Source organism: Perca flavescens, chromosome 21 (assembly GCF_004354835.1).
Source record: "Perca flavescens isolate YP-PL-M2 chromosome 21, PFLA_1.0, whole genome shotgun sequence".
NCBI lineage: Eukaryota > Metazoa > Chordata > Actinopteri > Perciformes > Percidae > Perca > Perca flavescens.
The window spans coordinates 24101901-24246079 of record NC_041351.1 but is presented as its reverse complement, the minus strand read 5'-3'; the positions used below and the strand labels follow the sequence as shown (position 1 = coordinate 24246079).

At 41.4% G+C, this 144179-nt stretch overlaps 5 protein-coding genes, 1 long non-coding RNA gene and 3 other non-coding genes across 19 annotated transcripts; 5 read left to right on the top strand and 4 right to left on the bottom strand.

Annotated features, from left to right (window-relative positions):
- Positions 1 to 36314: 36314 nt before the first annotated feature.
- Positions 36315 to 81883, bottom strand: spag9b (sperm associated antigen 9b). 7 transcript variants are annotated; one of them, XM_028567041.1, is made up of 30 exons: positions 81106 to 81883; positions 69953 to 70073; positions 65900 to 65970; positions 62380 to 62477; positions 56890 to 57034; positions 54993 to 55076; positions 52662 to 53103; positions 51200 to 51293; positions 50533 to 50657; positions 49935 to 49992; positions 48776 to 48928; positions 48583 to 48643; positions 47658 to 47788; positions 46284 to 46340; positions 44978 to 45157; positions 43340 to 43469; positions 42602 to 42691; positions 41733 to 41894; positions 41456 to 41627; positions 41060 to 41269; positions 40364 to 40520; positions 39768 to 39896; positions 39582 to 39662; positions 39424 to 39491; positions 39157 to 39305; positions 38268 to 38439; positions 38033 to 38146; positions 37534 to 37710; positions 36962 to 37093; positions 36315 to 36871 (listed from the first exon to the last, which is right to left on the bottom strand). In XM_028567041.1, exons 1-30 carry the CDS (start codon positions 81403 to 81405, stop codon positions 36759 to 36761), a joined length of 4176 nt encoding a protein of 1391 aa, XP_028422842.1. In that variant the 5' UTR covers positions 81406 to 81883; the 3' UTR covers positions 36315 to 36758. The 7 variants fall into 7 exon arrangements, with proteins under 7 accessions (XP_028422842.1, XP_028422841.1, XP_028422840.1 ...); XM_028567040.1 differs by having other exon boundaries at positions 37534 to 37713; positions 44978 to 45153; positions 46283 to 46340; positions 81106 to 81881; XM_028567039.1 differs by having other exon boundaries at positions 37534 to 37713; positions 81106 to 81881.
- Positions 81884 to 82676: 793 nt separating this feature from the next.
- On the bottom strand, positions 82677 to 98667 carry daglb (diacylglycerol lipase, beta). 4 transcript variants are annotated; one of them, XM_028568129.1, is made up of 16 exons: positions 98491 to 98667; positions 95697 to 95844; positions 95412 to 95563; positions 94659 to 94833; positions 94283 to 94550; positions 93964 to 94086; positions 92894 to 93021; positions 92048 to 92174; positions 91827 to 91910; positions 90034 to 90111; positions 89840 to 89920; positions 88946 to 89073; positions 88447 to 88515; positions 87279 to 87351; positions 85894 to 86147; positions 82677 to 83809 (listed from the first exon to the last, which is right to left on the bottom strand). In XM_028568129.1, the coding sequence occupies exons 2-16, from the start codon at positions 95789 to 95791 to the stop codon at positions 83614 to 83616; spliced, it is 2031 nt and encodes a 676-aa protein (XP_028423930.1). In that variant the 5' UTR covers positions 95792 to 95844; positions 98491 to 98667; the 3' UTR covers positions 82677 to 83613. The 4 variants fall into 4 exon arrangements, with proteins under 4 accessions (XP_028423930.1, XP_028423931.1, XP_028423932.1 ...); XM_028568130.1 differs by having other exon boundaries at positions 98502 to 98667; XM_028568131.1 differs by lacking the exon at positions 95697 to 95844 and having other exon boundaries at positions 98500 to 98667.
- LOC114548282 (transcription factor Adf-1) lies at positions 97786 to 99717 on the top strand. Its single transcript, XM_028568133.1, has 3 exons — positions 97786 to 98044; positions 98321 to 98502; positions 99271 to 99717. Exons 1-3 carry the CDS (start codon positions 97894 to 97896, stop codon positions 99697 to 99699), a joined length of 762 nt encoding a protein of 253 aa, XP_028423934.1. The 5' UTR covers positions 97786 to 97893; the 3' UTR covers positions 99700 to 99717.
- A 2175-nt stretch (positions 99718 to 101892) lies between these two features.
- On the top strand, positions 101893 to 101964 carry trnaq-cug (transfer RNA glutamine (anticodon CUG)). The gene has a single exon. It is a non-coding gene; the product is annotated as a tRNA-Gln (tRNA).
- A 150-nt stretch (positions 101965 to 102114) lies between these two features.
- mrpl58 (mitochondrial ribosomal protein L58) lies at positions 102115 to 105551 on the top strand. The gene is made up of 6 exons (XM_028568376.1): positions 102115 to 102368; positions 103393 to 103417; positions 103519 to 103578; positions 103725 to 103807; positions 104007 to 104176; positions 105400 to 105551. Exons 1-6 carry the CDS (start codon positions 102207 to 102209, stop codon positions 105482 to 105484), a joined length of 585 nt encoding a protein of 194 aa, XP_028424177.1. The 5' UTR covers positions 102115 to 102206; the 3' UTR covers positions 105485 to 105551.
- Positions 105552 to 107256: 1705 nt separating this feature from the next.
- On the bottom strand, positions 107257 to 107328 carry trnam-cau (transfer RNA methionine (anticodon CAU)). Its single transcript has one exon. It is a non-coding gene; the product is annotated as a tRNA-Met (tRNA).
- A 3047-nt stretch (positions 107329 to 110375) lies between these two features.
- On the top strand, positions 110376 to 110448 carry trnar-ucg (transfer RNA arginine (anticodon UCG)). The gene has a single exon. It is a non-coding gene; the product is annotated as a tRNA-Arg (tRNA).
- Positions 110449 to 114464: 4016 nt separating this feature from the next.
- On the bottom strand, positions 114465 to 128740 carry LOC114548295 (cerebellar degeneration-related protein 2-like). Its single transcript, XM_028568149.1, has 6 exons — positions 128360 to 128740; positions 117612 to 117724; positions 117000 to 117148; positions 116525 to 116689; positions 115594 to 115801; positions 114465 to 115480 (listed from the first exon to the last, which is right to left on the bottom strand). The coding sequence occupies exons 1-6, from the start codon at positions 128436 to 128438 to the stop codon at positions 114704 to 114706; spliced, it is 1491 nt and encodes a 496-aa protein (XP_028423950.1). The 5' UTR covers positions 128439 to 128740; the 3' UTR covers positions 114465 to 114703.
- Positions 128741 to 136767: 8027 nt separating this feature from the next.
- On the top strand, positions 136768 to 142299 carry LOC114548722 (uncharacterized). Of its 2 annotated transcripts, none has more exons than XR_003691396.1 (3): positions 136768 to 137166; positions 140982 to 141200; positions 141457 to 142299. It is a non-coding gene; the product is annotated as an uncharacterized LOC114548722 (long non-coding RNA). The 2 variants fall into 2 exon arrangements; XR_003691397.1 differs by lacking the exon at positions 136768 to 137166 and adding an exon at positions 139528 to 139703.
- Positions 142300 to 144179: the final 1880 nt, after the last annotated feature.

The following is a 144179-nucleotide window of genomic DNA, read 5'->3' as shown; positions in this document are numbered from 1 at the left end:
TATCTGAGCCTCCCGTGAGCTGACCCATGAAGGGGTCAAATAAAAGAAGGGGTGACACAAATGCAGAAGGCCACAGTTTCAAATTGTATCTTCGGTTCTGTAATCATGGGCTTCAATATTCTCCCCATGTTAATACACTTAGCAGAGACTAGCCCCTGTCTGAGTTGAAAGAAGATTGATTACTTTTGTCCTACAGCTTGTTACAATGCTTGATATCTGCTTGTGTATTCAGCAGCAGTTCCTCTTTCTCCACTCTGTGTCTTTAACCAAGGTGAAACCAGAGCCGTCTACGGAAAGCCAGTTCACTCCCTATTCAGCCCCATTGTACCGAATTTGGTTGCAGTTCCACCAGAGTTCCACTGGGGGTGATCGCGGGCGAGTGCAAAATGAATGGGACTCTATGGAGCTAGACGGCTAAATGTGTCTCTTTCGCCTGATTGTTGTTGAGAAATCTCAGATTTGATTGTAGTTTTTGCAAGTTCAACATGGATTATAGGTCGAAAGTTGAATGAATTAGTATTTATGTCATTTTGATTTCTTACAGGTTGAGTCGTTGTTGCCCATAACACGTTAGCATTCTGCTAATGAATGCTTATTGGTTAGTGAAGGACTGATTACGACCAGAGATCCCACTTGATGGCATCCAAAGCGGAACCAGAATGTCAGAGCCCATCTACGGGCATTCTCTGAGAATGTTAAGGTGGACTTTAAAACATTAGCGTAGTTAGTTAGTTATTAGTGTATTGACAGGGAGAGCCTAACCTGTCAGCTGTGTTATTGATGCCTCGAGAGATAAAAGGAAGTGACTCAGAGCTTAATGTAAAGCAGTATCTCATCTTACGATGTGTATGACGTCAATGACATTTTAAAAGGCTTTTTAGAACAAAAAAGCGACTTTTAAAAAATCTAACACCCAGCAGTGTGTATTTTCTTAGCCTCCCTTTTCAAATGCAACATTCAATTTTCTAGACAAAAAATGATATCCTGAGAAAAGTGGATTTTGAGGGGTATAGCTCCATAGACCTCCATTCATTCTGTACTCGCCCGTGAGCACCCTCATATGGAACCAGAGTGGAACTGCAACCAGTTCAGAAGCCGGAATTTTCCAGAGAGTGGAAGTTCTCCCCTTATTAGATATTCTCTGGTGAAACATGACTTGATGGCATCTGTCTGTGTTGGACTATAGGAGACATGGAACCAGCTGACGTTCAGCTGACTAACATGGATGCAGCTCTGTGGATGAAGAGACCCTCGGCATAGAGCAGGGGCAGATTACTGTAGCAGCAGGTGGGATTTAACCTCAAACTCTGTGTCAGATGATAAAGCAAAATCTACGCTGCACTTTCCACACCGCCATCTCTGTGATTTACTGCATTCACCTTTGGGCGCTACAGTCATTCTGTCTTCAGCTGAGAACCTGCTCAAGAAATACCTCACGTCACCCTCTTCTCACAGACAAATGACTCTTCTCTACTCCTGCTGTCTCAAACTTAAATGTAAATGGACTGTTCTTATATAGTGCTTTTCTAGTCTGAACACTACTCAAAGCGCTTTTACATGGTACAGGAACCATTCACCATTCACACACATTCATACACTGTGGCCTAGGCTGCCGTACAAGGGGCCACCTGCTCATCAGATAATCATTCACACACATTTACACTCCAATGCGCAGCATCGGGGGCAACTCAGGGTTCAGTGTCTTGCCCAGGGACACTTCGACATGGGACTGCAGGGCCAAGGATCGAACCACCAACCTTCCGTCCCCATGGGGATATTTGAAGGCATTAAAGCCATGACCTTAACCGTACCCTATACTGGTTCCTTATAATGTTGATGTTGATCTTGGAATTCCGTTGTATTTAACGTTGCCCTACATATGAGTATTGGCTTACCAATTCAACTCAGCTGCATCAAGTTTGAACTGAAGTTTTTGCAGCTTGGTTAACACAGCAAAATCCAAATAGTGACATTGTCATGTGGCTTTCAGCTGGGCATGGCCGCTATTTACTACTGTCAGATGATTACATAAACAACAACAGACAAAGTTTAACAGCTTAACATGAAGCGAAAAGTAATCATCATGATGATTCGTGGTCATCGGATAATATATAGATTAAATAATAATGTTCCTTCCATAATACAATACCATCCTGGTATTTTAATCCCATAGAGTAGCACTGAAAAAACTAATCAATTAGACGATAGGAAAGTAGACAACTACTAATTTGATGATAAATTATCAAGCAAAGAAACTTCACTGGCTATGGCTTCTTAAATCTGATGATTTGATGCTTTTCTCAGTTTTATATAATGTTTTTTGACCGTTGAACAATTTGACTTTTGAGCAATTTGAAGATGTCTTTTTGGGAATGGGTATTTTTTGACATTTTGACACATTTGACATTTTAAGGACTAAACGATGAATCTATTCGTCAAAAACAATTACCATCCAGGCAAAGCAAGCCCCCAGAATCCCAAAAACCTTGGGTAGCTCGAAGGCTCCAGGTTCACCTAGTGTTAAATACACAGCGAGTGTGAGAAACATGAGTCAATAGAGGCCCACTGCTCATTTTTGCTCCAGGTCCTCACAGCAGGTTGATCAGGCTTAGGTTGTAGCCAGGCTGGATTGGCCATTGGGAGTACTGGGAGGTATAAAGAGAAGAGAGATCACATTATTGGCCCACTTGTATGCCTTTCATGTGAACACTGGTCATTCACATCCTCGGTCTTTGACTGACCGGGCTCACAGAGAGTAAAGAGATCACATGATTGGCCCACTGGTTTGTCACTCATCTGAACACTGGCCCATCACATCCCACTATGGCCCACTTCCATCTTGCCATAGAGAGGGACCACATTTAAGTCCCGTCCCCAACGGCGGCGAAAATAAATCCACAAAGTGCTGGTAGCTAGCTAAGTGAGAGAATTAGGGGCTGGTATGCAGAGTTCAAAATTAACTGTTTGTCCACTAACCAAATGGCTAGTGAATGTTGAAATGTTACTTTTTTTGGCTGGTGAGTCAAGCAAATCTACCAGCCATGGTGCTAATGTTTTTAAACCTGCTGGTATGTGTTGAAAGGGAGTGCAAGGACGGTTGGTGTCCAGCCGATTGTGGTGGGCTGGTCTGGGTCTTGAAGAAGGATCAATTAAAGATCTGAAACCTCAGGCACTCAGACCCCAGATTCTGATTCCCATTTCCTTACACTCTAAACTATGGCTCTTGAGCGTGTTCTTTTGATGATCACTTAACCGGTGGACTGAAATAAATTAATGAGACGATAGAATAAAGTTAACACTTCTTTAGTAACAGCATTTTAAAATATACAAATACACATGCTGGCCTTCACATGCGGGCCCACAACTGTGACTTCCTCGTGTCTACCAAGTTATGAGCGAATATTCAAAAGTCACAAGTCTATTTATTCTCCATGGGCTGTCCCCCTTCCTCCGTCCAGCAGGATGTGAGGTGGTTGCTGTCTTCATGAACACCAGTCAGGCTGGCCGTCTGTTTGACTCCAGCTGGAAATAAGACAGAACACTCCTGTCTCATTCTTCCTCTTCCCTTCTCCGTGACCTCTTGACCGAGGCCTAAACACACACATTCCTACAGGCTATCTCACCTCATTAAACTGCAACCAAACCTTTCCAACAGAACGCACACCCACACACAGATAGGATTCCATTTAACTTTGTGTAGGACATTCTAAAGATACACACTTAAGGCCTTTACACACGGGGTGTGTGATGAATGAACGGCAGTTTGAGGTCCTTCTGGGGATGCTGCTGAAGCGAGAAAGAAAGTGGCGGTATGTGGTGTGGGCAGACGAGAGAGAGTGATCAGAGCAGAGGAGACTTTAGTGGTAAAGATATCAAGTGAATGTTACAGTAACTGTCCGACCTCGGTCGGGAAGCCAAAGCAGGAAAAGCATTTAAGCATTGTCAGCTATTTCATTTAGCCAAATACTCGTGTTTATGAGTGTAACATAGGGCTTTTATTGTGAAAGGTAAGAACAGAAAGAGTGTCTCTGGTAAACATTGCCTTTGTCAGGGTTGAGAGTAGTAATAAAGTTTGCCGTCCATACAGCCTCCTGTTGTGGTATTATGATTCCTATAATAAATAAACAACACAACATGATTGGTTGATGTCTTTATTCGCGATGCCAAAGCTCCGAAAAATCAACCATGTTCCGAAGAAAAATGAAGTCGCTTTATCGCTGTGTAATATTAGCGTTCTGTGTGAAAGTACTCATGACAAAAACAAATGTTCGAAAAAATATATTGACGTGCGAAAGGCCCTTACACAGCTGAAGCCTCATTTTAGCTTCGGCTGGATAAAAGTATGCATCTTTGCATGAAACGTAGTAAACATACTGCCGGTATGGACAGTGGGAACGATTACAGTGATGACGCTGTCGAGCAGTAACTCTTTTACCGCACTATGTTCATGTGAGTATTGTATTAAGATAGCCTTCTAAAAAACCAATTCTTGTAGTTGTAGTATTGATTGGTTATGAAAGAGCTGATGAAAAATCTAAGTTATTAGTTATTTAGATGAAGTGATGATGAACTACACGAACTGTGGTTGACACTGACGAAGAGTAAGGACACTGTAGTGTAACAGAGGCCTGTGCAGTCTGTCTGTTTTGCCCTGTTTTCTCTGACAGGCTATAGAAACAGAATGCTTGTGGAAGTGAGGCGGGCCCCCGATGCTGCAGCAGTCGGCCAAGTCCTGGAGGAACACGCGAGTCCATCTCATCTCTTAATTACTGTCGTCCCTGAGACCCTGCCGACTAATAACTGCCCTACTACTGCCGCGGGTTGGAGACTCACTGAGCACGAGCAGATGGAGGCAGAGAGAGAACCTCTTAGTTTCACAGCCAGCTAGAACAGATAGGGCTCAACTAGGCCTTTCTTGACCATCTGGACTGATATGCAAAAGCACGGCTCATACACACTCACACACAGTCACACACACACACACACACACACACACACACACACACACACACACACACACACTCAGACTTTATTTGTGTAATAACACAGGCCATGCTACACCCTGTTTCCAGTCACAGCTGATTTGTAGGAGCATTTGTCAACATGATGAAAGTACAGTTGGCTACTGTACAGTGGTGGAAGAAGTATTCAGATCCTTTACTTTTACTAAAAAGTATGAATACCACACTGTAAAAAGTGAAAGTCCTGCATTGAAAATGTTACTTAAGTAAAAGTAGGCTAAGTAAGTATCATCAGGAAAATGTACTTAACGTATTAGAAGTAAAAGTACTCAATGCAGAAAAATCCTCACATTTTAGAAACTGGAAACGATCCAAACAGTTCTGTTAATCAACAAGTGTTTAATTGGCTAATCATTTCAGCTGGACTTGTATGCCCACAGTATATGTTGTTGGGTAGTTTAATTTATAATAAAACGTCATATTTTATGAACTCCATGCGTTATGTGTGCAAAAATCGTAATTTGTAAAGTAGAACTGGGCAATATATTGATATTATATCGATATCATGGTATGAGACTAGATATTGTCTTAGATTTTGGATATCGTAATATCGTAATATGACATAAGTGTTGTCTTTTCCTGGTTTTAAAGGCTGCATGACAGTAAAGTGATGTCATTTTCTGAACTTACCAGACTGTTGTAACTGTTCTATTATTTGCTTTTACCCACTTAGACATTATATCCAAATTACTGATGATTATTTATCAAAAATCTCATTGTGTAAATATTTTGTGAAAGCACCAACAGTCAACACTACAATATCGTTGCGGTATCAATATTGAGGTATTTGGTCAAAAATATTGTGATATTTGATTTATATTCTGCATATCTCCCCGCCCTAATGTAAAGTGACTACTAACTAAACCTGTCAGATTAATGTAGTGGATTAAAAAGTACAATATTTCCCTTGTAGAAAGTGGCATGAAAAGAAAAGACTGAAGTGAAGTACAAGTACCTCAAATTTGCACACAAGTACAGTACTTGAGTAAATATACTTAGTTACATTCCACCACTGACGCTCAACCAAACAAGGACCAGTATTAGTGTTAGGGCCTATTACTGTACTGTGCCATACATGGCTGGCCAGATAAAGTAGCATTCACACTGAAAATAGCGGTGCATTACTGTAAACTGTTAGCCTAGCTGTTAACTGGTTTGCGCTTCCCTTTCTGGGAACATATGGGCTGATGAGGATCAATGGCAGATATGGGCCAGTATTAGCACAGACACTAACGCGGCTAATCGCCTAACTTTGTAAGATGTTCTTCTCTCTGCTGTAGACAAGCACACACACACACACACACACACACACACAGACACACACAAACTGACCTCAATCCCACTTCACTGGGCCTGTGAATCCGAAGGCACAGATTTTATTTTTAAGGCACTCTTGATCGAAGTCTGGCCAGCACACCACAGCCAAAATAGTGTGGCTTTACACTCAACTAGTGACCTTTTCCCCTCGTATCGACAGGATTAAGACAAAAGGAACACATTTCTGGGAGGAGAGTCGGCAGGTGAGAGACAAATAGGGGCAGTGTGAAATACTGCAAGGTTGCTGTGACCCTGCTCTGAAGGGTTTCATCTTAGTCGAAGTACACATCCTGAATATTTACAATATATAAAGTGACCCAAGCTCTAAAAGGGAAAAGCTGTCAGAAAATATCTGACAGTAAAACTGAAGTTTGCTAATAAAAATGTAAGGAGAACAAAATAAATATTGTGCTTGAGGCTATATCAATTATTAGGGATAATTAATCCTTCCCTTAAAATTGAGTGGGATGTTTGAAGATTGGAGACTAATGCCTTTTTCACAGTTTCAAAGGTTTTTTTATTACATCTTGCAGCATTTTTTCCCCCACCAAAATGATGGTACTGAACAGGATATTAAGTATCACTAATGTAATGCGGTTTGTCAGGTAATCGCAAATGGTCAATCCCAAAAGCGTGCAAAATAGTGATCCAATAGTGTTTTTGCTAGGAATGAAAGAAATACTCAAAATTAGCTAAATATATTCCATGCTAAACTGGTTTAGCGTTAGTCAAAGTGCACGTGATGTTAGTTGGTTGGACATGGTTACATACAGTGGGGGAAATAAGTATTTGACCCCTTGCTGATTTTGCAGGTTTGCCCACTTACAAAGAATGCAAAAATCTACAATTTTAATCATATGTACATTCTAACAGTGAAAGACAGAATCCCAAAGAAAATTCCAGAAAATCACATCATATGAATTTATTAAAATTGATCCATCATCTGATGAGGAAAAACAAGTATTTGACCCCCTGGACAAACAGCATGTTAATATTTTGTAGAAAAGCCATTATTGGCCAGCACAGATGTCAAACGGTTTTTATAGTTGGTGACAAGGTTTGTGCACATTTCGGCAGGGATGTTGGCCCACTCCTCCCTGCAGACAGCCTCCAAATCATTCAGGTTCCGAGGTTGTCGCCTGGCAACTCGAATTTTAAGCTCCCTCCAAAGATCGGATTCAGGTCTGGAGACTGGCTAGGCCACTCCAGAACCTTGATGTGCTTCTTCTTCAGCCACTCTTTTGTTGCTTTGGCGGTGTGCTTAGGGTCGTTGTCGTGCTGAAACACCCATCCTCGACCCATCTTCAGCTCTCTCACTGAGGGAAGGAGATGTTGGTCCAGAATTCCACGATACATGGCCCCGTCCATCCTCCCCTCAATACGATGGAGTTGTCCCGTCCCCTTGGCTGAAAAGCACCCCCAAAGCATGATGTTGCCACCACCATGCTTGACGGTGGGGATGGTGTTCTTTGGGTTGTACTCGGTGTTCGTTGCCCTCCAAACACGACGAGTTGAGTTGAGGCCAAAAAGTTCTATTTTGGTCTCATCTGACCACATCACCTTCTTCCAGGCCTCTTCTGAGTCGTCCAGGTGGTGAATGGCGAACTTCATGCGGGCCTGTACATGTTTCTTCTTGAGCAGGGGGACCTTGCGTGCGCTGCAAGATTTCAATCCATGACGGCGTAGTGTGTTACCAACCGTTTCTTTTGTAACTGTGGTCCCAGCTGCCTTCAGTTGATTCATCAGTTCCCCCCTTGTGGTTTTGGGATGATTCCTCACCGTTCGCATGATCAGGGACACCCCACGAGGCAAGATCTTGTGTGGAGGCCCAGACCGAGGGAGGTTGGCGGTGGTGTGGTGCTTCTTCCATTTCCTGATAACTGCACCGACAGTTGATCTTTTCTCTCCAAGTTGCTTTCCGATTCTCTTGTAGCCCATCCCAGCCTTGTGCAGATCAACAATATTGTCCCTGATGTCCGTAGAAAGCTCTTTGGTCTTGCCCATGGTGGTGATGTTGGATGCTGGTTGTTTGGGTGTTGACAGGTGTCTTTTATACAGGTAACGAGGTGAGGCAGGTGTATTTGATGTAGATAATTGGTTCGGATTGGGGCTGTGTCTTAAAGAAAGACTAACTGGCTTGTAGGAGCCAGAATGCTTGCTGTTTGTCCAGGGGGTCAAATACTTGTTTTTCCTCATCAGATGGTTATCAATTTTAATAAATTCATATGATGTGATTTTCTGGAATTTTCTTTGGGATTCTGTCTTTCACTGTTAGAATGTACATATGATTACAATTGTAGATTTTTGCATTCTTTGTAAGTGGGCAAACCTGCAAAATCAGCAAGGGGTCAAATACTTATTTCCCCCACTGTATATTGTTGACCTTAGCTGGGTTATTCCAGAAGCTGTTAAAAAAAAAATAACCACAAAACACAAGCTTATGATCAGACTAACATTAGATATGTATATGTTATCATTTACTTTGACTTTATTCATTATTTTGACATCTTGCTAATGGTAATATGCTAACATTAGTAACAAGTAAAAGAGGCCAAAGATAAAGGTTTATTCTCTAACACTTTACTTGAAGGTATCTACATAAGAGACATGACAATGTCATGAATACATGACACAGTCATGACACATGAACCCTAACCCTAACCCTAACTCTAACTCTAACTCTAGCGTTTTACCCTAAATTTAACTCTAGCTCTAACTCTAACCCTAACTCTAACTCTAATTCTAACTCTAGCGTTTTACCCTAAATCTAACTCTAGCTCTAACTCTAACTCTAACCATAACTAAACGAATGACACTTACTAAAAGAAGCATTATGTCATAAACGTTTATGACTTTTTTATAATGTTTATGACACGTTCATGACAGTGTCATGTCACTCTTATGTAGATACCTTCAAGTAAAGTGTAACCATTTATTCACATAGTAGTAACACTACTCTCCCTTTTAGCATACTTTCCTCATTGAAGTTATGGTACTCTTACCTCGTCATCCTGAGCCAAAAGAAGTCAAACACACAGCCAAAATAGACCTTCCCTCTTTTCTTTTTACTAAGAAAGGGACCCTTCACGTTTATTGTCACAGCATGGGGAGTGTTTATCACAGAATTCACATTATTGCAACATGACACCCTCCAAAAGCCTCCAAAACATCCTTTCTTATTTCTGCTCTCAAAATGAAAACCACTGCCGGTTTCTTTGCCAAGCCACGGTTCACCTCTACTTGTTATGCCTAACCTTGATCAAACTATAAAAATAATTCATAAGACCTGGCAATTGAAGAGACGATCACACGGAAAGAGAAGGTTTTATTTTCATCACATTCCTTCAGAGGAATTCTCCATTGGCCCTTTCAGCTGAAGTCAGGTCAGTCTGACGCGTTCACCTGTCTGCCCTCAAATTGGAACCAATCCTGAGTGGATACAATGAGAGCTGCAACATTGCCAAATGTTTTTGTTTTTTTCCAGCACTTAAGTCTAGTCTCAGTGGAAATACCAGTCAAGTACATGTGCATTACAATGCTTCCAGACTCAACAAAACACAATGTGCAGAATTACAGGTGCTGTTACTTGTATGTTTTTCCCATCAACAGACAATTGTGCTTCTCTGAATAGACTGGTGAAAGTGAAAATGGGTAATGTGCTGGCAGCTGCTTTGCAGTACTGTAACGGTGGCCTGTATCTCTCAGTTATATTGAACTGAGCAGCTGCCACAGACTGGACAGAACAGAAGCATCACTGGAGACAGAAACTCGATTGCAGCTCACCTCGAAAACCCACCGCGCACACACACAAACAATGGCCCCTAAAAACAACAGCAGCTCAGAGTTAATGCAGATAAGTCCCATTAACCTTTGTTAGCTCACACTCTCTGCCTCTTTTTCTGTATCCCTGGGTCCACACTGTCCTTCACAGTCTTTCCATCTCTCCCATGAATGTTTGATGGTGCTGCCAGCTGCTCTCTAAGTCTGAGGGCGCCACGTGATCCTTTTCACAAACAATGCGTCACATTATTTTTGCCCTCAGAGGGCTTGGAAAACAACAGCAGCGCATGTGTTTGTATGATAATAATAAAAAAAGCACTTTCATGATATGGGTTTTGCTAAGGCGGACTAGCATGAGGCTATTTAAATGTTTAGGAAAGTCATTGCTTTGTGTCCAAATGCAGCAAACAACAGCACCTCAGTCATCTAAAAAATATTTCATAAATGAAGTGTGGGCAACTTTCCATCCCACACAAATCACCTTGACTGCGACATTTCATTTTGTACAGCCTTGCTCTTCTGTTGTTTGAGATTTTGTTTAGGGTGAAGCATCCTTAATAATAAATTCCTGGGCTGCTGTTTGCCAATACAGAGGAGGGGAGGCAAGCCTTTCTAATGTGCGTCAGGAAGCTCGGCTACATAAAAAGACCAAAACATTTCTCTCACTCTTGTTTTCCAACCTTGCACACACACACACACACACACACACACACACACACACACACACACACACACACACACACTCTCAGCGAGAGCTTCCACCTATCCTGACACCCTGAGGATTCTCTGAAAGAGCCATATGTCTCCTCTTCGTCGTCACAGCAACAATCTTAGAACCATCATGCACTTCTCTCTTAACATGCAAATGAAGCAGGGATCCAGACCAGTGGCCTGCAGACATACTGTTAACATGGGAGAGACTCCATGCAACACTGACCAGCTGACTAATGGGTGCACATGTATAAGTCACACTTTGGTCACACCTGTGACCTATACTTCTACATTTCTTGTTTCTACAGCTGCTCTAAGCACTCAGTAATAATGTTAAATTCTGCCTTCGAAATATAAGACAGAAGAATTAAACTCCACTTTGTGTTGTAATGTAAATATCCAAGACAGAAAAGTAAAGACCAGTTATGCAAATGAAAAAAGAAAAAAAAACTGATGTATGAGGCAAAAGCTGTCTTGTTGTTTATTATGGTTCTTTTACATACATAGGTTTATATTATACCTATTAGATATGTACATTTATAGTAATTATAAGTGAGTATGGCTAAGAAAACGATAACTGCGTAATGGATAAAACATTTTTAATGGGATTTTATACTTGATACTCCACATTTTATAGGCTATTTTCACTCATTTTGCAAAATGTGACTTTAAGTTATTTGGCGTATTGGGTCTGTTAGTTAGTGAGTAATGTATATCGACGCTGTTTCATTTCATTCCGCTGGATGACCCTCATTTCGGCCAGATGTCCGTCACCTTCTGCTTTCTTTGTGTTGCCGTTTAAAATTTCGGTGGATTATGGTTAACTGCTCCTCAGATCTCTGCAGGGTAAATCCAGACAGCTAGCTAGACTATCTGTCCAATCTGAGTTTTCTGTTGCACGACTAAAACAACCTTTAGCTGTCTTAAGGCGCTGACACACTAACCCGATAATCGGCCGTTGGACAGTCTGGTGAGGTCGGTGACTCGAGTCCGTTCCGTGTGTTCCGTGCCGTCGTCCGTTGGAGGGGCTGTCGGCCTTCATTTTGGCCGACCTGACATGTTCAGTCGGAGACATGGCCTATTTCTCGCTTAAAATGTTTTCAGAAACAAGTTTCAGTGAACTATTTTAGTACAATATGAGATCGTATTCTGAACGAGCCGCCATGACAGTCTGGCTTTGAATTTCCGGAGAAAACAAACCCACATGACGCGTTCATCCAATCAGCTGCCAGTTTTCATTTTTTGGGCAACAATAAAGATTAGCGCCGCCTGCTGTAATGGAGACGTATTACGTCTCGTCTCTTCGGTGTGTTCCGAGGCACTTTTTGGTCCAACTCGGGGAGACTGATCAGTCCAACTGGCTTTTCTGCTGATGGTTGGCCATCTGGTTGGTGTGTAACTGCCTTATGTGTGACGACCAGCCTGCTTTTTAGCTGCACTGTTAAAGGTGCTCTAAGCGATGTTGGGTGACGTTACTTCTTGTTGACGTTCAAAGTATTTTCAAAGAAAACAAAGACTAGCTCGCTCCTCCCTCCTCCTCATCCCGTTCCCTCCCTTCTGTGCTTCAGGGCAATTTTATTTTTGTCTCAAATCGTAGGCATCTCTCCTTGATCCGCTAGCTGCCTGCCCCCTGAATACACTGTGAAAAAGCCCGGTCTCAGGAGACAACACATGGGTCGTAAACGTCAAACACTAGGGCCACAGGCTGCGCACCAAAATACAATAAACCACGTACCAGCCAATCACCGACAAGATGGCTGGGTGAGGGTGGTGGGGGTTAGTGACAGTTAGTCAGTTGGTCATGACAGTTACGGAAACATGGTGGGGAGGGGCGAGCTTGCTCTGTTGACAGAAGTGACCATGCAGGAACTCGTAGTGCACCTTTAACATGCATATCATTCAGTTTCTTTAAACGAAGATAAGGTTGTACGATGTTAAACGCTGAACTGAAATCGATAAATAATATTCTAGAATAGGCTTTTGCATTCTCAAGGTGTTTAGAAGTAAGATGCAGAGGATGGCATCTTCTGTACTGTTCATGTTTATAGGCAAATTTCCATGTGTCTAACACTGGCTCAACCTCTGCCTTAAGCTGGGACCTTACAAATTTCTCAAGGCATTTCATTTCAATAGAAGTCAAAGCTATGGGACGAAAGTCATTATTCACTGTGGCAGAGGGCTGGTGTTATGATGGATTTCTTCCATAAAGCTGGGACAGTGTGTGTGTCCAGAGACCGTTGGAATATGGGACACCATGCTGGTGTTAGTTAGGTTAGGTAGGTAGTCCATCTGGGCCTGTTGACTTGTTGGTGCACTACTCTGGGTGGATCCACTTCCAGCCATCGGGTGTAATCATTATCAGGCAAAGCTGCCACACACTATCCAACTCCTGGGAGAAATTTTCTGACTCAAACCTCAGGAAAAAGTCATTCAGATCATTTGCCCTTTGTAGTTCATCCACAGCGATAATTAGTTTTTTTGGAGGGTTCATGTTAGTGACTGATTTCATAGTAGCCCACAGTTTTTTTTGTATTTGATGTCTGTATACTGTTATCCATGGTTTGCCCATGTTGTTCTTTTGTATTTCTGAGAAGCTGTTTGAGCTCTTTTTGAACAACTGAAAGTGTTGCCTCGTCTTTGTTTCTGAAGGCTTGCCTTTTCCGATTTATGCCATTTGTAATCTCTTTTGTAATGTAGGTTTTATTGTTAGGGTAAATAATAACATTGTTCTTGTCTACCACATTGTCAAATCATGATTCTATATACCGTAATCAGTTATTGTTTCAGTAGCATCGTCAAGCTCTAGTGCATGAAATATAAACCAGTCTGTACACATAAAACTCCCCTTTAGTGTCTCAATGGAATCATCTGTCCACACATTAACAGTCTAATGTTCGGTTTATTTGACTTAAAAACAGATTTATAAGAGGGGATTAGGTGTATTGTAATGTGGTCTGAGTTAGAAAGAGGGGGTTTTGGCTTTGCAGAATATGCATTCATAATATTTCCATAGCATTTATTTAGGATCTTGTTATTTCGGGTGTGGCATCTTAGGTATTGTTCAATGCCTGGTAAAACAGCCTCTGGCCACTTGGAGTGAATGATTGCGTTGGATACATCAGTTTCAGGGGGACATCAGTGTATGCCGAGACTACCAGCTAGCTTGCAGTTTTGTACGTAACAACTGAGATAATGTTTCAACCAGAGATGGTTGAAGAGGTCAAAGTGAAGAAATTAAAAATCTCCAGGTGGAAAAAGTTTCCTCGGTTTTATTGACAAAAAGTGCATTGGACACCGACACTGGCTACCCAAGCATTTTCAGAAGAGGAAACCGTTATTCTCATTTATGAAAGCAAAAGACAGCGGTTGCAAGTTTGAGAAAAAGTATTACAGTAACTGCTGCCAAATACCAACTGAGTTAATTGCTTTTGAAATGTGTAATTTGTAATACATTACTTTTTATCATTTGTAGTGAGTAAAACTATTTACATTGCTTATACAGTACATATTTGTTAAAGACGGTAGCTAGCAGCTAGCAGGGCGAGCTAGCTACCGGTAGGATGTCTGAGATGAAAACGCATCTTGTTGTCACGTAAGGGCCCTGTTCATGTTGCACAGACATTTTAATTGTATTTTGTGTCTGTTAAGAGGCACAAAGGCACTCTTTAGATCATGCCCCCACAACTGCTGTTTTAGCTAAGTTGGAGCTCTACACGGAGCTGCAGCAGCTCCGTGTTACTTGCACCGATTCAGCTCATTTTTTTTTTCTATCGACAGTACTAGCATATTTATAGCGATCAAGATTAACATAAAAATTGGCCGGAGTTCTCCTTTAAGGCCAGAGAGAAAACTCTGCTAAACTCTATAGTCCACTCAAACTTCCTTTCTCCTCAGCCAGTGTCTTATATCACCCGTCCATCTCCTCTGGACACTGTCCTGGCAACAAACAGACAGAACTGGGTCATGGTGAACCTGAGGCCAGTGGCTCCTCTTACTTTAGCTCCAGAGTCAGGACATTGAGGCCTTGAATGAACATTGGCTCAGATGTTAGCTATCACTGTCAGCAGAGCTGCTCCTAACCAACAGCCCACCCTCGGAGCAGTTCACATAAATGCTGAGTTTTTGGACCCACTCACGGGTCAATAACACACTTTTCTCTGGGCAAGTGATTGCGTAAATTGGCTCAAAATGCTGATTTGAGTTCAGTGTGTTTCTGTGGGTCATAGTTGTGCAAAGCATTTGCTCTGGGCTGTAGACGCTCTGTTAGCGATGGATTCAAATAGTATACAACACGTTACTGCCTCAAAGCCAGTGTTGGAGGTTATTTATTAAAATGAGTATATAACTGCTGCCACTACTTTCTCCTCTAACAGAGTGAAACATAGCTGTTCCATTTTCAGTAATCGCCTCACAGTTACTGATCCAACAGATACAGTAGGTCAGTACTACAGCTTCTTTCTTACAGTTGCGTTAACCTCATAATTCTTTTGATAGAAATTGGTGCAATTTCCATCAGAATTCACGTCAGCCTGTATTAGGGTGACCAGACGTCCCGGTTTGACCGGGACAGTCCCGATTTTTAATTGCTTGTCCCGAGATGTCGGGACGCTAAAATGTCCCGGTTTACACCAGGAGCGGCGTCAGCTGATTTTGCCGTGTCTTCAGCCCCGAATGTTTTGAGTGTAGCCCCGAATGTAACTTTGTCCAGTTTATTTTTCCGAGGCGAACAGAACGGGCAGCTACGTGCGGGGTCCGACCATGCTATATTTGTTGATATCACCTAGCAACCGTCTCTCCGTGAGGAAAGCTGTGAAAGGGGTGAAGTTTTCGGAGGAATCATAGCCAAATCAGTCTAATACAATGATGCCATCAACACAAAGTTTAGGAGCGCAATACTAATGATTTAGTTTGAAGTTCCCGTGACGTGACATTTCCAGTCTACGGTTCAGACTCAAACACACGGAGCTCTGAAGCAGACCTGTGGGTCGCTTAGTGTCCACTCTCTGTAAAATGCAGGGCAGCTTCAGGTTCATGGATGCGCTCAGCTCTCCTGCACCTTTAATGCTGCGGCAGATGTGTTGCGTTTGTGCTCCGTGTATTTCTGTAGTTTCGGGTTTCCACCGCCGACGTAGAGCAGCGTACAGCCACTTCCATAGCCAAACAATTTGTCTCATTCATAGACCAGAGACCCAAACGGGGCTCTGTGTCTGTCAGAAGGTCTGAGATCTACCGTATCAGCAGAGCAATCACGTAATGCACAGCAGACTATGGTGCAGGTATAGATTATTTTCTGAAATATAGCTTGTGACTTTATTCTTGTAATAGCCTATTATCACTTTATTTTTCTCAAAATATCACGACTCCTCCAAATCACAGAGAACACTACTGTCTTTATATACTTTGAATGTGCACAAAGTTTTGGACAAGAGCAGTAAATCTTGCTCAAACATCTGAAATATTACAGTCCAGGGGTTTATTAATAAATTAAAATGAATGAATGTATCATTGAGGTGAATAATTGTCATATTAAGGAGGTTACTTAACCAACAAAAGACGCAAAACAGGAGGTAAGAGTAAATGATGCCTATAGGCTACATGTGTGCTGACTCAGATATAATTAGAAAAGTCCATCCAAAGGAGAATAAATAGTTGAAAGCAATACAGAATGGCTGACAGCCTTATTGCAATATATTCCATTATGTTTTTATATTTGGATTGTAATTATGTTTCTCTTCACATAAAGATATTTGCAGCATACATTGATTCAGAAAAAGGTAGAAATAGGTGCATACAAATTCACCAGAATGCAGGAAATTAAGTGTTTAATGCTCAAAATTTTCAATAAATCATTTTAATTACTTTGCTGTTATTGGAATAAATAACACTTCAAAAAATATTTTTTAGAAAAAATCTCAACATAAATCTCACACTAAACTGAAAAAGGCGGTTACTGCAATTTTGTGCAAAATAATGAAGTTACTGTCTGTGTCTGTGTCTGTGTCTGACCTGGGCTGGCACATGTTCACGTTAAAAAAAAAGCGTGTGCGTGTACAAACACACTACGGTCACGCGCAAAGTTTCCCGGTTTTAGCTCCAGGAAATCTGGTCACCCTAGCCTGTATGTCACTGTGGAAATACCAGAACAAACTCAATTTCACTAAGGGCCAAACTGGAATATGAGAATCACATCAAGGATCAGACATGTAGGCCTATAGTTCACTGACATGTTTATATTTAATCGAATATTTAACATGTTTTTGACTGTATTATTGCCTGTCTTGAATAGTCTTCTTACTTACAGTTTGGTCCACATAAAGATTTAAAAAGATGAAGAAGGAAAATGTATTGTGAACCTAAATTGATATGTGGGCAGGATAAAAATTTGCTAGGGCCCAACTCTGCTAACCTCCTGCTAACCTCCTGCTGACTCTGCTAGCCTATGCTAGCTAACCAGCTGGCTGGTCAAGTTTTCAAATGTACAGTCAGAGAAGATGAGCTCAATCTGATGATCATAAATGACCTGTTAACAGCAAATGAGACTAAGTGAAAAGAACGCTATTTTTATATAATTTTTTAGGATATTAATCTGAGCCTGTCAGTGGCAAAACAAGCACTTTTGTGAAGGTAAATACAAATTGCCCTATTAACTTACATTGTAGCTTGTTTCCCCGCTATCTCTAATCTCGCTTCATTCTGGACCAAGGTCAAAGATTGTTGTTCCCATCAGTCACTTAGACACAAAAACATAGGAAAATAAGGTCCAGGTTGAAAAAAACGGTAGTATGAGGTGATTGGCCCATTGCCCAATCAGTTAAGTAACAGGTCGTTCCAAAATGCCAAATGCCAAAATGCCAAAATGAAGGCTGACAGCCCCCCAGACTGACGACGGCGCGGAACACACCGAACAGACTCGAGTCACCGACCTCGCCAGACTGTCCAACGGCCAATTATCGGCTTGGTGTGTCTCGGGCTTAAGGAATCACTGTGACTCAGCAGGCAAACATACAACGGAACAATCTAGCTCATCTTAGTTCCATGTGAACTGTGAAAACGGTGTCTCTTTTTAACGTTTTCAGCTAAAACAAGAACCCTGTAAAAAGGTTTTCATATTGTGCTCAACATTAAGTATAAAGCTATAAAAAGCCAGCATCCTGATGATTCATAATTACTGTATTTACTTTTACTACTGGTATTTGTCAATCCACACAATCAACACAAGGTAATTGGCAGCTGAAATGTATATTTTGCAGCCCCCCTCTTTAAACACACAGCACACACACATGCAATTCAGGAAGGGTAGCGCATGAGACATGAGACAGCGCTCCTGGTGCAGTTTGGGGGTTCAGTGCTTTACTCAAGGGCGCCATGGCAGTGCCCAGGAGGTGGACTGTCATCTCTCCAGCTGCCAGTCCACACTCCTTACATGGTCCTTACAGGGACTTGAACCGGATCCCAAGCCAAGTCCCTACGCACTGAGCCCCAAGTAGAAGACGTGGAAATAAAAGCATTTTTCGTATTAGACATAAGAGCTAATTAGTCTTAATATCATAAGTATGATAAGAAAAATGAAAGATCATTCTGTTATTTTGTTTGGCTGCCTAGCTTACATACTTGTTCGTATTTTAGGTATATTAAAAAGACACAACCCTCACACTAAATACAAATTACCTGTTTTACAATCCCTTTTTCACCACTTTGACGTAGAGAAATCCAAACTTGACAGGCCTGCTGCGCCTACAATAGCTAGAATTTCAGCAATTGGTCAAGTGCTGAGGTTTAAGAGTAATCTAGATCCTCTGACTGATTGGTCAAATATCCATCCATCCATCCATCCATCTTCGTCCGCTTATCCGGTGTCGGGTCGCGGGGGGAGCAGCTCCAGCAGGGGACCCCAAACTTCCCTTTCCTGAGCAACATTAACCAGCTCCGACTGGGGGATCCCGAGGCGTTCCCAGGCCAGGTTGGAGATATAATCCCTCCACCTAGTCCTGGGTCTTCCCCGAGGCCTCCTCCCAGCTGGACGTGCCTGGAACACCTCCCTAGGGAGGCGCCCAGGGGGCATCCTTACCAGATGCCCGAACCACCTCAACTGGCTCCTTTCGACGCAAAGGAGCAGCGGCTCTACTCCGAGTTCCTCACGGATGACTGAGCTTCTCACCCTATCTCTAAGGGAGACGCCAGCCACCCTCCTGAGGAAACCCATTTCGCCGCTTGTACCCTGGATCTCGTTCTTTCGGTCATGACCCAGCCTTCATGACCATAGGTGAGGGTAGGAACGAAAACTGACGGTAGATCGAGAGCTTTGCCTTCTGGCTCAGCTCTCTTTTCGTCACAACGGTGCGATAGATTGAATGTAATACCGCACCCGCTGCGCCGATTCTCCGACCAATCTCCCGCTCCATTGTCCCCTCACTCGCGAACAAAACCCCAAGGTACTTGAACTCCTTCACTTGGGGTAAGGACTCATTCCCTACCTGGAGAAGGCATTCCATCGGTTTCCTGCTGAGAACCATGGCCTCCGATTTAGAGGTGCTGATCCTCATCCCAACCGCTTCACACTCGGTTGCGAACCGATCCAGTGAGTGCTGAAGGTCACAGGCCGATGATGCCATCAGGACCACATCATCTGCAAAGAGCAGCGATGAGATCCCCAGCCCACCGAACTGCAACCCCTCCCCACCCCGACTACACCTCGATATCCTGTCCATAAATATTACAAACAGGATTGGTGACAAAGCGCAGCCCTGGCGGAGGCCAACCCTCACCTGAAACGAGTCCGACTTACTGCCGAGAACCCGGACACAGCTCTCACTTTGGTCGTACAGAGATTGGATGGCCCTGAGTAGAGACCCCCTCACCCCATACTCCCGCAGCACCTCCCACAGTATCTCCCGGGGGACCCGGTCATACGCCTTCTCCAAATCCACAAAACACATGTAGACCGGTTGGGCATACTCCCAGGCTCCCTCCAGGATCCTTGCGAGAGTGAAGAGCTGGTCCGTTGTTCCACGACCAGGACGGAATCCGCATTGTTCCTCCTCAACCCGAGGTTTGACTATCGGCCGAACCCTCCTTTCCAGCACCTTGGAGTAGACTTTACCAGGGAGGCTGAGAAGTGTGATACCCCTGTAATTGGCACACACCCTCTGGTCCCCTTTTTAAAAAGGGGAACCACCACCCCAGTCTGCCACTCCTTTGGCACCGTCCCAGACTTTCACGCAATGTTGAAGAGGCGTGTCAACCAGGACAGCCCCTCCGCACCCAGAGCCTTGAGCATTTCTGGACGGATCTCATCAATCCCCGGGGCTTTGCCACTGTGGAGTTGTTTGACTACATCAGTGACTTCCGCCTGGGAAATCGACGACAATCCCCCGTTATCCTCCAGCTCTGCCTCTAACATAGAGGGCATATTAGTCGGATTCAGGAGTTCCTCAAAGTGCTCCTTCCACCGCCCTATTACCTCCTCAGTTGAGGTCAACAGTGTCCCATCCTTACTGTACACAGCTTGGATGGTTCCCCGCTTCCCCCTCCTGAGGTGGCGAACAGTTTTCCAGAAGCACTTTGGTGCCGACCGAAAGTCCTTCTCCATGTCTTCTCCAAACTTCTCCCACACCCGCTGCTTTGCCTCTTTCACGGCAGAGGCTGCAGCCCTTCGGGCCCTTCGGTACCCTGCAACTGCCTCCGGAGTCCTCCGGGATAACATATCCCGGAAAGACTCCTTCTTCAGTCGGACGGCTTCCCTGACCACTGGTATCCACCACGGTGTTCGTGGGTCACCGCCCCTTGAGGCACCTAAGACCCTAAGACCACAGCTCCTCGCCGCAGCTTCAGCAATGGAAACTTTGAACATTGTCCACTCGGGTTCAATGCCCCCAGCCTCCACAGGGATGCACGAAAAGCTCCGCCGGAGGTGTGAGTTGAAAGTCTGTCGGACAGGGGCCTCCTCCAGACGTTCCCAATTTACCCGCACTACACGTTTGGGCTTACCAGGTCTGTCCAGAGTCTTCCCCCACCCCCTGACCCAACTCACCACCAGATGGTGATCGGTTGACAGCTCTGCCCCTCTCTCTATAGACAATCCATGACTAGCACAGAAGTCCAACAACAAACAACCACTCTGGTTTAGATCAGGGAGGCCGTTCCTCCCAATCACGCCTCTCCAGGTGTCTCCATCATTGCCCACGTGTGCGTTGAAGTCCCCCAGCAGAACAATGGAGTCCCCCACTGGCGCCCCATGCAGGACTCCAGTCAAGGTCTCCAAGAAGGCCGAATACTCCGAACTCCTGTTTGGTGCATATGCACAAACAACAGTCAGAGTTTTCCCCCACAACCCCATAGCGTAGGGAGGCGACCCTCTCGTCCACGGGGTAAACTCCAACGTAGCGGCGCTCAGCCGGGGGCTTGTGAGTATCCCCACACCCGCCCGGCGCCTCACACCCTGGGCAACTGCCGGAGAAGAAAAGAGTCCAACCCCTATCCAGGAGTACGGTTCCAGAACCGTGACTGTGCGTAGAGGTAAGCCCCACCAGATCTAACCGGTAGCGCTCCACCTCCCGCACCAGTTCCGGCTCCTTCCCCCACAGAGAGGTGACGTTCCACGTCCCCAGAGCCAGCGTCTGCTGCCCGGGTCTGGTCCGTCGAGGCCCCTGACCTTCACTGCCACCCATGTGGCAGCGCACCCGACCCCAGCGGTTCCTCCCACAGGTGCTGGGCCCATGGGCTGGAGAGATGGGAGCCACGTAGCTTGTTCGGGCTGTGCCCGGCCGGGCTCCGTGGCAAACCCGGCCACCAGGCGCTAGCTGACGAGCCCGCCGTCTGGGCCTGGCTCCAGACGGGGGCCCCGGGCTTCCTCCGGGCAGGGTCACTCCATCTCTACCTCGTGTATTCATTGGGGTTTTTGAACCATTCTTTGTCTGGCCCCTCACCTGAGACCACTTTGCCTTGGGAGACCCTACCAGGAGCACAAAGCTCCAGACAACACAGCCCTCAGGTTCACAGAGACACACAAACCTCTCCACCACGATAAGGTGATGGTTCACGGAGAAGCTTGAATTTGATTGGTCAAATATCTCCCACAATATTCTCTGAGCCAGTAAAAAGGAGACTCAACAAGGACACAGGAAGTTGAAGTGATGGGCAGGAGGACGGAAGGAAAAGGGTCAGACAAGAAGGCCAGGTACACACACACACACACACACACACACACACACACACACACACACACACACACACACACACACACACACACTCAAATTTGGCTGGGAGGAGTGTTCTCCAGGCTCTGCAGGGCTAAGGTAAAGAGAGAGCTTGTTTTCTTCTCTTCTATTCCAACTGCCAACACAGTAGGGCTCCCTGCAGCCACACCTCAGTGTGAAGGCAAAGAGCATAAAAACCCCACACCATCCTCAGAGAGGCCTGGAAGGCACTAAATACCAAAGGAAGCAGGAGTGCAGATTTGACTTTTTCACCCTGAACCATAACTGCTTCGAAGCCAGGCATTATGAAGGGCATGCATTGTGGGTCACTGCGCTGCCTTTGACCAGTCTGCTGCATCCGCCGCGTGTATCTGTGACAGCGTACGGTGCCGCAGGACGGGTCAGAGGACAGCTCAGCGTGGTGAAGGCATCCAGGGTTCAAATGAGCAGATACATTAGTGACTGCTCTGTACTCAGAACATCTATCGCCGTACCTCGACCACTTCCTCGTGAGGACATACAGAACTACATGTGATGTGATGCTACTTTCCACGATTTATAGAGGACAAATTGAGGAATAATTGTGCTTGCCCTCTGTCTGTGTTACATAACTTACAGCCAAAAATTCTGCCTGAGGATTGGACTCAAAAAAAATGATATTCACGGTTTAATGTGGCTGAAAATAAAAAACTACAAGAGTGGGAGGAGCTCATTTTTGCTAATCAAAGGGACTTGGGCAGATGTCATATTTTGGGCTTCATGGTCATGTGGTGCATCGTTAGATTACATTGGGTCACGCTGCAAATGACGACTCAGTGGCTGCACTTTGTGCAGTTGACAGGTTGAGTGCAGCCCTTGTGCGTTTAAGTGTGTGCACCCATGCGTGGATGAAAGTTGGAGTGTAGAGCAGAGCAATAGAGCAAGGACGGTGTGTGGGAGAGGCAGAATGCGTGTGTGTGTGTGTGTGTGTGTGTGTGTGTGTGTGTGTGTGTGTGTGTGTGTGTGTGTGTGTGTGTGTGTGTGTGTTTGTGTGTGAGATCCCATTGGGCCCAGTGCGTTTTGGAGGATGGGGTGACTCATCTCACCCTCTGGCACTGCCTTTCAAAATACACCTCTTTTCCTTTCTCACCTTTTTTCCTCTCTGTTCATCTCATCAGCTCACTTCACGTGAAATTTACACGGAACCAATCAAAAATCAACTTTCCGCCTCACAATGTTCATTATGCCTCTTGACTTGTTGAAAGAAGAGGGTTGAGGGCTGAGGATGACGGAGAGTAAGAGAGACGGGCAGACGGGCTGACAGACGAGCAGCAGCGAGGGCAGAGAATAGAGCAAACGCTAAGGCTCATTCATCCTGACAGCGTTCATGGCACCAGTGTGGAGATCCAAAAGACAGGAGGGCAGACTCCACCAGTGAGACAGTCTGCACTCGCTGACCAGCATCACCTCCTCTGTGCACGCAGCAGGGGGGCTTAGGAGGCCACTTAGCAGTCCATCCCCAAATACTGGCCCCTGAACAAGGACACTCACAGCACCACTAGTTTTGCGGACGTATGCCTGTTGGTCATCCTACCCAGTATCTGAAGCGGGGATTTGTACTGATTTGTACCTCTCCGGTGAGAGAGCCGGGGCACGTTCAATCTCAGAACAGTGTGCACCGTCGCGAAACGCTGTGCAACTGCTTTGAGATCATAGACTGTAAATATTAAGTCTATGTTTGAGACATGTTTTCTCTTGTTTTGTGGGTGTGTCTCTAGTTTTTTGGCTCAGGTCACAGGTGATACCCAATTAGCAGAGACGTGTCTGTAAACTCGTGGTAATAAAAAGGCAGCGCGCTCTCTCTCCCCGTGGGGGGTCGAAAAATCAAGCTGTTCCACTTAGCGCTCCCCCTAGAGGCCTGGAGGACTTCCGTCGTGTAAACTGGATGCAGCATTTTTCTGGTGCATAGGTTTTTTGGGGGATTGTGTGCTTTTCTTTTTGCGTCGTTTCTGTATTTGTATGTGTTGTCAAATAAATGAAGAGGTTTTCTTAATTGGCTTGTGTTTTGTCTATTTGCATGTGTTTCATAAAGTCGCAGTTCGTTTGCCCCGGTCGGCCACCGTATAATGGAGACCCTCAGATACTGTAGGTATTCATCAAATAGGTCTCATCTGTTGTACTGATAAGAGATTTTCCCAACGTACAGTGGTACACACAAAAGCTCTCCAACTAGTATATAAAGCGATTCATCGGATTAAATGACTTATTTGTTACAACGCTCTGAAGTTAACTTTCACTGGAAATGTTTGGGTCAGCTGTGCCGGTGACGGCGCTATCTAGAAAATAGCTGCTAAATGTGATTTTCGCGGACGCACAGGAGCTAAATCTGTCGACGGAAACATTACTTTATTTCAGCAGATGTCTTAGTTACAACAAGATTGAGCTAGCAAAGTAGTTTGGTGTTTATACGTGTGGTAGTTATTCAGTTTGGGAAATCCAAATCCAACGATCTCTACCAAGCTAACGTTAGCTTAAGTTAGCTGCTGATTAACGTTTTACAGGGAGAGGTAATCGTCTGTGTTGTTTGAATTTTGCGGTTGTTTAGTAAATCTATCCATGGGGGAAAAAAATCATTTTTAAGGAGATATCTTAGTTATAACAGGATAGAGCTAGAAAAGCAGTTTGGTAATATTGCTTAATTACATCCCACAAATCTGCCGATGCACATAAAACAAAAAACTCAATAACTAATTTTGGCCTAAATCATAAATTAATATTAATAACTTACTGTTGAAGTGAGTTTTCATCATAGACTGTATAATATTAGTGGACAGAGCATGTGTGACGTCACCCATTGGTTTGTGGAGATATGCTATGAGTCGGCGAGTTTGCCGTTACGGGCGCAGCCGTCCTGGTTGCGGATGTGACGATTTTAGACGAGAGGGAGGAGCGAGGGAGGAGCCGTAGCTGCGTTACGTTACACACTTTCACTGCCAATCACATCATAGCCACGCCCTAAAACATCCCCTGCTTTATCGCCGATTTTAAAATCAACGAGACCATCATTTTAAAAAATTAACATCTTTCTGTGTTGCAGAAGACTTAAAACTAGCGACCGAGACCATAAACTCATTATGAAAATGTTTACTGAGGTAATAAATCAAGTGAGAAGTGGGTCACTTTCTCATAGACTTCTATAGAAACTGAATTCCTTTTGCAACCGCACGTGTCGCCCCCTGCTGGAATTCAGACTGAATGCAGGTTTAAGGCACTTCCTCATTTGCAGCACTTCGCCGAACCGGATGCTTTGTGCATTAATATTATACATCTATGGTTTTCATTTGATGTCTGGAAGGACTTCTTTACTACGTTACAGTGAAAAATCTAGAAATTAAATAAAAATATAAATAAATGATAGAATAGGATAGCATGAAGATAGTATGAAGAAAATGGGTCATTCAAATAATAAATCCTGGATTAATAACTACAAATATGCCCATAGCAGACAAAAACTGTTTCTGTGTGAGAGAGGCACTAGTGTGTGTGTGTGTGTGTGTGTGTGTGTGTGTGTGTGTGGGGGGGTCACTAAGTGGCCTATGGACACTAAAGGAGCAACGGGGTTCAATGGCACAGATGGGAAATAACTGGTGACTCATCATTCATAGCTTTATGACAGCTCAAAAAGAATTCCCTCTCAGCTAGTGGCTGTGGGAGACGTGGAAACACAAGTAGAGGAGGATTTTACTTTTATAATCTAAAGACCCTACGCGCCATCTGTACAACAGGTGTTTTTACTTTATGTGTCTGACTTGGCCTCTTATCAGGATTGGGTGGGTGTGTACACGTGTGCTTGATTGACACCTCCTGAACTTTGATGACATTGTGTAATGTCAACATATCCCCACGTTCAACCTAAGCAATCAGACAGAAGTTGTGCAGGGCCAAGTCCATAATTATTGGGCTTTGTGGCATACGTGCCTCATTACAAAAAGGACTAAGTGACATAAGCTGTGACTTAATTTTTAATTTTAATGGAATTATCAATACCTTTCTTAGTTCTTTTTCTAACAATTCTTAATTTCACCGTTCCATTTTTAGTCTTTTCTGGCATATTATCAGATTTCTCTTCATCTTTTGCAGCTAATATACCCCTATCTCCACAGAATTCATCTTTTATTATAACATATAACCAGAGGTGGAACGAGTACTAGAATATTGTACTCAGGTAAAAGTACTGTTACTTTAAAGACAGACATTTTAATAGTAGTTGTGTGAAAATGCTTTTTAAATAAAAGTAAAAAGTAGGTCAGTTATTATACATTTTTAAAAGGGAAAGGGGGGAGGAGGTGATTATGATACATGATACTACTGTTAAATTAATTCTTCTAGGCAACAAAATCAATGAAATGTCAAAGTGTACACTAGTGAAGGAACATCAGCAACATGAGCCCTGATCAAAAATTTGCCTCAGAGGGCTTTACACCTCTGTCCTTCTTAAAGTCCTTCTCTCACTTTCTTGATGAAAGATAAGAGGATTTATACCACTATACATATCTGTATCTGTCTGTTAAATGTCTGTTAAATATGGAGCTACTGTATAGCGAGGAGACAGATAGCTTAGCTTAGCATAAAGATGGGAAACAGCTAGCTTAGCTCTGTCCAAAGGTTAACAAGATCTACCTACCAGCACCTCTAAAAATCACTAAACAACATAGACAGTCATGTTTTTTTAATCTGTACAAAAACCAAAATGTAAAATTATTTGTATACATGCTTCCAGTCTTCTTGCTATGCTAAGCTAACGTCTCCTTAGCTGACAAGCCTCTGATGTGGCTGTGTGGCAATCTGACATAAACAATATACAATACAATATAAATATAAATGTAACTGTACAGTAAATAATTCTTAAAATCCATACAATACGAAATGTGTAAGACATAACTAATGGCTTAATGGTCAATAAAACATTTTAATACTTTCTAGATCAGTTATATTCCATGTAGAAGAGTAACTTTTGGGCAGGTTGTGTAAAAATCCCTTTTGCTGCTATCTTCCTCCAGCATTATCTTAGTCCTTTTTTTATCTAGCTCTTTAATTCATCAATGGGCAGTTCCATTGTGGAAAAGAGCTGCAGGCCACCCAGATCAAAATCCATTATTTGTCAGTATTCATGTTTTGGCATCACAATTTAAACATGAATTATGGTCAAATTCAATAAAATTGACTTTTTTATCAACAGTACATACGTTAGATATGACCAATATCACTACTTACAATAAAGACACCTAACAGCTAAAGTTCAAAGCTTATACCCAACAGAATGCTGCAAAAAATGCCATGACAGGAAAGGATGGAAAAAATATATTTGAAAAATGACATACAAGCTGGTAGGGAGATTATCTCCTTTGTCTTTGCCTCAGGCTCTTGGCTGATAAAGGACAAATTAGTGCATAAAATCAGTATCAGCAACGTTAGTGTGTGTGTGTGTGTGTGTGTGTGTGTGTGTGTGTGTGTGTGTGTGTGTGTGTGTGTGTGTGTGTGTGTGTGTGTGTGTGTGTGTGTGTGTGTGTGTGTGTGTGTGAGTAGCCCTGATGAGGCAGATCAGTGTCGAATGAGTGGAAGTGGAGAGTAGGAACTATGCACTCAGACATTATTTTCTAAAAATCTATTTGTTTAATGTTGGTGGTTCATTTCTTATTTTACCTTTATTTTACCAGGGAAAAGAATCACATTGAGATCACAATCTCTTTTACAAGTGAGCCCTGGCCAAGAAGGCAGCACATAGAGGATACACTTTAACATAATAAGAAATAAAAACAGAAAGTCACATTTTAAAAACAAGTGCAGACATATATACAGATATATTTGATTTAGGTAGGACTTGAATTCAGTATGTGAAATAAAAACCTGCAGTTTTAGCTGATTGTGCAACTCATTCCATGAAGTTGGAGCACTGTAACTGAAAGCAGTTTTGCCAAGCTCTGTTTTAGTTTGTGTATGTATCTACTTGAGCTTAGATTGTATTCAGATCTACTAGGTGCTAACAGTGTAGTTAAATATGAAGGAGTGTGTCCAGTTATTGATTTGTATGCAAAGCTCATCCAATGTTTTTGCCTTATTGCGTTGAGTGAGGGTCCAACCAACCTTTTCATATAATACACAGTGATGGGTAGAGTACTTAGTATGCATTATAAATCTCAGTGCTGAATGATACACAGAATCCAATGATTTCAACAGGGTCTTTGTGGAGTGGCTGTAAAACACATCTCCATAATCTAAAACTGGCAAAAAGGTAGATTCGAACAGCTTTTTCCTGACTTTCTGTGTGAAGCAAGAACTGTTTCTGAAGTCAAAACCCAGCTTTAATTTCAATTTAGTGAGTAACTGCTCAATATGCAAATTAAAAGACATGTCTTCCTCCAATATAAATCCCAGGTATTTGTATGAGCGGTGTACGTAATGAAAGCAAAAAGGAAAGATGTGTGCTCAAGCTGGAGTTTTACAATTCTAGATAACTTCACATATACTGTCATCTTTAGTGATCTAAGATTCTCTCACACACACACACACACACACACACACACACACAAAGAGAGAAAAAGCCTTTGGTGAAATAGATTATTGTCAAAGGAAGGGAGTCCTCACATCAAATAAGGAAAAAACAAAAGGGATGACAAATAGGGTAAAGCAGAGTGTGAGAAACAATGAGAGGGGCTCCCGGGTAGCTCAGTCGGTAGAGCAGGCACCCATATATAGAGGTTTACTCGAGGCAGCGGCCGCGGGTTCAACTCCGACCTGCAGCCATTTGCTGCATGTCATCCCCCCCCCTCTCTCTCCCCTTTCATGTCTTCAGCTGTCCTATATAAATAAAGGCCTAAAATGCCCAAAAACATAAGAAATGTTGAGAGGACAGAAATGGGTGAATGTTGACTATGTTGAGCCAGCTAAGATGACAGAGCCAGGTGACGGGCTGCATAAACACACACTCAAAAGGTGTGTGTTGCTCCTCTTCGGTAGTGTGTAAGCATTTGTGAGTTACTTATGATTCGTGCTGAATAGATGCACCACAGCAAATCTGTCTCGAGGAGATGGTGAATTTCTGCGAGCAGGGATTTCTACTATATGCATTTGCCTTCTCCTGGTGAAAACCTTGCATTCAGCAAAATCAGCATCCACCTCATTACACCCGTGTGACCTTTTGTGAAATATACACGACCACACACACACACACACACACACACACACACACACACACAACACACACACACACACACACACACACACACAAGCAGACATTTGCAGTAGTAGTAGGTCAGTTAACCTGGAGCATCCTGTGCAGCAGTTACCATGACAGGAACATGAGGTAATGGTTGTGGTGGGACCTGGATACACCCCCCCACACACACACACACACACACACACACACACACACACACACACACACACACACACACACACACACACACACACACACACACACACACACAAGCAGACATTTGCAGTAGTAGTAGGTCAGTTAACCTGGAGCATCCTGTGCAGCAGTTACCATAACAGGAACATGAGGTAATGGTTGTGGTGGGACCTGGATACCCCCCCACACACACACACACACACACAAACACACACACACACACACACACACACACACACACACACACACACACAAGCAGACATTTGCAGTAGTAGTAGGTCAGTTAACCTGGAGCATCCTGTGCAGCAGTTACCATGACAGGAACATGAGGTAATGGTTGTGGTGGGACCTGGATACACCCCCCCCCCACACACACACACACACACACACACACACACACACACACAAGCAGACATTTGCAGTAGTAGTAGGTCAGTTAACCTGGAGCATCCTGTGCAGCAGTTACCATGACAGGAACATGAGGTAATGGTTGTGGTGGGACCTGGATACACCCCCCCACACACACACACACACACACACACACACACACACACACACACACACACACACAACCCTGGAGCCACCATCTGGCTATCTTACATAATTGTAGAGTAGACTGAGTCACAAACGTATGAATGCTTTTATTCTGGAGAGTTTGGAAGAAGCATAAGTAAGAACCCGTTTACAGTTTGACAAAAGAATCTTAAATTAAGACTGTGATTTTCAGCTTCAGTCAGTTTAAAATTCGGCGCTGAATCTACGACGGTACATGCACCTCCCCAGAAATGTAACAACAACTGTGATTGGTCCACTCGGTAGCATCGCATTTCTACTCGTACGCCAGACAAGCACAGAAAATTCACCCGTCCTTCTGCCTCAATCGGTTCAATGGTCGTACACACCCTCTCCTCCAAGGTTTTCTCTCTTTTCTGTGTTGCAGTAATTACAGTAGAAGTAACTGTTCAACATTTATTAGCTCCAACTCCAACATGAGCCGCTCAGTTTCGGTCGCCACCGTTTGCAGTACACAAAGAAAGTTAACACAGTGACGTAGAAACCCCCTAGCGTTTTGGCGGCATAATGGCACAGCGATGCAGACAACACCAGCGCACAAATACAGAGTAGACCACTTGCATAGGCAACAGCTTAGGTACAACTATAAATCAGCCTTTACTCGGTTTGGTATATGACCAGTAGCTTATGGTGGCTCATGTTGGCAAACATTAGACATGGCTGTGTAACATTGTGACATTACGGAGTCATTTTTGTGACATTATACAGACCCTCCAGAAAAACACGATTATGCGATTGCACAATTCAATGCATAATCAGTCAAAGTCTGCATATTTATGCAGGGCCGCATTTTTTCAAATACGCCGCACTTTCGGTGCATAAATTGCTGATTTCCGCACAAAATATGCGATTGAAAATATATGATTTCATAATCCCCGCATTTTTGTTGCAAAAAAGTCACATATATCTTAGCAGAAAGTTGAAAAATGTCGCGTTGACTACGTAGCCATTTTCCCCTGTTGCCATGGGAACGTTATGAAGTGACGTAATTATGCAACGTGAACATCATCGAAAACCAGGGTGTTGGGGGAATCACTTTTTTTTCTCTTTTTTTTTTCATCAAACCACAGTTTTTGCAAGTTCCCGCAATTTCATTGCATAAAATTGCATAAATATCCCACATGTTCCATCGCATTTTTTAAGAAGACGTGCCGCATAATCAAGGATTTTTGCCCGCAACAATCACAAAAAAAACTTTTTTTTCTGGAAGGACTGATTATAACTTTTCAGTACTTGTGCTAATGCTACGCTACATGTCACATATTGACCTTTTCAATGTTTTATTTTTTAAAGATGATTTTTTGGGGCATTTTTGGCCTTTATTTTGACAGGAAAGCTGAAGACATGAAAGGGGAGAAAGAGGGAGGAATGACATGTAGCAAAGGGCCGCAGGTCAGAGTCAGACCTGGGGACGATGCGCCGAGGAGTAAACCTCTACAATATGGTCTCTACCAACTGAGCTACACATAGACAGTAAACCAAGAAGTAAACAAGCCATGTTTATTGTTCATCGGTGACATGCTCTTAGAACCACACCAGTCACACCGTACTGTTCTGTATGTCTATCACTTAACCTGCTATTCCACCATCATGACTGGGATCCATAACAGCCAGGTGTTCTCCTCAGAGCTTGGGAAGAGATTAAAGCCTCTCTATCTGTCTCTCAGCCCGCTAAGCACCAGTTCAGCCTCATTCAATGGGCTGAAACCAAGGCCTTGAATAGAACAGGGGTGGACCAATCACAGGCAGGGGAGGGGTGCTTCTGTCCTTCCAAGAAAGTCACTTGGGAGAACAGTATGACAGTGTAGTTCAAGCACGCCACCTAGTGTTGGTAGAAAAGTGTGTAGGTTCCCTAAGGCAGGAAAATGTCTCTTAGTCCAAGAGAAAGAAAGAGAAGACGGAGCAGGTACCCCTTACTACATATATTGTATACAATTTTGTTGCATATTTAACTGAGCTGGATGGATGGATATTCATATATTGTTTATTCATCATGTTTTGACGTACATGTGAAAGGCAAAGTGAATCCTTAAGTTTAACTGTATCTGTAAATGGATAGCTATGAGGTTTTGTTTTACGAATAGGCCGATTTTTTAAGTGATTCACACTATATGGTATGTATTGAAGATGGATGTACAAGATTTAAAGTATAGTAAGTACATGAAGAAACTCAACACAGTGGCATGCGAAACATGACAAACATAATTAAAGTTTAAAATAAGACCCCAGGCAAGCCCTTTATTTTATAGCAACAGAATGAGATAATTGGCATTTTCTAGAAAGGAAAATTCTCTTTCAGTAGGATTTTGCATCTTGGTTTTGTGACATAACAGCTTCCATGTGGTCAACATATTGTTTAAATGCCTTCAGATTGGCTGTGATCCCCTTGTATAATAGATAGATGACAAAGTATTTTTTATACATTTAAATAGAGAGAAAAAAAGGTAAAAATAATGCATACTATAAGGCTGAGCCATGGGTCAAAGTTGTACTTACTTAGATACTTAAAAAAAAAAAATAATAATAATAATATATACAGTACAGGCCAAAAGTTTGGACACACCTTCTCATTCAATGTGCTTCTTTATTTTCATGATTATTTACATTGTAGATTCTCACTGAAGGCATCAAAACTATGAATGAACACATATGGAATTATGTACTTAACAAAAAAAGTTTGAAATAACTCTAAACATGTCTTATATTTTAGATTCTTCAAAGTAGCCACCCTTTGCTTTTTTTGGTAACTCTGCAAACCCTTGGTGTTCTCTCAATGAGCTTCATGAGGTAGTCACCTGAAATGGTTTTCACTTCACAGGTGTGCTTTGTCAGGGTTCATTAGTGGAATTTTTCCCTTATTAATAAAAAAGCAAAGGGTGGCTACTTTGAAGAATCTAAAATATAAGACGTTTTCAGTTATTTCACACTTTTTTGTTAAGTACATAATTCCATATGTGTTCATTCATAGTTTTGATGCCTTCACTGAGAATCTACAATGTAAATATTCATGAAAATAAAAAGGAAACTCATTGAATGAGAAGGTGTGTCCAAACTTTTGGCCTGTACTGTATACATACACACACACATATACACACACACTATTTATACATATGTTTTAACCTATTTATGGAAGGGACAATGATAGCCTCGTGGGACCGTCCTGATCTCGCGAGCTCCAGTTTTCCACTCGCAGATCAGTCTGGCATCTTGAGGCAGAGAAAATTTTATCCTGTCTATGGGAAATTTGGAGCCGTTAGCCAAACGACCGGGCCAATCAGTGTTGGTTTTTATGGTGGGTTAGGTGGTGATAGACAGATGGCTTATCCAATCAGCTAACCAGTATTTTCAGACAGCGGTAGCGCTAATTCTGTTAGTCGCTCGCTAATGCTTTTTTTCTCTTAGATCCTTCTTTTGGAAATGGTCCGGGAACCTGAAATGGTGCCTTTTATTCCTAAATTCTCATTACACAAATGGCAAATATCCTTTACCAACATGTTGCTTGCATGCTGAGCTAAGCTATGCTTTGCCTGCAGCAGCAGGGGCGGGCTTGTGGTTGTATTTTCATACTCTTCGTGGATCTGATTGGTTGATTTGGCCCGTCTATCACCAACACAGGTGATAAACAGATGGTTCATCCAATCAGCTAACCAGTATTTCCGCCCCTTCCCAAAAGTTCTCCAACGGAAAGTTCCCAGATGGATATACCGAGCAAATGCGAAGCAATCCATCTGGCGGAGTCAGGTTAGGACAATGAGCCTGCTTTAGTGAAGTAAGCCAGGTTCAAGTGGTGTTGTTCTGCCTCTGATTGGTCAGATTGTTTACCGGTGATTTTCCTGCAAGCTTGAAGTCAAAGAAACTTCTATAAGGCATCAGCTCTATATCTTAGACTAGCTGTGAATGATTTCTGATGAAGAAAAAAAATTACAAGTAGACAGAACTTGCCAACAAAAGTTGCTTTAATTGACGGTTAAAAATGAGTAAGGCTACAGACGCTGTAGAAGTAAAGGATGGCGTGTGTACTGCTAACCTGGAAGAGAGAAAGTCCCTGCTAAGTTAATGACACGCATACAGTATGCAGATGAGAGGGATGACAGACCTGCGGAGGAGGGAGGTGGTGGGATGAAGATGCTCGCTACTCGACTATAGTTTGACTTGTTTTCCTGCGTTAGTTGAAAACCGATTGTGTCAGAGTGTGTGGACAGGCCGCGGGGTTTCTACTTCAAAATCCACAAATCAAAAACAGGCCTGAGGCAAACCCGCCTCACTCCTCTCCCCTCAGACATAGTGCATAGCTAAGTAAGGTTACCCTCTACAAAACAAATTCATATCATTTCAACAGCAACAACTGTTGTCAAAACAATAAACCCAAGTAATGTTCATGTTTCATATATATATATATATATATATATATATATATATATATATATATATATATATATATATATATATATATATATATATATATATATATATATATATATTCATTCATATTCAATGTACAAAGATACATTCTGAATTGCAAAGGCTCAATCATTGTAAATAAATACTGAAATGGCTAAACTGCAATAACATTTCATTCCTGTCCTGGAGAGAAGCCACACCCAGACACACACCCAGACACACACACCCAGACACACACACCCACACACACACTAAGGACAGACCTCTGATATTGTTCAATACAAAGAGGACAAAACAAGGAACATACCAGTGCAGTGTACTGGTACACAGAGGCCAGAAATACATATTCTCATATTACAACCAAAAGAACACCTTGTGCACTGTACTGTAGAGAGAGTACAGTCAAAAAAAAAAAAAAAAAAAAAAAAAAAAAAAAAGTTCATAAAAATATACCTAAAACATCGGTTTGCAATCAGAAGGGGATATCACTGAGGAATTCAGATAAGCATCTTCCTGCACAAAGTGGGCAGAGCAGCGCAGCAAAACCAAAAATGTCAATGTTAGAATTCTGACCTAATGTCAAGATAAGGATTGGCAGGGAAGGGGGAGGGGGGGGGTTATGCAATCCTCAGTGTTACTGCTAGTTACCTCTCATAGTGACAGCTCTAGCACATTCTCTTCTCTTACACCCTGAAAATATGTCAATTTCCAAATATGAAAGTCTAAAAATATATCTTATCTTTACACCAGGAGTTCGGTTACAAAAACGTGCATGTTCTCTACATGGAGGCAGACTCAAACATGCTGCTCAATGTTAGATGAGATACTATTATTGTTTCAGCATGTGGCAAACTATCCATCTTTCTTTCTTTATCCTTTGGTAGCAAGCACAACATTCTTTCAAGAAAAAAATAAATACTTTGTCACACCTGAAAAGCATAGTAACTTCAAGTCCTTTCAACCCTTGATACCTAAGGCATATTTTTCAAAGTGTCTACTAGCTGGAGCTGGTGGGTAGACGGACAGCTTTGTCATGCAATACTGGAATAAATACAAGTCTGTGGTCTATGAATCTATCAGCATTGCAACCAACGCTAACTTAAAGGAAGAGCTGGTTTACAGTGTGTGGTGGTAGATGTAGCAGCAGATGCTGCTTTTCATTTCATAAGTAAGGGTTTTGTGAATGGAGTTACTCAGGCTCAAGTATGTGCCTCTAGTGTATTGTCATTACATTCAAGTCGCAGAGCGAAGTATCCGATTTTCTGAAAAATCATTACACGCCTGTACTTTGGCACAGTGTTGCTTTGTGCTGAATGCCAATATCAGCATGCTAACATTGCTCACACTGACTGGGGGACGACATGAATTTCTGCACCAAATTTCATGGCAATCCATCCGCTAGTTGTTGAGGATCAAAGTCTGGGTCAAAGTGGTGGACTGAACAACGCACACCGCCATCCAGAGAGCCATGCTGCTAGCGTCGCAAAAAAACCCAAGGAGGTAATTTACGCTTAGCGCTGTTCTGAAGGCATTTCCAGAATCGGAAACATTAAAATAGTCTTTGAGGATTCATTTACTTTTCAGAATATTGGATGCTTGGCTCTGTGACTGAAATGGAATGGTAATGCATGCATGAGAGGCATAAACTGGGGCTACCACAACAAGATCTTGAATATTGGGAGAAATACAGGGCCATCTCCTGATCAAGCACATCCTAACCAGATGAAGCTGATGCTTAAACAACTGGCAATCAATTCCATTTGTCTTGCATACAATCATAAGCAAAGTTCTCAAAGAGTGCAAAACTAAAAAAAAAAACATGATTTGGGATTCATCAAATAAGAAGCTCACATGATTTGCTCCCACACATAATGAGTATTACATTTTAAAGGGCAACAGGGAAGCTCACAGGTGATTATTTTCTGCTTGACCAACTGATTTAGCATCGAGTCGAGTCCAGAATGAGCGCGCAACAACTGAACTGAGTTAAGAGAAGCTGGCAATGTCAGGAGGAAAAATTCATTTCATCTGCTGAGCAAATGTAACAAAAAGTTCTGTATCCAATAACTGCTTTACCTCAAATAATATAAGAAAACATGACATATTGAAATTCAAATTCATTAAATAGGTTTTAAAAAGGAACAAATAAGAGACAACAACATGCAGATTGCTTAAATCTGTTTACACTGCTCCTGTCCAGTTTACCACTGAGTTTCTGCTTGTTTCACTGTTATTGTTCTGGTTTGAAGAAGAAATAAGTGCTGATTAAACTCGTGCCTGTAGAGGGGAGTCGGCCACCTGAACTCCTCCTCCATGGCAGCGGGTTTGAGAGAAAAGGCAAATCAGGCCTGAGGGGACCCGGGTCAGAGCTTAGTCCTCGCTGGCGAGGACCTGCCAGACGATGAGGTGGCTGCGCTCGGCTTTAGCCAGCAAGGGCTGCAGTTTCAGTAGGGGGTCCTCGTCCTCCACGCCATCCTCATCACCTTAAAAGACATACAGAGGGGCGTCACGGTCTCTAGGTCTCCCGTGGGGACTACAAGGATGCTTTTGTCCATTACGTGTTGCAAACTCACCCATCCTAAAGTCGATGTAGCCTTCGCCTCCACTCATCACCAACATGGACTTGGTTCCTTCCTGAGTTGCGGCATCTGTCGTCTTGTCACCTGCTGCCTCCGCTCCGCAGGACGTAGATGGAACGGCGTGACCTGAAAGCACAGAGCCACAAACTGTAAATAACAGCAAACAAGTCCAGACTGTGTTTATCTGGTACAGCCCTTCGTATCTGTGTACTGTATTGAAATGAGGTCTCAGCTCTCTGACTCATCCGTTTTGAATCTGCATTTGATAATATGACAAGTTTAGTCCGTTTCTAACACTTTCTTGCATTTTATACACAGAAAGAAGGCCTGCTGATTGTGTCATCTCATTTGAATATCACATCATATATTACAAGTGTATGGCAGAAGCAACTATGAGGACAACTTTCTTTCTTCTTTTTTTTATAGAAAAATAATATACAATAAAAAGTATAGATTTGGTAGGTCCAAAATTGTTGATAAAACCCCAAAGGGTTTGATAGCAAAGTTAGAACATAACATTGGAATATATAAAAATAAAAAAAGTAAAAACAGCCAGGTTTGTTAACCTGGGACAGCGGTGAAGAACTTGACAGCATCTCTGTGACCATGGAAACAGAGCTGAGCGTGAGCCATGGAGCAGTACGGAACAAATGTCCCAGCTGTCACTTTGTCACTGCTGTCGTCGCCATAGACACGAACTGCACTTCCAGGTTGGTTAACTGCTGCATTGGTTTCCCTGTTGGCTGCTGATGGAACGGTGGAAGTGAGAGAGGGAGAGAGAGAGACAGAAATTGAAGGGGCCAATCAAAATGCTCAGTCTGTGCAATCCACCTTCAAGACTGTGTGTGTAACGAATGGGATATTCTTGTTGCAGTACAATATTGTTAGTTTTCTGAATATCAGAAAACTTAAATCACAACTTGTGCAAACAGTATTTTCAGTGAACCACAAAATGTGGAGTGATAGTGGTAACGAGGGACTACAAATATATGGGCAGCAGCAAGTGTGAATGGGTGTGTCCACCAGAGGTTTAGCCCCATAAAAATATCTAGCTCCGGAACTCACTATCTGTCAGAGGGATGGAGATGATGACTCCATTTCCAGTGCCAATCCACAGGCGATTACATGACACCATGAGAGCTGTGATCCTCACAAATGAGAAACCTAGTTTCCCCGTACCTGAGGGAAACAACAAAAAAAAAAAAAAAAAAGATAACAAAATCGGAGCTGATGAACAAAGGCTGTCGTGCCTCTTGTTTTTCATGCATTTCAATCTTGTTGTAAGAATGAGTGAACCGACCCAGCATCTTGCTGACGTAGGGCTCGATGTCGACGTCCTGAAGGTGCTGGAAGGTGTGAGCGTGGTACAGCCTGAGAGTGGAGTCCAGTCTGATGGACACCCAGATGCCATCGCCATCCCAGGCCAGCTGACGTACCTGGCTCTCCTTGCGAGGGTGGGCGTCAAATGACTTCTGCAAAGGACGGAGGATATGCGGGAGAGATTAAGGGCAAAAATACACACGGTCAAGCTGCTTTGAAGCAACTTCTATAAAAGTGTGGGGAGAAAAAAAAAAGAGAAGTTGAACGAAATCCTTTTCTTGCTTAGTGGATCAAACAAAGTAAGTAAATACTTGATTGTTTTACAATTTTTGTGTTATATGCTGGTAGTACCCCAACCAGAACCGTCAGACACCGCCCACCAAGAGCCTGAGTCTGTCTGAGGTTTCTCCCTAAAAGGAAGTTTTTCCTCGCCACTGTCGCACTAAAGGTTTGCTCTTGGGGGGAATTATTGGAATTGTTGGGTCTTTGTAAATTATAGAATGTGGTCTAGACCTACTCTATCTGTAAAGTGTCTCGAGATAACTCGTTATGATTTGATACTATAAATAAAATTGAATTGTTGACTGCAGTTCTGCATGTGTGTGCAGAAGTCTAAATAAAATAATAAAAAAATAAATGACTGTGGCCGGGTTGGCTCAGTGGGTAGAGCAGGCGCACATATACTTGGAGGTTTATTCCTTGACGCAGTGGTCTACGGTTCGAGTCCGACCTGTGACGATTTCCTGCATGTCTTCCTCCTCTCTCTCCCCTTTCTCACCTAGCTGTCCTGTCTATTAAAAGGCTGAAAAGCCCAAAAAATAATCTTTAAAAAAATAAAATAAATGACTGAGGGTTAAGTCTTATCATACCTCTATCTTCATGGCTTTGGGCTGCACCACATAGATCTTGTTCCTGTAGCCACACCACACCTTGTCATGAACTACAGTCATGCAGCGGATGGAGTAGTGTGGTCTCCCTAGGTCTAACAGATGGTAGTTGGTCAGATCCCATTGTCCATCTGCCAAAAACAAAAGGAAGTCAAGATACATGGGGATACTTGCAGAGAAATCCCACATCAGGTAGATATTACTTGTTCAATTTAAAAGAACTTTTTGCACGTGCTTGTGTGTCCTTACCCACTCCTCTGTGGAAAATGGCTAAAGTGCCATCGGAGAGACCCACCAGTACACGCCCTTTCACATGCCTGTGGGAGAGAAACAGCGGTTACACACAAAAAAATAAAAGTAGCAACATGAGAATGAAACGGAGTTTGGGGTTATTTGAATGTACTTACACTATGCCGAGCACAGAGTCCTTCAGCTTTATAGAATGGAGACACTTCTTCCACTGAGCCACAGAGGAGTGGACGTACACACTAGAATCAGAAAAGTTGTCTCGATAATTTCATCGTCAATCCAGATTTCTTGAATTCTGGCCACAAACACAAGTGTGCTGGGCAACTGAAATGTAAAAAACTCACCATCCGTTCTGTGCCCCCAGCCACATAGTAGGCAGAACACTGCTCATTTTCTGAGCCTCTTCTCTCATCAGGTCCTGCTCCTCGGCATTGGGGTTTGAACTCACGCCATCTTTCAACAGATCACTCTCCCTGGTCATCAGAGTCAGCAGGCATTAGAGAGGCTGCGTTTGCATAATTGCACTTACTACGGCTAGACATTAACGTGTGAAGAATTCCCTATCAGATGTCACCATACACGGTGATTGGTACAGTGGTAGCACTGGATGTAAATTTGGGTTTTTCACTAGTTCTATGCCGGATACAATGTTACGGCCCATTCTGAAGAGGATAATAAGTAAAGGTAGCCAGGGGCAAAACACACGCGGCCATCCAGCGATGCAGCAAGGAAGTTTGACTCAAAGGTTTAATGCAAAAATGATTTACCATCAAACAACATATGCACACAGGTTTCATGAGCCAACAGAAAATTGTTTTGCAGGGATTTGATATTGTTGCTCGGTGGGTTTGTTTATGGTTGCACTGATAAAACTGACAGTTTTATTGGACAGACTGAATTGCAATACCATTGGGTTGTGTAATGGGCGTCCTGGTGTTACCTCTGAGAGTAGTTAGCCGGAGCCTCTGCGCTCTGCTGAGCTCCCAGTGGATCAGTGAAGACGTGTTCAGTGTAGACTCCCCTCAGGCTCTCTCTTTTGTCGGCAGGCCCTGCGCTGGCCTCTGTCGCCTCCGTGGCTTCCTCTGCTGGTCTGGATTCTGTAGAGAGGATCGTCTCTTAGTAAACTGGGCCGACTCACATGTATAGGTAATATCTATGGCGTCATTTTAGCTTTATTTCTGCAGGGGCCAGATGGGTGGAATGTTGAGTATATGTGTGCACCTTCCCTCGCTAAACTGCAGATTGTTGTGAATTAATTTTTTTTAGGTTCTTGATAGCTGACAGTTATCACCTTGTGTTACTTTTCCTCATCCATTTGACCACATGATCAAAAGGCAGATGAATGCATATTTGCTTTACCAAAACATAGTCTGGGCTTGTATTTATCAAGCATCTCAGAGTAGGAAATCTCCCCTAACTGGCTAAAAATTTTTGGTCCTGCTTTTAGGCCTAGAAGTTTTAGCAACTTTCTTAATTTAGACCTTCATTGACTAGTATGAGCTTGTTAAAAGTCACAGTTTTGGCATTAATTTACAGTCATTTCTTTGACTGACTGACAGATATATACTGGCCCTGATCACAGAGAATGCACGCTTATGTCAGGTGGAAAAGGGCTTGAACAGTAAACATCTCTGACCACTGTCTCCGTCTTCTCCTGGCCTGGCTGCTGTCTGAGGAACAGCTTCCGCTCCCTCAGCTTCACAGCCAACAACAGTGATGCCTCCGAGCACGTCGTCGCCGCCTGCTGAGTAGCTGTCGGTTGATTGTGATCCTCCATCCCCTGCTGGTCCTGCCTCAGAGTTAGGAGCTACTTCCTCACCAGCTGGGTAGTCGGTCTCTCTTGCACCTAAATAAAAAACAAACATACATACATATGTAAATCATGAACAAGAAAACATGACATCCCTTGTAAACGGTCCAGTTCCTCTGTGGGCCACTGAATACAAAAACGAGATGTCAGTAATAAAAACCCCTCTCTTTCACTGTGTGGACTTGCAGCAAAAGCCAGAGGCACATGTATTCATCCGCTGACCTGGAACACTGGCAATGCAGAGGACGTGGCAGTTACACACAAAGAAGCTCTCCAGGATGTTTCCAGCCTGGTTGGCGTCAATGACAACAGCTTTGGTGGTGGACTGGGTGCTGGTACAGATCCAAACCAGCGACGACAACTCATCCTGCTGCCGCAGCTCCTTCTGCTGCTCCTGCAACCACCAACAAACAAAGTGCCATTTGAATTATTTAGTAATTATGTATGTAATTATCTTCATCACCAGGTGTGGGAAAACTAGCAGAGTCTGTGTGTGTACCTTGAGGTCTTGATCCAGTTTATCCAGGCTGCTCTGAGATCCTATTTTCTTTTTAGGGCTCTCTGGTCCGGGGACGTCGCTGTAAAACACGCTGGCTCCTACGATCGAACCTCCGTCTCTGGTTTTACCTCCAGAGAGGTTCACACCAGCAGCACACCACAGCTGAAGCACAGACACACAGTTACAGCAGTCAAATACAATATCAATGCATCCCTATCACACTACTTAGATGTGTTGCATATCTCCTGATAGCTTTCAGACATGTATAACTATCAAGAAAATTACCTTATTATTAAATGCAATGCAATTACTAGAATGGTTTTCTACAGTATCTGCCTAATACTGGACTATCAGCACTTTCAGTCAAAACATTGGTTTCCCATACTGGTTTTAAGACTAGTAGTTAAAAAATATGTACTTAATGTCGCAGATTAAAAAAAAGAAAAAAAGCCAATACAATATTTTGCATGCAATTACAGTTATACACTAACAAGCTAAAGGAAGTAGAGCTGCAAAGATTAATCGATTAGTTGTCAACTCTTAAATTAATCGCCAACTATTTTGATTAGTCGGTTTGAGTAATTTTTTTAAGACAAAAGTAAAACTTCTTTAATTCCAGTTTGTTAAATGTGAATATGTTCTAGTTTCTTTTCTCCTCTGGGACAGTAAACTGAACATCTTTGATTTGTGGACAAAACAAGACATTTGAGGATGTCATCTTGGGCTTTTTGGGAAACACTGATCCACATTTTTTTACCATTTTCTGACATTTTATAGACCAAACAAATAATTGAATAATCGAAAAAATAATCAACAGATTAAATCGACAATGAAAATAATCGTTAGTTGCAGCCCTAAAAAGGAAGTACCTTCATAGAAGCATCTTTTTCATCCAGCGGTCTGAGGAAGACAGGAACAGGTAGATTCTTCACCTTACTCTCTGTCTGGCCACCATTGGCCTAAAACAAATAAAACAAACCCCACAATTGCATTACAGCTTGTTTCTTTTAGAGCTTACAACAGTTCTACCATCAAATGAAGAGGAGCAAACTGTTATCTTCTGTTATGAAGAAAACTTCAAAACGATGATGATGGTGCTCTTTGGAAAGGGAAGCCTTTAATTAGATGGCAATTTCATATCGCAATTTTACATTAAAAGTAGAACTGGGCATACATTGCTTGGTTCCGTTGAAACATTTTATAAGACTTGGCAACCCTTCGTTGATATAGTAGAAGCTAGGCAATAAATATCCCTTTGGCTCTTACTTTAACTCTTAGCTATGATAACTACCTGAGGTGTGATGTCAATAAGCAGGCGGAGCAGCTTTGTACTCCGATTATTATCTAATCAGAATTATCTTTGGTACAGGACCTGTTGTGTATGTAAATGTTTTTATAAAACTATTTCTGTAATATTTTACAGAATTTGTAAAATAGGTTTTGCCTTCTAAAATACCAATAAATAGACGTTTAAAAGTAGAACTGGGCAGCAACCCATGCGTATCGGCACAAAGCGGCAGACGTCAGCGTTCTTCAAACAATGAGCTATAATGATAACAGAAGACATAAAGTGCTACTGCATAAGGTTTTAGTGCTTATGTCCTTACTTTGTATTTCTTAGGCAGACTCCAGCCGCAAGCCTGCACTCTGTCGTCCTCCTTCTGGACGTGGGCTTTGACCTGCTGGTACTGAGCCCTCTTCTGCTCCCGCCTGGATACCACATTATCAGCTGCCACTCTGTGGGGGACAGAACAACAGCTCACTGACAAAGATGTCTGTTGTTGGACGGTTAGGGCTTCTATAGTCTATATCCTTGACGTTCCACTTCCGGGATTGCTCCGTTGCCCACAGAAAATCCACCTTTTCTCAGATCTCTGCAAGTTAAATCCAGACAGCTAGTTAGACTATCTGTCCAATCTGAGTTTTCTGTTGCAAGACTAAAACAACTTTTAAAACGTACACGTTCCACTAGAACAAGTTCCATCCGAGGCTTTTCCCGGTGCACCGCTCAAGATGATTGTGATTGGTTTAAAGAAATGCCAATAAACCAGAATACGTTTTCCTCCCATCCCCGAATGCTATGTGGAGTGGCCAGACCCTCCTCCAGCGCGCTTTGGAGGAGGGTCTGGCAAAGCGAGACTAGGGTTTCTACTAAAATAAATACAAATTAGAAAGTCACTGTGACCAGTTTGATTAAATTTGTTATTATTACACTCAATTTAAGTGTTGGATTTTAATTAATATTTTTCAGACCAGACATATGCAGAGCATTGACAAGTTACTTAATTGAAAAGGTCTACAAAACACAATTTACCTGGTTACTGTCAATGTTGTTCTAAATATTTCCGCAAGCCATGTCAATTAAATATGCTGTCTCGCTGATGGGAAGTTTCGAAGGACACTTTCACACCTGCAGTTCATGAAATGTGGTCCAGAAAAAATTATACATCGTCTTTTAGATCTTGTTCAAACAGACTTATTACAAACTAGATTTACCACGTTACGGTTGTATATCTCCGCCAACCAGTACAGTTGTTGCAGTTTACATCCATGTCTGTCCAGACTTATAATCTATGTAGTGAAGACTTTTTAATAAAAAAGGTATTAAGTGTATTGTTTGGCAAAATCTTCAACCCGGTAGCACAGAAGATCCATACAATCCCCACACTTTTAATTAACACTTAAATCCCTGCACTTGCATACTAAAGCGTGCATCAGAGTTAATCTGAACTGCACCAGACAGTTAAGGTTTGAAAGCACCCCAAGACAGTACAGCTGTCCGATTTAAAACTTTGAAAGCCATTCAAATGTGTTTCAGCAGTGAGGCCTCATCCACCAAACAGATCTGTATGCTTGGGTTTTTATAGCTTGGCATTGTTCCTCGCCACTGTTGCACCAAGTGCATGCTCTTGGGGGAACCGTTGGGTCTCTGGATATTATAGAGTGTGGTCTAGACCTACTTTATTTGGAAAGTGTCCTGAGATAACTTCTGTTAGGATTCAAGACTAGGGATAAAATATAATTGAATTGAGCGAAATAAAAATGGTCAAACTGTATTTAAAATCTTGACATCCCTTTTAAAAAGCGTGATGCCCGAGATAGTTGATGAGTGGCCCGTTATTCCTTTTTTCTAAGTGTTCTTGATCTTTGAGTCGATGCAACATAAAAGATCAACAGTGCCTCAGCATACACAGGTAACGGTAACACACGTTTTCGTTTACTCTACTTTACCCTGACTGACTTACTCCTCATTGAGGAAATCAAAGGCTTTGCTCTTGTCACTGGGCAGCTGCTGCAGTGTGGTGCTCCGCTTCTTGACGGACGGCTGAATCTGAGAGGTGGGCGCATTGTACTTGACGTTCACTGGGGCATCCGTTGTCGGCTTCTTGGCTGCCCCGCCCGACGAGCTGAACAAACGGCTGAAACTGGAGGTGTAAGGGTGGGGAAGTGGAAAGGAACGAGAAAAAAAGAAGAAGCACACAGACAAACATATAGAGGGGTGGACACAAGCAGTAGCTCCAGCGGCAGCAGTAAGGTTCAACATTTAAGGGTAAAAAGGTTCCTTTTCCCATGCCAACGCACCATGCCAGCTTCCACACAGGTAGACATTGATATGCATGTCCCCATTAACCAGAGCAGCTGTGCGAAAGTGCAGAGTGCAGGGTTAATATTGTGCACCAACTAGGACGTTAGTCAACAACACAGAGCAAAACTGGACAATAACACTTCATTTCCACCTAACTCTACTGTGAGAGCACACGGTATTTATCACACTACATCTGACCGTTTATAATAAGTCAGCAACAGATGTTTCAAATGGATACTTTAGCATATAATATACGCCTGTAACTTAAAGATAGGAAATGGTAAGTCTATCTTAATGGATTTGCTTTGTTTGACCAATACACTCCACCCGAAATTCCTGCATTCCCTCCCATCTCTGTAGCAACCCTGCCAACACACCTCCTGCACACAGACATCACAACATCAGCAGGATATAGAGAAACACACAGAAACAGGGCAGAAGAGATGGTGGATTTATCAGATTTTGCTTCTCTCATACACACATTTGTCCCAATCCCATTGCCAAAAAACCTGCCCCAAACAATGTCCTCGTTCAAACCAAACTCATTCCTTTTGAAACGTAACAAAGGAGAGCAGGGATCGGATAACAGAAATTCAGTTATCAGATTTAGTTCCTCTGTGAGCAAAGATGTGCATTCCACATACCTCCCTCAAAAGATTCTGTCACGCTTGATGTTTACAACTTTCTTTAACTTTTAATAAATACTTGTGACAGTAAAGCAGCTCAGATCTGAGATCAGAGCCACTGTTTCCTGGCTGGCTCTCGTCTGTTAAGTCTGTTTGTTGTCAAGATGAACATCGCAAGCCAGTCAAGATAGACACTGTTAACATGTCAACGATTTACCTACATCCTGGAGAACACAACCACACAACATGGAATATAAAAGAAAAGCAAAATAAAATGCATCAAAAAACATACTGTGGCTGATATTTGAGAGCTGAAGTGAAAAGAAAAGAGGAGCTTACAACTGCCAGAGGCTGGATTTCTTCTTCTCTGGAAGAGCTGGGTTCTCCTTTGATGCCCTGAAACAGACAATTCACTTTGAATCAAATGCCTTTGATGGGGTTTTACAGTCACTGCCTGTGTGTGTGTGTGTGTGTGTGTGTGTGTGTGTGTGTGTGTGTGTGTGTGTGTGTGTGTGTGTGTGTGTGTGTGTGTGCGTGTTAAGGATCAAGCGAAGGGAACCAGGGGATTGTATTCAATTGCAACAGTGCATTATGATCAAATAATAGCAGTGTATAGAAAGTTTAACAAATAATGGCAGGGATAACACTCTTAACTTGAAATTAGGGCTAAATGATTAACTGTTTTTATATCAAAGAGAGCAATTTTCTGGCAACACAACAAAAAAGAAATCGTTGCTTTGTCTGTTAATATGGTCTATGCATGCTGGCGTCTGTACTACTTACACTTGGCCAAAGATGGTTTTGTGGAAGAAGAAACATCACTCTGTGTATCGTATTTGATGTTGAAAAAAAAAAAAGGAGTTGTGGGCTGTCTTTTTTCTATTCATAAAAGACTAACAGAGTGGCGAGTCTTCTACTGCAGAAACCATCTAGGCTATCGCCTCACATTAGTTATCGAATAGATTTATCAGAATCTACCGGTTAAACTTAGACCACATTTTTAGGCTTATCACCTTAAAACTCTAATCTTTACAGTAAGGTTGACTCAATAAAATGTCCTTACTATCATTACTGGCCCTCTTCTGTACAGTATGCCGAATATCATGCTTATATGAGAATACCATTGAGTAATGTCCAGTATTCCACTAATGTTATAATTTTTTATTTATTTTTTTCCTTTACTTATTCAGGGAAGGTTCACTGAGAGGAAACCTCTCTTTTGCAGGAACGCCCTGATCACATTCACACAGTTACACATTCGCACCTGGAAGCTGCCCGGTACAACCACAGTCTGATCTGCTGGCCACTGAGCAGCTCCACTGGAGCCGTTGGGGTTAAGGGCCTTGCTCAAGGGCACCTCAGTGGTGGTGGTCACTTTCCCCACCCAGATTTTATCCTGTCGGTCTGGGGATTGAACCGACGACGTACAGGTCACAAACTTGCTTCTTTAACCTTTACGCCACCACTGCCACTATTTAATACATGTGAGCTAAATCAATTATTTTTCTTTAGACAAATAGGTAAATTGACTTTACCTAACTGGGTTGACCTATTGATGTACAATAGATACATGTGTGATTATTCAAGGTGCAATCATATCGTTTTTTAATACCATGTAGAACACGAATACAGGCCTGGTCAGAAAAACTGCAATAAGATATTTTCCACTATTTGTTCAGCCCTGCAGTGCTGCCTCTGTTCCTCCTCTCTTACCGGATCATCTCCGTCCATCTGACAGCCTCCTGCAGCTCCATTAGCCTCTCCTTATACTGGTTTCTCTCCATCAGGACTCTGGCCATCTCCACCCTGGTGAAGCGCTTCCTCTGGGCTGTAGGCACATCGCTCTGCAGGCACAACACCAGCATAAGTCCACTGAACCACTATTCAATACATATACATATTATATGTAACGCATGCTCACATTGGCCTTTTATTTCAAATCAGACGATGAATATGATGGCCATGAAGTAGGGGTGTAAAGATTCACCGATCCAAATCAGTATCCGGTTGTATTATCACAGATACGGCTACATCGATACGCTGACCCCTGCATCGGTCCACTCTAAATGGACCAAGATTCGGCGATGGCCCGGTTCTAACTTTACGAATCGGTTGACTAAAGGTTTGCTGTCAATTCAACGAAGCTGCTGCGGTGTGCGCAATGCTGTTGAAAGAGACGGGTGGTGTGTGTTTAATGTGTGACTGAGACAAAAGCCTCACCATTTGTGGGATGGCAGGGATCAGCCAATCTGTGCCTTTGTTTGGGTTTGCAGAAAAAAAACGTGCCGACTAGACTGCTAGGTTTCGTTTTTGGAGTTAGCAGTGAAAGTGGCAGAGAGAGGAATACGTGGCGGATATTGTAAATTGTAATAGCTGCGGTCTGTGAGTAATCCGTCCATGTGCGTGTTCATAAACACGTGAGTAGACTGGTATCAATACATATTAAGCTTTTTAAGGGGAACACTAAAGGCTTTATTGCTGTGGCATTAAAATATAAATATTTATAGAGAAATTTAAAATCAGGTTCAACATTTACAGTAGGTACCATTCCTCAACAAAAGTTGTTGAATGCTTTTACTGCTCTAATCCATACAGGTGTATCACACACTCAGATCACATTAAATATCAAAAGACTCACATCATCCTCGTTGTTGTCATTCTTGACCTTGTTTTTGGAGGCCTCGAGCTCTGCTCGAATCCTGCAATTGAGTACACAAATTATAATCCGCAACCATGTTCATACAGACTTACACAGACTAGATATAACAATAGACTGGAAGGCAGTTAGTGTTGCCTATTGTGTTTTGAAGCCAAAGTCCAAACCAACTCACTTCTTGAGTTCATCTTCCAATTCTTTGTTCTTGTCCTCCAGTTTGGTCTTGGCCTGAGTGACAGCCTTTAGCTCGCCTTGCAGACCCTCCTTCTCACAAGTCAGTTCATCCATTTGCGCTATCAGGTCATTTTTCACCACGTTCAAAGCATTTCTGAAAACAAATAAACATGCATATCAACATACTGGACATTCTAATGGGATATCTAAATTAAACACAAGGTGGCAGCATTGTCCTGTTTCTCAACAATGCAAGGGGGACATTTCTGTTTTTATGTATTCATGAAATTGCTTTTTTTAACCTCATAATCAATATCAATCTTTGTAATAAAGTGCAACAAGGCGCAGACCAAAAAATAGTAGCACCTCTTGGAAAAGGGTTCTAACTGAAGAAACGTAATCACAGTTACCGAAGTGGTTCATGTTAGTTTCAATACCAATAAACAGCATTCGTTAGCCATTAAATGTCTAGCAATTGGTGCTTTGATGTGCAAAATTTTAAATCAAATGAGAAAAATAACAGAACTCCAATAAGTAATTTGTATCCAAACTGCAGGCATCAGTAGACACTGCAAATTGATATGTCTGGGTAACAGAAATTTCGTAACCATATGCCAAACACAAAGGGCATTATCAAGAAACGATAACAACAAGCATATACAGAATAAATAGGGAAGCTAATGCCGGTATTTGGCATGTAACCTTACATAACCCACTAAAGCAGCAATGTCTGCAATTTACTTCAGTGTTAAAAGTCTTTTTTTTTATTAAATTGGCTGTACTCTATATTCAGAACATTAATATGGCAGTACACAACTATTTGCTATGTAATGGAGTGCATCATTAGCACAGAATAAAAATCACACTCCCTCTGTGTGTGTTTGTTGTATTCTGAGTTTGTCTGTTCTTTGTTTTAATAGCCAGTCGGGCAGCACGTGTATGGGAGTGCTTTGTGAGTGCCTTGTGCCTCTGTATCTGACGCTAAGGGCCGGGACAAAGCGCGGGTATTTAACGAGCTGGGGAACGGTCTGTGAGAGTCATGTTGAGGTAGTCTTCTAAATATCGAGTACAGCCCCTTTCGTGCGTTTGCCATTTTTCTGGCTGCTTAAATATACACGTGGGGCAGAGATGGCTTCAGAGAAGAGGTTACGATTACTAACTTGGTCTCCAGCAGCTGGGCGTTCTCTTGGATGAGATGTTCAACTTCCCGACCCATGCCTGAAAATAATCACCCATAATGTGAATACAGAATGTTCTGAATCTTATCATGTGCTCCATCGTGAAAGGAAAATCACATCAATAAAGACGCATTTCTTATGTCTATCCTACACACCAACATATTGTTCTCTCAGTCTTACCTAGAAATTTGTAGTCTGAGAGTCATGCAAGAGATGATGCAAATCAGAAAGAGGTTTATGACACCGCAAGTAAGTTAAATTGGCTCGTTTGAACTAAATCTGAAGTCTATAGTATTACTGCCCTTCTCAACACAGTGGCACTATTTACTATTCTGCACATCCATAAGGAAGGGAGGGAACTGAAAGTGAACCCAGAATCAAGAACACAAATGATGATAATAAGGAGCTGGTAGATAGATCTTCGGGGAATTCATTGATACACACCAGAAAATTCATCTGTGAGGATAAAAGCCCGACAGCCAAAGAAAAGACAATTCAGAAAATTCAACAGGGGAAGAAAGCAGTTTGTAAAAGTAGAGATGATGATGAAATTATAACATCAAGTCAGGAGGCTTCTTACCCAGCATGTCGGCTCCTTCATCCATGTCTCCTATCAGGTCGTTCCCTGCAGACGACAGCTCCTCAAACAGAGAATCAGTGTTGCGGTCAAACGCTAGATTCTCTATGCCACCTTTAGCTGGTGTGCTGGGTGGACAGATAAGGTAGGGGGAGGAAATTGATATATAATATCGCAATCATACATGTGAACACAGCTTTTACTTTTAACGCTATTTTTTAACACTTTAGTACAAATGGATACCAACTGGGATGATGTGTATTAGTTGGGATGAATCATTCTGAATCTATGTTTTTTCATATTGTCAACAAATTCAATGAATATACCATAACCAACAATGAATTGTTTCTACTAACAAATACTACCTAATATATTGCAACTTATTCCTCTGTGACTTAAAGCTCCACTGCTGTCCAAAAACTATTAAAAACACATTAATGAACCAGTGAAAAAAAAAAAGGGGGGGAGGAGACAATATATTGTTTAAATATGGGGATCCCGGGAAGGGGGGGGTCTCAGATCATAGGATATGATTAAAACATACTGACGCATCGTTGGTTTTGGTCTTCTCATGGGACTTGTCAGACATATACCGTATAATGCCTTATCCTTTAACGTTTTCCTAATTGTAGGGTAATGATGATAAAACATCTAATCATCATTCCTGTACCTTGTTCCTAAGCAGCCATCGTGGTGCATGTCCAGCTCGGGAGTGGACTCTATGATGGCCTGCACCTCAGAGCTCTCCTGGTTGTGTGCTCCATCTAATATAGCCAGCAGAGATACAAAGAAGAGGAATGAGCGAGCCAGTACACTCAAAACGGCGGATAGATGATGTTAAAGTGCTACTAGTCCTGTGTTAACATTACAGACATAGGTGTATATACACTCACCTAAAGGATTAGTAGGAACACCTGTAAGATTTCTCGTTAAAGAAATGATCTAATCAACCAATCACATGGCAGCTACTTTAATGCATTTAGGGGTGTCGTCCAGGTCTAGACAATCTCCTGAACTCCAAACTGAATGTCAGAATGGGAAAGAAAGGTGATCTAAGCAACTTTGAGCGTGGCATGGTTGTTGGTGCCAGAGGGGCTGATTTGAGTATTTCACAATCTGCTCAGTTACTGGGATTCTCACGCACAACCATTTCTAGGATTTACAAAGAATGGTCTGAAAAAGGAAAAACATCCAGTATGCTGCAGTCCTCTGGGCGAAAATGCCTTGTTGATGGTAGAGGTCAGAGGAGAATGGGCCAAGTGATTCAAGCTGATAGAAGATCAACTTTGACTCAAATAAACACTTGTTACAACCGAGGTATGCAGCAAAGCATTTGTGAAGCCACAACACGAACAACCTTGAGGCGGATGGGCTACACCAGCAGAAGACCCCACCGAGTACCACTAAAAATAGGAAAATGAGGCTACAATTTGCACAAGCACACCAAAATTGGACAGTTGAAGACTGGAAAAATGTTGCCTGGTCTGATGAGTCTCGATATCTGTTACATATCTGTTGAGACATTCAGATGGTAAAGTGAGAATTTGGCGTAAACAGAATGAGAACATGGATCTGTCATTCCTTGTTACCACTGGGCAGGCTGGTGGTGGTGGTGTAATGGTGTGGGGAATGTTTTATTGTAACACTTTAGGCCCCTTAGTACCAATTGGGCATCGCTTAAATGACACAGCCTACCTGAGCATTGTTCTGACCATGTCCATCCTTTTATGACCACCATGTACCCATCCTCTGATGGCTACTTCCAGCAGGATAATGCACCATGTCACAAAGCTCAAATCATTTCAAATTGGTTTCTTGAACATGACAATGAGTTCACTGTACTAAAATGGCCCCCACAGTCACCAGATCTCGACCCAATAAAACATCTTTGAGATGTGGTGGAACGGGAGCTTCATGCCCTGGATGTGCAGCCTACGAATCTCCATCAACTGCAAGATGCTATCCTATGAATATGGGCCAACATTTCTAAAGAATGCTTCCAGCACCTTGTTGAATCAATGCCACCAAGAATTAAGGCAGTTCTGAAGGCGAAACGGGGTCAAACTCGGCATTAGTAGGATGTTCCTAATAATCCTTTAGGTGAGTGTAGGTGTTTTAACTGCAGTACTAACCATCACCTTTGAGGGGTGTAGTGGCAGAGTCCTGACCATCATATCCAAGCTCACCCTGCTGTCCTTTCACAGCTGCAATGTCCTTACTGCTCTTTGGTTTTCCAAGGTTCCCGTCTAGGTTCTTGAGCCCATCTGAAACTTCCTGGTCCACAGACTCCATGGCAATATCCAAAGCAGCAATAGACGCAGGTGTGACAGAGGCAGACCTTATTCCGGTGGACAATCTATCATGAGGAGATAGTGGTGTGGTGGACTGAGAGTTAGCACTGTCTGTAGATGTGGGGGTGTTTGATTTAAAGGAACCACCCTGAGAGGACATGGGGGTGTCGGATTTGGAACCTCCAGCTTGTAAAGATACAGGAGTTCCACTTTTGGAGACACTTCCCCGGTTGTTTGGAGTACTGGACTTGGAGCCCCCACGGTTTGAACCAGCCAATTCATCCTTAAGACGGAGGAGGAGGAGGAGGAGGAGGAGGAGGAGGGGAGAAGAAGAGAGTCAGGGGATAACAAGGAAAACAAAAAGGTAAAACTATGATCTTCATGAAGTCAACAATACATGTCTACTTGTTAAACATTATCAACCTCCAACACGTTAAGCTGTAAATACAGTTAATGTGCAGCACATTTGTATAAATGCAAACCAAACAAAATAACACAAAGTATAAACTAAACAAATAAAACAAAAGTGGGATCAAGCCAAAAAAAAAAAAATACACTATTCCCAAAGTAGATTAAAAAAGATAAACACTCAAAGTTGACATTAATTTTGTAAATTGTAGCTTGACAAAAGAATCTTAATTCAAGGTCCAATGGCTAGCTTCTTCCTGAGCAAGTGGACCTTGAATGAGGATTCTTCTAACTGAGGAATCTTCCAGAAAACTACATTAGCACATACATCTACCTTCCTTTTGTTTACATCAAATGAATGAAAATTAAAACAAACAGGGCTCACCTTACCATGCAGCTAAAACCAACACAAACATCACAACATGCAACCAGGACACTCCATGTTTCACAAATCATATTCGTTATGGCAATGTATAACCACAATCAAAATTAGGTTTGGGTGTCAAAACAGCCTTAAAAAAAGGCATGTCAATCCTGACAGTTTTAAGAAGTTATGAGCCCATGCTCCGTCTCAAATAGACCTTTTTCACAGCAGACATTTTGACTTGTCATAGCAGGAAATGCAAAGGAGAAACAAATTTCATTAGCAATAGCTTAGTTGCATTGACTGTCCCAGTAAGCCACTAGCTTTGGCTAAACATACAATAGGCAGTGCCCTATCCTGGGTTAAGAATGCTTACACCAGGCACTGCAAGAAAAAGGCTAGGAGAATCATTAAGGATCCAAATCACCCAGGTAACAACTAGGATCCCAAATGAGAACACTGGCTAGGACTGCCCCCCACCCCTCATAACACACACATATATGTATAATTATTACTCATTATATGTTTGAATGCATAAATTGTAGGAACTTAAATAATTAAATTAAACTGATGAATAAAATTGACTTATTAATGATCACATAAATGGAATGCAGCCTTTTTAATGTTATCAAATATAAAAATATGTGCTTTTCCTGCTATGACATCCCCAAAAAAAGAAATTCTGTTGCTTTTAAAGAGGACCTAATATGCTCATTTCAGGTTTATACATGCATTTTGTGTTTTTTTTTTTCATTCTGCCCATAGCTGCTGCACTTATGGTGTTTTTTCCATTACATGGTACCTGCAATTGAACATGTTTCAGCAGGAATGTGAGCTGAAATTGGGGAGAAATTAACAACACCTGCAATCAAAACCACAGGTTTCCCTGGGCTTACCATGCAGCTACATATAGCAGTGTATGTAATGCAAACACTGCAGTACCGTGCCTGGAGCAGATGACCATATAAACAAATCCGGCACAGATTGACGGCACCTCGAGAGTGGAGAGTAGAATTTTTTTTGAAAGAGGAGTGTTCAGAATCGTCTGAAACCTGAGGGGGTTGCTCACAGTGATTTTTCTTATTATTATTTCTTTTTTACATAAGTTTACCTCATTATTTGAAGCTTTGGCCACCTATGAACATCCTAAATTGTAACTTTATATTTATGGGACAGAAAAAAAGAAAAAGCATAATAGGTCTCCTTTAAAAAAGCAACATACATTTAGTCAGCTGAATATATGGTCAGCATCAAGCAGTTTCAATTAGATATGCGGTATAGCCAGTTTGTTAGCACCGTTGGATTTAATCACACTACACACTAAATCTGCAACACAACTACTAAACCAGATAAGTTGTTGCTGTGGTTAGAGGTTCTCCATGGGTGACAGACAAGTCTACCTGGTCCTGATCAGCCTTCTGATTGGGCAAATTCTCCTGCGATCTTTCACCTTCCACTTTGCTTGAGGAGAACTGTCCCTCAAACTGAGGGTATATTAAAGACCTTGATTATTAATATTTCCTAACATTCATTCCTTAAAACTATTTTAAGCAAAAAAAAATAAAAATAACACAGCTAACAACCAAGGCTATATGTAATATATAGGGATGTTGCAACAACTCAAAGGAACAGGAAAAATATGTTTTAATTAGAACTGATCTGAATGTGTCCAAGAAAATAAAGCAAAGGTGTGGGGAAAGCTTGAACTCCATGAGTGAACTGTGTAGCGAGCAGTATTTATGGCTTCTTCTGGTGTGCACGGTGACCTGCTGGTTAGAGGCTGTATTCTAAATGAAAATGAGTAGGATATACAGTTCAATCAATCACTCTAAGGTTTCATCAGCTCTTAGAACCCCCCCGGTGGCACGCAGAATTGCTAACACTGTATTGTTGTGATACATTAATGCCAGCGGCTTAGTCCTATAAATAGCACAGTGCCTGATGGAAAAGCAACAATCAGGACAACAACAAAGCATCCATACAGATCCTTTGCTCACCTTGAAAATAGACAAGAATTTAATGTAGGGCTGTGCAATATGGAGAAAATCAGATATCCCTTGTTATTATTGATCATATACCTTCAAATTGATATTTTGCGATGATATCGTTGGGTTGTATAACATAATAGAACAGCTCGAACAGTCTGGTAAGTTCAGAAAATTACATAATTTCATTTGTAATGCTCCCTTTCAAACCAGGAAAAGACAACACTTACCGTATAACAATATTACGATATCCAAAATCTAAAACCATATCTAGTCTCATATCACAATATAGATATAAAAATCGATATACTGTATATTACCCAGCCCTTCTTCAAAGATTTCACAGACATTAAATGAGATACTATTAGAGAATTAAGCTTTCTCTATACTGTTTTTTCTCAAATGTATTCCCTTTTCTAGTGTCCGGTTCATCTGTGTGAACACTGATGGGAGTATTTCCTTTCTTGTCTGCATGCTGCCATCACTCTTTTGTTGTTACAGTAGCACTCAGCAAACACACACACACACACACACACACCTTCCCATGGTGAGAGGGAAGAGATCATTAACCGTGAATCTTTGGAAAATGTCAAGTCAGAGGACAAAACACAAAGGAAAGGCACTGCAGTATATCTTCACTGAGGGTTGCCTGGTAAGACTGTGTGTGTAAAAGTTGTGAGAAAGACGTACGCCTATATTGTACTCAGGGTGAGATAAGAATTATCATTCACATTTGCTGCCAGTAATGAAACAAGTCCTGATAACGTGGGTCAAAATAACGGTTATGAAAACTCAAACCTTAGTCTTACAATTTCCATCTGACCCTGTACTAGTGTAATAACAGCAAATGAATACTTATTAGGTGGTCATTAATATGCATGATGGAGCCTTGCTTGCAGCATGGTTTCCAACAGCAACAATGTGAAGACACTCTGTCTTTCCACCCTCCCTTGAGGTTAAAGGCAGGCCCCCGAATGGTACCACTTCCTCTGATTGCTGGGCTCCAAGCCACCCCCTTACACACAAGCTGCTGCTAAAAATTCTGGACACACTGAACAATCCTTTCTCTCTGAATAGAAATGTACTAGTTCTTTGGTGTTTGCTAGCCTTTAGTGCTTGCATTTTGTTTCCTCAGCCTTATTTAATTGAACTGGGCATGATGTCACTATTCTGATCCGTGGGAAGCTCTACTAGCCAACTTCAGACAGTAACTTTACACTTTATAACTAGTGATATAAAGACCTCTTTCTTTTTAATTCTTTAAGACTTCAAAAGCAGGACCAATGTGTGCGAGTGTAGCTGTGTGTCATACCTTGAGGCTGGTGTTGGACCGCGGATGGCTAATGTTGTATCTCCATGGCTCTGAAGGGGTGTCCACAGATTCCCTCTGGAGGTCAGGGGTCATACCATCAGTCCCAGGAAGTTGGAATATGCCCATGGAGATAGGACGCTCCTTTCTGGATACAGAGACAAAAGAAAGGAGGGATGATTCAAAAGAAGAAAAAAAAGAGCAATTCTGAAACCAAGGAATACAAAAAGTGCCTGAGAGATTGGCCTGTTGGTTAAGTTATTCTTACGTAATTAGAACAGACAGAAATCTAGACCAAGAGTCTACAGCCATTCTAGCGGCTCTATAAGGGCTGTACTCAGGCACAGCGGTGCTTTGAATTAAATTCTAATGTCACCATGCTCACAATGACAATGCTAACATGAAATGTTAACCATGGTCACCATCTTAGTTTAGCATGTTAGCATGCTAACATTTTCTATAAAGTATAGAAGAGGCTGATTGGGATGTCATTGTAGGTACATACAAAGTATTGGACAAATTGCAATTTTGACCGTGATAATGACAACTCTAAAAGAAAAAGTTAGGGGTTTGCCAAAGTTATGACAATTTCTCCTGAGAGGAGCATGAATGTGGGCGTGTACTAAATGTCTGATCAATCCATCCATTAAAACCACAAATGTCAACTTCATGATGGTGCCAGAGGAGAAGACAGGGGATCAACAAAGTCAGTAGGATACATCATCTGGGAACCATGAATGTCTGCACAAAGTTGTTGTTGCACTCCCATCTCACAGATGTTAAGATACAGTTTTAGCTTTGTCCAATTTGTTTTTCCTCCATGATTTTTCAGTATTTTGAAGATCTAATGTTACCACCTACCTTCCCTTCTAAATACAATAACTGTTGCCCTGGTGTTTATCAGTGGATAAGGGAAAACTTTGACCGACTGGTAGTGCTAAGGGAGAATAACAAAGTCATTAGGATTCATCCTCTGGGTACAAAGGATGTTTGTAGTGAATTCTGTGCCAAGACGACAGACCAACATTGCCATCCCTAGAGCAACACTGCTAGTCTGCCTGATTGCTTTGGGAGTAAATAAGACCTTAAGCGGGGAAAGCAGTCCTGACAACAGCATGGTGAAAGAACATGTGATTTGTACTGTGCAATAAAAAGTGCAAGGTACGGAATATATTGCATACTATATAAACCAGGTTGGAGATGTTCTCATTAGTTTGAATGTGTTGGCCCTCTCTCTCCTACAGAGAGACTGACACTTGGTAGAAAAGGCTGTAGTGTGAAGTGATGAATAAAGTTTGGTGCAACAGCTATTGTACTTCACTAAGGCTGAACTCATTTACACGACGTGTTATACATTTCATTTGCTTTTGCTAAATTTAAACGGGCAGGCATTTTAATTTGCCCATTTTTCAGTGCCGTGGAAGCAGAACAGCATAACGTAATCAGTTAGACCAAACAAAACAGAATGTGTGATGTGAGTCAAGACTTCACAGAGAGGTGTTGTAGCAAAGACTCCCTTGGGACAGTTTGGCACTGAAGTGGTAGGAAGAGAAATAAAACCCATAAACTCCACTACCTCCCACCTATTAGCTTAGGCAATAACACACATCCAATTAGGTCTGTGTGTATCTCTATGACTGGAGATGCATTCTGCCATGTGCGTCATTAGAAGGAGGCCAGCTGAGAGACACAAAGAGGCAAGGAAACATCCCACAGCTCTTATATTAAAACTCACAAACTAGCTCACTCTTGCATGGAGGTGTTCATTTTCAAACTCCCATTTCACAACAACTCTAATCACTGAAAGTCCAATGATATTCAGGAATGCATAGGAACACACGGAAATAAATACAATGCACTCTCCACTGCATCAGACCAGGTACACACCAGCAGTTATCCTCACTCCAGTGGCTAGGTAGAAAAAAAAAAAAAAAAATTGTACAGTCGAGCACAACAATGGCTGCCACTGAAAAGAGAAGCCGGCAGGCAGCGATGAAAAGCAGCAGCCCAAAAACAATGGACACGCCACCATATTGAGAGGTCACATGCAGGCCACTGATGGTGACCAATGCTGCCTTTTGTTATTTGAACTGAGGGGTGAGGAAAAAAAAAAAAAAAAAAAAAAACTCACAGTCCTCCACCACTGTTTCATCTGGGGAAAAGATGTTAATTAAATTATGAGAATAATCGTGCAACAGCTATAAACTCTCAAAATTAAAATATCTAAGGTGGTGTAGTCTTTCAGATATTCCTGTCTCTCTTGACCTACTTTTAGAGTGCAGTCTCATACTGTCTGACTATAACACACCCACATGGCAGCAACACTACGACTGCATGGCTATAAACAGGCATTATCGACATAGACACAGATTACAGCTGGGAAGATACATACATTTAGCGCACACACACACACACACACACACACACACACACACACAATACCTGCTGGCTCTGGGTAAGGAGGGTAAGGAAGGCAGGGCAGGTAAGCCGCCGGTAGAGACAGAGTAGTGAACCAGCAGCAGCACTGACAGAGAGACTAGTACAGCAGAGTTGATGACCACCGCTCCCCCTACAAAGCCAAAAACAAACAGCAGCATACACCCGGGGCTCATGGCCCCCCCAGATCATGGCCCAGTGTCTTAACCAGGAGGTTGAGGGGCACAGACGATGACAGCAGATGAGGTGGAGATCACTGAAGCGCCAATTTCACCTTGGCAGACCTCTGATTGGACATTACCCACTGTAAGTATATCTACAGCAGTAGAGCAGTGAGCTCTGTATACTGCAGCTCAACTGTGAGGCAGACAGAGAGTGGGAGCAGGTCAAAGCAGACAAAACAGTAATCCTGGTGGCTTGAGCAGCAGTGATTGATTGAAGCAGAGCAGCAGCACACGGAGCAGAGCAGTAGATCGTCCACAGCGAGCAGGAAGAGGCTGGCAGCAGCTCCTCTCCTCCAGTGTCTTCCTACAGCAGGTGATAACTGGTTTCCTTCCTCCTTCACTCTACTTATCCTCTGGTGAGTTGCGACTGAGCTGACACTGTGCAGTGTCGAACACTCCGCTCTCCCTCTCTCACTCTGATGGCAACCAACCCCCCCTCCCTCTACATCTCCCTCTCTCTTTTGGGTGCTGAGGCAGCTCGTTTCGTATGCCTTCTCTCAGGCTGCAGCTTATTGGCTGCAACACAGGAAGACTGATCAAAAAGTGCGTGTGTGTGTGTGTGTGTGTGTGTGTGTGTGTGTGTGTGTGTGTGTGTGTGTGTGTGTGTGTGTGTGTGTGTGTGTGTTTGGCAGTGTGTCTGCATTAACTGCAGGGATAGTGAAGAGCTAGGAGATACAGGGGGCTGCCTGAATGCACAAATACATTCCGTGGTCAATTAAAATATACATGACAGTGCCATTCTTTTAACCACCAGTCACTCCTCTTGGAACTGTTTCATGTTTTGTCAATGCCACAGTGATAACACATTTCTACAAACTAAACTTTACGTTAAATAGTGGCATTTATCATATCATTACGGACACACCAATTTCCCTCACAGGTGCAGCCAACTGGTTCTATCAGTTGCATAATAAGTTGAACGGAGAGATTATCCAACAGCTGTTGGATGTTCACTTTTTTGGCAACAAGAGTCAGCTCACGTCTCTGTGAGGCTGTGCTTGAGCTAAATGCGCTAAAATCCTCACAATGACAATGCTAACATGCTGATGTTTAGCAGGATTTAGAATGTTCACTATCTTTGTTTAGCATGTTAGCATTTGCTGATTAGCTCCCAACATAAAGAACAGCTGAGGGTGTGAAAAATGTCATTAGTTTTGCAGGTATTGGGGCATAAACATAAACCCTATTAATTAGACAAATATAAATTTTGACCTGATGGTGACGCTAGAGGAACAGTCAAACAATGACCAAAGTTATTAAAGGGGGTCGTGAAAGTTAGTACCATTTCATGGCAATCCATCCAACAGTTGTTAGGACGTTGCACTCTAAGCAAAAATATATGAAACTCAAGGTGGTGCTAGATAAGAAGTCTGGGGATCACCACAGTCATTGGGGTTCATCCTCTGACCATGAATGTCTGTAAAAACAATTGCGTGGCAATCGATACAATAGTTGTCCAGATATTTCAGCCTGGAACAAAGTGGTTGACTGACCAAATGACAACATTGCCAGTACAAGAGCCATGCTGCTAGTGTGGCTAAAAGAAAACACATCGGTAGGACAAACACACATTTCCCAAAAACAATATTGTTGAATAGAACCAATCAGGATACAATGAATTGTCCACTGAAATACTGAAAACCCCTCACAAATATATGACACAGCTGTAAATGTGCCTAGAGCCGGCCCTTCTCAAAAACTCAGGAGAGCCTGTGCATACAATAACTGTTGCCCTGGTGTTTACCAGAATGGATAACAAAAAGCCACTGGTGAAAAAAAAGATATACAACATCTGAACTAGTGTTTACCATAAGGCAAGTGGAAGACATTGAGACTAAGTGAAAGAAAGAAGGACCATTGAGCCTTTTGACCACTGTACTTAACGCTTTATTAGTAAAAACCAAACACTACCCATTAGCATAACCAAACATCACGGAAGCATCATGCTGTGGATGTGCTTCTCTGCGCCTTTGGAAGGCTTGGGAAGGTAGGCGGTAACATTAGATCTTCAAAATACTGAAAACTCATGGAGGAAAAACTAATTGGACAAAGCTACAACTGGTACTTGCTGACACAAGGCTGAACCAGTATCTCTGCATAAACCACACCTTGACTCTAAAATGGGGGTGCTGACCTCTTGGTCCCCTGCAGGTGGCATAATCTGCTCTGCAAGTGAGTTATCCACAAAATTCATCATCCTATTGATGGAGATTACTCTGACAACAGTCAACCTACAGCCTGGATTTACAAAACATCCACAGCATCCTCTTTGCCACTGAGTTCCAGTTGAATTCCTTCCTTTAGTTTATAATGAAGGTTATTCATTCACTATTCATAAAAATCGCAGTTGGAGTTTAATTTATTTCATAAGGTTTACCTGCAGTTAGTGTCAATATCTTAAAACAAAACTGAATATCACTCTACACTTAAAATCAAGAAAATTCATCAACAACCTTCAAACTGTCCACTGGCTGATTTTTTATTAAAAATCCCTGATACCAATTACATAACAATCCGTTTGCATATACTGATTTAACAATCAGTATTGACATTGCGTCGAGAGCCGTCTCATTGATTAAACTGCTGTTAAAAGTCCAAATGGATCTTCGAAGACTTTGCTATATGGACATTTTAAGTCAAAGTGTTTATAAGACTGACGAATGATGTAGGTTTCGGGTGAACATAGTGACTTTGTTTAGAATTAACAAACCCAGTATGGGGGGAGGGAGGGAGAGACGGAGACGGAGACAGAGACAGAGACAGAGACAGAGACAGAGAGAGAGAGAGAGAGAGAGAGAGAGAGAGAGAGACCGGTGTGGTTGGGTTGTCTCACCGTGTTCTGGCTGATGTGCCTGTATCTGAGGAATCTGCTGCTGTGACCGCATGTTGGTGTTTAGTTCGCTCCAGGTGCTCCATGTAGCTGTGGATCATCTGGAGGGTATGCAACACACAGGGAGTCATGGAATTAGTTCAAATTCAATGTTCTTATTATTCTTATTATTTTGCAATCTGGATAATACAGATTTGTTTCATGTTTTATTATGCTGTATTAAAATCTACTCTGGAATTATGTGTAAAAGACTCCCCAAAGAGCCTGTACTTAAAGGATTCAGAAAAAAAATATATGAATGTGTTACTATCAAACTTGTATTTGATTATAAATGGTCACGAGAACTCTTACCACCAGTAACCGTCATTGGTAACTCACATATGAGGTATATTGTGTCCAGGCACAGCTGTGACAGTCAAACACACAATAATGTAGATGTAGCAACAGTGTGTAAGTGACAACTTTTATTAGTCTTTCATCTTCTCTATTCAACATTATTCAGATCAGCAGTTGGTTGCTGAAGCCTGAGAGGTTTTGGAGCATCTGTTAGTGATGTATAATGTAGAACAGACCAAGGCGGACCAATGGCTCAGCGGAAACATTATTCAAGTTTGGATACTTCATCACTTAATCAGCACCTTTGTTTTTCTGTCACTCACAGATCAGCTATACAATTCTCTCTCTCGCTCACTCTCTCTTCAACCTTTTACTATCACTCTATTTTGTTCACCCCTTTCTGGATTTAATCTCAAATTCAACATACTTTTTCTAACAACAGATTCTTACATTTCTGCAGGTAATGTATGTTGAGTCTGGTGATAACAAATTACTCATTGTCACTATTTCCTCTTTATATGTTTTTGAAAAGCTCATGGGCCTTATGTGGCCACAATCACATTTAACAGGTGATAAACTGTGTCCAGTTAAGTTCCTCCAGGGAAACTTCCTTCTGGCCACTATATACTGTAGCATTACAGTGCGGGACATCTCCCAATTTAGCCATAGGACTCAGTATTTCAGGGTGATTCTTGGGGTCTTTCTCAACCAAGGTCCTTGCCTGGTTGTTCAATTTGAGTCAGAGACCACTTCTAATATGTTCTATTCTTTTAGCTTGGTTCTGTTATTTTTCAGGACTTTAGAAGTAGTTTTATACCTTTCTACAAATTTGCCTCTTTATGATTCTATCTCTGCATCCTAAACATCATTCGTTGGATTTGTCTTTGTCTTCTATTTCTTTGTTCACTTGTAGTGCACAATGCACTCATGTACAATAGTATATATGCATCTCTGAATCATGACCCTGGTGTAAAAGACACAGAAAATAAAAATAAAAATGATATACACTGCCGGTCAAACATTTGGGGTCACTTAGAAATTTCCATTCCACTCCATTATAGACAGAATACCAGCTGAGATCAGAATTGTTTTTTTTAACAAGGGCAGCTGTTTTTAGATTACATTATGTGCTTTCGTAATTGCAAAAGGTTCTCCAATGTTTTCTCAGTTAGCCTTTAAAATTATATCAGATTACTAAATAGAATGTGCCTTTGGAACATTGGATGAATGTTTGCTGATAATGGGCAATGTAGATAATTGCATTAAAGATCAGCCACTTCTTTCTTTCTTTCCACACACACACACACACACACACACACACACACACACACACACACACACACACACACACACACACACACACACACACACACACACACACACACACACACACACACACACACACACACACACACACACACACACACACACACACACACACACACACACACACACACACACACGGGAGAACAAGTATTTGATACACTGCCAATTTTGCAGGTTTAACTACTTACAAAGCATGTAGAGGTCTGTAATTTTTAATCATAGGTACACTTCAACTGTGACAGACAGAATATAAAAACAAAAATCCCAAAAATCACATTGTATGATTTTTAAATAATTAATTTGCATTTTATTGCATGACATAAGTATTTGATCACCTACCAACCAGTAAGAATTCCGGCTCTCACAGACGTGTTAGTTTTTCTTTAAAAAGCCCTGCTGTTCTCCACTCATTACCTGTATTAACTGCACCTGTTTGAACTTGTTACCTGTATAAAAGACACCTGTCCACACACTCAAACAGACTCCAACCTCTCCACAATGGCCAAGACCAGAGAGCTATGTAAGGACATCAGGGATAAAATGCACAAGGCTGGGATGGGCTACATGACAATAGGCAAGCAGCTTGGTGAGAAGGCAACAACCGTTGGCGCAATTATAAGAAAATGGAAAAAGAAAAGTTCAAGATGACGGTCAATCTCCCTCGGTCTGGGGCACCGTGCAAGATCTCACCTTGTGGGGCATCAATGATCATGAGGAAGGTAAGGGATCAACCCAGAACTACACGGCAGGACCTGGTCAATGACCTGAAGAGAGCTGGGACCACGGTCTCAAAGAAAACCATTAGTAACACACTACGCCGTAATGGATTAAAATCCTGCAGCGCACGCAAGGTCCCCCTGCTCAAGCCAGCGCATGTCCAGGCCCGTCTGAAGTTTGCCAATGACCATCTGGATGATCCAGAGGAGGAATGGGAGAAGGTCATGTGGTCCGATTAGACAAAAATAGAGCTTTTTGGTCTAAACTCCACTCGCCGTGTTTGGAGGAAGAAGAAGGATGAGTACAACCCCAAGAACACCATCCCAACCGTGAAGCATAGAGGTGGAAAAATCATTCTTTGGGAATGCTTTTCTGCAAAGGGCAAAGGACGACTGCACCGTATTGAGGGGAGGATGGATGGGGCCCATGTATCATGAGATCTTGGCCAACTACCTCCTTCCCTCAGTAAGAGCATTGAAGATGGGTCGTGGCTGGGTCTTCCAGAATGACAACAACCCGAAACACACAGCCAGGGCAACAAAGGAGTGGCTCCGTAAGAAGCATCTCAAGGTCCTGGAGTGGCCAGGCCAGTCTCCAGACCTGAACCCAATAAAAAATCTTTGGAGGGAGCTGAAAGTCCGTATTGCCCAACGACACCCCTGAAACCTGAAGGATCTGGAGAAGGTCTGTGGGCCAAAATCCCTGCTGCAGTGTGTGCAAACCTGGTCAAGAACTACAGGAAACATATGATCTCTGTAATTGCAAACAAAGGTTTCTGTACCAAATATTAAGTTCTGCTTTTCTGATGTATCAAATACTTATGTCATGCAATAAAATGATAATTAATTACTTAAAAATCATACAATGTGATTTTCTGGATTTTTGTTTTAGATTCCGTCACTCACAGTTGATAAAAATTACAGACTTCTACATGCTTTGTAAGTGGGAAAACCAGCAAAATCGGCAGTGTATCAAATACTTGTTCTCCCCACTGCATTTGGTTATTGTGTTGAGGCCAAAAAAACACAATGCGAGATTTTGTTACTGTATGTATGCATTACTGTGTAAGCACATGAAAAGCACAGATGGAAAAACCCTGTGCTGAACCTAAACCAACACACACGTTTATCCCAGGCCGGCATACCTCTGTGTGTCTCTGATGAAGAGTATGATACTCCTTCTTGAGCTCTGCTTCTCTCTCCTCAAATCTGCCAACTGGATGAAAAAGAGAAACAATTAATCAAAGTACATGATAAAACAATCCATTGGATTTCAGCAAGATTGACTGAAAACAAGGAACTTTGTCCCAAAACAGCAATTGTTCTATATGAATTAACTAATGTAATTTTGTCAATTATTTGACAAATCATGAATCAAACTGTTCCATTTATTATTATTATTTGCCCCGTGGGAAGTCAAGTAGATTTACCCCACATGTACTCATGTATCATTTAATTCTGAAGTACTGAATGTGGTGGCAATGTGGTGCAGTCGTTGCTGCAATAACATCTCAGAGCCAGAGGAGGGCCACCATGCATCAACCAACCACTCCTAAACTACACCAAGCACAGAGCATTGAGAGGGTCATTTCACCTCTCTGAATCACAGACTCTGATAAGAAATAAAAAACAATGGTCGTCATCATTATCATCATCATTAAGGTTTTAAGTCGTATTAAAATTTCAATCAAACACTCCACTTAAACAGCTAATGCGAGTTTGACAACAATAATGATAAAAGCATCTATAGAAAATGACAGCAGCTCCTTGGCTCTCGGTTAACGGTGGTCATTTTAATGTATGTGGTTTGTAATAATATTAGTCTAAGTAAAGTCAAGGTGAAGAATGGAAATAACAGTGGTGAAAAAATACAAGGTAAAAATTACACATTTCATGTTTACCATCCAACAATAAAAGAAGGGGGAAAAAAGCAGGTTATAAACAATCCACATACACACACCTCTCCACAGAGCAACCATCAGCCTCAGTTGTAAACCATTGTTTGATGCTCTAAGTCGACATCAGTTTGTAGTCAAAACAGCCCAAGAAAAATGCCATCTAACAAATACAGGACAGTGGCGCAAATCCAAATGAAGTGGCCATGCACTGAGCATTTGCTGAGAGTTGATTTCTAAGTACCTTTCCTACTTCACGCTTTGCAGCACAGGTTTCAAATAGCCTTATTCACAGGTGTTTAACCAGGCTCAAGTACAGGATTTGGTAAAAAATAAAAAAATAAAAACACCTACGCGATCAATGAATAGCAACAATTCAGACAGCAGCTGCATAGAATGATGTAAACTGTGACCGGTGTGCTAATAATAGAGCTGATAGAGGAACTAGTGGTTCAAGAGTGGAGCAGAAATAACCATAGTCAGATACAGAGGTGTGAAGAGTAAAAGGAAGTGATCCTAAAGGAAAGCCCCACATGAAAAGCCTGAATACATCTTGTTGAAAGAAATGATCTTCTCATAACAATTTACTTAAAATACTTACATTTGAGAGATTATAATTTGAAGGTAAACAAAAGATTGTTAGGGTGTGGCCCCACTGATTCAACACTGAATAAACCGTAATTTCATAGGGAATGTTTTGGTTTACCCGTGTTGGTTTCAGAATTCCTTTGATGCAATTTTTAGGGAACATGGATGTCAAAAACAATAAGACAATAAGACAATAAGACCTATTGAGTTCTATTGACCTGGGGTGTTCTGCTGTCCCCTGGTCTGAGACTCATGCATACCATGTAGCTGTGAAGTCCCAAGTAGGGTTTCGATTTATGATTATTTTCATTATTGATTACTCTGCAGATTTCTTTTTCTTCAATTATTAAATTATTGGGTTTGTCTATAAAATGTCAGGAAAAATGTAAAAAATTGCAAATGAACGTCAATCATAACTCCCCAAAGCCCATGATGGCATCTTCAAATGTCTTGTTTTGTCTGACCAAAAGTATAAAAGACATTCAGTTTACTAAGACAAGCAACAAGTTGAAACCGGGGACGTTTTTGCATTTTTTCCACTTGATAAATGACTGACACAATTAATCTATTATTCAAATAGTCGTCAATTATTTTTCTGTTGATGACTTACCAATTATTCGAACAGGCTAACCATTTCAGCTCTAGTCCCAAATTCAAGTCTTTTCACCACCACCTATCCCTGAGTTGTGTCATTCTATATTTTAAATGATCCAGTAAAGGCAGCATTACATTAAAAAATAAACTAATTTAAAAAGTAATGCAATAAGAAAAATTAATAAACAGAAAAAGAAGTTGACAGTGTGTTCGCATTCATTAAAGTGTCCTTGGGTTTATAGTTAGACCAGGGGTCGGCAACCTTAGGCACGCGTGCCACCATGGGCACATGGAACCTTAACCAATGGCACGCTGGCAATATGTGTGCAAGAGAGTTATTTATGTGTTGAAATCATGGTTGAAATGCTGAAGCACTCTCTCATCCGTACGCCAAATTACAACGTTCACAGTTGCGCGACCTGTTATTTACGGTAGTTTCATAGACTCATATCTCTGACTGGGAACAATACAAAGAGGATTACCAACCGGCGCTGGGGCAGATTAACTAATGCTAGTCTCGTTACTGTAAGTAGGCTACATTAAACCCTTCATGAGTTAAAAGTCAATACTTATCAATGCACTCACCTGTGTAGACCGGTATAAACATGTAGGAGGCGATATTTCAATCTGCTCTGTCTGCTCAGTACACTCTTGTCCACTGTGCTGTTTTACACAAACACAGCTCTACTCTGCAAATAGCACATTTTTACAAAACATGCTAAAACAAAAGCTGTCGGATTGTAGTCTAACGGTTTATCTTAGTTTGCAGGGAATCTTGAAATTTGGACAAATTCTTATAAACTTTAGCTGGCTGAAGAAACCATCCTCTCCGCTGGAGCGGTAAATATGGATGCATTGTAAGACCAAAAAAAATATACATGTGGCTACTTAATATGCGCGTGAATGACGCAGTCGTTATGTTCGTGTTCTTCATTCTTCATAATGATGCTGGTTGTGTTATTATTTTGCCACAGCATCGTTTCATTGAAAATGAGGCATACAGGACCTGCTTATCAGTCCATTCATCATTAAAGCTGGGCTTTTCGCTTCAGGCTCTTTGACAGTGATATTTTTGTCAGCCCATTTTCCACCAATCAGGATGCTGCATACTAAAACCATGTTTCCATAAAATAATAATAATAATAATAATAATAATAATAATAATTATTATTATTATTATTACTACAAGGTCCTGATAATGAGAAATAAATGTTATCAAATGTTGCTATGGAATAAAATTACAGACTCTCTGGATATTACATTTTGATGTCATGTCATAATTAAACTTAATGTTGACATGGCACACTAATAAACAAGACATTTTGAAAAGGGCACTTCATATCAAAAAGGTTGCCGACCCCTGAGTTAGACTGTGTGTTCTCCTACTGGCATGATCACACCCAGATTAGTAATGTAACTCACATTGCTGCCAATTCAGTCTAAAAACCTAATTACAGACAAATGAAACTCACAAAACAGAAAAAGGGAAGAGTCACGTCGAAAGAAATAAAAAGAAATTAGCTGAGAGCTCTCAAATTTTCCCTGAGTGTATGGTCAGTCCTGCGGTGAAACAAAAACAAGCAGATGAGCAGATTTTTTAAGTTAACCATAGGAAGTTTATCATAGTTCATTTACACATACTACCGACATTTTTGTGATAAAAAGCTGGTTGAAAATCGGCAAAGTACCCCTTTAAAAAGGAAGACTACACTGTCCTTTACATTCAAAATGTCTTCCCTACCTCCAAGAAAACAATGATTAGTTCCTTCTAAGTGAATGTTTTAGGCATTTAGCTGTGCATTTTGTCCTGAACTCTAAACTTCTCCTGTACTCCAACTGAACCTTTCTGGGTTTGTAATACATTTGTATATACATATATTCTATACCAGCTTATTTAGCAGACTTGACAGGCACCCACTCATAGTATGTATTAATGGCCTTTATTCAGAAGGGGCATGGGAGTCTATCTGCCCTCTAGCACATCAGGCTATCCAACAGTCACAAGACCTGCTGTCAATGCTGCTTTCAGGGTATATAGCCTGTGTGTGTGCGTGTGGTGTGTGTGTGTTACACTTTCCAATAATAGAGCCAGTACATGAAAACCAGTGTCTGTGGACTTACTCTGATCTGCATAGTTTCTAGTTTTTAGCTCTAGCTGACGCGTGTGTGACTCCAACATCACAACCCGACACTGGAGATCCTTCTTCTCGCCGTCCTGGGAGTCTTCTAAGGCGATGTACCTCTGCAGATAAAGACAGGAAATAGAGGGAAAGAACAGAGCAGTTTATTATCAAAGCACTGGAATTCACTGTAAACTTGTGCAACTCCTAGTGACTGACTGATGAGATGGTTTGTTTATGACAACAGGAAACAGAAATGTGGCAGTTCAACATCTGGTCATCTCTGATTGACCTCACAATTGGGGCAGCTGTGGCTCAGTGGCAAATCGGAAGGTTGGTGGTTCGATCCATGGTTGGTCGAAGTGTCCTTGGGCAAGACACTGAACCCCGAGTTATCTGTGGCACCTTGTACGGCAGCCTCGGCCACAGTGTGTGAATGTGTGTGAATGGTGAATGGTTCCTGTACAATGTTAAAGCGCTTTGAGTAGTCGTTGAGACTAGAAAAGCGCTATATAAGAACAGTCCACTTACAATCATCACCATCTATTGTGTGTGTGAGTGCGACAGTTTCCTTGACAAGGTAGTAACACTCGATATCTGTGGCGCAGCCGTTGTTACTAAGCTCAGACCTTCTCTCAGGGGATCGGGGGACTAAGAACTCTATGACTGTTTTCATATCAGGAAAAACTATCACACAGCACATTTGGTGCACTCTAAACACCATCATTTACAATAAACCATTTAGATGATAAGAATAATGTTCATCTTTACCGATCCCAGAAAGACAAATGGATATCGGTGGTCAGGGTCAGAGACAGAATGGACACTTGGGGATTCGACCCAGCTTCCCAACCATTGTGTATGTTCAACCATTGCTTCCTGATGGCAATATACACTTTCTTTGTGAATAGGTTAGACTAGATGGATCTTTAATGAGCTCTGACCAAAAGAGGGTCTCTGAAGGGACAAATATCCAGAAAAAGTGAAGAACAACTAGAATAAAGTAAATGCCTGAAAACACTGGTGAAGCACACTAAAGACATATGAGAAAATAGGACTGTGTGGGAATTCGCACATGCAGCAAAAAGAATGGAACATTTCATAAGTACAGACCCGATTTAATATTAAAATAAAACCTTAAGCAGGCCCCATTTGCCAGATGTGACATAATTATCAGCGGACGTCATTCACCAAATATAACATAACATTCAAACTGCTCTGACAAGTAAATGTGAATGGCTACAGCCTATGATTCTAAAAATAATAAGTATTCGTGTTTCATCTATTGATATCTCAGCTGATTGCTGAGTCAGGTGTCTGATGAGAGACAAAGACTTGCAGTCTGTAAACATGCAGTCTTGTGATTTGAGTGCTCACTGTGGATAAGAGGCCCTGTAGCCGGGCCCCGGGCAGAGGCTGGATGTCATCCGCAAGGAGATCACCTGAGCTCCCCGTTACAAACAGCCTCTTCTTTATACGGACATCAGACTGGAGGTGTCTAACAATGGGGTTTCTTCAAGATGCTTTTGTGAACTCTCTCTGAAGACCAAGCCTGGTTTTTTCTATAAAAAACAAGCCAGTCATTGACGGGCTGAGATGTTTTTCTCTGCCTTCAGGCTCTCAAAGCTCTTTCAGTGTAGAGCTCTTGTTTTGCCATTATTCATCATTGAATGTGATGTTTAACTATGGAAGAGGATTAGGGCCACTGGTGAAACATTTATTTGAGTTCAGAATTCTGACTTTATTCTCAGAATTCTGACTTTCTGAATTGTGAGATTAAAGTCAGAATTGTGAGATTAAAGTCAGAATTCTGAGAATAAAGTCAGAATTCTGAGATTAAAGTCAGAATTCTGAGTTTAAAGTCAGAATTCTGAGAATTAAGTCATAATTACATGATTACATACATTTTTCACAAGTGGCCCTAACCCTCTTCCATATTTAACAAATATAAAGAAGTGAAAAGTTTTTGCCTTATTGTTAAATTTGAGTTGTTTTTTTACACCTATAAGAGGGTAAGGGAGTTATTTGGGTCTTGAGGGTGAGGATTTACGGAGGGCCTTGTGGGGTCTGGAAAGCCCACGGCAGGGAGCATCTTAAGAACTAAGGTACTGGTAGTAATGCAGCATTTCCCATGTAAATCTACTAAGAGCATTAACATAGCACTAAGCTAGACAACAGACAGGAGGGTTCATAGTGGCGGGTGCCCCCTAATCTGCAATTGCACATAACTACAACACAAAGACAAGCTAAAACAGTTACAGGCCGTAGCTTCTGATCATTTTAAACTGCGAACAGCAATAAAGATTTACAGAAAATGCAGGATTCTCCTTAGATTTACACCAATTAACACAATCGAAGACTCTCGTACTTTATGGATGACACATGTCGACAATACCCTCCTTTTGTATCAACACAGTCTTTAGAACAACATCCAACATCTTCCTCTCTCACACTGCGGTTGATCATATGACCCAGGAAGGAGGTTTCTGCATATGACAACGCTCCAGAGAATGAGTGTTCCTGCGTTTCAATGTGCAATCTTCCCCCTACGCTGCCTGTATAATGCTCCCTTTGTCCCTGAGTGCAAAGAAACACTTACACACACACACACACACACACAAACACATGTGGGTCCAGCACAAGTACGTGCACACCCACACAGACAGGGCTCCACTGTATTGGCACTCAATTGGCAGAGAATGTAATCAACTCCTTTTGGTGCTTTTGGCTGTGGGTTGCTACTGGGACATTTGTGAAACGACAGTGTAAGTAAGGCCTTGGAAATCAGAGGCAATGAACTGATCGAAGAACTACTGCAGTGTGTCTAGTAGGATCACTCCATTATAATGACACCGTTAATAATACTGATGTTACGAACCATGCAGCCATTTTTGGTAAGAAGAAAATTGAGCCTGCAAATTGAAGCCTACTGAAATCAAGTTATTTATAATGCATGGTTTTTCCTGGGCTGTGCACGACACACACAGCTGCTGATAAACATACTGGCTGCTGCAGTGGTTAAATAAAAGACAAGACTACAGCCATGCTGGCAGCTCTGTGCGACTGCACTTAGCCACAGCGCTGCTTTGAGCTAAATGCTAACAGAGAAATGCGCTCACAATAGCAATGTTTTACGTATTGAACGAAACTGACTCTTCGCTGCAATACAAAACACATATTTTTTCACCTCTAATCACACACAATGAGGCATATTTTCATTTAGTTTTTTGATTAAACTGTATTTTTTGAGGAACTGTAGGTCTACAAAATTAATTTTACAAGAAAAAAAAACTCAAAGTAGGCTAAGTATGAAAGCATTCATAATGAAACTAATTGCATATTTGCCTCAGTGGCAAAGTGCATTTGATTTTTCTTGGCTTTTGGAAAAATAACTCCAAGGCTCGGTTATAGGGGAATTCAGAAAGAGGTGGCCCATTAATGCTGAGTAGCATACATGATGCTAGATGGTCCCCCTGTGGCCTGTTCCTTAACACTACAACAGCCAGGACGGTCATTTTGACCGTTTTGAAATTTATGTGTAATAACTTTGCTAAATAAAAAAAATACAATCCTGCTGGTACCTGAGTCTGTATTTTCATTTAAAAAATAGTTTTTAAGCTATATACATTACACAAAAGGCAAAGAAAATATAAAATCACATTTACCTATTTGGCCATATATATTGACCGCTCGGATTTTCGCGGTTTTGTTTTTAATCTTTTGCGTGGTTGAAGATGCATCTTGGTTGCTTAGTAATAATCATAGTCTCTGTCAGAGAAATGTAACTAGCGGTCTCGAGTAACAAGTGTGGGCATCACTGATGGGCCGAAAGCAAAGCCAGAGTCGGTAACGCAGGCTACGGCGTGGATGGACTCCGTTCTGAATCAGAAGAAAAGCACCGGGCGCTCGCTCTGTGAAAGGCGCCGTAGGCCTACACGTAGCCTAGATGGCCGGTAGCTGTCTACGTGTTCATATAACTTTATACGTGCTACAACTGGCTGGAATCATTGCACACATCCTCTCCAAGGAGAGCACCAGCTGTAAAATGTCCCGGAGGAAGTTCATGCAGCAACTGGCAGAGGAGCTGAGAGCGGAGTTTATGGATGAAAAAAAATAGCAGCGGCGCACGGTCCGAGCAGCGGCGCACGGTCCGAGCAGCGGCGCACGGTCGGAGCAGCGGCGCACGGTCGGAGCAGCGGCGCACCACAGCAGACACCAGTTATTTGGCTGTGAATTATGTTGAATGAATTTCCCCCCAAATATGTTTCGGGACATGAATGTATGAAATAATCACGGTTTAGCCTACTATGCCATGATTAGAGGTTGACCGATTCATCAGTTTTGCCGATTAATCGGCACCTATACTTGATTGATGGAACTATCGTTATCGGCAAAAATCCATACCGATCTGGTTGCGTCCGTTGCTGGAGCGGCTGACAAGTCATTCATTACACAGTACGCAGAGCTGAGACGGGTCTGCTGGCATCATGCATTACAATAGCGGCCTCTAGAGGCGAAATAAAAACTATCACTGATGCCTCATGTTGTTTATTTTCGACACGTGTTACTGCGCGCTGCACGGAGAGCACATGCTGTGCGGAGAAGGCTGACATCAGATGCGCGTTTAATGCATCGACAGCAAAAATGTATACAGAACATTTTGTCATATCATTATAAAGTTATTAATTTGTTGAATAGATGCTGCATTAGTAGAGAAAGAACAGCACAGTAGGTTTGTTTGCTTTCGAGGCTGAAATGACGCTAAACATTAGTAGTAGGCGAACTTACCTCGTTTGGCGGTTAAAACACCGACAAAAATAAACACAAGTCCGACCCAAATGGATCGTCCATGATCCCAAACGGCACCTCTGATTCATAGATAATTTAATAACAGTTAAACGTAGAGACTTACTGATTGCGGCAGCTAAAAGCTAATGAATTAGGGGTCTTTGGTGTCTTTGGTGTCTTTCTAGCCTTTACAGGTGATTTTCTATCCAGCCTGGAACTTGTGCCTTTTCGGTTACATCCAAGATTTATCCACTTGATGTCCATAATTCATCACATTTTCGGTCATTTCTGCCGCTAACTCCGTGCTACCGACAAGGGAATCTCCCATGATGCCTTTGTTTACGTTTTCAACCAATGGGAAGGCAGGTCCGTCACACATTACGCCTTATATGGGTATCCAAGCGAGAACAGAGAGTATATAGTGGGAAAGATAGATCCCTCCAGGTCAGAGATCGTCTGTTACCGTTCTAAACCGTTCTACAGAGAAGAATGGTGTCACTGTTTTGAGATTTGGCATACATTTGGGCCTTTTTTGAAGAAATGTAAATAGTTTGTCCTTTATATGAATTATAATGCTCATTATGTTTATTTTTGCACTGGATGACTCCAAATATGTAAGAGAACTGTTTTAGACAACACACATGCTTGTGTAGCATTGCTGTGGGTGTATCAATTCTAAATACTATCCGTCAATTAATCGGTTATCGGCAAATACGGCCCAACCTAGCTATCGGTAAAATCCACTATCGGTCGACCTCTAGCCATGATATGATATCAAGGGCGTTGTATTGAATCAACAGCCACGTGCAATTTAGCTAGCACGTCAAGGTGAAACTAAAAATGTGCAAAAACTATAGACTAATACAGGCTTAAATGAACTGACAATATAAGTTATACGACTTACAGTTCTCAAGGATGCACACATGCCATCTCAACCGAGTCCTCCGGACAGCCAGTCTCTTTTTTCCTTTTTCCCCTTTTCTCAAAGTGGCACGCGTGCCCACTCGCGTTGTGAAGCATTTGTCAGCGCTATTCTCCTACTCTCTAACAATCACAGCTGATAGACGGCTTTTTGTACATTTCTATAACCGTGGCGGGAGAAATCTAACCGTGGCGGACCACCACTTGCCAATCAACATAGAGGAAACACTGCTAACATGCTGATGTTTATCAAGTATAATGTTTACCATGCGCATGTTAGCATGCTAACATTAGCACTATAAAATTACTGCTGACAAGAGGACTAGTCAGGGGACCAATAGGATTCATCCTCTGGGTGCCATAATTGTGCCAACAAAATTGCATGGCAATCTATCCCATAGTTACTGAGATGGATGATGGAGTTAACAGTTGGCAGACTTAGCCATTGCACTGGCTAGCACGGCTAAAAACGTCAGTCACGTTTTGGTCTTTCTTATCACCGGCCAGCATTTCGCTCATGTCATAGGAGGCTATGTCTCGTATGTTACCATATATACCAATACTCTTGCTCTGTGTATTAATAGATTTCATGTTAATGATGAAGGCTAATCAATCAGCTGGCATTATATGTAAGTAGTCGGTGGCCTTTTGCAGGTCAGCAGACAACTCTGAGTGGACAAAAGAACTAAAGGGAAGTGCTGTTTTTCCCCAAGAATTTCCTGCCTTTCCTTTTCCTCCCCTTCTGGTGAGACAAACTACTAAGAGGAGGTATTCCTCTGGGCTTGCAGCAGCGAAAAGCAGGACTTGGCTCGTACAATGGGTTTGTTTGGTAAGATTAATGTGCTTATTTGCTTCAAGAGCGACTTGTCACCCAAACGAGCAGCTTAGTTGCAAAGTCTGTGCCATGCTTCACATTCGCCTCCATTGAGTTTGGTGCAGTGGCAGACTTTTTAACAGTTACATTTAAACAGTCTGAGGGTGTTATGCATTTCTGTCATTGTGTGACAGTTTAACAACATGAAATGCAACTGGTATCAACTTGTGAGCACACAAACGTCATGGATTTCTGGATCTGGCAATTGTTGTAAAACTGGACTGTGGTGGACTAAACAGGTGTACGTCTATAGAGAAAATTGACCATCACCTGTCTTACTCAATACTATCAATGATGTCCAGCATGCTTTCAAATACATACATTGCCATTTAGCGCCTCTGACAAAACAGTGATATAATTATTTTTACATTTTGCCTAATGCCCTTTATTTTTAGTAAACTCCCAATATCTGGTAGGGCTTTCCCGACAGAACAAGGAAGCAACAGTAGTCACTAAGGATGAATGAAGAGACAATGGGGGACAGCTCATTGTCTCTTCATTCATAAATTTCATTCATACAGAAAGTCAAACTTCAACAGCACGTGCAAGGAAAGAGATACTGCTGTAGATACAGCTGTACTTGTCAATCATTGATCATGACTCCTCAGGGGTTCAGTGCACCAATCATTATTCACAGGAACTTAACGACATTAACATGAACTGTGAATTTTGTGGAGAACACCGAGACATGCTGGTGCATTTGTTTTGATTTTGCGCAGATACAAAATTGTGGAAACTGCTGAGATTTAGTGCTGATCACACCTAACCTTGATTTATAATACTTTGGAAAGATGTACCTTCTGCATTCACTGAATGTGATAGCAACTTTTGGTCTCAGTTTTACTTTTTTTGTATTCAATTATTATTTTCACCAACTTTTATCATAAATCACATGTACATTTATTGCTTAATGTACCAACATGACGCTGTGTAAAATATGCAACATGTGTAAGATTTACATTTAAAAATCACCACACACACACACAATATTGCTTTTAAATAGGTAATTTAAAGATGTCAAAAGTTTCAAAAATTGCATACTGTGTGTGTGTGTGTGTGTGTGTGTGTGTGTGTGTGTGTGTGTGTGTGTGTGTAGGGATGAGGTATTTTACACACAGTAGCGAGAGGTAACAAGCTCTTCACAAATGAAAGCCCATAACACACCAATGGGAAATCCCGAGTGCACCGCTCTATCTAAAAGCTTTAGCAACATGTTACAACAGGACATAAATTATTAAAACACACTGCTCTGTGACCTGCTGCACTTGTCATTCAACATTTAACGATCAAGTTAAATGTCAACAACTGAGAAGTGGCAAAAACTGCACATGAAAACACAGTTTTCTAATCCTGACTCGCATAACTTAAGAAATTAATTTTATTTTTATAGTTTGGTATAGTATAGTTTGATCTTTTTCCAGTCTAAATCATGTTGGCCACCACTAATTATGCTGGGATTAAAGACATAATATTTAATACTTCTGCATTCAAATGTCTTAAAAAAAAAAAAAAAAAAAAAAAGACTATACCTGTATTTAGTGTGTGTGTGTGTGTGTGTGTGTGTGTATATATATATATATATATATATACACACACACACACACATTTTTTATTTTTTTGTTTATTTGTTATCCCAAATGTTTCCAACAATGGTCAAATCCAGAAAATATGTAATTTTAATTGATTAATAGAAGTCTATGGGGAAATGACCCTACTGATCACTTAATTTAATACCTTAGCAAAACATTTTATAATGAGTTTATGACCTCAATCGCTAGTTTCAAGTCTCCTTCGATACAGCAAAATCGTCATTTTGTAATTATGATCCTAGGGAGGTGTTCCAGGCACGTCCAGGTGGGAGGAAGCCTCAGGGAAGACCCGACCCAAAAGTTGACTGGAACATTTTGGTGGTCTACAGATGTCTTGTTCATAGTTCGGTAGCACATTGCCAACCAAGCCTATCTTCAGGGAAACTGGCTCCGTGTACTGCCGTGCAGATGAAGGAGGTACCTCTGCCGGCAAAACTGCCAGATAACAAAAATCTGCACGTTTCACGCTTTCCCGTTTAGCTTAGCACAGCTCTGTTGAAACCATAGACAACACTGGCTCAGCCGCGTCATCCTCCCCAGCTCCACCCTCTTTTCCAAATATGGTCACGTCAGGTTTAAAAAAAACAAAAAAACAAAAACAAAAAAACAACATGGTTGCAAGACCTTCCTCCACAGCGCTGGGGAGGAGGGTCTGGACAGTCCACACAGCATTCGGGGATGGGAGAAAAAGGTGCTCTGGTTTATTGGCAGTTCTTTAAACCAATCACAATCGCTAAGCGCCGGACAAAGCTACGGTGCCTCTGCAAAATAGCCTCGGGAAGGAACTTGTTTTGGTGGAACATGTGTACTAGTCCTCATAAATCCAGTTTAAATGCGAAAGGTGATGGACATCCGGCGGAATTTCCGGCAGCACCTGAACAATCCCGGAAATGAAACGTCATCGATAGAAACTACAAAAACAAAACGGCGACGGACAAATGCCAATCTTGAGGCTTTAAAACGGTAATCAACAAACCAATGGGTGACTTCAACGCTGCAACGTCCATTCTTTTTTACCATCTATGTGACAGCATGGTAGATGGACAAGCTAGCTAGCATAGCGACACTTAGTATATCCACATTCCCTTTTTGAACAAACTGAGATTTTTGGCCAAGACACAGGCGACGTGAGGAGACACCACAGCCCGCCTTCTAGTTTGGTATACCTGGTGAAAAGGGAAAAAAAAGGCTATTTCTCTGACAAATGTTTTTTTTTTTTTTTCCTTTTCTAATAGCTTTACATTTTATGATTCCAACAGAAACAGGAATAGACATTTTAGTTTTAGGACTCTTCAGCTCTCTGGCACACCAGCGTTTGTATGACAGATGTCTTGCAACCAATCTCATTATCACCCATATCATCCCGAATTACACATTGTTAGTGTGATTACTGCAACAGGAGTTACAGTACCTTGGACCTTATTACATACGGTAACCACTCCTATCTAACAATAGGTTATGACAGCGGGAGGAAAGAGTGCATACGTGTGTAGAGGAGTAAAGCTGAGAGTTATGAGTTTGTGCTAATAGGCTTCTAAAGCAAAGCACAGAGCACTGTTGATCTAACCGCTTTCATCTCATCAGTGTTCCTGTTGCTACCATGGATTTAACACAGGCTTAGTGTCTGTACATTCAAGATTTAATACTGGATGACCACTGTGCAATTGTAACCGTTTTATATACATTATAACACAAACTTTCATGCAGTGTAGTAGAACAAAACTAGGACTTCTATTGACTTAATAATCGCATAAACAACACACACGTAAGTTTGAGACCCAGTGTGCTAGTGCAGCACCATAACAGCTGTGAACCTGTCACCATCCAAACACGGACTGCACTGTAAGCGGCGAAGGAATGAACAGCGTGTCAATAGGTGTGTCATTTAGGTTGGCTCAAATGAGAGGGCAGTGAGACTGTCATTAGTCATGTGAATGTGATCACTGAGGTTCAAATTTGTATTTTGGAGACAGCAGAAAGCAACCATCGGACAAACAAACCACTCATTGGTTTGCATTTGTCTGAGCCTTGACTGCATGAATGTTGAGATATCCTGGAGCTGGGCGATATATCGATATTTTATCGATATCGTGATATGAGACTAGATATCGTCTCAGATTTTGGATATCGTAATATGGCATAAGTGTTGTCTTTTCCTGGTTTTAAAGGCTGCATTACAATAAAGTGATGTCATTTTCTGAATTTACCAGACTGTTCTAGCTGTTCTATTATTTGCCTTTACCCACTTAATCATTATATCCACTCATTACTCATCACTCATTGTGTAAATATTTTGTGGAAGCACCAATAGTCAACACTACAATATCTTGGTATCGTTATCAAGGTATTTGGTCAAAAATATCGTGATATTTGATTTCCTACATATTGCCCAGCCATAAGATATCAACTCATTGGTTTGCATTTGTCGGAGCCTTGACTGAATGAATGTTGAGATTTTCAAGATAAACTAAAGTGGCGCGCATCAACTGCAACTGTGGGTCCCAGGAGTAGGCTGGCATCCATGGTGGCATGAACGGCCAAAGTACAGTAAGCGCTCCGGCAAATGATCGGACCTGGCTGCTACAGGGCGGTCTTTTTAACCTCTTTCTCAAACTCAAGAAGTCAGGAAATGCAAACACAAGACTTCAAGTTGCTACTCCATCAATTTGTCCTCCGGCAAAATGCCCGATAGTGGGCCATGAAAAGTATCAACAACCACTTTAGAAAGTGTAATTCTTATTCGTTCTAATGCTCTGTAAATATGCATAATGAAATAATGGTTTATGCCTTTCATAAAAAAATAGCTAATTCGTGATTAATGTGACATGACATAGTTGATCAGCATCGCCAAAAGTGAACTGCCAGATTTCCGAATTGGGTCTGGCGTTTCATCGTTCCATGCCAAAGCACATAATACGAGCCTCTAATCTATAAACCAGGTTATAAATTAGTTTGGCAGTGATGTGGTGAAACCAGACCCACCTCCTCTGTGTGTTTTCTCAGTGCCTTCTCTCTTTCGTACTGGGTGACGAGTTGCTCGTTGTCTTCCTTCAACAGCTCCAGCTCCACTTCGTGCTCCTGGTTGACAGCGAACACCGAGTCCAAGTTCTCTAGTACGGCGACGACCAGCGGCATCAACTCTTTTACTACGTCCTCGTCGTATATTTGGATTAGCCGTTCAAACTCGCGGTATATTGAACTGGCCAGACCTGAGACCCGCTCGGACATCATGGCAGAGTTGCCCGAGTCGTCCTGATACAGGACTACGTCGTCCAGCTCCATTTTCTTGCCTCCACTTGAACGTCTTTCCCAGCTAACGAATAAGCTAGCCGCAAGCTTCAGCTGGCCAGAGGCTGTCCGCCTTACTACTTTCAGCGCAAAGAAACGGTGTTCCTAAAACATAGCTTGAATATTGTGTACTCTACAGAAGACAGACTGTACTTAAAAAAACAGAGTCTGTATTAATTAGTCGTACGGAAAGCTGACTTTAAAAGCTTGCTAGCCGAGTAGCTAGCAGTACTGAAAAGTCTTTAGTTGGCTCCTGATTAGTTTTCCTGCCCAACAGATGAGCTCCTGCTGCTGCCTTCAAGTGCTGTCGGAAAGATGGAGATGAACGCATTTAAACGACATAGCAAAGTAGTAAACACTGCAGAAAGAACGGATCGGATTGTAATTTATCTGTATCTGTATATTCAGAATATCAGATGTGTAATTTTGCAAAACGCCAAAGCTGAAAGTGCACACAAAAACATTTAAAGCACTACAATGTTGTAAAAATGTGTGAGTGGCAATAAACATTAAACGAATTAAAAGAATAATTTGTTGTGTCCCGTTGCTAGTATTATATAGTTGCAATGTGACGTTTGAGGGGCGGAGAACAAGACGTATCAACAACTTATTTAAATAAATCCACACAGTTTATATTTTTTTTTTTTTTTTTTTTTTTTTTTACAGACGTAAGGGTGATGTGCGATTCTCATAATTTTAATGTTCCATTTTTGTCACATGTTGGCTATTTACCTCTCAAATTAATTTTAGTCATTGGCTTACTACACATTTCCTCCCTTTCATTATAAAGCTCGAAAGCTGCAGCACAAAAAAGTAGTTATGTGGGAGACATTTAATTTCTTACATAAGTTCAAAGAGAAAAGTAGAAATGTGTTGTTTAGCCCACTTTGATACTTTACAGACTATCCGCTCTGGAATGTACTATGTCCGAGCTAGGAAATAGGAGCTAACGAGGATCACTTGAAGATGCCATGTGCTGATGACTGGACGTCGCGCTTACGTCACATGCCAAAGAGGACTGATGATAGAGTAAAAACTGTGGGTGATCCTTTGGTCTATTCATTGGAGAAATTTCAAAAAATATGTACAGCCCATCCCATTGACTCATTTGGCTTTGGGCAACTGATTAATCCCTTTTTCTTTTTCTTTTTTTATTTATGAAATTTTCCTCAAAATCTAATTTGCTTGCATTCAGTTCAACAGGTGGCTGTTGCTGAGGTTAAGAGCTACTTGTATTTATCCCATTAGAAATTCAAAGGATGGAATGTGCTTCACAAGAGTTTTTATTCGTATCAATGAGTCCAAGGCAATCAAATTGGGAATGTGAAATTGTTATGCAGGCATCAATTGATTTAACTTTAATATTAAATATTACCGGGGGAAAACAAATTGTAATATCTATGGCAAGTAAACAGGTTCCCACACAATGTACAATCTTTGTACCTCTTACATCTTTCATTTATTTTGCCAAACACCATGCACTATTTAGAAACAGAAACTTACTGTAAACACAGTGCACTCATCACAGTTATTTTTCTGTAAAGCATTTCTGTGACTTATTTATGTGTATAGGCACTGTTCACCCTGATTTATCAAGATATTAAACACAAGACAGACAAACCACAGTTACTATACAATGACGACGTAATGCTTCGGTCCACATTTTGAGGTAAAAGTTACCTATATAAGGAAGACAGCGTCTGACACATTCAGTGACCACGGGGCAGCCTCTGCCAGGCCTACGGCACTCACACAAACATAAAACACCGACATTACAGTAAAGCTGCAGCACTATCAAATATTGTACACAAAGCACATTCAAAGATCATGGCATAAAGTTCCTCATGGAGTAACTCAGAGAGCTGAAATGAAACAAATTATTTAAATGAAATTAATAAAAGTGCAATTTAACGAAGTACTGTACTTGTGCCCCAACACTTGAACTGATCAAGTGTTTTCATGGAGTCTCACTCACAATGTCTCTATGGTTTCATGTATTGCATTACAATCCAGTTTCCAAATGTCTTAGTTAGAAAAGGGGGCTTTAGGATCGGGCCTGCAAACGAGATGCAAATGAAGAGCATGACGGATTTGAAATGGTCCTGTATCAGGTGTTGAGAAAATCAGACATACAAACCGGTGGGTTTAAAATACTGCAGAGCCAGGGAGCACAGACATAAGAGTTACGTCTCTATATCACATTCAGATAGTATTGTGCTGGCTGTTGGTTGAAGATGACGGGCAGAGGGAGAAGGGCTTGTCTCTGGTCAGGCTGTCGAGTGCTCGGAGGACAGCGTCGGGCATGTGATCTGCAAGCATCCTGGGACTGATCAAAACACTCCTGAACGCCATTTCATTGGACCAGTCTGCGCGGTACCGGACCTGGGAAAAACAGGATCTGAGGGGGGAAAAAAAAGACAAAGAAGGAATTTGGTGGCAAATCCAACTCACAATTCTCATTTCAAAAAGAGTCTGAAGCATCTTTCCACCCAACACTGATACACATCTGGTTTTCAGGTTGTACAATATGTTGTTATATAGGTGTGCTAGCATTGTCAATGTGACTTCCAGCAAAACAGATCAAATACTGAAAAAAGTTGTATTTGAAGTGGCACAAAATACAATTACTGAAAAAAATGGTTCAAATGGAAGTGCTGAAAGAAGTTCAATGGCAAGCACTGAATTAAGTGTTATGTGATGCAAGGAGCTGAAGAGTAGATAAAAGTCTGAATGCACTGAAAGGAGAAAAGTCAGTCGTAGGTGATGAATTGAGCTGGGAATTTGAGGTTAAAGTGTAAGAAGTGTCAACGAAAAAACACTGAAAGCAGCTGGAATAAATTGTATATAAACAGGACAAACAGAAGTTGTGGAACTTAGAAGAGCTAAAGAAGATTTTGTTGTTGTTCAAACACTGAACCTGAAACCAAAAAGGGTTTAAAAGGAGCTGAGGCATCGGTTAAAGAGAAATAAATGAATGTAGTTCAAATGTGTGTTGACGCATCATTTACTGCTTGTGTTGACACCGTTAGTGCACATTCAGACTAAGGATGCACCAAATTCAGATTTTTGGGGTTCTGCCATATACCAAATCCACTGGTTAAGATTCTGCCGCATCTGAAACCTAATACCGAATCCTACTCCCATCCCATAAAGTCTTTAGCCGTGACTGTCCTTCCTTTGCTGTACCTGAAGTTGCTGAGTTTTGGCTGCTGTCTGTAGATTCCTTCATGCACAACTCGTATTCTTTCGGATGTTTCATACGCAAATGTTTTAACAGTGGCCATGCTGTGTATTGTTTAGGGTCCTCGCCACCATGAGACCAATCGGCATTGCAAAGTGAACTTGTAGCTGGACTTGAATGGCCTTCTTTTGACTGAAAGTACTACCAAACAACACTTTTTCTGCTCACGAGTTCCATTTTCACTTTCTCACAGCCTACTGCATTGAACGCTACACCTACGTAAACACCTTCCCGTAATCAACGGCGGCGTCATCACGTCGACCAGTGTAGCAAGCGCAGTGCAAGCGTAGGGTTTGGTGGGAAAAAAATTCTAAGCCGAATCCTGGATTGGGTGCATCCCTACTTCAGAACAAGGATGGCCCATTTGTGTCACGTCCTGTTGTGTTCTTTAACCCCCCTTCCCCTCCCCCCCAATGTAACACAAGTAGACTTTATAGTACCGTTTTCCGTCAGATTGTTTATAGATTTCAACATTACCGACCACACTTGAAGGCAGCTTCATTTCACAGAGAAAGGGACAGTGCTTTGTTGTTGCAGGGAACCTGCAGCTGGCACACAAATGCCTGGGTGTCTGAGTGCTTCACTCTCTTGTGCATGCATTTGCATTGTATTTATTTATTTATTTATTTATTATGGGGAACTGTGTGGTGTATGGGAATGTGTTTATGTGTGAACTGCTGGACACTCACATTTCCCCACTGGGATGAATAAAGAAAGAAAGTATCTATCTATCTATCTATCTATCTATCTATCTATCTATCTATCTATCTATCTATCTAGTGGCAGCTATAGAGGCAGTGATGTTTCCTGTTTACTGTACGAGACTCTTACACTGCCTCAGAAAGGGACTGACAAAAATGGACTCACACATGATTGGAAACGGCAGCGTGACATCGGGTTGCGTTTCTTCAAAAGTTTAATCGGTCTCAACTTTTTCGCTGCAGGCCCCTGCAATTTTTTTCGGCTCCTCGCTGCTCCACCTACAGCTGTAGCCACCCGCTTTCAAAATGAAAAAAAGACCTGCGTTTTTGCCGCACCATCTGACGACCGCCGCAATGTGTGTGAATGCAGCCTTATACAACTTGTTAAGCCAGGTTGGGAAATGTATACTTTCTAGTTCTAATCACTACTAGGGTATGGGGGGGGGCGCACATAAACAAGTATTCCTATTTATCAGCTCGTATGTAGGGTAAATCTGTTATGAAGGGAATTGAGAGATTAAATAGTATTTGTAGACAGACCTCCGTGACGGCCCATCTTCTGTGATATGCAGAACGCGTCCGGGCAAGAAGAGAGGTAAGTGGGCAGCAGTATGGGCAGGTGAGTCATCAGACGCCAGGCTCTGATAGGACGATGAGTGGCGAATCATCAGTGACTCCTCCCCCAACAGTGGCTGGCTAAGCTCCTCCTCCCTCCTGTTGTCCATCTCAGTGGGGAAGTCATCGGGGTCTCCTCCGAAGAGCTCGTACCAACATCCCTGCAGCAGGATGCGGTACTGAAACACACACAAAAGTATTATTATTATTTTTATTTTTTTTTTTTTTAAATGGCAGGGACTTAAGACAGTGTTTCTCAAATGGGGGGACGTGTACCCCTAGGGGTACTTTGGAGTACTGCAGGGTGTACATGAGATTTTTTTTTTATATATATATATATATATATATTTATTATATATATATATATATATATATATATATATTTTTTTTTTTTTTTTTTTTTTTTAAAAAGGTCCCATGTCATGAAAATTTCACTTCAAAAGGGAGTTTTTTTTTAACATTAATATGCATTCCCCCAGCCTGCCTAAGGTCCCCCAGTGGCTAGAAATGGCGATAGGTGTAAACAGAGCCCTGGGGATCCTGCTCTGCCTTTGAGAAAATGAAAGCTCAGATGGGCCGATCTGGAATCTTCTCCCAATGAGGTCATAGGGCAAGGTTACCTCCCCTTTCTCTGCTTTGCCCACCCAGAGAATTTAAAAGAAAGAAACTTCAGATACAGTATTAGGGGACCACTAAGGTCTATATAAAAGAGACTTCAGATACAGTATTAGGGGACCACTAAGGTCTATATAAAAGAGACTTCAGATACAGTATTAGGGGACCACTAAGGTCTATATAAAAGAGACTTCAGATACAGTATTAGGGGACCACTAAGGTCTATATAAAAGAAACTTCAGATACAGTATTAGGGGACCACTAAGGTCTATATAAAAGAGACTTCAGATACAGTATTAGGGGACCACTAAGGTCGATATAAAAGAGACTTCAGATACAGTATTAGGGGACCACTAAGGTCGATATAAAAGAGACTTCAGATACAGTATTAGGGGACCACTAAGGCCTATATAAATGCATCCAAAGAGCACCATGTCATGGGGCCTTTAATGCATAATTCCTAAAATAATTATACACTATAATAATGAATGAGTGTAGTGATTCTGAATATTTAAAATTTAACATTTGAGTGTTTTTCAGTTACAATATTGTTCAATCAAAAATGTATTGTGCCCCTTTATATAGCTAGGCGTTGTTTTTGCTACAAATGGATGAATACATATTTCAAAGGAGGTACATTATTGAAAAAGAGACTTACATCTCGTGCCAATGTCAGTGCTTTGAATGGTTCTTACCTTGGGCTTATTGCAGTTTGAAACTATTTTAAGAATCCTTCTCTTCAGATCCTCCATATTGGGAATGCTCAATCTGTACAAAAAGAAGATTGATTATAAGAGGGAATTATGCAAAGAAAAAACATAACTTTTGAAAAACACTGAAGGAAAAAGGAGCGTGTGAGTTGCTCTCATTTTCTCTTTCTCTGGGCCTGTAATAATAGGGTAGAGCCAAATATAGTCTCCATCACACAGTAGTCTTTAAGAGTCTGGCCAACACCACAGCACATTCATATTGGCCTTTCAAAGACAAGAGGCTGCATTACTGCTAACACAAACATATATTTACCTTCAGTGTTCCACAGATAAAAAAAAAAAAAAAAAAAAAAAGTCTCCATAAAACAAAAACTGCTCTAACCAGTATTAACATAAAATATGTATATATTATGAATAGGGCTGTCAAACAATTAATTTTCTTAATCGCGATTAATCGCTGAATTTTAATAGCTAATGCCAATTAATCGCATGTTTTATCACATGATTCAAATTCTATTATTTTGCATTTCATAACTGTTTTTTAAGTCTGTGTTATCAATGTAAACCAATTCTTACCAGTGGATCTTGATTGGGAATCAAATGAATGCAAAGAAAGTTACTTCATGAACTTGACTTTTAGATTTAGTTGATTATTATAAATCAAAAGATGTGCAACGAGACTGAGGTAAACACAATCGTCTTCAGGAATATAGCTTGCTTTTTAAAAATGTAAAAATAAATGTGTTAGAGGCTACATTGTTATAAAGGCTACATTCATTTAAAAATCAAACATTGCAGTTGGTGCTAAGTGGAGCGTCTGTCATAGTGTGATTGGCTAGGTCGGTGGCATTGATTCTTAATTTCCCACGAAGCTGATCGCAGTTACGTGTCAGTTAAACTTTTTTTAAGGGCGTGCGCTCGTGAGCACCCACGGAGGAAAACCGAAATCGGCGCCTATGCTTCGTAGCAAAGATTAAATTAATTAATTAAAATAAAAAATCTTTGGTGCACACGATTAATGTCAGCATTAACGAGAGACGCGTTAATGCTGACAGCCCTAATCATGAATTGTAACTTTGATTAGACAGCATCTAAAAGGCTAAGAAGTATATTATGTAAAAACACACACACAAAAAAAAAACATCAGTCTAACCTGGGTACCAAATCCTTTCCCAGCACAACCGAGACCACAAAGTCCTTGGAGTAATCAGCTAAGGCTTTACTGCATATAGATAAAACAAAGAACAGAAAACATAGTTAGATCAGTCCAATAACTAACATCGTACTTTATATGTGTACATACATTGCAAATGCTAAGTCAGACCTGTAAAATCATACTTGTAAGGGCTCATAATTAGGGCTCAAAGATAGACAAAAGTTTTTTAAAACAAACCTCAATTATAATTTAACATTTAAAACATACGTTTTTAAGCATGCAATCGTTATTCATCTTGATAATACATGTCTAATAGGAACAAAGAAAATCTTGGACTCCTGTATCCATTTCCAACACACTTTCATAATGACTAGGTGGCTTACGAGCATTTTGAATTAATATTAACACTTTGACTTCAAAACCAGGAGGCCAGCCCAGTTCTATCCACCCTCAGCTGGTTGCACTTGCCAAAGTGTTACAGTACAGTCTTCCTTACCTCAGGAGTCCCCCTGGCGGAGAGAAGGAGTAGCACTGCAGGGTGGGGAAGGAATTGCGCAAGAGGATAGCTAGCAGTGATGCTGTGCCAGCACCCAGACTGTGACCTGTGATGACCAGTTTATACTCCTACAAACACAGAAACACATTAGAGGATTATTCATGAGCTATTACTTCTGCAAAGCTGATGTTATTTCTTGACAATAAGTGATTAACAAATACGGTATATAGAGGATATTCTTCATGGAAGTGCACTGAGTAGAAAGCAGTGGTTTTTTTTGTTTGTTTTTTTAAATCAGAAGAGTAGTCTATATCCTAAGCCACTTTCGAGATTGCTCTGGTGCCTCAGGAAATTCCGCCGAAAGCATGTATTTTCACCGATGTCCGCTTCCTTTGTTTTGGAATTTTAAACTCCGGTTGATTTCTGAGGACTATGGTTAACTGCTCCTCAGATCTCTGCAGGGTAAATCCAGACAGCTAGCTAGACTATCTGTTACATCGGAGTTTTCTCTCGCATGACTAAAACAACTTTTGAATGTACACGTTTCACTAAAACGAGTTCCTTCCCGAGGTTATTTTGCAGCGGCTCCGTGCGGAGCTTGGCGCACGCCCCAAGACGAGTGTGATTGGTTTAAAGAAATGCCAATAAACGAAGAGCACGTTTTCCTCCCATCTCGGAATGCTGCGTGGACTGGCCAGGACCTCCTCCGCAGCGTGTGGAGGAAGGTCTGGCAAAGCGAGACTATTGGAAGAGCAATGCAATCCAGCATTGTATTTTTCAACTGTATCATCCCTGTAACCCTGTCCCATAAGTACAATTTCAGCAGGTATCTAACTGAAAGGAAATACCTTCTTTGGCTGAAATGTCGTTTCCAACCTCCGTTGCATTTCTTACCGGTGCAATGGAGAAGGCCTGGTTCAGGATGCCATCAGTGACCAGCTTCTTGTAAATGTAACCTGCTGCCTGGCACATGCCCTGCAGGAGTCAGGGACAAAGCAGCAGCACTGATCTCTACTGAAACACACGTTACACATGAAACGCTTCTACTTAAAGCAGGTGGAGAGCTCTGTGTTTAAATGTGCATTCACCTTGTGAGCGTAGCAGGCTCCAGAGACTCCTTCTACAGGCAGGTTCTCACATTCAGCAGACAGGTCTGTTAGGACATCCTGCAGGACAGACACCGAAAAATCAACAATAAACTGGGAAATCTGACTGGCCTCGTATCAGAAGAATCAAAATCTTTGGCTGTTGAACGAAATGCTTTGATCGAAATCAAATGTTAGGACAAAAGCAGAAAGATTCTAGTATGTTTCAACCAAATCACCTCAATAAATCTTTCACTTTCTTTATATGTAGACAAGGGTGGATACTCTTTATACACATGCCTCCGTTACAACACTCATGTCTTCTTTTTCTAAACAAGAGTCATTTTAAAATTTCTTTAGAGGAATGGTCACATCGCATGCCATCAGATATAGACCAAGGGGCACCTATATTTTTATCAGTCCCCTTCGACACTCTTCTATCAGTTAGCGAGTCATCTGTACAAATAGGGAAGGGATTCTGAATGAAAAGAGGAAGCAGGAGTATAACACACAAAAGCAGTTGTACAGAAAGACTGATGGTAATACTGAGAAAAAAAATAATAATCCTGTTCCTTTTTCCATGTACACACAATGGACAGACTGAGTTCATGGTTCCGGGTTTCATATTTGATTTATAGTACTAGAGGAGGAAATACTGTATAAAAGTAGATTTTAGACTTTCATGGTAATACATTTTGCAAATGTTCATTCCCTCGAACAAATTAAAAGGCGCAAATCAGAACCCCAATCATCTAAGATCGCTATGAAAATATAATATATACGCAAACTACGATATATCCAAAACTCAGCCGCCCGTCTGCTCACTCACTCCAGGACCAGAGACCACATCACTCCGGTCCTCCTAGACCTCCACTGGCTCCCCCATCCAACACAGAATCCAGTTCAAAATCCTCCTCATCACGTACAAAGCTGTTGATAACCTCGCCCCCTCCAAAGTCTCTGACTTCCTGCACCGTCATACTCCCACCCGCAACCTCACATCCACGGACGCCAACCTCCTTTCCCCTCTCGCTCGCCCCAAGCACCGAACTTGGGGAGGGACAGGGCCTTCTCCGTTGCTGCCCCCCTCCCTCTGGAACTCGCTCCCCCAACACCTCAGACTTTCCACATCACGTACTCACTGAATTGCTTTTTTTTTTTTTTTTTTTTATCCTGCTTCTATGCTGCTTTGCTTCACCTTTTTAATATCCAGTCCCTCCAGAAAAACGCGATTATGCGATCGCATAATTCAATGCATAGTCAGCCAAAGTCCGCATATTTATGCAAGGGCCGCATTTTTTCAAATACGCCGCACAAATTGCCAATTTCCACGCAAAATATGCAGGGCTGGCATGATTTCATAATCCCCGCATTTTCGTTGCAAAAAAAGTCCCATATCTTAGCAGAAAGTTGAAAAATGTTGCGTTTACGTCACACAAGAGCAGCCACTTTCCCCTGTTGCCCTGGGAACGTTATGAAGTGACGTAAAAGCAGGGTTTTGGGGGAATCACTTGTTTTTCATCAAGTTCCCACAATTTTCGCAAGTTCCAGCATATTCCAGCGCATTTAAGAAAACGTGCCGCATAATCAAGGATTTTTGCCCGCAACAATCACAAAAATACTGGAAGGACTGAATATCTATTTCTGTTGTACTGATCTTGTAATTCTTTTTCTTTTTCTTACTTTGTAAAGTGCCTTTGAGTACCTTTTAAAGCGCTATATAAAATAAATGTATTATTAACGTATTTTCTATGCTCTACAATTCACAAAAAAGGGAGATGAGAGTCCCAACTCACCCTCAGTGACAGTGTTCCTCGGACAGCCACAAGAACAGCCTCTCTCTTATGATCCAGAGCCACGTAGAAGGGGATCTCATAGATCTGTAACGAAGAGAGAACACACGTATGACCCTTTGGAATTACTGAGACTGTTGGACAGGTGCAGGCAGCTGAAACTGAGGGACATTTTTTTGAACATATGGAGTATTCCTCACAGGAGCAACTAGTGAAATTCCTACCTGGTTGTGGAAGCTGACGTAGATGAAGTCTCTGTACTGCAAACCAGTGCTGTGCAGGATGGATGTAAAGTGACAGCCGAGGTGGTCCCCTCCGACGATTTCATACTCGGCTGCACGACCTCTACAGCTGATACGCACAAACACAGTTTGTCTTGAATCAGAACCGGGATCAAGTTGTTAAGTTTGTAGTTGTAGTTTGTAACCTTGTAGGCCAGACTATCTGCTGTCCCAAGAGTATTTGGCTTTTGGATGTTTCTGAAACACCTTTCTCTAGAAGCAGGAGACAATGCAACCTTTTTTTCATGAGAAAGAAACAAATAACTTAACTGTTGATGCTTCTTGGGACAGCACATTGCTACATTCAGTCAGCAGGTGTTAACCGAACCTAAATGGTCTTGTGACTTATCAGACAGGTTCCCAGTGTTTCCTCTATGTTGATTTTGTAGTGGCGGCCCACCATGGCAAAATTTCTGCCACCACGGTATCAGAAATAGGGCTGTACCGAAAATCTTTGAGTTGTGGTTGCCTTTTAAATGATCCTGCCGACATAATGCACCCCCACCCGTTAGCTGCCGCTCGCATTGCAATTTAACAACAAGTAGAACTATTCAGAGGTTACTGGGCCCGTCCAGTTTAACTCCACATACTGTTGATGTGTTCACTTTCTTCCGAGTCGACTATAAAACGAACAGCTCCACCAAAAACGTCACCGCGGTGGGTCCGTTCTAAGTGTAGGTTGTTCGGACAGACCTGCTCCCACTGCAAAAAAAAAAAAAAAAAAACGAAAAAAAAAAAAAATCCTAAAAAAGGAAACACCCGATTAACACACATAAGCAAAGATCTTACCAGTCTCCACTAAGTTTGCAGGGCCCAGTTAGGAGGTTGGAGTAAACGTACAGCGGCCAGCCATAGGCTGCTGCAGCAAATCGCATACAGTGAGCTGCTTTCTCCAACTCTGTCTCCATATCTTCTCCCTTTAAAACATTAAAAGATATACAAGAAGAAACATTTTGTTTAACGGGGCATTCACACCGAAAAAAAGCAATCTGGCAGGGTTCACAGCGGGGGGAGTGCCACTGAAACGGCCCATTTGTGTGACGTCCTGTTGTATTCTTAAACGCCCCCAACTAAGCACTAGACTTTATATTTCACAGTAACTATTTTCCATCAGATCGTGCATAGATTTCAACATTTCCCACCGCACTTGAAGGCAGCTTTATTTCACAGTAGAGAAAGAAGAGACGAGCGAGACACAGCGAGTGCTTCGTTGTTGCATGAAACATTCAGCCATTTAAAAAGACTCCCGGGCAGTTCAGTGCTTGTGTTTCCTAGGGCTCGATTAAAGAAATTCTAGTCGACTAACACTCATTCAATTCTAACTAATCGATTAGTTGATTTAATCAACAGATCTGTAAATCTGAGTTTCTCCGCAAAGAGTCATGCAAAAGCGCCACTTTAATTCTTGTGTTGACCAGAGATGTGCTCGTACGTTTCTTGGAAATAAGTCATTCAGCATGAAAAAAAAGCATCAAACATGACTAATCGACTAAAGAAATCTAAGTTGACTAAGACCAAAACGACCGATTAGTCGACTAAGACGGAGCAGCCCTAGTGTTTCCTTTTTTTTTTTTGACCCTTATAGTGTTTCAAAACTTTCTTGTGTTTGTGATAAAGTTAGCAATGTTTCCCGTTTACTGTACGGGATTCTCACACCGCCTCGAACCTTAGCTCAATTGCGTTGAGTCAGTCTCAACTTTTTGCCGCAAGACCTGCTGCGTATTTTTGAGTGTCCCTCCCCGCGGTATCTAGTCTATCAGTCTAAACCCACTACCCCCATTCAAAATGAATGGAAAGACCTGCGTTTTAATGCTTTTAGGTCTACAGTACCTACGTGACCGACAGACTCCGGTACTTACGATGGGAGAGGAAGGGCTGTGATCGACCATGACGTCTGGGTCTCTACTTTGCTCCATTTTATCCTGCTCCTGGTGCAGCAGAGCCAAACCAGCTGCTATGTCACTGGGGACCAGGTCTGTGTCCTGCAACACACACACACAAGCACCATACCGGAAAGCATCATACCACTAGACAGTTCTTGTATATGTTACACCAACACAATTTGCTTTAGTCTTTCTTGATGTATTCCATTATGTGATCTGACTGAACGCACAAACCCTCTAACTGCTAGATGTAGAGGACAGCACAAAGAAGAGAGAGAGAGAAAGTGTCCCTTACAGAGAAGAATCCACCGACGAGCTGCGCGATGCTGGAGAACGCTGCTCGGTGGCTTTCGTCCTGCGGCAGACAACAGCACAGGAGCCGCAGCCTGTTTTCCCACACCTTGACAGCCAGAGAGCGAGCCGTGGAGAAGAACTGGGTGCCCTCGTTGCTCTGCAGGTCTCTTACTCCCAGCGGCTCCACGGCAGCAGGCTGAGGACGGGGGTTCCCCATCGGGTCAAACACAAATACCACGCCCAACCCAGTGAACAGCAGGATGATCCAGCTGTTGTGACACAGAACAAAAAAAAAAGATGCTGAATCAAAACCTCTTTAACATTCAACAATTATAAAATGATGAAACTATGAACTCGTAACCCTAAACGACCTGTACCTAGCAACCACTGCTGTGATGACAGCACCCACTGTGGCGGGATCGCAGCCTTTGCTGTCATCAGACACCCAGACAGCTCCCAGACAGGCCCACACCAGCTCAGGGATGTACAGGATAGCTCGCAGGTACACCAGCGCAGGGATAGAGCGCCGTGGGCCGGGGTTTGTAATAGTCCCTGTGAAGAAATCATAGACATCTGTGTAATCATCAAAACAATTACGCAACTGTGCTTTACACCTGTTACAAGTGGATGTTTAATGAGCTGCAATCCAGAGGTTGATCAGAGTAAACTAATGATTAGAAGTTGTACCATCAATGTTTCATCAGAGCAGTTATAAGCAATATACAGATGTGTCTCCTTCCTCCTTTTGAAGAGCAGTGCTTCCATAAAATTAAGCCGTTTGCAAGTTTAAAGCCGTTTTCAATATGAAGGCATAATATGATGCCACTTGTGTACATGTTGTCTGTGCACTGAAGGAGTTACATTTAGTGAACTTTGTTTTAAATTGTTTACCACCCCTTTCTTAAACAGTGTGTTGTGTGGCACAGCAACGGTCTTACGGAATAAGCTGTATTTCGACACTATTGCTGCTTACGGCAAAATTGTGTGAAATGCTTTCAGAAAATCATTGGGATTTCAACTCCTGCAAAGGTTGTCCATGTCTAGTTATCTTTGTATTTAAATGTAAATAAGGTATAACTTATTTGATTATTAGAAGCTCTGGAGACCTGATAAACCACAACCTGATTTACCTTGGGCACTGACGTAGACAATAGCACAAAGTGACAGGATGATGAGCGCCAGCACAACCAACAGTCCGACCAGATAGCTGTGAAGAACTCCTCTCCCATTACAATCAAAATGACCCTTGTGATAAGTGAATAGGATCATGGTGCCAATCCACCTAAGGAGAAAACAGCAGCAGAGAATGACAAGAGCAGACTCATTTTACATGTTGTCATTATGCTTAAATAGCTGGACGTCAGGTGACAAAAGTCCTGTGTAATCACGGACATTCATGAAGGTAAACAACATACCAAAGCACACGGACGAACAGTTCAAAGGAGCCGGGGAAAACAAGGTCGTCGCTGGCGATCCCCCACCGCCGACCAAACACCACGAGGCCAGGCATTTTGCAGGTAAACAAGACCAAATATCCCACCGATGGTAATTAACCTTTTACCACTGCAAAGGTGACAGGATTATCTGGAGCAATGCACACTTCAAGTCATGCCTGACTTCGCCAAAGCAGTAGCTACACTGGCTGGCAACTCAAACGTCACTTTCCTGCGTTGCTTAATATAGCCCAAATGATTTTGTAACATCTAACGTTGGCGTGTAGCTAGCTAACGTTAACCCTTACACACGCTAACGTTAGAGGAGTATTGGGCGAGTGTGCATCCGCTAACGTTACCTCATTTGAGGACAGTTAAGACCAAGCTAAAATTTAGATGTCATATACAGTGTTGCGTTTTTCGACGTGTCAACACAAAGCTTGAACATATTAGATGTAGCTAATGCGGTTGACGACAGCTAGCAGAATCGTACTATTGCGTGACTAGCATATATTAGCTAAAAATATTAACGTTAGCTAAAAATACTCTAAAGCCATACCTAAAAAAAAGCTAGCTAACGTAATCCCGTATCACAAACACTACCATTGTTTAGCTAACGTTGCGCTAATATATCAACATGTTAGTATATAACTAACGTTACTGATACAAAAAGTTTAAAAAAAAGTACATAACAATAAGCATAGCTAAATTGAGAAAGGGTTTGTTTGAAAACGACAACTACGTGTCCGTCCGCTGGTGGTACCCTGATGCAACAGAGACCACCGTACAATAGTTCCGGTGTCGTGCCAAGGTACTCCTATATATAATAATATAATAATCTAACTATTGCTAGAAAACAGCAGACATCTCCATATTATCTCAGGTTGTTTATTATGACCTGGTAAAGTCAGAAAATAACACACATGATGAGGACAGGACCTTTGCATGTTAGGGGAGGGGATATTATATCAGGTGAAAAAACGGCCTGATATTTTGTGTATCCCTTCTGTAACTTACATGGTAGACAAGTGAACAAAGCGGTTAATTGAAAAGCCATATTAAACTAAATTAAATGATAACAGAAATCACGTTAGAGGGCAGTGAGGGACGGGTTAGCAAAGACGAGGAAAAACTATTGTTCATAAACCTGCATGACTCACTATCGGTTGGCCTATGTAGCTAAGGTGCATGCCAATATGGAACTTTTGGAAAACACTGTCGATTAATCCACAATAATAAACGAAGCATTAAACAATTTACACGTCGCCTAAATGCAACAGACAAATAAACGTATTTATGTAGATAAATGAGACCCTTGTTATTATGGAAAATCCTGTCAAGTATTCCACGTCGCTATTTGTTCCATTTAAGAAGTGAATTCGAAATGATTTTGAATAAAGAGTGCACGCGCGCTCTTGTGGCCAGGGGATACAAATCCTGGCGGGGATAAGTACCTTGGCACGATACCTGTCAGCTTACCGTCTGTGTATATATCTATGACCGTCTATGGTGAGACTAGCTAACAAGCTATCACCCGCCGTTAGCATTCCATTGACTGCCATTCATTTTGGCGTCACTTTGACAGCGAATAACTTTACATCTGAAGCGTTTAAAGACTCTATTTGTCCATTGTTTATTTCTAAAGAAACACGACAATGTATAAAAGGCTCCATTACATTGTATCTCATGTTATGGCTCCGTAGCAGACGTTTTTGTAAAAATAGGCTAACAATTGTGTCATAACCACTTGACTTTCTGTCGCACAGTAGATCAATTACCGTAAAGTACAGGAGAAGCTCGCAGGTAGTTTCGACTCACGTTAGCTGTTTTAGTTTAATTATTAATGTTAACTAGCATTTTAGTTAGCAATAATTAGCCTGTGCCTATGTTATCTCCTTACATATACCTACGCTCTCCATCTCTGCAAGATTGGGAATGATTGTGATTTCTCTTGGCACAGCTACCAGAAGACTTAAAACTTTTCAGACAGGTTGCTCACGTCACATTTACGTCGTCAAGCTCAGTTTGAGGCTGCGTAGTAACGCTCAGCGCTCACCGGAAAAGTGCTTCACTGGTCTCTGTCGAACCAACCCGATTATCGGCCGTCGGACGTCGTCGGACAGTCTGGATATTGATTATTGATTATTGGATTGGATTTCTGTTGGGTTTTTGGATCACCATGACTCTGTGGACCGAAGCACTCGAAGAGGTGATGATCAACATGATCGAGGAGAGGCCGCCGCTGTACAACGTATCTGAAAAGAACTATTCTAATCGAGAAGTGAAGAGAGACTGCTGGCGTCAAATCACGGAGAAAATAAATATATCAGGTAAGATGTTCTCTTCTGTCTAATTGTGTGTACGTCCCACCTTCGCGCAACGTGTAGGAAAAAGGGCAGAATGCACGAAAGACAGGAAAGAGACCGCAGGGTCGAAACGTTGCCTTAATTTATTAATCGAAATAGCCTGTGATGTGTGTGGACATTAAGCCTGCCTCGTAAGTGTATGTGATCTCGATAAACGCAGGCCTTGCCTGAGTGTTTGTGTTGTTGTGTAGGTTGGTGTGCTGTCACTAAATAGAACTCCTGCTCTGTAAACTTTTTCAGAGAAAGAGACGAAGAAGAAGTGGGACTCCCTGCGAACACAGTTTTGCCGCTATCGCAAGCTCTCTCCCTCAGGAAGTTCTGGGACAGACAAGACTCCCAGACAGCGGTGGATATTGCGGAGGTTACGGTTTCTGGAACCGCATACGAAAAGCAAAGAAAGTGGACTTAACCTCACTCACACGGTATGAACTTCCGCTGTCCCATTGTTAAATAGTACTCATTTGGACTGCTGTCCAAGCCAGCCGACACTCGGATCTCCGCGAGCAAATCAGCCGACACTAAATTTTGTAGTGCGCTCTTATACCGGTACGCGTGCTAAATGCATTCAAACGGCCCAGATTCGAGCATAGACTGTTAATATACAGTCTGTGGATCCGAGTAGCGAAATTAGCGAGATTATACACATGGGACCACTTCCGGTTTTCAAAATAAGGTGTTAACACAATGTACATACAAAAACTAGATTAATGGATTATATTCACCAGAAGTAAAACATATGTAACCTGTGTCTGTCCTTTATACAAAACAAATAATGTGAATAGGAATGTATAGTTTGAGTTTACAAGAATACAACATTAACAATGAATAATTCCAGACAACGATTTATTTCAGGGGACACGTCTGACTAACCTGACTCCGCCAGATGGATTGCCTGACTACACCCATATTTAAAATCAAGCAATTAAACGGTATAAATTTGGAGATTTTAGGAAGTAAAAGTCCCACATTTCTAGGGTAAAATGACGTCAAATCTGCAATTTAAAGTGCTATAAAAGGACTTTCCAGGGTATGACTGCCATATTTCAGTAGATGACATCATTGACTACACCCATACTGACAATCGAACAATTTTACTGTATAAATATGGAGATTTGTGCTGCTTTTGTTATGAATGCATTGATTCCATGACATTAAATCCACTCTTATGATTTTTTATTTTTTATTTTAAGGAACCACCGGCCTCTACTGACACCAGTTCAGGCGCCCCTGTTGATGACTTGGACAACGACCGGGATGAGATGGCTGTTGAGCCGCCGATTGCAGAATCTACTGTTTTGGTGGAGCCAGACTTTGAGTCAACCAGCACCAGCACGTCAGCTGGAAGCCCGCCAAGGCCTCCTGCAAAGCGCAGCAGGAAATCTCACAGTGATTCGCTGGCGGACACGTTGATGGGACTGATGCGCACAACAGACGCAGCGCTTCACAGAATGTCTGCGGAGGGCAGACCGGACTTCATTGCAGTGGCCTGCCAATGCATAGAACACAAGTTCAGGATGGTGCCACCACATCTCCTGCCTCAATTGGAGAACAGAGTTCAAAACCTCATTTTTAATTTTTTCGAGGAGCACAACCTGTACACACACACAAAGGACTCTTAATATACAGCATCTCACAAAAGTGAGTACACCCCTCACATTTTAGTAAATATTTCATTATATCTTTTAATGGGACAACACTGAAGTAATTAGACTTTGCTACAATGTAAAGTATAAAGTGTACAGCTTGTATAACAGTGTAAATGTGCAGTCCCCTCAAAATAACTCAACACACAGCCATTGATGTCTAAACCACTGGCAACAAACACCCCTATGTTAAATTCCCATAGAGGCAGGCAGATTTTTCTTTTTAAAGGCCAGTTATTTCATGGATCCAGGATACTGTGCATCCTGATAAAGTTCCCTTGGCCTTTGGAATTAAAATAGCCCACCCCACATCATCACATATATCACACCCTTCACCATACCTAGAGATTAGCATGGGGTACTTTCCATAAGATCATCTCTCAATGCAAATCAACCCAGCTATTAGGCTAAAGTACCCCATGCCAATCTCTAGGTATGGTGAAGTGCATGTGATGATGTGGGGCTATTTTAATTCCAAAGATCAAGGGAACTTTATCAGAATGCATAGTATCCTGGATCCATGAAATAACTGGCCTTTAAAAATAAAACTCTGCCTCTCTCTATGGGAATTTAACATACACTGTTATACAAGCTGTATACTTAATACTTTACATTGTAGCAAAGTGTGATTTCTTCATTGTTGTCCCATTACAAGATATTATGAAATATTTACTAAAATGCTAAAATCTTTCTTCTTCCACAAGAGGAAGCCCGAGAGCTGACAACGGCAGTAGCTTCTTATTACTAGCCATCGTATTTTTTTCTGTTCAGCGAGTAATGACAACAACGAACCTTCTTGACTACTACCAACAGTGACTGACGACAGCGTGCTCTGTGTTTACTAGGTCTAGAGAGATGTTCTGTCATTTACGTTTTTCATTTTTTGGGGCGAGAATACAGATTAGCGCCGCCTGCTGTTATGGAGACGTATTACGTCTCACGCACGCGAAGAACGCACGCTCAAGTCGACGTCGCTTCGGTGTGTTCCGAGGAACTTTTTTGAGAGACGGGAGCCGACTGATCAGTCCGACTGCCTTTTCCGTCGACGGTTGGTCGGCCACCGGGTTGGTGTGTCAGAGCCTTTAAGCACCTGAGCCCTCTCTTGGCAGATGTTGAGGAGTTTTTTTTTTTTTTACGACTTTTGTGTACACTTGTGCTCCTCTAATGCTGAATTGAAAATTGGACAGTCCATCCTCCTAACCTGCACTCTTGTTTTACTTTTTTTCTTTCAGGTAACGTTACAATATACAACTGAAATGGAATAAAAAAAACAAATCCAATTATCTGTGCTTCATGGTATAATAAATCCAGAGCTTACAATTGTGACGGTGCATGTCCTTCAGTCATCTCATCCATTAGTTTCTGCAATAATTGGCCGATTATATTAATTTGATCCCAAATAAATCAGAACCTTCTTTTGCCATTGGACATGTCAGCTAGGATATACAGTTAGTCATTCGTATATGAGAAAGGTATGTATATTTAAAATCATGTTATAGCTTAATTAATTGATAACTTTTTATCAATTGAATATTGTGACGAGCTGCGTTAAAAGATTCACTCAGGAGACAGTTATCGATGTCTAAACTATTTAATTTGACATTTGACATACACTCTGCCCAAAAGCCATCAATCCACGCGTGTCCTGGTAATCGGAGCCAATATTACATAAACATGAACACTAAATTAATCACACAACACTAAAACCCAAATAACATAAACGCACATCCAAAACATTAAGAGAACATCATTAAAACACACTTCAACTAGGACAGGAACAGTTGAGATCACAGTCATGAGCTTGCACTCCTTCAGCGCAAAACAGTCAATAGGCTGTCCTGTCCGTTACAATATAATATATATTGTTATAATTCTTGCGCTTTGTACGTTAGTAAATTACTTATTTAGTTAGTTAGCTATAGCCATTTTGTTATTTTTTATTCTGGTCTACATAGCTGTCATTACCATTAGCTGCCTGTGTAGTCTGCTGCACAAGCATGTCATGTGCACAGGTCTTCATCATACATCATAGAATCCATGAATGTTTTTGTCGTTCGTTTTGTTGATTTTGTTTTTACCCAGGTGGCATACGATTTTCTCCTAGAAATATAAATGATTCATGTTACTTTTACAAGTATATTTACATCCAATCCAGATAATGACACAGACGGTTCCATGGTGTAATGGTTAGCACTCTGGACTCTGAATCCAGCGATCCGAGTTCAAATCTCGGTGGAACCTGACTTTTATTTTCTTCATAATGGCGTTTTGGCAGCAGCCAAGTCTGTCGCTATTCCTGTACCCACACAATACATGCTCAAGTGTCATACATATAAATCCATCTCTCCACAGCGCTGTGGAGATAGGTCAGGTCTGGCAATGCGAAACTAGTTCATGGGCCATAACCAGATATGAACGGGCCATACATAACCATCATAGACAGTTAAAAGATAACCATAGGCCAACAATGACGTCAGTCCAACATGGCGGCGCACACAGCACGTCGTTGCTATTTACTCTGTCGTAGTGCAGGAGTAAACTTGATTCCACAGCAAGTCAAACTAAGGAATGTTGCGACGAGAGACATTAACAACACTATCCAGCCGAGCGTTGGTTACGGGAGCCGAGGGACAGACACCACACAGGTCAGTTAAATAAACCTGAACACAGATCTTCGATTAACAATGTCACGCCAAAGTCCATTAAAACCCGGACTGCATTAAACGAGACTATATCATCCTAGCCCCAGTGGGAATCGAACCCTTGGCGTTCTTACAAATAAACAGGATTCGTTTGAACATAAAATGCTTTGTGTAGCGATCTGATGAGTGTAAGCTCTTGCAATAACCCAGTGACGCTGTCTCTAATCAGCACCTCTTTCCTGGTTCCACTTATTATTTATTCATCATTCTCATTTCAGAGATGTTCATATTGTAATATAATACTTATATCATAACAATACTTATTTGTTCCAGCATCCTTTGCACTATGTTCCATAATTAAAAAAATTATCATAAAAATAATTTACTCCTGCACACTTTGCACTCTTCACTGCACTACTGCCTCAACCTGTCTATATTGTTTCTGTTTATAGTGTGTATATATTGTTTGTTTTGTATGAGTAAGCACATTGTGCAAAATTCCTCTTATGTGTCCTCATACCTGGCATATAAAGCTGATTCTGATTCTGAAAAGTATAACATGCATCTTAACCTCATTCAGGAAAAATGGGTCACACTGCAATATTATGGGTAAACCAAATAAGCACCCAGTTATTGCCAGTGCCATATTTGACATCCCAACGACGTCGTCACAAACTTAAGGGTCAAAATGTTCAGGCTCAGGACAGGAGGAACAGATAATGCTTGGGATGAAAACGATAGCATATCATTTCAGGATGTACTGACTTTAGCTGCGCTAAGCTTTTCCCTTCAAAAAACCGCAGAAGTCAGTGTCGTGGCAATGTGGTCAGACCTGTGAATGGACTTTGTTGTGACACTCTCTGCATGAAAGAGAATAGATGAGAACTGAGATGAGGACAAATAAATACATTCATAAAACTATGTAAATAAAGGCTACTGTATCATAGTCTGATGATGTTGTTAACGGTATAATGGACTTATCCTGGATGCACAGTAAAGCAAAAAATATTGTTTTATTTTTTTTCAGGACACCCAAGTGCACATTCCAGTGGGTAAATATAGAAATATAGTTTCACTAAGCAGAATAAGAAAGTATTTTCATTCTCTTTTTTGTATTTTACAACAATATATTTCTTCTCCTTCTGGTTCTTAGAGCGCCTGACGGTATCTTACAGCAGAAGCAGTGGTCCCGGCGGTCAGCATGTCAATAAAGGTTGTCAAAGTTGAACTTAATTATATTTAGCATACATGCCAAAGTGACAAGTGACTCCTCCTGACAGCTTACAAGGACTTGAATCTTGAATTCCTGTTCTATCATGCACAGTGTATTCCAGTGTTCAATGACGTCTCAATCCACAGTCAGCACAAAAGCAGAGGTCCGATTCCATGTGCAAACAGCAGATTGGATCCCAGAAGACGTTCGACGGAATATCTTTGAAAAGGTTTGTTTTCAAATGCCGTGGAATCCGGATAAAAGCCTGAATTGTCGATCGCAACACTTTTGTACTTATTACACTTTGTATTATTGCAGTTTTCCCAAATAAAATGCATGCAGTACTATTAGTATTTTTTTTTATCCCTGTCATTTTGAATCTGTAACTATTCAAACCAACTGTACACATTTTCTGCTCCGTGGCACAGAACAAAAACCGCATCAACAAGGCCGGGGAGCTGCTGGTGACCTCGGAGCTGAGCAGGAGTCAGCAGAGAAACCTTTCGGATTGTATACAGAAGATTTCTGCCATCGTAGCTGAGGCCAGCGAGAAGCCACGTGAACCAACGGCTGAGGACATAGCTCTTAGGGCAGCCAGGTATTTCCCAGTAGTAGAGGACATTGCTTTATACAGTGCTTCTCATGAGTATTGGAACCCCTGCTAAAGTTGATTTAAAAAGAGGAATACAAAAAATCATCTTTTGGAAATTGATCTTAATGCCTTAATTGAAAAAAATAGGAAAAATCCAACCTTTAAGGATGCCAATTTTCTTTGTGAATGAATAATGTATCGTAAATAAATAAATGTTCTTCCTTAAAATAGAGGAGGCATAACGCCCCTATGTTAAAGGGATACGCCACCGTTTGTTGAAATAGGGCTTATCACGGTCTACCCTGGCTGTAGATAGGTGGGCCAACGCAATTTTTTTTGTCTCAGTGCAAGTAATTAGGTTATTTTTTTGTCTTTTGTTTGCTCACTTTTACTCACGACATGCTAACCGGCAACATAGGATTCCATTCACTACGCTAAGCTAACTAGCGGCGGCGCTGCCGGTGTTGCACCGGACTAAAACAATGCATGCACAAAAAACTGCGTTGGCCCAGCTATCTAGAGCTAGGGGAGACCGTGATAAGCCCTATTTCAACAAACGGTGGCGTATCCCTTTAAATTCCCATAGAGGTAGGCAGATGTTTCTTTTTAAAGGCCAGTTATTTCATGGATCCAGGATACTATGCATCCAGCTAAAGCTCCCTTGGCCTTTGGAATTAAAATAGCCCCACATCATCACATACCCTTCACCATACCTAGAGACTGGCATGGGGTACTTTCCATAAGCTCATCTCTCAATGCAAATAAACCCAGCTATTAGGCTAACCGAAATAAAACCATGCCAATCTCTAGGTATGGTGAAGGGTATGTGATGATGTGGGGCTTTTTTAATTCCAAAGGCCAAGGGAGCTTTAGCAGGATGCATAGTATCCTATATCCATGAAATAACTGGCCTTTAAAAAGAAACATCTGCCTGCCTCTATGTGAATTTAACATAGGGGTGTCTATACTGATGTCCCCTGTATTTTAAGGAAGAACATTTATTTATTTACAATACATTATTCATTCACAAAGAAAATTGGCGTCCTTAAAGGTTGGGTTTTTCCTAATTTTTTCAATTAAGGCATTAAGATCAATTTCCAAAAGATAATTTGTTTTATTCCTCTTTCTAGTCAACTGTAGCAGGGGTTCCTATACTCATGAGCAGCACTGTATCCACCTTGCTTATGAATGAGTCTTATGTGTGTGTTGATGTGAAATGTGTTGTGCAGGTTAGAGAAGGGGAACAAGGAGCGACTCAAACAGAAGAAGATCCATTCAGCTACCAAGAAGAGCAGACGAGTAGATTTTGACTAACAGATGGACTGTTACCTTTCTACCTCCCATGATTGTATTGTCAATAATAAAATGTAATTTATACGCACGCAGTGTTCATTATTTTGACTTTCATTTTTTGTACAATAAAGTAAGTAGCAACATTGTTCTAACTACGTACCAGAAATATGCAGACCAGTGCAGGTTTTATAATAAACAACTGCTACCGTTAACTGGTGGTGTTAAAACTGCATTTTGTGAGCTATCGGTACTTTTTCAGCAGCGTTGCCACTGTACACATATTTATCATGCTTTATTTTAATACCTGCTAACCAAAAATGTCAACCTTGTATATTCAGGTATTGGGGGCGAAAGAGATAGCTGTGATAGCACACACTTTAGCGTATAGAGAGGGCTGTTTCAGAAAACAGGTTTAACAAACTCGGAGTTCAAACCAGAACTCTGGGTTAACTCTGAACTTTGAAGTTCTTGAGTTTCCGGATTCAGAACAGCTAGTCTCGCATCGCCAGACCTTCCTCCACAGCTCCGCGGAGGACGGTCTGGCTAGTCCACGCAACATTCCGGGATGGGAGAAAAACATGCTCTGGTTTATTGGCATTCTTGAGCGGCGCTAAGCACCGGACTCCATGACGGTGCCTCTGCAAAATCGCCTCGGGGAGGAACTTGTTTTGGTGGAACAAGTGTGCGTTCTAAAGTTGATTTTAAGTCGTGCAACAGAGAACTCAAATTGGACAGATAGTCTAGCTAGCTGTCTGGATTTACCCTGCAGAGATCTGAGGAGCAGTTAACCATAGTCCTCACAAATCCACTGGAGGTTAGAACACCAGCACAAAGAAAGCGGAAGGTGAGGGACACTAGGCCGAAAATCCGGCGGAATTTCCAGCGGCACTTGAACAATCCCGGAATCAACGTCGTCAATATAGACTGCAGAACAGGTGATAAGAATTAGGTCAATCAATTTAACTTGGGTTAATCTTGAGTAAAGTGTGTGCACTAGCATAAATATAGAAAGCCCTCATCAATGGAGTGCAGATAACGTGATTCATCATGGCAACAGGACAAAAACAAGCATGAACGTCCTACTTCTCCCCAGTGGAGTTAGAAATATATACTTGTGCGAAATATATACATATATTTAAAAAAAGAAAAAGACAGAAAAGCATCAAAAGAAAGTGAGCAGAAAAGTGCTGACCATGTCAATATGTCAGTATTAATTTAAAAAAAGAATTGAAGTTCTATCTCGAGTATTGCACTTATTCAATATTTGTGTGTATGCGCAAGTCTTTATATTTCTGTATTTATTTATTCGTTCTCCACGATATGACGGCATCTCATGGGTCACAAATTCCTGTACACCGAAATAATAGCTATAAAAATTAGGGACCCTATCTAACTACTGATGCCACCATTTCTGCAGATATACCTAGGTCACCTATTACAATTAAGTAGCCTATGTCATAAGGTATGATGAAAACATTTACAGTGGCAATATAATATAAGTCCAGTGTTACAGCAGAAATTACTGAATTAAGTGTGAGGAAAGGATAAACGAATGTTAATTTAAAGCAGATATGACAATGATTGTTGTAACTCAGATATGTTGTCAATATGTGGACGGAAATAAATTAAAAACCTCGCACAGAATGTTTTCGAACCGCCGATTGTTATCGGTCATATATGTCAATGTATGGGCCGAGCAGGCTTCCGTAAAGAGATTGTTAGTATTATGATGACGTCTTTGATTCCGCTGCGCGGATAAGTGTCAATAAAGAGACAGAAATGAGTTAACAAAATAGCAGAGGATGGTTTCGATCCATCGACCTCTGGGTTATGGGCCCAGCACGCTTCCGCTGCGCCACTCTGCTTCCACGACACAACAAATGTCGTAGTCCAAATTTAGTTTTAATGTAATCTGTAGATACTCGTCCTTTATACGCTTTGTTTCTTAATAATATGTTCCTACATTTAAGTACAGAAGGCTACATTCTCAGGACCTCATCCTAGGACCCTAGATTTTTTCTACAGCGCCACTAAACCTGGGCTGTATTTTCAGGACCGCATGTGTATCACCCAAGTTTTTTACTAACGTTACAGCGCCACCTACCGAATAGGATGAGCACAAACGTTTTAAAGGTTGATTCCATCCAGATACTAATTTCTGAAAAAAGTACTACAGCATAGGGCTGGGCGATATGGACCAAAAGTCATATCCCGATATATTTTGGCTGAATATCGATATACGATATATATCCCAATATTTTTTTCCGCAAAGTGAGAGCAAATGTTCAGTCAAAGCCAAAATCAAATATGACATGTCACAAGTAGTTTCATAGAAACAGTTGCAAAATCAAATAAATAATAAACCGGTTTCTTCACCTGGTTCATGATTAAATGCTCAGCTGTTCAAATAATAAAATGTAAACCTAAATACTGTATAACAGGAGTACCTTTTTTGAAATCAAAGCTCCATATTTGTGATTCGTTCCAAAGGTCAATTAAGCTTTTGATATTAATATAATCTACTTTGTTCAAAATGTAATGCCTCATGCCTGTAAGCCTAGGTTTATAGTCCCATTCTTCCACTTGATACTGCTTCCACTTAAGTAAACTAAAAGATGAACTATCGACTACAAAACAAAGAAACTAATTAATGTGTTAATACAAAGAATATTTATTATGATCGGTTCACAGATCTGAGTCCAAACGGAAACTTCACCCTTCTGAACTAAGAGTTTCTGCTTCAAGGTGAAGTTTAAAACAGACTGAAATGTCCAGGCTCATTCCTCCACTATTTATTTCTGTATGTATTTATGCGTTACATGTCATTTTAACGGGCACTGAGCTCCAGATCCTGCAGCCGCAGACGGTCTCTGCTGCCCGCTGTAGCTTCTCTCCGTCCGCCTGCTGCCGGCAAACTTAGTGGAACTTTCCGCCGATATCGACATACAGGTCGTCCTGGACTACGTGTAAGATCCTACCGATCACCACTCTGTCTTTGGCTGGTCCGATCTGGATCAGCGGGGACCCGGCGCAGCAGCGAGGCAAAGCTGTGTTTTTCCCGGGGGAAGAGACGCTGCGGCCGGCCACGGAGCTCTCCGCCTCCCGCTGCCGCCGGAGCTCAGATTGCTGGTCGAAGGCGGCATACATAATCATAAAACACATTGTCACCTGTTAAATGTTATTCATTGCTGTTTGTTCTTTTCATTTCCTCTATCGAACATAATTAAGCAGTACAAAAGTCCGGCATCTTTAGCGTTGATCTGAATGCTTCGGACCCCTGTTCCAAGATGGCGGCGGTTTTGACGTATGTTTAGAACCTCAAGGCGACATCTGTGTATATATCTATGGGAGCAAGGATCACATTTGAACTATATCGATATATGCGATATGGTCTAATTCCATATCTCATTTAAAAATATATCGATATATTTTTTATATCGATATATCGCCTAGCCCTAATCACTATCAGAATATGGAGGAGAACAGGACTGGAGGTCCACCGTAGAATTTACAAAGAATTCTTAGTCACCTATAATACTTACAAGCATTGCCAAAAGAGCCTACTTTTCTAAAATCATTATAGAAAACAAAACTCTAGAATACTGTTTTCTACTATTGACAGACTGTTAAATTCTCTCTCTTCTATTTTATGAATTGCTCCAGTGTGTGTATTATTTAATTATGAAAACCTGTAAGTCATGCTGCTGGTGCCATAATCTAACGTGAGCCTGGTTTTTGCAATTATAAAGCAAATAATGTCCCTGTCTGAAATTAGGCTGGTAAGGGCCGGAATTGCCAGGGCCGAATTTTTGTCCCAGTCCGCCCCTGCGCACGACTAAAACAACTTTTGAACGTACACATGTTCCACCAAAACAAGTTCCTTCCCAAGGCTATTTTGCAGCGGCACGGTGGCTCCATGCAGAGCTTAGCGTCGCCCAAGACGATTGTGATTGGTTTAAAGAAATGCCAATAAACCACAACAAGTTTTTCTACCATCCCGGAATGTTGTGTGGACTAGCCAGACCCTCCTCCGCAGAGCTGTAGAGGAAGGTAATGCGAGACTACCAGCATCTCAACCCCAGAATTTTGTAAGATGGTTACTCTGCGCAAACCGCCATTCTGTTGCCTCAACCTATCCCCTCTGTCCTGAATATTATGAATACAACCCTTGAAACTGGCTGTTGTCATTAGGCCTTTAAAACTGCTGTGGTGAATAATCTACTGTAGAAGCCTAATTTAGATTATGGAATAAGAAATCATAGACCCATTTTTAAGCAAGGAAAGTGTTTTCCACCTGTTCTCACTGCGTTCTTCCTATAGGTGATATTATAAAGTTAGCTTCCATAGCTATGCTGATGATACACAATTGTACATATAGGCTTATTTGTTGAGCCGAGTAATTTAGTTGCCTTAAGCTGCCTCACTGCCTGCCTGTCGGCAATAAATACATAGATGAATAATAACCTTTCAAAACTAAATGAGGATAAGACAGAAATTGTATTTCACCTCAGACACATTACCAAGGTATGACCATTCATGAACCATATGCAGCAGGAAGCTGAAAAACCAATTTATAATTGTCATTTCAGATATCAACGTAATTCTACCTTGGGCAAATGACGTCACCTTTGCCATTCATGTGTATTTTTAATTCCAAAACCAGCTAAAAATCCCCAAATCATAGGCTACAATCAAAAAACTATCACACTGTTCAACAATGAATACGCTACCCTACACAATTCGTCTCAAAAAAGGTTTATCTCAAGTTGTCAGTAAAACTCAGTCAGAGTTCTCAAATGGACGGTAGATCGAAAATTTAAAGTAACATCCGTATTATTCTCGATTTAGCTTAGCATTTTCATCCGATGAAAAGAATTATTTATACAGTATACGGATCATGATTTGTCAATCAGACCGCGTGGCCTAATGGATAAGGCGTCTGACTTCGGATCAGAAGATTGAGGGTTCGAGTCCCTTCGTGGTCGTCTTTTTTGACCACGATGCCTTTGAAAAACATTTACTTTGTCGTGAAGATTTTCTGGCAAAAGCTATGTGCTTTTCTAATTATTGAGGATATTGATGAAAGGCTTTAGAGGAAATGTTGTTCAAGAAGTTGTTTTGGAAAATAATTTACAGAAAAGACTGTATATGTTGGAATGGAATTTGGCCATTGTTATACTATAACAATGGCCATATAATAATAATAGATAGATATAATAGATCTTTATCCCCCCCCCTAGCGTTAAACTTTGGCGTAAAAGAAATTTGTTTTTTTCACTTATTTTTTTTTCTTTATTATGTTTTCCCTTGTAGCCTACTTGGTCTTTAGAGAGAAAAAAACAAGGGTCCATCTCTTGAAGTGTGTTTACTGATGAACTCCCTTGAAAATGTAAGATGTCTTTATTATAAGAAATAAGAGTAACGTAGCAACAACGTTACAGTAGGCTGCACTTTTAGGACCGCAATCTTGGGAACGCATTTCTAGGACGGGACAGCTTCGTGACCAATGGAGCTGCAAGCATGGACGAATCTTTATCAATATATTCTACTCAGTATGATGGACGACAAGCACTACAAGGGGAGTGTGATTACTGATTGTGAATTAACGTTATTTTTATTTGTTAAACACTAACGTTGAACACAATTCTGGTGTCTTGAATTAGACAGCAAAGTTAACGTTAGCTACCACAGTGTGAGTAAGTTACGTTAACTTTAATAGTCTTAAAAGCGCCACAAACAATCATTTGTTAACTTTAGCTTATAATAGCTTGCTAATAGTAAACCTTTAAAATGATGCTGTGTTTTTTATCCATGGGGACGTTTTATTTATACAGTAGGATTCATATAAGAACAAAGGTGCAAACAATTCTGCGGTTTAAGAACACGTCATGAATCTGACGTAGACTTTTCTTAAGAATAAATTGAAAAAAGAAAAAACTTAACAGTAGAAAGATACTGGTGTTCTTGCATTTCTTCTACAAAGTACAGTATTTCCCCACTCAGTGACATTATATATACAGTGAATAGAACAACACGGAATGCATTTTATGCTTTATTAACAGGGTAAAGTAGGTCTTAGTTCAATAATGATAAGAACTAATACCAGAGCAGACAAAACTTAAATGCCGAGATCGTAAATAATAATGCATACGTTTTAACTGGATAATAAAAGTAAAGCAAATTAAATAGGTTCATTTTGACAGTTTGTTAGTGACATTCACATATAGGCACTGAAAAAGTAAAAAAATATTAAGAAACATTCACACACAAATAAATACACAGGTACAATTTAATTTTAGCTATACTAAATATGCAAAAGATGAGGCGTCAAACATTTTCAAGTGCAATAGGTAAGAAATTACAGTACAGGAAACCTCATGAGCCTTTAAAATGATAACAGGCTCTGGTTTGGCATTGTTTCGTCTATGCTAACACATATTCCTCCCTCTATATACGCTGCTATTCTAAAAGACTTGAGCGTTGTCCTCAAATGCGCCTGATACACCAGTTCTCCAATAGACTCATTTCTGCAACAATCAATTAACCTTTATTTGATTAGGGAGTAACAGGATTCCTCTCAGATTTCAGTACCAGGTTGCAGGCAAACATCCATCCTTCACTCTTTTTACACACATAGACACAAACACGAGTGTAGGGTCCCTCAGGCGTCAGCTGTGCCACATGTGAAAAGGTTTCAAGCTTGGCTATGACTTCATCTTTGCTGAAGAATCGGATATAAAATTAGCTGTAATAACATTCATTATAACAAAGGTTATACATAGGAGTTCAGTCAGAAAAAAAGGCATACTATTGTATATTGTGAAAAAGGTGCAATATGTTTGCAGGTTAGTTTTATAGTTTGGTAAGACTGCTAGGTGTTAGACAAAAGAAGCCTTATACTGGTTAAAGTTCTATTGTCTAGCTAAAATTAAAGGAAACTAGTCCCAACACTTGTAGAAGTTTTCACCACTGGACCTATTTCTTTCAAAAGGAGTTACATCCACATTCCTATGGGTTTTAAATCTTCATGCTGTCCTCATTCAATGGCCTGTGTTTTTTTTTTTAACAATCCCAATGACAATGAAGTGTTATACCTTGTTCATGGGTTTTTGCTTTTTGTTTTGCCTGGTCTGCTAGATGTAGAAACAAAACTGTTTCCCCAAAAAAAAACTAAAATTCTTATACTGTATATATGGTGCAAAACCATTATTAGACATCTCTACTTCAGGGTTTTTATATTCTGTATGGCGAGTGTCCATAATGCCCAGGAAATAGTGAAAATAATCTGCAGAGATTGTCTTTTGCAAGACAGCAGCTTTTTAGCATTTAGTGGGATCATCAATCCTACACATTAAAAACACAACAGGTTTAACTACCTAAAGTATAGCCTGTACTGTAGATATCACTCCTTACTACGTATAATTAAACAATGCTTCCTGTGTCTCATTGAGCTAAAATCGTTGTTGCCCCCACGGGCTCATGTAGTCCAGTTGAAGACATACTTCAGTACTTATAAGAGAGCTGAAGTGACTTTAACACAATGGCGGAAGAAGATATTTATTTTATAAATAAGTAAGTAAGTTCAATTTTCAGTGGATTGCTTTCCTGAAGTTTTACAGTTAGCATCCCTTTTTTACCTGAACTCTCCAATGACATCCGAGCACTTTGAATGTTAGCGCACGTGTTGTAGTATTCAACACTAGTTCAACACAGTTAAAAGGAGAAATCTGGCGCAAAATGAACCTAGGGGTTAATAACGTGTACCGAGTCAAATGCTAATTGAATGTGACCAGTTTTATCACAAACCGCTAATTAACTTATAAAGCTAGTTCTCGGGGCACGGGTAAAGTAAAAAGAAGTCGCTATTTCTATAGTCAAAAGATAGTTTATAAAGACTTTATCGTTCACGTATAGATGCGGGCACCATCTTGGGAAAACAGTTATGACCAGTCGAACGACGAACGCCGTGCTACCAGTAACCGGTAACGGCGCCCACATATATTCTCAATGCTTCGGTTTACATGTAGGGACCCTCATTATGCTACCGTGGAAGTGTGGTGCTATTTTGAGCCTTGTTAGTGGTGTAGAAATAGGGATTTCTTTTTACTTTACCCGTGCCCCGACAACTAGCTTTATAAGCTAATTAGCGGTTTGCGCTAAAACTGGTCACAATCCATTAGCATGAAAACATATCCAAGAGAATGGTCGACTTGGTACACATGTGTTATTAACCCCTAGGTTCATTTTGCGCCGGATTTCTCCTTTAACACTTTGGGAAATACGATAATTTGGTTTCTTGCCGACAGTTAGATGAGAATATGGATACCACACTCATGTCTGTTCACTAAATATGAAGCTACAGCCTTATTGTCGACAGTCAGGCTAACCAGCTGCTGGCTGTAGCTTCATATTTACTGAGCAGAAACTGGTATCAATCTTTTTATCAAACTGCCAGGAAGAAAGCTGTGCCTCAAATCTCTAGATAAAAGGGTACTGCAATATCGTCCACACTAAAGGCTTGTTTAAATTTTGAACAGTGTCCATTTGTATAGTAATATATGAGATGGGAGGAGAATTACTAGCACCTTGAGTTCATTTCAGACAGTGTCCTGAGAGGATCAATCTTTGTCTTTTCTTACTGTAATTATACAAATGTTAGTAGAGTCCATTATAATAAACTTAACAGATACAGTTCCTGTTAATATTAGATTTAGATTCCCACTCGTGTTTTCGTCAGAGAGACTGAAGAGAATTTTCTAGTGTTATTTTGTGAAGCTTTTAACATTTAGTGCACTTGTGAGGCTCATGAGAGGCATATTGCTATTACTGTAGTATATGATTAGAGTAGTCAGGCAGTGAAGCCAGTATATATTTAGTAGGAACACTGAATAGAAGAATATGAAGGGGGTGAACTCAATCTAGTTCTTAACAAATTCGTCCATGTTATATATATATATATATATATATATATATATATATATATATATATATATGACTGAATTCTGCAAAGTTTTTTTAATTGATCACATGCAAATCAGATTCTTGTGTAAGCTGTGATGTTACAGTTCTTGGTGAAACTGTGCGCTCTAATTTGACCTCAATTGAACTGAACTGTACTTGAATTTAGCGGTTTACGAACTAGCACCCTCTATAAGAATGTTTACACCAAGCCACCGTTCACAAACTCCTTAACGCTGAAATAGCACACTATCGTCCTCTCTGGAGCCAATCAGTGTACCATTACTGTTTACCAGACTTGCCAGACTTGCCAGACTTGCCAGATTTGCTAGCTTTAGCAGCTTTGGTAGCTTTGATATCCATCTTGGTCTTCTGGATACGAGAGAAGATCTCTTTAAAAAGGGCTTTGTACTCTGGAGTGTTCTGTCCCAGCCTCTTATCCACCGCCTCCACTTGCTTGCTAATGCTCTCAATGGCCTCAGGGGTGGAGGGCGACTGGGTGGGGGAAGGGGGAGGCGCCGGGGTGGGGCCCATGGCACAGTCTTTCATGGACGGGTCTCGGGAGACGGGTCTGGAAGTCTGGACACCGGCGTGACACAGGCTCTCCTCGTGGCGCCTACACTTCCCTAACAACTCCTCATATTTCTCCAGCAAGGCGTGGTACTGCTCGTCCACCTCCCTGAGGATGGACATCCCTCTCTTCCTCACGCTGTTGGCGTGGAGGGCGTAGCTGCCTCTCCTGCGGCCGGACGCGTCGCGGGCCACGATGGCGTTGAGCGCCGTGTCGCTGCAGCTTTTTCTCACGGGGCTGGACTCGGGGAGAGCCTCCCCTCCCACGCCTCCACCACCGTCAGTCTCCTCCCTCACGCCTCCTCCGGTCTCCCCGACCTCGACTTCCAGGAACGTGTCCGTCTCCGGGGTGCTATTGAGGACAGTCTGGGTAAGACCGGCGCCGTCGTCCTCGCTGCTCAGCAGGAAAGTCCGAGCGCGGCGCAGCTGCTGCAGCTCCTGGAGCTCCACCTCCAACTCCCGCACCCTCGCCTGGCAGCTCTCAGCGTCCTAAAAGCAAAGACGATCAAGATTGTAGCTGAATATATTTATCAGATAAATTTTTGTACATCTATTATCTATTAAAAGCAGGTGAACGAAAACAATTCTAAATGTCTACCTACCTGCACCCGTGTCTGCAGGCGGGAGAACTCTGCAACAAGGAGGTTGCACTCCCTCTCCACCCCTTCCCTACGACCCCGCTCAGTCCGGGCAGCCGCTCGTAGAGCCGACACCGCCTCCCTCAGATGCTGGTTCTCTTCTTCAAATGGTGGACGCTTTACATCCACTGTAAAGCTCTCAGCCCGGCCCACTACAAACTCATCCTCATACCTGGCAAAAAGACAAATATAGAGCTATATTACAAAGCAAATATAGAGCTAGTTCCTCACATACCCCTTTTCCACCAACAAGAACCAGGTGCTGGTTCAGAGCTAGAGCTTGTGCCGATTCGGAGTTGGTTCGACTGACGAGCCTCCAAAGAACCGGTTTGCTTTTCCACAGACGCTAAAGAGCCGGCACAGAACCAGGTCGTACGTCACCGTATACGTCTCATCTTTCCAAGCAACGTTAGCGCTGCGGCGCCAAAAACAAACACACCATCAACAATGGTTGCTTTGCTATCGATGTTCATGGCTTTGCGGACCTACATCGGCATCCAAACTCGGCGGATCCAACGTGTTCGCGCGGCTCGCCTTTATAGTGCAAGAAAGCAGCTTGTGTCCTCCTCCGACCACTGCTGTTTTTGTTTAATCGCGTCCATCGTGTTTATCTGCTAATTCAAAAATGGCGGAAATCGTCTTGTTGGTCACGGTAACCCCGCCCCCAGCCGCTGACGTAAGCGGTTCTTACTTCTGGCCCAGCAATGATTTGGTGCTACTTAAGAACCACTTTTACCGGTCCGGAGCTGGTGCTTTGGTGGTCGAAAAACAAAGAACCGATTTGGCTCTGAACCAGCACCAGCTCTGCCTTGGTGGAAAAGGGGTAACAGGTAGTGTGTTTCATTGTTGTAAAGATGACTAGCCACCTGCTTTGTGGAAAACAATAGCCAAGTACCTGGGTGCTGTGCAAAGCTCCCTCAGGCAAGGGAAAGAGTGGATGGTCTTGCGTCGTTCCCTCTTCTCCCTCCTGACTCGGAGCTGCTCCATGGAGCGAAGCTGCTCCACCTGCCCTGAGAGAGACTCCACCTGGTTCTGCAAAGTCTCAATGGTCCCGGTTAACCTGTTCCAGGAGGAAGAGAATTGATGCATTTGATCCACGATGGCTCATATTATTTTGCACATTCTGCACTCAATCTCAATTTTTTCTTATGTTAACAGCTATTTTGTATAGATTTGTTTCTGTATTTATTGTTTATTTCCTATTAATGTTCAATGGGTTTGGTTGTTAATGTATGCACCAACCACCAAGGCAAATTCCTTGTAAGTGTTACTTACTTGGCAATAAAGCCCTTTCTGATTCTGAATCTGAAGAGGACATGTTTAGGAACTGAAAGTGGGTATGAAAGAAGAGAGAAAAGAAAACCTCTTACCTCTCTATCTTTTGTTGTGAGCCCTTGCTGTCCATCACCAGCGTGTGGTTGGTGCGTTCCAGCTCTCTGGCCGTCCCGTCCAGCTGCTCGTACACTTTGGCATGCTGCTCGTTCATTTCCCGAAGAACTTCCAGCTGCTTCGACAGGTACTGTCGCACAAACAAACACATGTATGTACAATCACCAATACATATATATACAGACATGCATACATATATAAAATTTAAATGACAGCTTAATAATGTCATGTACTTCTCAGCATAATCCTCCAAAATTATTGTAAGTATTGCACAATTTATTACCAGTTAATATACTGCTTTACAATTAAATATATTGATTATTTATTCATTTATAAACCTTTAAAACAATCTCAAATCAAAATCTACTTTCGGGAGCTTTCAAAAGTGACATTCCCAAATGTTTTTTTTTTCTATTAAGTGTACTTAATTTTATTCATGAATTCAATTCATGGATTAGGTTAATGAGGGAGACATTAGTTCCTAGATTAGATAAAACAATTCTCAAAATCTATCATAAATAATAATAATAAAGCCCGTCCTCCTATCCTGCCTGAATCAGTACAACCTCTTGACAACACTCAATCATTTATACCTCGATCTCTTGCACTTGCTCTTCATTAGTGATGTACATCTGCTGCAGGGAATCCTCCAGCTCTTTGTTCCTCTCCAGTAGAGTCTTTCCCAGCTCTGCCGCCAAGTGGAGGTCTAGAAATTAGAATGTGATTATGAAGCAGATGAACAAATAAGTCACAAGTGCAGACAGAAGCTATGTTTCCATCCACATGTTTTTATCCGAATTAAGTCATATCGAATGAAAAATGCCTTATGGAAACAGTAAAATTCGATTGAATTTCATGAATATCGACTCAAAGGAAATACGTTCGGTGTCATCGGATTTTATCTTGATCGATATACGGCTTATGCGATAAACGCTGATGGAAACGTTATTTTTTTAAGTTTTAGGTCATTTTATGGTTGCAACCCGCCACAAAACGAAGAAGAAGTTTTAGTTCATTTCCGCCCAGTATTTCCGCTCTGTTTGCACACATGACAGGTGTCAACAAAGACAGATGTAAGTGGACGAACAAGGAGACAAGAGACTTTTTGAATTTAATTTACGAGCAAAATATAACGGCTATTTTAGATAGCAAAAATCTAAGAAATGCCATAATTTATCAGGAACTCACGAAGGAAATGGCGAAAAGGCTTCAACCAAAGGGATTCCGTGAAGTGTCTCTGAACCACGATCTCCCAGAACAGTTTGGAGCGCTTTTACACATTTACGTGCATCTGCATCATCATAGCAATGTGTTGATAGCGTCGTTGTTTTCTTATTTTTAGCTTGATAGGTCGCTATCAGCTGGCACATAAGCACTATTACAACTTGTGCAATATTGATCATTTGTTGGTAGATGGCGTGATCCATTTTGTCTGGCAAAACTTTGTTCGCAAATGTTTGCTTGAATGTTCAGTGCGAAAATGAATGGAAACACCTTAAAATGTCTCAAATCAATTCAATATACCAATTTGACCGCAAAACAGCATGTTCCCTCATTACGCACAGGTTTTTATTCACTTTAAAGCCGTTGGATGGAAACACACTTTCACCAGCTTTATTCGCATGAGTTTTTTTTACCAAACTTCAGATAATTCGATTGACAAGTGGATGGAAACTTAGCTAGAGATGTAGATTGACCAAGATGGATACAAAGAGTGAAAGTTTAGGTAGTTTGGGAAAAAGAAGGCTGGAGAGGAGGGATGGAAATATAAGGAGAGGAAGGATTAAGAGGACAAGAAAGGGGGAACTAAATCTGACAAAACAAGACAGACTGCAACTGTACAATTTAGATGATCCGCTGTCACGATTAATGGAGTGCATTGTTCTATTTCAGGCGAGGTTATAACAGGGTCTGGAACAGAATGATTAAAGGGGCCATTAAGTTGTCTCAGTCTGAACTGGACCAGTTCAATTATACAGAGAGGAGAGCAGGAAAGACAGAAAGACTGTCTTCCCCCTGCAGGTCCTCTTCTCTCCGCTAACTGAAAATGAAGGTCAGAGATTGTTGCCAAGATTATTTGAAGAGACACCTCTCCGCTGAGATTAGCACAGAAATAGGCTGAAGTTTAACATGCTGGCATGCAGGAGACTTTTAAGGCAGGCACTTTCACATTCAATGTATTCTATAATAGTGTGTTGTTGATCTTGGTCTAAAGTCCATTGCTTTACCTTTATTGCACCACACTGTTTTTATTTGTGCTTCCAAACTGTTATAGCACCTCCACAGTAAGATGACTCAATGTCACCGTTCTTTATTCTAACTGTGCTCTGACTCAGCAGCACTGATGGCCTACATTGTTGGGTCTGAGTCAGCAAGATGTGATTTGCGACCTTTTAGAAAGAAAGCAGAGGACTAAACTGAACAGCCAATAAAGTCATCTCTCATTCAGTCCTAGGTCTGTCCGCAATATTGAATAGTGATCACTCGGACGGATGCCAAGTAACAAGCTTCTAACAGCAACTCCTGGCCTACTGTAAATCACTGCAACATTTACGTTACATGGAGTAGATAGTAGGGTTGGGTACAGAAACAACCAGTATCTACCGGACCAAATAACAACGCAGATTCCAGTGCCTCCTTTCAGTGCCACTTAAATGCCTGCGCGCCATCTGATGATCCGAAATGCGCAAGACTCTAGTTAACGTTGCAATTGGCAGCGGGTAACATTAGCCTACAGTTAGCTAGTAGCTGGCTTGAACACAGCTAAAATGCTGAAAGCTAAAAAGGTCCAAAGTGGGGCGGTATTTCACTGGAAAGGATTCCAACACTGTGACGTTCAACAGTCTGCAGCTAAAGACACAGCGTGGCCCAGCTGCCCTTTTCGACACACCATGGCCACCGCCGGAGTCGCAGTTGACGGAGAAACAACATCTATGGGACTCCATAAGGTCTGGACCTCGTAAGCTCATGGTGCATTCAAGTGCACATCAATAAACTCAAGCTGTTGTTGTAAAGTACCCTTCTGCCATCTAGTGGTTCTTCTTTTTGTTGTTTAACAACAACAACTGACTGCTGAAATAAGTTACTACTATTACATTTTAAATAAATTATTTAAATTTGACCATATGGCCTTACCAATAAACAAGTCATTCTTTAAATTCGCCGACTCTGCTCTTCTTAAAAGTATTGGGTCAGGCACAGTTTAGGCACGGGCACAGTTTTAAAAGTATTGTTTTAGCACTGGTATCGGAAAACACCCAAACGATACCCAACCTTAGCAGATAGAGAACAAGAAAAATAATACATCCTTTTAGCTCATTGTTTTGGTTATGGTTTCGGTCGCACCGCTCTCATAGCGTTTTCCTGTCACAGCTGTTTTCAGTGAAAAAGCACTGATGAATCCACTGTACACTACCTGCCCAGCACAACACAGTCACAACTAGCTGGTGAACATAGTGGAGCATTTAGCAGCTAAAGAGCCAGATATTTAACTCAGGAGTTAGGAGAGACCAAAAACAGAGAAAAAAGAAGAATTAATATTGGACTTCAATTCACCAAGTGGCCAGGAACACGACTCCAAATGAAAGCTAATGGAACTCCATTTCAGCTTGATGTGTAAATAGGCAACTGTATGCTAATAAGTTTGTCAACTTAAAAAGGTGATAACATGTCAGTGTACAGCTTGTTTCTGCTGCCCCCAGTTAATGCAGGGTTAAAGATCCTTCAAGAAATGTCGCCGTACACTCTGCTAGCTTTTTCAGTAGAGCCCAACGAATAAATCGTCAGGAAGATTGTAGCTTATCACAGATATATTATTATCAGCACGTGTCGGCTGAAGTAGCAAGGAATTGCAGCACAGACATCTGTATTGACTCATATATTGCATTATCCCTAAAATCTCAATATTGGTTTTAGCCTTACAAAATCGAAAATCAGCCAGGTTCTATTTTTCAGTCACTGCATGTTATGAAAGCACGCTTCTCTTCTTTCTCCCTGGCAGTCTTGTCGTCACCTTCTTCAATTAAACTAATGAGCAGCAAGCTAAGCATGCGGTTGCCAATAGCTCCATTTGGACTAATTCACACACTTCCTCTGTACTGATAGCTCAGTGAATTCCTGCGGGGGCCCTGGCATCAGCAGCTGTGGTACCACTGAATGGATTCCTCCTGGATGCTGAGTGAGTCAGGAGCCCACCTTAGGCCTCTTTCTGCTAGTACGACTTAACTAGAAACCCCTGATGGGTTAGCATCTCTGCTCTGACGCGCAGGAAGCGATTTGTTTGAAATATGCTGAGGAAGGGTTGTGTAGTTAGCATTAGAAAGTTATAGCAACAAAAGACTTCAAGCTACAAAATCAGTACTTTTATTTTTCTGGCGGTAGTAGGCTACTTTTTTTGTTTCCTCTTATTCGGTTTATTGTGACCATTGCGCACCAAAATACCAAATTCCTTGTGAATGTGAAAATCTACCTGTTTCTGACGTAAACAAAACTTGTGTACCGGTATTCTGAAAATAACTCGGTAGACCACATCATGGTTGGTATGTTATTCCTCTCATCAGTAAAACCAAAACCAGTTATATAAGCAAAGATCTTGAAATCCTATCCAGCCTTCGGCCAATCTGACAAATCTAAAACCAAATTCCACTAAAAAAACAGACGGATCACTGTGTTCGTGTCCACATTCAGCTGGCAGAGAGGGAGAGGGAGCTCAGTGACAAGAGAATAAAAGAAGAAAGGAAAACAAAGTGAAAGTGGGAGAGGGGGAAAGAGCCGATCGATACAACTCACTGCACCGGCAAAACAACTTAGCAAGTCAATACTAGGCAACAGACCGTGTGTTAGCTGCACGCAGACCTGAAGCTTGACCCAGACAGGATGAAAGCACTGAAGCCAGAACTCTAGCATAATCACATCATTCATGACAAATGCATTTCCTGCATGCTCCGACTGCAACCAGTCAGGAATGTGTTTGTGTGTTCAGAGAACTTGGTTGCACTTTCTTTTCAATGCAACCAGCTACTGAAAACTTGTAGATACGCGTGCACATTTAGACTGATCTGATAATATACTGTATGTGGTGATCTCTTCCACAGGCAGTGTTGTTTTGGACCCATGACATTTATTGGAATGTGGAAAACAAGGACTTCTCCTCTTCCTCTTTTCCTGTGTTGCAGCAGACCCGACATCTTAACAGAAAAAAGGTTCTAGAAACATTCAGTGGCCAGAAATGAATTATTTAGTGCAATAGCTTTTTTTTTGCCATAAACTGCACTAATGCATTCTATGCCAAAACAGTAGTATCTAGTAACATTTGTATGTTCAACACTGGGACCTTTGCTCTTTAATACCCTGTACGTATGTTGCATAAACACTTATTAAGCTGTAACAAGAGCAAAGGAAGCCTCTCATCAGATGTTAAGTCAAGCAAACAAAGCTCTGGTCTCAGGTGGTAGAGCCACATATTTTCCTGGTGGACTTGGGCCAATAAAGGATGGGGCTAACAAACGGGGCCAAACAAAGACGCACCCTAATAACACGTTATTTTATTATCCCTCCTGTTTTTCTGCTTTGCATTTCGGAGTTGAAATGGGAGCTGTAACTACAAAATAAAAATAAAAATCTCCTACATTCCACAGTGGGGCTGTGCTTTCCAAGTTTGACATCTGCTAAATTTGCACACAAATGAAGAGCTTTATTCTCAAAAGGAAGAGTTTAACATTTTGGGGCATAAAGGAGATTGCTACCACCCTTGTGTCTTTATGGTGCGTGTGAAAGTACCGCCAGTAGCCAGTTAGCTTAGCTTAACGCAACGACTAGAATCAAGGTGAAACAGCTAGCCTGGCTCTTTCTGAAGGTAACAAAACAGGATCACTCCACTTAAAGTTGATGTGTTCCCTTCTAAATACATTTGCAACCAGGGTCAGCCTCCTCCAGCCCCTTACTACTTTTAAGTTTTTTAAGTTTCTTCTAATTTTTTGTAATTGAGTTATCTGTTCTGTTATAATTTAGGCAATTTTTATTTAAATGGAGCAGTTACTTTTTTTCTCAAAAGAAACTGCTTTCAAACTAAAGAGCTTTTCCTTTTTTTTCCTATTTCCTAACACTAATAGTATTCTAGCGACAATCCTACAATGAAATCCTCTGAATTTGTTGGTTATCCAATTAAAATAAGATGAGTCTGGGCGTCTGGTTAGCTCACCTGGCGGAGTGTGCGCACATATACAGAGGCTCAGTCTTTGACGCAGCGGCCACGGGATTGATTCCGCCCTGTGGCCTTTGCTGCAGTTCATTCCCCCTCTCTCTCTCTCTACTTTCATATTTAAAGCTGTTCTGTCAAAATATAGGCCTAAAATGCCAAAAAAATAAAATGAATCTAAAAATACTGGAATCATTTAAAAAGAATACCATGTCTATGTTTTTAACTGTATAATATAAACTCCCACATGGCTGCTGAAAAGGGGGGTAAAGTTAAGTAGACATGCCTACAAGAATTTAACAACCAGTTTTGGAAAAAAGTAGGGCATACCAAACATAATGATAATGTGCACCAAAAATGTATTAATTCTTCCTTGGTTCATTGACCTTCCATCAGATTTGATTAGAATCTGCTTGTGGTAAGGTCTGAAAACACAACAATAACAATTTCTTTTTAAATAATTGATTCCAAAGGAGCAGCTTAAAGCAGGTGCAGAGTAACACTATTTTATGGCTGCAACTATAGTATTGACTATTACTGATTAACCTGCAAGTGGTTTTCTAGATGAATGGATGAATCTCATGTCTAAAAATTGGGAATGAATGCCCGTCCCAACTTCCCAGAGTCCAAGATGACATCTTCGAATGCCTTCTTTTGTTCGACCAGAAGTCCAAAAGAGAAAAGCGGCAAAGTCCTCTCATTTGAGATGCTGGAACCAGAGAATGTTTGGCATAGGTCCAATATTTTTTGCTTCAAACAAGCGGCAACACAGTTGCAGATCATGTTTCTGTTGATCGACTAATCAATTCATTGACTAAACGTTTCAGCTCCACGCTTTTGAGAAAAAAATGTTAGCACTCTTCATTCCTCCATGTTTTCCCCCATGCCTTCCATAAACCTCCTAAAAGAGCCTTTTTCCTGCCACAGCTCTACGGTCAGACAGATCCGCCTGCCAGTGATTCCTGCATGACAACAACGACTGTACTGTAACACAAGGCCAGTGGCGTCTCTCTCTGAAGGATCCGTGGCTTCCTGAATAGTCGCACAACACGATATGAGAAAAATGTGCGATATACGATATTATAGATATTAAAGTGTACTCGGTTCTGCTGCTTTCAGTATTCTGCTAAAATATAACAAACTGCTTGTTGAATTTAAATCAAATGAAAGGAAATCACTTCCAACTTTCTTTAATTGAACAAATTGAACTTTGAGTTGAATATAAAAGGCACCACTAAAAAACACAATGCACTTTAAAAGTTACATTTTAAAGTGCAGTTTTCTACTGATATTGTCTTTGAACTAACACTAAAAATCTCTTGAGTGTCTTTCGCGATATGTCGCAGCCTTATGCATTGTGATATCGCGAAAAAAAAAAAAAAAAGATTTATTTCTTGCAGCCCTACAACAAAAGATGACTTAAGGCAGTCAGCACTTTGAAGCACAGTGCTGCTCTAAGAGGTCGGACATCCTCTCTGCTCCATCAGACCCAGAGCTCTGCACGGACACGCACACATGAAGACACTGCTCCTTTTTTACACCAGCCATTTTGACTTTTATGAATGTTCGTCCTCTCTGCTGCTGTCTTTCTTTTACCCGTTCTTCCTCAGTATTCCCAAAGTAAAGACTAGTGAAGCTGTATTTTTATTCTCAGGTCCACAGGAGACAAAAAAATTGTCTAACAAATCCATTACATCACTATTACAGTACATAGATGCTTATGTGTGCACATATGTTTGTAGTCAGGTAAAAACCACTGCATCAGCACTATTTCATCTCTGGAAATGTACCATTATCATTATGTCAAGTCAACTTTATTTGTCAATTCTGCAATATATGCCAGACATACAGAGCAATGAAAATACGTTTCTCTCCGACCCACGGTGCAATAAGTAGGGCTGCTCGATTATGGATTATTTTTGGTCAATATTGAAATCACGATAATTTAACACGATTACTCGTTGACTTCTGGAAAGATGTTGCAGTTATTGAACTTCAACTGTGGAAAAAGTTAAATAAATCAACAGTAAAAAAAACACAACTGTGAAATTTGCCTTGATATTTTTCCTATTTAAACTTTATTTTTTCATTTAGAACAAAAAGAGAAAATAAGAGTTTACTTGCAAAACGTAATGAGCTAAATAATTGTTTTTCTCGATTATTCCGTTTTTGTGATCATTGTGAGCCAAAATCATAATCACGATTGAATTTCGATTAATTGCACAGCCCTAGCAATAAGGACACGTACAACAACAAAAATATAAAACTACATTCAGAAGTCATGCATTTCAGCATGAGGGGCTCACCAGTTAAATTAAATATGCATTATATTTGGTGGTCAATTGGCTAATAAATGTCTTTACAGATGTTCATTACATAGCAATATACAAAGTGTGACCTCATCCTAAATGTACTTGCCTCTTTGTGACTGACTTATTAGTTCCCCTGAAGTGAAACATAAAAAGACAAACCTCGTATTTATAGAAATTGACTGATACCAAATCCATCTTTCATAATATAAATGTGATTAAATGCATTGTTTTTATCAATACTGAAAAAAATGTGGAAACCTTTTAAAAGGGGATGTTGTTGCATGCTCAGCTGGTTGGTTTTCAGACTACTTAAATATATTTACATTTTAGGACCATGAATGACCAAGATGTAGCCTAGTTAGATCTGACAGAATCACTTGTATAGCTGTGATAGATTTACTTATGCTGTTACTGTATAGAGCAGGTGGCCTCATAATGGAAAGATAGATACATCATGTGGACAGTTTTGTTGTCATTACTTAGAATTCCTCATGGGGGAGGCAAAAACTACGCACTATGGCTTTAAGTGCTTTAGCGCAACTATTTTATATTAACGAATGTCTGTTACATTCAAGAAAAAGAAACTACGCACTGTGGCTTTAGCGAACATCATATGCGTAATTCATGGCTCAATTCAAACAGGATCAAATAATGAGTTGTCTCTGCCTCTTCACTACTGTAGTCTAGCCTACATATTTATTCCGAAATAAGGTCCCATGGTGAACCGGAAGGGGAGGGACTTCGCCTCTCGATAAACACTCCCGCTGGTGGGTGACATAATGCAAGCCCATTTAAATGGTAAGATGAAAACATTTTAGGCAAGAATTATGCCATGCAGTAACAGAATCTTGGTTTATATTTAAGTGCTGCCTAGTTGTTTGAAGTTTCATCTGAGTTCGGTACCTGCTTCTAGACTCTTTGTGTATGCTAAAGTACGCTGTGACGGAGGGAAGTTTAACATAGTTCATTAAAGCCCGATACACACCAAGCTGATAAAGTCTGTTCCTTGCCGTCGTCCGTCCAGGGGGCTGTCGTCCTTCATTTTGGCCAATTTGACATGTATAATCGGACGGGCAGGCACTGCCGGCAGTCGGACTCAAATGACCCATGTGATTGGTGGAGTGCTAACCCAGAAACGGGGAGCGGGATGAGCGTGACTAGAGCCTCTCAAAATCTGAGGAAAATCTTTTAACATGACCTTTGTCGATCTGAAATGAAGACAGATTCAGCAACTGCATGGCCTATTTCTCGCTTAAAATGTTTTCAGAAACACGTTTCGGTGAACTATTTTAGTACAATATGAGATCGTTTTCGGAACGAGCCGCCATGACAGCTCGGTCTTTGAATTTCCGGGGGGAACCAGACCCACGTGACGCGTTCATCCAATCAGCTGCCGGTTTTCATTTTCAGGCGACAATACAGATTAGCGCCGCCTGCTGTTATGGAGACGTATTACGTTTCGTCACTTCGGTGTGTTCCAAGGCACTTTTTTGACCAACTCGGGGGGACAGATCAGTCCAACTGCCTTTTCTGCCGAGGGTCGGCCGTCTGGTCGGGTTTGTCTGGGCCTTTACACGTACTACCAACCTTATTGGTTGGTTGAATATCTGCAAAGTATCCCTTAAATTAGACAAATACTGAAGAGTGAACCCTCCTGTTGACTTGTTTTTGCAAGATTCTTCCTTTACGAAGTCATCACTAGCTGCACAATGTGCAGTGGATTAATCGACCAGTTGATTCAGACAAAACAAGACGTTGAAAAACAGCACCTAGAAAACTGTGATGAGCATTTTACAATTTATAAAAGACCTAAAGAGTAATAAATTAATAATCAAAGGATTTGACACATTAATCAATAATGAAAACTATAGTCAGTTGCCATTTTAACTAGCACAATGTTAAATTATATGAAAAATACTGACTATGGCTGTCTTTTTACTGCCTAATTGGTACATAATGTTTGATATTACATCAGTATTTAGACCCAAAAAACAACGATATATACACTTTTGGTACATTAAGTAAGCAGTGTATCTTTAAATGAAAATGATAAACCTTGACCATTGGCCATTTATTCTTCAGAAAAACATTAAGAAAAAATCCTTATCTTACACTGCTTTACTATTATTGCTTATTGTGTACTCAGATTTTTTAGCCTAAAATAATGAATACATGCCATTGAAATAACTGGATACAATTTGTTAAAGTGCATGCCGAGAGCCTAAGTCTTTTGCAATAATTAGGCTCTGTATTATGAAATTGTGACATTGTGACGTAGTGTCCATCACATCTGTCCAATACCCAAGGTGACATCTTCAACTTGCATGGTTTGTCTGACCAATAGTCCAAAACCCAAAGACATTCAATACACAATGATACAAAACCAGCAAATCCTCAGATATGAGTTGGCATCAACCACAAAATGTTCTGCATTTTTCTTGATAAACAAATAATTGATGATCAAAAGTATCCTTTTTTGTATATCATTTATTTATTAATGTTAAATCTTCCATAAATATGCCCTGATAATAGCCTCATTCTAACACAGGGTCTAACACACTGTCTGATGCTGACAGCAGTATGCAGGCCCTGCTTGGCATGCTTTCAATGCATTGTTGTCAAAGAAGAACAGCTCGCTCCCTTTTGAAACTACTTCAGCGTTTATCTGAATGCATTATAAAATTGAGGAGGGACTTCTAAAAACATGCATCGGCCGTCTCGTTACATGACAGAGAGCCTTTGTTAAGTGGAGGCCAGCTGACCGACACCGGCGCCGGCGCCAGCCACTGAGAGAGGGGATGCTGCGGGGAGGGAGGACGGTGTCTTGTCTTACCCTGCTCCAGGTCCTGTTGGTCGTACCACGGCTCTTCCTCTTCGGTCACGAATTCCTCCATTCTCCCTGAGCTTAGCATGGGTGTCCCCCTCCTCCTGAACCCGGGAAACCCGCAGAAGCAAGCCGTGCTGTCTGAACAATAGAGCTCCTCCAGACTCCTCCAGAAGGCGGTGGTCGCTCCTTGGTGCTGGAGCTGCGCACGGGTTTCATTCAGCCAAGGGAGTGTTGTGTTGTGGCTCTACGTGTTTCCTCTTTCCTTCCTCTGCTCGTTGTTTCCTCGTTCACTCCCACCTCTCCCTCTCATCCCCCCACCACCAGGCGCCGGCCCATCCTGGTCCTCAGACCAGCTGCTGCTGCTGCTGCTTCTGCTGCTGCAGAGGAGTCTACAGACGTGGCAGCGATGTTGCAATGACAGCACTTCCTTTCTCCCTGTTATCAGCGGCACACGTACGATGCCTTCGCGTGCTGCCCGTAAGCTGTAAACGTACAGCTCTGTTTACATTCCAAAGCTTTCGGTCAAGCCCTCTAGATTTCTTTGGAAAGACGGGCATAATGACGCCATTCATTTAGACACATTTATTACAAAGGCACATCTGTTAAAAAAAGCTAACCAAATAGGCTACTATATCATAAAGCTAAAATTTCAGACCGCATCCAAACGCTACATTACCTCATAGAGACTTGGAGCCCAGATTCAGGGAACAAAATTGTGATTTGATTAGGATTTGTTTACAGGTTAAACATGCTTTTATATATATATATATATATATATATATATATATATATATATATATATATATATATATATACATTTAATTTATCTTTATTTTATATATATATATATATATATATATATATATATATATATATATATATATATATATATATATATATAAATTAAATGAAGGTATATATGGCAATTAGTATAACTAAAGATACAGTTTTCAGAAAGGGGTGCATAGGTTGTGCAGTAGAAAGACAACTCAGCAGCTCAGCTTCTCCAAAAACCTCGGTTCAGTTCCTGACAGCACTACTTCCAACTTGGCCCCATCGAACACAACTGTGCAACTGCAGCTTGGGAGGCCAGTGAGGGGGTTGTGTAGGCTACTTACAGCACCTGTGACTTTTAATGGTTTGTCGGTCTACAGTTGATGTCACAAAAGTGAATTACAAATTCTAACACAAGCTGTGCATACAAAGACGTGCTGATAATGTACAGCAAATGTGTCTGTTGATACAGTGGTAGTGAATGCAGGCTTAAATGTGTGGCTGTGCTACTACGATGCAATCATAACCCTTCTATTCATTGTACAGTTTATTTTTGTTATTTTTGCTGTCTAAATAAGTATGGTGCATTTGCAATATCACATCTCTATCATTACAAGGTCTGTCTACCATCTCGTGTACAAGCTAGGCCTACTTTGTTCCTGCTTGAAGATGTGCTCTGTGGAGTTACACTGCTGTGTTACCTTGTTACCAACAGATCCTTTTGCAGTTTTAGGCGTTGGTTTATGTAGCAGCTGACTGAACTGTTTAGTTCAACTTTGGGTGACTGCTGCAAAATGATTCAGCTCACTTCTGCTCCAAGCAGTGTTATGTTATTTACACCACTAGAGTGCATGCTCGAGTCTTATACATGCCACAAAACAGGTCCCTCTTAAAGGTTTGAATGAACACACATACAGAACATACATTTCACAGAAATCCTCTTTGTCCCTGCACAGCTCCATCCTATGATTGTTACATTATTTAATACATCTTTATATAATAGATAAGTGGAGGGAAATACAAAATAGCCCTATATTCTGATCTCTCACTGCGGGTCAAATTTGGAATAAATTAAATTAAAATAAATGACACATTATAATGTGGCATACAGCTTTGTTTCACGGCAATTAGTGCATCTATGAAAGGTGGGGCATGGAATTGTTTTTAGCAAGTCCTACAACTAATTAAAGAGGACTGGGATGGAGTCATATGTTATTAAGGCTAGTAATACAGGAAGATCAGATTGTTGTCCAAACAAAAAAGAGAGAGTGGAAGACATTGTTGTCCTAAATATGGTTGAATGTCCTCACTATATTCGTCAATGACATGCATGCATGCATGCACGCAGTAATCAGCATAGGCTACCACATACTTGCCAACATTTAGTTTTTAAAATACAGGAGTTTTTTTTTTTTTTTGGGCAGGTGGGGGGGGGGTGGGGGGGGGGGGGGGTAATACTTAACCCATTGCTATTAACCTATGTATGTTAATTGTATAGCCCACTTGTTCTTGATAGGCTGGAAACAATAGACAGCCCTGATGGTTACCATACGCATATAACCATAATCAAAGACAGCATGCTAGCTACCTTTATATGTTAAGCTAAAGGTCAATGGTTTGGGCTACTACTTAGCCTACTGCAGGGCTATTGAGGCCACACCCACTGCACAGATAATTTCTAAAATCCAACATTCTACAGCAGATTGAAGCTGATTGAAAACAGATTGAAGACAGTACTGCATTTGAGTCCAAGGACTACAGCTCATCCAAATTCCCATAATTTCCATGAATTCCCATTAAAGTTTCCAAATTGGAATTCTTCCAAAATTCCACAGCTAAAATTTCCATGGAAAGCAATATAAAAAATATCCAGTTTATTCCCATTAATTCCCGTTAATTCCCATGAAAGTTTCCAAATTGGAATGTTTCCAAAATTCCCCAGCTAAACTTTCCATGGAAAGTTTCTGGAAATTTAACGGAAAATTTCCACCCGTTTGCAACAATCCATCCATCCATCTTCGTCCGCTTATCCGGTATCGGGTCGCGGGGGGAGCAGCTCCAGCAGGGGACCCCAAACTTCCCTTTCCCGAGCAACATTAACCAGCTCCGACTGGGGGATCCCGAGGCGTTCCCAGGCCAGGTTGGAGATATGCGATAAATTGAATGTAATACCGCACCCGCTGTGCCGATTCTCTGACCAATCTCCCGCTCCATTGTCCCCTTACGCGAACAAAACCCCAAGGTACTTGAACTCCTTCACTTGGGGTAAGGACTAATTCCCTACCTGGAGTAGGCACTCCATCGGTTTCCTGCTGAGAACCATGGCCTCAGATTTAGAGGTGCTGATCCTCATCCCAACTGCTTCACACTTGGCTGCAAACCGATCTAGTGAGTGCTGAAGGTCACAGGCCGATGATGCCATCAAGACCACATCATCTGCAAAGAGCAGCGATGAGATCCCCAGCTCACCGAACTGCAACCCCTCTCCACCCCGACTACGCCTTGATATCCTGTCCATAAATGTTACAAACAGGATTGGTGACAAAACGCAGCCCTGGCGGAGGCCAACCCTCACCTGAAACGAGTCCGACCTACTGACGAGAACCCGGACACAGCTCTCGCTTTGGTTGTACAGAGATTGGATGGCCCTGAGAAGAGACCCCCTCACCCCATACTCCCGCAGCACCTCCCACAGTATCTCCCGGGGGACCCGGTCATACATCTTTTCCAGATCCACAAAACACATGTAGACCGGTTGGGCATACTCCCAGGCTCCCTCCAGGATCCTTGCGAGAGTAAAGATCTGGTCCGTTGTTCCACGACCAGGACGGAATCCGCATTGTTCCTCCTCAACCCGAGGTTCGACTATCGGCCGAACCCTCCTTTCCAGCACCTTGAAGTAGACTTTACCAAGGAGGGTGAGAAGTGTGATACCTCTGTAATTGGCAAACACCCTCTGGTCCCCCTTTTTAAAAAGGGGAACCACCACCCCGGTCTGCCACTCCTTTGGCACCGTCCCAGACTTCGACGCAATGTTGAAGAGGCGTGTCAACCAGGACAGCCCCTCCACACCCAGAGCCTTGAGCATTTCTGGACGGATCTCATCAATCCCTGGGGCTTTGCCACTGTGGAGTTGTTTGACTACATTAGTGACCTCCGCCTGGGAAATTGACAATGATCCCCCATCATCCTCCAGCTCTGCCTCTAACATAGAGGGCGTATTAGTCGGATTCAGGAGTTCCTCAAAGTGCTCCTTCCACCGCCCTATTACCTCCTCAGTTGAGGTCAACAGTGTCCCATCCTTACTGTACACAGCTTGGATGGTTCCCCGCTTCCCCCTCCTGAGGTGGCGAACAGTTTTCCAGAAGCCCCTTGGTGCCAACCGAAAGTCCTTCTCCATGTCTTCTCCAAACTTCTCCCACACCCACTGCTTTGCATCTTTCACGGCAGAGGCTGCAGCCCTTCGGGCCCTTCGGTACCCTGCAACCGCCTCCGGAGTCCTCTGGGATAAAATATCCCGGAAAGACTCCTTCAGTCGGACGGCTTCCCTGACCACCGTTGTCCACCACGGTGTTTGTGGGTTACCGCCCCTTGAGGCACCTAAGACCCTAAGACCACAGCTCCTTGCCGCAGCTTCAGCAAGGGAAACTTTGAACATTGTCCACTCGGGTTCAATGCACCCAGCCTCCACAGGGATGCACGAAAAGCTCCGCTGGAGGCGTGAGTTGAAAGTCTGTCGGACAGGGGCCTCCTCCAGACGTTCCCAATTTACCCGCCATACCCGTTTGGGCTTACCAGGTCTGTCCAGAGTCTTCCCCCACCCCCTGACCCAACTCACCACCAGATGGTGATCAGTTGACAGCTCCACCCCTCTCTTCACCCGAGTGTCCAAAACACACGGCCTCAGATCAGATGAAACGATTATAAAATCGATCATTGACCTTTGGCCTAGGGTGCTCTGGTACCAAGTACACTTATGAGCATCCTTATGTTCGAACATGGTGTTTGTTATAGACAATCCATGACTAGCACAGAAGTCCAACAACAAACAACCACTCTGGTTTAGATCAGGGAGGCCGTTCCTCCCAATCACGCCTCTCCATGTGTCTCCATCATCATTGCGTGCGGCGTTGAAGTCCCCCAGTAGAACAATGGAGTCCCCCACTGGAGCCCCATGCAGGACTCCAGTCAAAGTCTCCAAGAAGGCCGAATACTCCGAACTCCTGTTTGGTGCATATGCACAAACAACAGTCAGACGGGTGACAATGCACCCGACCCCAGCGGTTCCTCCCACAGGTGGTGGGCCCATGGGCCCCTTTGCAACCTTAGTCCTAAATAATAAAAGATGATGTATACTGTATGTTCTTTCATATGTGTGATTTATGTATCTGTGCTGTTGGCACACATTGAATCTACCTTTGGTGGCATCATTAAAGGAAAATTTGCCACTTTTTATGTGGGTGTCAAATCAGTGTTGATGGTAAATGTAGCCAATTGAAGCAATAAATTCCTCAGTATATTGACCAAGAAAGCTGAGTTTGCTAAGTTCTTTGGCTAAATGGAGAGAGGTAGCATTGTACAAGTTGTCCACCTGTGCAGAATACATTTGGTGTCAGTTAGACAACCGTTCACCGCTGTGTATACGGAGTGTGCAGGGCCATACGATTCAAGCTGTCGAACCAATTTGTCCATTTACCCAACGTGGCTGAGGCCCAGGCTACAGCGCACCGCAACTCCACTACGCACCTTGGGCCACAAGTGTGCGGTGCCACAAGTGTGCGGCGCACTGGATGGGACCCGTTTCCCGATCTTTCCCCAATCCGATGGATACCGTGACTATAGTCATGTGATTAACATGTTCACTACGTCACAACTTATTAGGCAAAGCTGTTTCCATCTCCCAAGTTTTTTTTTGAATTTTGCCGTTTCCATTAACATTTTCTAATGCAATACATTGATGGAAACATCTTAGTTGGAGGCAAGGAATAACTTAGGCCATGGCCATATGGCCAAACACTTCTATCCCATCACATTAGCTAGCTAGCAATTATTCCGCAAGAACACTAACGTTAGCTAACATTACTACGTTAGTAGGAACGTTAGCTAACATTACTACTAAACAATTTTTTTCAGCACCGGTGGGCGGGAAGGGTTTTGTTGTACCTTTCTGTGAAATATGACAGTTCAGTAGCTTGGAAAATAGCGATGTGGCCACTGAATTTGATTAATTTACTGTTTATCAGAACATAAAAGAGACAAGAATTAGCTAGCTAGCATCCCTTTACCTCCACCGCTGCTAAGATACTACTTTGCCAATAGTAGAGCATACTACATACACAGGATACATTACACTGGAGAAAAAAAGCTTTGACCAAGGGTTATAAAAGACAGAAATTTGTTTGAAAGCAGACATCTGCTCAGAATTCCAAGTAGCTTTTTCCAAGTTGTAAACTGAGGAAAAAGGTCCAATTTTGCAATTTAAATGTATCCTTTGTATGAAGAAAGCAATGTGTGTTATATGGCCTATAATGTATCGTCAGCCTGACTATGAGACTATGAGTTAATGAATAAGCTTTTTGCAGCTAATGGCACGGCTGTGGTGAAGGCTAAGTGTGTAGAGACAGGAAAAATAACTGATATGCTGTTGAGACATGACTGCCCAGTTATAGTCCCTAATTTCCTGATTTGGGAGGGTTTTTGGTAAAGCATACTGTAGCGAGCTACGTGGAAGAAGTCGAAGAGCCAGAGATATAGAACTCTGAGGCAGTTTATTCAACTGCTACACATATGTGATACATAGAGGTCATTAACCTAACCCAGTGTTTCAGTCATGGTAACAAATGTAACAAAGGTAATGTAAATAAACATGAGCACATTATCAGGACTAAAACCTAGGTAACGTAAATGCATAACAAGAACACTAACAGAACATCATTTACCCACTTAAACTAAACACTTAAACAACACTAATAACCTAGTTCCATGATGCTTTGCACTGCCGTGCAGAACAGTCAACACAATGGCATCCTGTCGGCCATTACAATACATTTTGTGGGCCAATATACAATTCAGAATATTGAAAAACTACTTTTACATGGCATTGTTGATGATCCTTAATTTGCAATTAGAGCAACCTAGTTTATTGATGGATGGATTCAAATGTAGCAGATTTTGCCGCTAAAAAATCATTCTGCGGAATATACTTCAGCATATTATAAATAGGTTTCAAAATTAGTAATGCTGTTAACGCCAAATTCCTACCCTATCTATGTCATGTAACTTAAAAATAGTAAGCTCAGACCACACCATCTACAAGAGTTTAAAGGTTGTAGACAGCGTCAGATGTCACAAGGTTAAAGTGCTATCATGGTACACAGACTGCCTAAAATGAAGCCTGACTGGAGACTGACTCCACTGGCCTCTATTCACAAGGCCTCCCACATCCAATCACACAGGGGTCAATGTAAATCAGCCTATTGTTGCACACTGTGCTTCCCTACTCATAGATCACTGATCCTTTCAATGAATGTTAATGCCTGTCCCACAAAGTCTTTTCTTTTACAGTATTTAGAATGGAGATGAGATGTGAATTTACATTCAGAATGAATAAATTATGTTCTTGTTGATGATTGTTGTAGGCTGAAGTTCATACTTCCAAACTGTCCATGCTACATGGCATAGTAATCCTTTTTTTAAGGATGTCAACCACTTTTTGTTCTAGGCACATTTTTAGCTGTAAGAAATTCAGTATGAAATGATGAATTGGAATGATGAATGATAAGTCAATGAGCAATGAATGTGAATGGGCCCACACACACACACACACACACACACACATATCTATTTACCATGCCTGACAAAAATGCATAACTTTAGGCTTAACAACACCTTTCAACAGTTTCCACACTTCCATAAAAGGAACACTGCACAGTGTCCTGATAAATTCTGAGTAATTGTGGATGAATGGGCTTAGCTCAGAGAATCCAAATTTACTAATGCATGTAGACAACCACACATTTGACTTTCATCAAAGCACACACCCACCAGGCCACTCATTCAGAAAACAATCAACAACTAAGAGAAAGGAAAAGCCTCATTGTTTTTCTCATTCTTTGTGAGACCCTTTCCGTAGCAATGGAGACCCCACCTCTGATATAGATGGAGGAGGGAAATCAGCCTCCAATGGATTTATCAGTATTCTCTCCATGCATTTTTGAAAATGTCGGTTGTACAACTTCCCATGTGCACATGGAGAAAACAAGTGTGAGTCAGGAGAAAAAGCAAGCTTACATGCTCTTGAGAAAGATGGAAGTCAGCTGGCTGGGCACCAGATGGAAACACACACACACACACACACACACACACACACACACACAACCCCCTACTCCTTTTAGAAGGAGCCTTGTCTCCACGGTGACTGAAGACAAAAAAGAGGCCCGGCACAGCTGGTTTTTAGCAACCAAGAGAAAGAGAGGGGGGGGGGGGCAGTGAATGAGTGTTCAGATGTACAGACGGGACAGAGGGTGAGGGGGAGTGGGAGTCAGCGTAAGCAGCAGTAAAAGAGTCGATTTGGGATTTGTGGTTGGAGGCTGTGGAGGAGAGGGAGGGAGGGAGGGAGGGAGGGTGAAAGAGGAGGAGAGGGAGGAGGTACACAAACTCCCTGAGAACAGGAGTTAGTAAGGGGGAGAAAGTGGACACACACCGCAGGGGCAACAGTTGCTGTAGGCCTACAGTACAGAAACGGCTGCTGATACGCCGAGTCAAATTATCTCACACAACACCTATAGCGCTGGTCTCTCAGTCTGAACTTGAGCAGGCTCATTAGAGGAAGAGCTGTAGACAAGGAGGCAAACAAGCGTCAGAAAATCATATGAGAGCAGTGAGAAGAGGGGGAGGGTGAAAACAAGAAGCCGGAGTAGTGGTCTGTGAAACATCGTGGGGACGGTTTTGTGTACAGCTGAATTTGGTTCTCCTTGCAAAGACGAATTAACAAGTGGAAACAGTGACACAAATAAGTGGAGCACACATTCACGGCAGAGGTAAGAACCTGTTTTTTTTGTTTTTTCTACTTTTCATATGTTACTTGTCAACTTTTTTTAAATTCAAAGGCAGTTGTAATTTTCAGCAAGTAAAGAAAAACATCTAAGGTGAGAGAGAGAGAGAGAGAGAGAGAGAGAGAGAGAGAGAGAGAGAGAGAGAGAGAAGCTGGTTTTCAGTGACAAACTTATTTACAATACCATAACATCCAAGATTCAACACAAAGACATTATTGTCTTCTTCATTACAGTAAGATTTCTGCAGCATGAGGTATTTTGGTATTTGACCATGTTCTGCTAACGATTCAACCTGGTGTGGGAGTGCAGTGGAAGGTAACAACAAGTGGAGATTGGAGAGCAGAGAGGGCCAGCTGCCGAGGTCAGACATTCTTCAAGACTCTCAACCCTGACAGGCGGTTGAGATTTTTCCAGAAAACCAAACATGAATCTACACACCCAGGAGGTGTAAACAGTATGCATATATAGCAATATGAATGCACTTTGAAGGTAAAACATTGGAAATTGATTTCTGGAATCAAATTGAGCAACTAGCCAGTGGACATAGTATTTCTGCACTGATGTCAGGAAACGTTTCCTCCTGAAAGAGCTGCAGACTGTACGCAGTATGCCAACCACAAAAGTGAACAACAAAAAACCTCTTTAATCAATGTATGGCAGACGTCTGGTGTCACACATACACTTCCTGAACAAATAGATAACATCAAGAACAGATAGAATAAGTAACCCATCTTTTTTTGTTATGGTTGTTCATTTTGTATTACTTTCTGGAAATGTTTTGAAAATGATATAGTATTTCAAACATCACATACAATTACAACTGAAGGGAAAAATATTATTACATATTTTGAATGTAAAGATAAGAATTTATGTAGTATTGAAAATCTCTTTATTTGATTAGGCAAGTTCCATATTCATAAAGCAACATTTTCCACATCAACACCATGTTTTAAATGATTCCAAATTGAAATTGACATATACTTTGAGTCTCTTAAATTGGTCACAAATAAGAAAGGTATTTTAATAAGTGATATATACTCAAATGTATTTAATTAAGAACTCCTACTGTCATTATTATTAATGCAGTTTGCAAGTCTGTCACTTCTGTACTTCTGTTTCTTTTTTTTATTACTTTCTTATTTACTTTCCTATTGTTATTTGCATTATGTTTACAGACTGTGATAACTGATTATTTATAATTTGAATTCTAAAAAATATATACAAAAAAACATAACATCAAGAATATCTAAATACTATTTTTTTGTTTAATAATAGTAGACCTACTTGATTTACTGTATGTCTATATTGCTCTTGATTTATCATTGAGAAAAGTAACATTTTGAGCCTTGTGAAGATTCAACACAAAGACATTATTGTCTTCTTCATTACAGTAAGATTTCTGCAGCATGTGGTATTTTGGTATTTGACCATGTTCTGCTAACGATTCAACCTGGTGTGGGAGTGCAGTGGAAGGTAACAACAAGTGGAGATTGGAGAGCAGAGAGGGCCAGCTGCCGAGGTCAGACATTCTTCAAGACTCTCAACTCTGACAGGCGGTTGAGATTTTTCCAGAAAACCAAACATGAATCTACACACCCAGGAGGTGTAAACAGTATGCATATATAGCAATATGAATGCACTTTGAAGGTAAAACATTGGAAATTGATTTCTGGAATCAAATTGAGCAACTAGCCAGTGGACATAGTATTTCTGCACTGATGTCAGGAAACGTTTCCTCCTGAAAGAGCTGCAGACTGTACGCAGTATGCCAACCACAAAAGTGAACAACAAAAAACCTCTTTAATCAATGTATGGCAGACGTCTGGTGTCACACATACACTTCCTGAACAAATAGATAACATCAAGAACAGATAGAATAAGTAACCCATCTTTTTTTGTTATGGTTGTTCATTTATTAAGGTATTTTAATAAGTGATATATACTCAAATGTATTTAATTAAGAACTCCTACTGTCATTATTATTAATGCAGTTTGCAAGTCTGTCACTTCTGTACTTCTGTTTCTTTTTTTTGATTACTTTCTTATTTACTTTCCTATTGTTATTTGCACTTAAGTATGTATATTTTTATGTTTACAGACTGTGATAACTGATTATTTATAATTTGAATTCTAAAAAATATATACAAAAAAACATAACATCAAGAACCGCAAATTATCTAAATACTATTTTTTTGTTTAATAATAGTAGACATACTTGATTTACTGTATGTCTATATTGCTCTTGATTTATCATTGAGAAAAGTAACATTTTGAGCCTCGTGAAACATATTCATTCATATTCAGCTGTTGCCTAGCAACGCAAGTGCCAGGAATTCTGAGGTACAGTTACTAACGCTAGTTATTGTTGCTGATATTTAAAAGTTACATCAAAATAAGCTACTTGAGCCAACGAACAAATGATAATTTTAGTGTAACATGGCATGTTGTTCACAAGTGTCCAGTGGTATGATGCCCGCTTTTCTCCGGGTGAGCAAGACCTGAACGTGAAAGCTTGCTAGCTGGTAAGATAGACACGACTAGCTTTATACGCTAACTAGCTTAAACTAAATGTACTTGCGTTGCTTATTTTTCCATAGCCGTTATATGTAATTAAGAACTGTCTATTTTGATGAACCGACATCTTGGTAAGTTAGTTTATATTCCACATAACTAATTTAAATGAGTTAGTAGTTTAACAAACTCCTGCTAAGCGTTAACTAGCTAGTTTTACACAGTAAAAGTAACGTTAGCAGTAACGTAGCTAACTGCCGTCTCAACCCTTGATTCTGGTGGCGTTCACATGACTTGGTGTGTTCAAGCTGCCTTTGAATCACATTTAAATCGACTTGATTTTACTGTAATATAAATATTATATAGTAGCTTGACTTATATGAGCTATGGACTGTTAATAATAAAGATAAGGTTTATATTTTTTTTTAAACAAACTAGTTAAAAGAAAAGTTAAAAGAGCACATTGTGTTGGTAGTTATCTTCACTGCTGCTGTAGCTAGCTAATTACTGCTCTCTTTCTTTGTAGGGGGTATAGTAAGTATAACTCAGTGTTGGTATGACCATAACAGTCTATTAATTTGATCCTTGTTCCATTTTATTTGTAAGTTGTAAAGTAATATCGCTAAGTAAAAAAGAAATACAAGATTTTAAATAGTAGTCACAATATATGAAACACTCAATGACTCATGAATCAAATTAGTGTGTATCATTACAGCACACACACTCACATTTATTCAGAGTTGATCTCTGATGACTTCAGTGTCCTGTTATGTTGCCATTTCACAGCCATGTGTCCGTATTTCTTGTGCAGCCTGTCTAGTATCGGCCCCACCTCACCCACACACAGCTGCTCCAGTGAGGATGACAGGCCTCAGTCTTGAAATGCCAGGCCTGAAATAGTCTGCTTTGTTTATAATTAAAACTGAACATGTAGGCCGGTGCCTTCTGTGTGTGTGGATTCAAATGTAACCAGGCTGGAGCAGGAAGTCACACCCAATTTGGACACGTGGTGTATCCACACACACATACAAACACTGGAAGTTCATCAGTGGGCTGATAAGGGGTGCCGATATATAATGAGTGAGTACTCCCAAAGCACATAGAGTATTTAGGGATAAAGGGCATGCCCGCTAGGCCTTGAGGGGTAATTGCAGGGTGGAGGTATAAAATTGCAGTAGTGAAGGGTGGAGCTGAGGATGAAAATAACTTCTACATTTATACATTCAGAGCATCTTTTCCCCAGAAAGTGAGACATACGTCCATTCACTGTACCGTCTTGTTTCCTTTAGGTGTAGCTGTGTGAGCTCTGTAAAGGCCTGTTTGCCTCCCTGAAAGCCAAACCTGAGGCATTTGTTTTCCTATCTCTGTGTGGGACCTGCATCCGAGAGTCAGCATGGTTAATCATGAGGTGGTGGATATTCTTCAGAAGGTGTTGATCAAACTGCAGAATCTCCCACATGCCACTCCTCTGGAGCTGGGAGCCTTCTTGGTGCTCATCCTGTTTGTTGGTGAGTTTCATCTGTTAGCTACAGTATATGACACTGATGCATTTGAATAATGTTCACTGAAAGAAGTGTAAAACACTGCAGGTTCATTTGATAATGTTGGATTGGTCACTCGTTTCATATTACGCATAGTTGACCCATGGTTCATATACAATTATAGCTAAATGCAGATTTAAATATGATACAAAACTCTTCCCTCAGCATGTGCTAACCCAACTCCTCCCCCACCCTGTGTCTTCTGTCCTGTGTCTCCTTTTAGCCACGTTTCTCTTGTTGGTTGTGCTGTCCTGCTTCCACTGCTGCTGCTGTGGAAAGTCAAAATACCAGGCCACCAGAGTACAGCCTGTCTAAGGATGAGACAGAGAACACACTCCGTCCTTCCTTCCATCCTTCATGTAATCACCCACACACACACCGTTACATAACCGGAAATGCGCCTTTTCAGAGTCATTGATTTCTTGGAGGAAATCATACAAATAAAATTCATCAACTCAAGGATGGGGACTTATTTGCATAATATTTCCAGTTTTGGGACAAAGACTGGATGTACATTCCAGAGAGAGAGAGAGAGAGAGAGAGACATGCCACTGGAATCCATATAAATCAGAAGAGTGGCACGACTCATCAAGATTCATTTCAGACCAGTACAATGCAACACTGTGTGGCAGCCTTGTACAACAACAAAAACCTAACAGTGGAGCAAGGGATTTAAAAAAGGAAGAGTAAGAAAGCTGATTTGTGTTTGAATGTCACCATGACTCCGTTATTAGAATAAACTGGTTTGGTATCCTGTTGATATTCATCAAGGATATGAAAAACAACATGGAATATGTACAGACATTTTAACTTGCGTTTGTGTAGAAACTATCCAGTGTAAAAAGACAGTGCGCCCTCTGCTGGCTCAGTGAAGAGTGTCTCTTTTATTTTTGCTAATTGTGCCAATGGAAAAAAATAGCTTTTTATTGTTTGACATACAGTTACAAATTATTCTTGTTATATCGTTACATAGTGTTTTTTTTGTCCTTTTTACCGAGGCATTGCCATATTGCATTTGTTGATGTAACTGAAATGTAATAAATGTTCAATATATATCAAAATCAAATATAATACTGACTTGTTTTTTTTTTGTACAGGATCGAATGTAAAGATTTAACAATCTGTTAATCTGTTAAAGCATGGTATGATCCCATCTTCTAAATTTATGCAGTATTTACATGATTTTATTTCAATAATTGCCTCCACTTTACATCAAAATAAGCTCTGGTATAAATCCCACCAGAAAAACACTCGCCATTGTATGCATACCTTATCATCACAGATCTCTCTTTTGCCTCCACCAGTCAATATTTTAAGTAAACATTAACCAGGGGCAGTTTGCTTTTACTTTGCCCTGCCCACACAGAGCAACTGAAAGTGTTACCTGAAAGCAGAATTGTTGCCATTGGAGTTTTACAGAATGCCTTGCACAAACTGATGGTAAACGGTGGTGTTTTGGCTATGTTAAAATAGCTCCAGGGCTGCGTGGGGATCAGAACAGTAGCTGAAACCATTTGTTCTCACACAATATATCCACGCACTGTTAGGAGTCACTGAGCCGTGAGAGGATCGTTTAGTGGAACATGGCCGTGGAGAGGTGAGTTTCCGAACAGAAATGTGTCGGGTGACAATACTGTTTAACAACAGCAGATTTCAACATAGCATGCTGATAACATTTTTTTTTTTTATTGTTTTATAGCTGTTTTATACATTTTATCATCAGGACATAATGTGGCTCCAGGGGTTCTATTATGCTTTATGAGTGGCAACAAACGATATCCAACAATATTATCTCATTAGTTTAACTTCCTGATTATCCATTTGAGCTCTTATCTGGTTTATGTCTTCCTGTTCAGTGTTTCAGAGCAGCAGAAACCCACAGGTTCACCTGAGGACTGGGTGGAATGGTTTCTGTATCGGCTGCATCAGGAGCCGTGGGCACTGGGCGGTTTTGTGGTCATAGGAGTGTTTGTGCTGGGAATTCTGTCCCTGGTCACATTCGCGCTGCTGTATGGGTGCTGCTGCAGCCCAAAAGAGAACCAGAAGAAGCAGAAATCAAAGGATGGAGTGATCTAGACGTGTGTGAAGAAAACTGACTCACATGTGTATAGGCTACTGTAAAATGAACGTTGACATGATGAAATATTTGTCTAAATGTACCTGTCCACCTTTGAGTAATTTTTCTTGTGCTGTTTTCAATTTTTGTATGTCTACTGTGACACCATAAAGAGAGTGGGACCACATAATTGTGATCAAATCTTGATGAAATCTTCCATCATTTTTATTTCACATAAACTTGGCTTTGTAGTCAGTTATCTTCATGAACTACATCCACCAGGCTGCAGTATAATGTAGTAAGTGTGTATGCTGGTAAGGGGTGATGGTCCAGATTTGACTAAATAATATTAAACATTGGTAGCACACCATTACTTTCCTATATGTTTACAGTACTATAACTACTTTTTGTTAAATTTTATTTTCAAATAGAATTCACTGTTTGACTGATATGATATTGAAATAATCATAACTATCCTCAGTCAAACATTTGTACAAAATCAGTAATCATTTCATTTTTTTGAATTGCCAATATTATAAAGGTTCTTTATTGACTTGTTAAAAACGTATTAACTTACTTACTTAAAAAGCATGCAAATCACTGGTGTAGGAACAAAAGGTTATTAGCAGGTCTAACTTAGCATACATATGTCTTTTAATCTGCAAATCATCAAATCAGTGTCTGCTTAACTGTAAGCTGAATGTGGTTTATTTCTTTTAGCTGCATCACGTTATTAGTAAGCCATATCCATATCCATCCATGCACAGAAGTCTTTCAAACATTTGAAAGGCTATGGTGAAGAAGAAGTGCCACTACAGCAGTTAGACAAGCACAGTCAAAATAATTTTCATAAGATATGAAAGTTGTGAGTGCATGTTTAAGCCTACATC

What these genes read in the sequence shown, in the direction of transcription:
- LOC114548295 (XM_028568149.1), bottom strand. Translation starts at nt 128,438, where the DNA reads ATGCTAAGCTCAGGGAGAATGGAGGAATTCGTGACCGAAGAGGAAGAG. An exon ending in AGCAAGTGCAAGAGATCGAG is followed by an intron (nt 117,149 to 117,611) that starts GTATAAATGATT and finishes TTTGTGCGACAG; the next exon opens with TACCTGTCGAAGCAGCTGGA. An exon ending in GCCTGCAGACACGGGTGCAG is followed by an intron (nt 115,481 to 115,593) that starts GTAGGTAGACAT and finishes CTTTGCTTTTAG; the next exon opens with GACGCTGAGAGCTGCCAGGC.
- LOC114548282 (XM_028568133.1), top strand. Translation starts at nt 97,894, where the DNA reads ATGACTCTGTGGACCGAAGCACTCGAAGAGGTGATGATCAACATGATC. An exon ending in GGAGAAAATAAATATATCAG is followed by an intron (nt 98,045 to 98,320) that starts GTAAGATGTTCT and finishes AAACTTTTTCAG; the next exon opens with AGAAAGAGACGAAGAAGAAG. An exon ending in GACTTAACCTCACTCACACG is followed by an intron (nt 98,503 to 99,270) that starts GTATGAACTTCC and finishes TTTTATTTTAAG; the next exon opens with GAACCACCGGCCTCTACTGA.
- mrpl58 (XM_028568376.1), top strand. Translation starts at nt 102,207, where the DNA reads ATGGCGGCGCACACAGCACGTCGTTGCTATTTACTCTGTCGTAGTGCA. An exon ending in GAGGGACAGACACCACACAG is followed by an intron (nt 102,369 to 103,392) that starts GTCAGTTAAATA and finishes ATTTTTTTTCAG; the next exon opens with GACACCCAAGTGCACATTCC. An exon ending in CGGTCAGCATGTCAATAAAG is followed by an intron (nt 103,579 to 103,724) that starts GTTGTCAAAGTT and finishes CTCAATCCACAG; the next exon opens with TCAGCACAAAAGCAGAGGTC.
- daglb (XM_028568129.1), bottom strand. Translation starts at nt 95,791, where the DNA reads ATGCCTGGCCTCGTGGTGTTTGGTCGGCGGTGGGGGATCGCCAGCGAC. An exon ending in TCGTCGGTGGATTCTTCTCT is followed by an intron (nt 94,087 to 94,282) that starts GTAAGGGACACT and finishes TGTGTGTTGCAG; the next exon opens with GACACAGACCTGGTCCCCAG. An exon ending in AGGCCTTCTCCATTGCACCG is followed by an intron (nt 89,074 to 89,839) that starts GTAAGAAATGCA and finishes CTGTGTTTGTAG; the next exon opens with GAGTATAAACTGGTCATCAC.
- spag9b (XM_028567039.1), bottom strand. Translation starts at nt 81,405, where the DNA reads ATGGAGCTGGACGACGTAGTCCTGTATCAGGACGACTCGGGCAACTCT. An exon ending in TGAGAAAACACACAGAGGAG is followed by an intron (nt 70,074 to 81,105) that starts GTGGGTCTGGTT and finishes CTTTATCTGCAG; the next exon opens with AGGTACATCGCCTTAGAAGA. An exon ending in ATGACAACAACGAGGATGAT is followed by an intron (nt 47,789 to 48,582) that starts GTGAGTCTTTTG and finishes TTGTGCCTGCAG; the next exon opens with AGCGATGTGCCTACAGCCCA.